The sequence below is a fragment of the Rutidosis leptorrhynchoides genome, unplaced genomic scaffold (genome assembly GCF_046630445.1).
Source record: "Rutidosis leptorrhynchoides isolate AG116_Rl617_1_P2 unplaced genomic scaffold, CSIRO_AGI_Rlap_v1 contig50, whole genome shotgun sequence".
NCBI lineage: Eukaryota > Viridiplantae > Streptophyta > Magnoliopsida > Asterales > Asteraceae > Rutidosis > Rutidosis leptorrhynchoides.
In genome coordinates, this window is record NW_027266729.1 from 1 (window position 1) to 114,329 (window position 114,329).

Consider the following 114,329-nt stretch of genomic DNA (forward strand, 5'->3'; position numbering starts at 1 on the left):
ATAAAGTCGAATCGCATGAGCAACCTCACAGACTTGTATTTCTCTCCTTTTCGGTTAAAGAGAGGTACTGCTCGGATCCCTGGTTTCAACTCAGCAACGGGCAAACAAGTTTGGCCTCCAAAGTCATCCTTCTCTGACATGTCATACTCGTGAACTTCGACTCGGAGCAAAGCTAACTCAGGAACAGTCAATTTAAATGTGAACTCTTCATTCCAAACTGGTGTCCAACAGTCTTCAATTGTCCTCGTTTTTTTCATTATCTCATCGACTGGTGCTCCTGATATACCAATCTGAATTTGGACGCAAGATGTTGAGCATATAAGATTTTTGATTGGAAATGACTAGCATCTAACTAGATGCATATTTACAATTTAACGGATTTCCACTTATTATTACCCTGGCATAGAAGTCTGGCGGTGAATACAAATCGAAATGTGTTTGTTTAAAGTCCATGTGCCATCCATCTCCCATATAGATTTTAATCTGTCAAATGAAAGGGAAATTGATGTCAAAGAATGGCAAAAGGGCAGAAGAAGAATTTCATCACAACAAAGATAGTAATTAGTCACCTTTAAGGTTTTCTTCACTGGCAAGGTTGCTTTAGGATCAAATTTCACCTCACCATCTGGACCCTGAGTCATGAGAAACTGAGGCTTTTTGACATAACCACACCCTCCATTCGCTCTGAACATTCCATGCATCAACCAAAGAGATCTACCGTATCCCTGTCAAAGGGTCACCAACACAGTTAGTTCTGGGAATCAGAAAATGTAGAGCAAAAGAAGAAATATGTACACTACAAAGATTAATGTTGTAAGTTGTAACCAATATTTTCTTTTATGAAGAACACGTCAAAGAATTCAATGGAACATGTCCAATACAGAAATGTTCAATTTCATGAATGTTTTAAAACAAATTGTCACTTGTGACTAAACAGACCCAAATTGCGGGGTATTTGAAGGAAATGTGAATGTGGAGTGGAGTGTAGATACAATTTTCGAGAAGGGAAAATAGAAGGATTATAACCTGCATGTTAAAGGCCACCATTTGAGCTCCATGCATCCAACCAATTAGTGGCTTGTAGTTGGAGGGAGTTAAACCGAGTACCCTTGGGATATATCCTCAAAATATTCTTCTGGGTAAACCTAAATGCAAAGCAAAATTCATTCAGATAGAAAATAAATAGACTTCCCACAAAAGCAATGAACTCTACAATGTGTCTTTAAAAAATAAGTCCATGGATGCTTATTTCACTACTTACCTAATGACATCTTTTCCATTAGATGTAGCAGCATTCTCAAGTGCTTGTTCACTCAAACTAAGGCGCTTGACTTTATTAGGTTCTATTTTGAGTGCTGCCTTCAGTCCACCTTTGGGTTTTCCTGCATGAATGGCAATCAGGCGTTCATATTCAGAGGGTTCTGATGAGTTCATGTCATGCCCAGAGTCCTCATCTTCATCTTCTGATTCGCTTGAGAGACTATCACTCTACAAGACAATTATACAAAATGCTTAAATATAATGAAAATGATACGAAGTACCAACATTATAATATCTGACTAGCAAATAAAAAAGAATCATCCCAAAATGATACAAACATTAATAGCAAATCACAGAATGGTGTATTTCTTCCAAAAAAATGTACCTTTTCCCCGTCTTCATGTTCAGCTGTAAGCTCTGCTGGCTCCTTTCCCCATTCATCATCATCAGAATCTTTTTCCTTCCTCGACTTAGAATTTTTACTCTTGGTTCTCTTTTTTGCTTTGAGGTACTCTTTGGGAGGTTTGGTCGATATAATAATTTTGTACTTAAGTTCTTCTGGTGAAGGGAATTCCTGTAAGCATTCAACTTCAGGAACGAACAACATATCCCCAAATGTTTGAACCACCATCTGCAAGCAGAAACACGTTCAATGCAAACATCAACGGATGAACCCTAGCTATAGTCATCTTGAAAATCCATTGAAACGGCTAAAACAATACCTCAGCAACTTTTGCCCTGAGATCTGTTGTAAGATGGTCTTCGAAAGTAATAATGACCGGATAGGGAGAAGCAGAAAAGGCATGCTCTTTAATGGATCTTAAACATTTAATGAGTTCAACTGGTGTTGTCAATGTCCTGTATCCATAAATAGTACAATGTTAAATCTCTTCCATCTTAAAGTAACTACTAATAACGTAATACTACCAAATCAAGTTACCTTCCATGAAGAACATGAACCTCATCTTCCTCTGAGTTAGGCCATAAATCAAGCTCCACTACTCTTACACCTCTGTTCAATGACTTAATAATCGGAACATCACTGCAGTCACTACTTAGTTGATTTCCAGTCAAATACGAATTGTGGCCGGTGTAGATGAAATAATGAGACAACGGAGCAGTCATGTCTTGTACACGAACCTGAGTTTGGAAACTGTTAGCAAGCACATACACAATTCATATAAAAGAGCCGAATTGATCACTATAATATTGCTTTTTTTCACAAGATTTGTTCAGAATATTTCATTTTAGTCTTCAACAAGCTCAAAGTAATCAGTTTATATACATAGAAACATTACAACAAACAAAAATAATTCTCCCAAAGAAGAAATCAAAACAGCAACATTTCCACTTCCAGTTCAATTATGATAAAATTAAGTCAATTAAACAAAAACCCAGAAAGGAGTAAGTACCTGATTATCCATTGGAGGATTTAGATCGACAGAGAAGAGATAAAAGTAAAAATCATCAAGAGTAAGGCCATTATTCCTGGCGAATTTCTTAATGGGATGTCTCTGCATAACTCTATTCACGATCTGTTCGGCGTCGCCATCACCACCAACACCACCGTCCTGATGACCTTGAGCTTTGATCAGAAACTGCTGAAGCTGCTCCGCCGACATGTGGGTCCCACCGTCGGCATACTTCCTAAACTCTTCCTTGACGTCGTCCGGCGCCTCTGCTTCGGCGGTCTTGAACTTCCTAGTGAAGAACAGACAACACCTGTAATTCCCCATCCGGATTTCCCACTCAGTCGACCGTCGGCGAGATTATGACTGTGTGTGTTGGAGACTGGTTTTGATAAATTATGGTCTTTTGTTATTGTGATGAATTTATTTATATATATAGTTATTTATTTATAGTAAAATTGATTAATGACTTTATTTAAGTCAACAAGAACACAGCGTTACTGGTCAGTCGTCAGTAGACGGCCTTTTGTTTTTCCCGCCACTCCACTCCATTTCTTTATTTATTGTTTTCATCAAAACGTGATGGTTCCAATGCTTTTTGTCTGCAGATAATCCATTCATCCGCTACAAAGTATCGTTTTATTATAAAATCTATGCGGTATTTGATTTATTTTTTTCTATCTAATTTTCATATTAATTTTAATAATTATTTTATTATCTTTAGCGTTTATGGATTTGATATAATAAATAATGGATGTGTATAAATTTTTATTATTATTAATTTTTTTTTAAATTCGTAATTTTTATTACACAATATTTAAAGTGTTTTTGAAATTCGTAATTTTTATTACGCGATTTTTGAGGTGGACGGAGTGTACGGTATGAGTATACAGTTTTAGGCAAGGGAAATGGGAACTTTAGTGAATAAGCACGTGTTTGATCCTTATTTACAGGTTAATAATAATAAAGACTAACATGGTCATTATAACTATCACACACGTTTTTCTTGGCTGAGAAAAACGTAAACTGAGAAAAGAAAGCGATAGTGTGGGTGTGAAGCCGTGTAATTAGATGGGATGGGATAACAAATCATTTGTATTTTATCTAGACTAGTGACCTCAAACTTTGAGAATCGATTTTAACTATGCGCAGAAAATGTTGAATAGATTAACTCGTTAACGTGGATAATTGATCGGTATATTCCGTATTGCCTCCAAAAAAGAAAAAATTATTAAAAAAAATGTATTTTAACGATATTTATAGTAAGATGGAACACGTTTCAGAAACAAAATATTTATACCATTATCTCGGCATTTGTCTCAGTAATTAAGATTTTGGGTTCGAAAGCTTCGTATTTTCACGATGTAGGGTTAATTAACCATGCTATAATCATTATCATGTATATAATAATGTGAACGGCTCTTCTAATAAGACTAATATATTCCGTCGTCATGATGTTTATTTTATATTTGATGTTTATTTAACAAATATAAAATATTATGTGTTTTGAGACATATTTAGTATATCTTTTCCACTCTTAGCGATCAAACCAGCCTCTTTTGATCAACGTTAGAAATTTCGAATTCTGAGTATATGTGAGAAAATATTAAGTATATAGTTATCCGATACCTAATTAAACTAGCAATGACTTGTAGTAGAATTGCTTAACTTTAAAATGATTGAAAATTCAATACATATATACTCCACAATATTAATATTCATATTCTAAACTTTAAAAAAAAAAAAAAAAACGTAGATTAAAACATTATTAAATTTTTTACATGCCACCTTCTTCTCATTCTAGAAAAATAATTAGGACTATTTAAGCGTTCAGATCCGGAGAGATGGTATACAACTGGACATACATTTCTTTTTTCTTTTATATTGGTCAGGATCAGGATGAGGACAATAGATAGTGCCAATTAATTGAATATAACTAATCTCCTTTAAATAAAGCAGCTAATTAGAGCTACAGCTTTACTATTCCAAAAAGGCTTTTGCTAATTATGTATGTCTTTTATGGGGCCATTTCGGTTAGTGTCACTAACACTTCATTTATTCTATAACGTAAAAACTCATTATATACTATTAATACTATCAACATGCTTAATTATTAAGTAGTATCCATTATTTTATTTTATTTTATTTTATGAACTATAGACTATATTATTATTTTTTTGAGAATGGTTAGGTAGGCATCTGATCCGAACATATAATAATTCGATAATACATGCCATTCAATACCCAAAATATAGATAGTTCGGCTTCGGCTCAACACTGATATCATTAATAAAAAAATTTGAATCCAATTTACGAGAAAAAGTTTTCGTTAATAAACTATAATCTTAATCGATCCAATTGAAATTTAATTACTAAATGCTATTTTTTTTAAAGGAAATAGTAAATGTATCGGATATTAGTTTCATTAGCTCTTGTGTTTACAAAACTACGTTCGGAGGTCCACGTAATCAGAAAATAGCTATTTACCATTTTTCTTTTAACTTAATTTTTCTTGTTTAAAATTTGAAATCCCCCATCTGCAGTGGATGAGAAAGTATTGCCTCAAATGACATACTCTCTAAATACTCCTTGGACAAGCTGTGATACAAACATGGCCAATAATCAAATCAAAATCAAACATTTGACAGAATGAGAAGAAGAAGCTTAGATGATGATTATGGAAGTTGCCGCTCACGCCCGTTTTCCGTCAACCATTAAGCGCTGCCCGCATTAGCTAAAATAACGGAAAAGGAACACCGGAGGACCTTCAAACCATAATGTTAACAATACAGAGATCTCCGAACATAAAATTTAGATAAATGATCTCCAAACGTGTTTTTAATAAACTCGGAGGCTTACAAATCTTTTACCCTTAAATGCATTCATAACTCATAAGGATGTACGAGTAAAGAAGAAAATACTAGACGACCTACCACTTCAATACGTCATATATACAGCGTAAGTTGGAGTTGTTTCGCACACGTCATCTTTCTTTATGCTGAAGTTAGTTCGATTTCCATCTACCTTCCCTTTAATTAAAGCCAATTCAACTACCGGTCATTATAACACCTTAGTTGATTTGCTATATACTCCTTCCGCCTCAAATTAAATATCGTTATTTTTATAATTTATTGAAAAAAAATTAAATATCGTTTTTTTATATAATGATTGTCGTTTTTTTTTATACATATTATATAAAAAAAAAATACTTAAGGACTAATGGAGTATGATCTTGTGAATTTGGTTTGATACATGTGTTGATATTGATATTTCTCCTGGCATTAAATATATAGAGTATCAACTGCCTAAAATTTTTGTCCACATGTGATACATTAATTACAAATTTGGAGTTAACTTAACAGTCATAAACGCATAAAAGAGATCGTATCAAATGCTTAAGTAAATACAATTTTATTTTATTTGATAATAAGAGTAATTACAAATTTGAGTTAAATTAACATAGTTTTTTCAATTTCTGTAATTATTATAGGTGGGCCATATATGAACGTGGATTTTAGATTGAAAGGCAATTGGGCCCAACTAAAAGTTGCAGGGTTTTGTCGGAGTTTACTGGATTTGTCAGTACTGATAGTGACACTCTGACAATGCATTATATGTTATATTATGATGAAGTTGTTTTCTTTTTTTCTTCACTTTCCTTTCCTTATCCATCTACTCTATTCAAACCAATACAGCAAAAGAGACACATGCATCACCCCTCAAATCATAATAATATTATGATTTCAGGGGTATTTTAGGTATTTGTATGTTATGTGTTTATTTTGATATGTAATTAACATGATTCTTATTTAAAGAAAAAATTTAGATAAACTCCCATAAATACATAAATATTTAGAATAGAATAGATCGAAGGAAATGGACCACTTGAGTTTTCAACATCGTCATCACATAAACAAATACCATGCATACGTCATTACGTCTAATATCTTAATGCTCCTGAAAATAAAAGAAAAACAAAATATGATTCTCACCCGATGAGAGCGTGATCCAATGATTAAAACGTTTCTTCTATGTGAGATCATGAGTTTGATTCTTGAAAAAAACAGATTTCGAATAGAGTAGAATTGTATTAGATATATAAAATAAATAAAAATACTATGATTCTATAAAAAAATAAGAAGTCAAATTTATGAATTTTACTTGAGAATGATAGTGAGATAGGGATACGGCCCAAATATATAGGCCCATTTCACCTTAAAAGCAAGCCCATGTAAAAATTTAAGATCCAACGTCCTATTGCTCATGTAGGAATATGCCGGCCTATTGTTAGATAATAACTTTCCAAGTTCCAGGCCAGACACTTTCTTGCAACTAACTAATGGCAAGAAATAACAATGGTCGGTTTCTGTAATTGAAAACTGAAACCGACGGTGAGCATTCAGTCGGTTGTCGGTCGGTTAACCGATCAGCATACCACCCTGATTATGTTTTCACATTTAGGAGAAAAATCCTGAACAATGTTCTCCCTTTTAATCCAAAATGAAACTAAAGGAGAATGCACATGAAGAGAATTCACAAGGAAGATAAACATACAACCTTGACATCTAAGGTTGAATTACACATGTATTTGTCAAGACTGCAAGCAAGAACTTTCAATATGAGTAGGGGAAGGACCACAAAAAGTTGTCTATGTGTACAATACCGCCACTAACCACAAACAATCCAAAGATGTTTAAGAAAAGAATTTTCCAGACCTTTAATTTTAAAGAGGCATGTCAGTAATGAGGAGCATATATCACTAAAATCATTCCTAAGTTTCACAACTACCATAAACAGGCTCAACACTAAGAACTACTAGTATAAGAAACGAACCTTATTTTGTGTACCCTAAGATTTAACTGAACATTACAACAGTTATATCTAAAGCAACAAAGATTATTAAGTGCATAAATACAGCAGAGGGCACTCATCTTAATATCACGTGTAAACATATCGAAACATCTGCTCAAAGAAACATCGTCATTGAACTCACTTCAACCATAACCTCCTTTGTTCTGAATAGTAGTAAGAAACATGATAGAATTCTAAAACTTGATCCTTTATACAATTTACTAAAACTGGATCCATCACTAGGGTAAAGCACAAAAAACACATTATGGAAATCATTTCAAGAATTTCAAACAACGCATTCATAAGACAACTATGGCAATGTAACAGCTCTATATTAATATAGAAAGAGAGTCCTTAACCGATTACCCCACCATTACCAAGTACTACTAATAGCATAAAATTATTAGGATGATCCAAAGAAAGGTTGCACTCAAGTAAAGATTAGAACAGTATAAGTTATTACTCTGATCGGCTAGCGAACCTCTCAACCTTTTCATCGTTCAAATTGATGCCAACCATAGCCTCGCCCAAGCCGCAACTAACCTCAGCCAAAACATCAGGATCACTGTAATGGGTGACAGCCTGCACAATTGCTCTGGCTCTCCTCACAGGATCACCACTCTTGAACACGCCGGAACCCACAAAAACTCCGTCGCAGCCCAATTGCATCATAAGCGCGGCGTCAGCTGGCGTAGCCACCCCGCGGCGGCGAATTGCACCACCGGCAGCCTCCCAAGTTGTTTGGTCTGCATCACCAAGTCATAAGGGGCTGCAATTTTCTTCGCGAAAGTGAAAACCTCATCATCGTCCATGTTTCTCAGCATCCGAATATCGCCCATCACGGATCTCACGTGCCTAACCGCCTCCACCACATTTCCAGTTCCTGCTTCTCCTTTGGTTCTGATCATCGCCGCGCCTTCGCGAATCCTCCTCAGCGCCTCCCCTAAATTCCGGCAGCCGCAGACGAAAGGGATCCTGAAATTGTGCTTGTTTATGTGATTATCTTCATCGGTAACGGTCAAGACCTCGCTCTCGTCCACATAGTCCACGCCGATTGCTTCAAGGATTTGCGCTTCGACGAAATGGCCGATCCGAGCTTTCGCCATGACTGGAATCGTGACGGCGTTCTTGATGTCTTTGATTAGCTGAGGATCGCTCATTCGTGCAACGCCGCCTTGAGAAACGGATGTCGGCTGGCACGCGCTCGAGAGCCATGACAGCGCACGCACCGGCTTCCTCGGCGATGCGTGCCTGATCGGGTGTGACAACGTCCATGATAACTCCGCCACGGAGCATCTGGGCGAGACCCACTTTGACTGAGAAAGGAGATTTATTCTGAGATGTCTCCGTTAAAGCACCGTTTCCGTATACGGTAACGACGCCGGCGTCTTCCATGGTTATCGTCGGTGATGATGAGGAAGAAATTAGAAAAAATGAGTGAAGAGGATAATCGACAGAGCTTCAGTTTATTTTTTTTATATTAACTCGGAGAATACTCGCTTTACTATAAATAAATAAAAATTATACTTCCAGTCAAAAAATAAATAAAAATTACTGTTTTTTTTTTCAAATGAAAAAGACGATTTTGTCCTCAAATTCTACCTCCCCACATCAGTATGTCATCATCTTTTACCGCTCCATATTAATGTTGTCAACATGAATAATTCAGTTTCAGGTGAATCTAGGAGACTCCTATTAGGAGTATATATACTAAAATGGCAAAGAGTAAAAGGAGACTAATAAAGTTATTGCTTGACGATTACAAAAAAAAAATGGCTTTGTAGATTATATATGGTCTGCCTTCGTTAGAAACATCTTTGACTGTTGAAATTATAAATTTGATTCATGTAAACTCATATTTGTGACATTTGTTCAAGTTGTACAATAACTAGGTTGCAAAAAAGTTTCAAGCAAATAAAAGTTCCATTACCACCTAACTGAATAAGGTCAGCAAGAGACCCTGATTCTCATTATAGTTAGAGACTGTAGGAATATATATTAATGGGTGGGAGGTTTTGGTTGGGTTGGAAATTTTGATCTACGTTACACCTTTATTATGAATATATATTTTTTGATTACGTAAGTTTTAGGATATCTAAAACAATGAGAATCATGTTATAGACATACGATAAATACGTTCTTAATGATGCCCAAAGCTTTGAGTCCAGTAAAAAACAACTGTAAGCTGCCAAAACTGTCGACAAAAAATTATTACCTTGCATCCTGCTATATACTTTATTGTATATAGCCAATCCAAAGAAAGTGAAAACTGTAATTAAGAACAAGTAGGGAAAAAAACTTATGAGAGATGTAGGGGTAAATTAATCATTTTCGGTCTAAAGCAAAAAATTAAATCCGTGGAAGTAGCATTTTCTACCGCGGAAATAGAGCAAGCCAAAACTGTGTTTTCTTTGTAATAAAAAACAAAGGACTGTCACTTCAAATTGGGTGCAAATCCAAGTCGGTCGAAGAAAAAAATGTCCAAGTTATGTTTTCGGTCCCTACAGTTTTAATAATTCGGCACAATCACACCTAATGTTTCAAAACAGCTCGCTGATCTCCATTGTCAATGATTTGTTTGTTGTTCGGTCCAGAGCTAAGAAGGGCTATGCGGCAGAGATCATTAGGATGTCCTTTTTCAAGTTCTTGTAAACTGATCATTAAGATTGAATGAAATAATATGTCGACAATCTGTATCATGTAGAATAGACTTTCAAATCGATTAGAAGTTATCTTCCTCATCATATCTAGCAAAGACACTAGTTACAATATAACTTAACTACACCTCAAGAAAACTGCAAAATTGAATCGACTAAGAATCTAACTCCGACATAGATGTCTGCTTCACCAAGCAAGCAGCAGGACACATGCAAATTCTAACCAGGTTTATATTTGTTGTCTTGCATTATCTTCCATTTCTTTGATATTACTCATTCCTTTGCCCTTCTGCTCGATTAAACGGTCGACCACGTTCAGTTTGGCAGGCTGCAAACTACATGGTGGAACTTGAGAAGGGAAAGAAACTGACTTTTCCAGAAATTCCCTTTGCTTTGGATCGCCTAAGCAAAGGAGAGACTCCGTACACGCTTCTTGAGCAGAAGGTGGAGGAATCGGGTCATAATCCAATAACTTGGAGTACTCATTTATTAGGTTAAACATGTAATCATAAACACGTTCCATTGTCAAGCTTTCCATGAAGTCTTGCCCAGCTTTTCCCATTGCCTTGGCCTGTTCATCCAAATTCAACTACCAGTTCAAGAGAAAATAAAGACAGTATGATGGTGAAATTCATCGGAGAGTGAAAATGTACCTCATTGGGGTTTGTATTACCCCAATCAACGGCATGCTTTATTGACCAACACAAATCAATAGGGGAGACCGGCCAATAGTGTTTCTGAGGGATGAGCCCACGACTGAAGAAATCTTCATACTGAGGGGATATTATAAATGCCAGAGAACCACATGATATTATATATTTCAAGCTCACAGACCAAGCATATCCTTCAGCATAGATTTTGTATCTGCAGAATAGAGTAAGTATGTAACTTCTTAATTGCCTTTGCTATAGATCAACAGCTAGCTGGTTAATGGAATATCGTTGTATGTATAATTTCCTCCTAAATGAATGGCGCTTTTCTGGATGTGAAAGACTCCTTAAATTAAACATGGTTTAATGGATCCTGTTGTTTTCGTCTAGAGGGTACTTTCAGACAAACCATGCATCACAAATGGCCATCAAAACCTTTTCTCAATAGCAGGATGACAAATATTGACTAACTTTAGAGCAGCCAATGATCAATGCAATGGAACCTCAATTCTGCAGATATATCGAATTGCAAGTAACGAAACAATATAACTTCAAAACAATTCAACTTTCTTCAACACTGGTATGACTGACTTCGAGAGGTATACATATTAACTTCGCTTATTATCTTATTTCTCCAGGAAACTACCCAGTTAAATTCATGAATGAGTTGGTAGTTCCAGATAACAACAGATGAGTCCCTTCAACGGAGAGTACTTACCGATATTTACACTGGTTTGATAGTTTCGACTGCTCAAACCCACGTTGAGTTTCCTCAGCCCAATTCTGCAATGCATAATAAGAAATGACATAAAAACTCCGAATTGCTAATTGACTCTTACCACATTAACATATCTTCATGAAAATCAATTACATGCATGGAAATTTCAACTTCACCTGTCGCATAATGCGTGCCCCCCACTGGTTAGTATCGTTACATTCAAGCAAGCTCAACCGAAGAGGAGAGGCAACATCTGGATTTCCTTTCCAGTATGCCAAGGGAAACTTTTTGGACCAGCTTTCGCTTTTGGAACCACCCTTAATATCCTGAAACTCTTCGCCCCAGGGTCGAATATTAATCTCTGGCCTACATGAATAGCAAATTCTTATAAGACACAACTCTGAAGCAGATAGATGAGTAAAACAAAATAAATAAAGGGCGAGTCTTACCAACCCCAGAAAGACCAATCAGGAAATGGGATGTCAAAATGTTCAGGAGTCGTGCAATATCGAAACAAGGGGAGGGGCATTGACCTGTGCTCCGTCCGGTTTAGAATAGGCTTATCCATGCAATCAAACATCATATCAACATCAGGTACCATCCCAGGGTACCTCCTTAACAACTGTGCGAATCCCCAAATAGTAAACATTTGTCTACTCTGTACACAAGCTGTTGAAATTTGGGTGTTGAAGATCAAAGTCGAACAGAGACGGAGAAGAGGAGAAGAAGAGATTTGGGAATTAGGGATTTTGACTCTTGACATTGAAGAAGAAGAATCAGACGACATCGTTTTATTCAACGAAGCACAGCGATTTTTTTCCTTCCTCTACGCAGCACTTGGGCCGCGCGTTTCACTCAAGCCAAAAGGCTTCATTCACTTAGCCCAGCTCAAGTCATCTTCCCACTTCCTCTGTCTCTGGTCCGCATCAGCTGGGCCTCGCAATTCGTCAGCCCAGTTCAGTTCAGCTCAAGCCCGTTGCTTCCTTTCTGCTCGGCCCAAATCTTTCCCTGAGCACAGCATTGCTTCGTTCGGCAGCTGGGCTTCGCAGCTCCCTCGGCCCATTCCGTTCCTTGCTGCAGCTCAGCCCGTTGCAGCCCAGCAGACATTCAACTTCAGTTGCTTGCCCAGCAAGCAACTGTCTTCTCCTCCATTTAGTTTGCTTCCAATACAAGCAACAATCAACAACTCAAATCAACACCATACTTATGACAAACCAACTATTCCAAGCATGCTCTAACCATCCCTAAGCATGGGTTTGATTATAGACATAAGTATGGGTTAGATTAGACTTATTGTATTTAATTTGTTTCATTGTTTTCATTAGTGGTAGAATTTGTAGTATAAATAGAATAGCATTAGCATTGTAATTTCCAAGTTGAAACCATCAACAAGAAATCTTTCTCTCAATTATTTTGTGTTCCAAATCAAAATTTCAACATGGTATCTAGAGCCACAAAGAGAGAATTTTTCTTGTTCATGATTTCAACCCACTCAAACTCAAATCCGAATTTCAAAAATTCATAACTAAATCATCACTTCATGAAATTCGGTGATTCAAATTGAGTTTGTTTTATTTATGAGTCTCCTACAACATATAAAAAATTCAGATCAATTGGAGGTCTCATCAGTTCACAATTCACCCTTTTGTCCAGCATCCTCCACTGAGCTGAATCAGTCCAGTGAGTTGCTGGAAATCATCATTTCATGAGGTAATCCGACTTGGTTTTGATCTTCTATTATTTTTGCTATAAACTAGACACATCAACCTTCAACTTTCATGTTTATGGTATCCTCAAATTCCATCCATGGAATTAGCTAAAAATCATCAAACATGCAGTAGTGAATCCTGTTTTTCATTGCTGTCTTCACTGTCCAGTTTTAGTCAAAAATTCATATCAAATCAAAACAAGTCCAAAAACCCTCAAATCACTTTCAATTGATTCCTAACTCATATATCTTCATTTTATCTCTTAAAACTTTTGCCTAATTCGGTTTAGTTCATGAGGTATGAAGTCTTAAAGTTAGAGTCAATTTCAAAATCTGTGCTGTCTTAGTGATAGCTTCACATTCAAATCACTTCAATTCATTTTCAGAATTGAGAACTTCATCACAATGGCATTTCAAAAGTGTCATTTTCAATTCATGAACTTAGGTTCATTCAACTTTCTTGGCATCTCAAAATGTCAAGAATTCAACTCAAAATCAGGAAGTTTAACTTCCTTTCAACTCATGAACTTTAAAGTTCATTCAAAGATTTTTGGCATTACAATAATGTCAAAATTTCAATTCAAAAAAAAAAAACAGAAACAGGAAGTTTTAACTTCCCTTCAACCAAAGGATTCAATTCCTTTTTCAACTCACTTTCATTCGGAGATTTAAAAGTCTCAATCACTCATTTCACTCAATGTTTTTGCTTTGTTGGTGACACATTTTGTCATCATCTTCACACTTACATTCACACTGAAATTGGCTGGGCTGCCAAGGTTTCAATTTTAATGGTCGGACAACAGGCCATAATGGATTCTTATCTATGCTGTTATAACTGCGATGATCGTTGGAAGAGGAAGCCATGCTACCATCTCTCACTCAAAGCCTTGCTGTGTTTCACCATTCATCATCACATCCACGATTCTGGTGAAACAAGGCAGGGAGCAGAGGTTGCTGCCTCTGTACGGCCAAAGGACAACAATGGCCACAATTCTCAGGAAGCTCTCCGACGTGCCAAGTTCAAGTTCCCTGGCCGTCAAAAGATCATTGTTAGCAGGAAGTGGGGATTTACCAAGTTCAGCTGTGCTGAGTACGTGAAGCTCAAGCAAGAGAATAGAATTGTCCCAGATGCTTGGTTCCATTCTCCATTGGAAACTATGTCGATGTAATTTGGTGTGACATTGTTTCGATGGCCAGCCAAAGCTCTCAATGTCCTGCAAACCCATTTGTTTCAATCACTGTCATCATCATCACATTCACCATTCACAATTACAGTTTCACTCAAGAGAATGGACAATGTTCTCAACAACCATCCAAATAAAACAGGGAAGGTGAAAGCTGAAATCGACCTTGAAATTCAGCATCATCACGCTACTTGTGTAGCGCTCTCACTAATTATATGGCAGAGCTCTCAGCAAAGCTCGATTTGATGTGAAGATCATCTGGGCTGGTTCTCGTCAAGCCTTCGAAGTCTCCGATCGAATCTCTCGGCTCATCGCCAGTAATCTCGTCTTTAGGAAGGCCAACAACAACATCGGCGACAGTAGCATTCACAAGCTCAGACAACTCATCCTCGAATTCCAACCACCCCAATTTCATTATCTCCAAGCTTGGACTTATCGAGCTTCGACAAGTCCAGCTTGCGGGGGGCTGTTGAAATTTGGGTGTTGAAGATCAAAGTCGAACAGAGACGGAGAAGAGGAGAAGAAGAGATTTGGGAATTAGGGATTTTGACTCTTGACATTGAAGAAGAAGAATCAGACGACATCGTTTTATTCAACGAAGCACAGCGATTTTTTTCCTTCCTCTACGCAGCACTTGGGCCGCGCGTTTCACTCAAGCCAAAAGGCTTCATTCACTTAGCCCAGCTCAAGTCATCTTCCCACTTCCTCTGTCTCTGGTCCGCATCAGCTGGGCCTCGCATTCGTCAGCCCAGTTCAGTTCAGCTCAAGCCCGTTGCTTCCTTTCTGCTCGGCCCAAATCTTTCCCTGAGCACAGCATTGCTTCGTTCGGCAGCTGGGCTTCGCAGCTCCCTCGGCCCATTCCGTTCCTTGCTGCAGCTCAGCCCGTTGCAGCCCAGCAGACATTCAACTTCAGTTGCTTGCCCAGCAAGCAACTGTCTTCTCCTCCATTTAGTTTGCTTCCAATACAAGCAACAATCAACAACTCAAATCAACACCATACTTATGACAAACCAACTATTCCAAGCATGCTCTAACCATCCCTAAGCATGGGTTTGATTATAGACATAAGTATGGGTTAGATTAGACTTATTGTATTTAATTTGTTTCATTGTTTTCATTAGTGGTAGAATTTGTAGTATAAATAGAATAGCATTAGCATTGTAATTTCCAAGTTGAAACCATCAACAAGAAATCTTTCTCTCAATTATTTTGTGTTTCCAAATCAAAATTTCAACACAAGCATAATACAAATCCACAAACAGTCGACCTCCAGAGATAACAATCCTAAAAGCGGCGAATTTCCTTGCCTCCATTACATGGTCGATTGAAATCCCTGTCTTAGCCCATGGTTCAAGATCTCTCCGAATATAACTGAAGAATTCAGGACATTTTGGGACTGCCTGAGGAGAATGCGGACGCCGTTTTCTAAGGTTTCCAGTAACAGAAGTCCTATCGGCGGCGGCGGGAGTGGTGGAATTGCCATATCGGCAAGCGAGATACGAGCATTGTATGATCTTAAAGCACGAGATTGTCTGGTTTCCTCATTAAAGTCTTTACGAGGAAACGGATGCCATGGGGTGGGTTCTAAATTGTGCCCAGCTATCGTTTTCGTCTTCGTTGCGAAATCATCAACCTGAAACACAACAAATAAAAAACAGATCATCAACTATTCGATGAAATGCCTCAACCAAACAGATTGAATAATAATATTGCCTTGTAGAGGAAAAGAGCAGTGAGAGAGAAGAGGGAGAGAGCGATGACACAGGGGAGAACATATGAGGGAGATCTCGGAGGAGAGTGTAATTTCCTCGAGTGAACAACCATTGTTGCAGCTCAAGCATTGGATTGGAAAGGAAGAATCTGTCTTTCAGGAATATTTTTGGATCTGTCAAGCCTTCTTTTATGTGTACGTGGCGGGAAACTGGCGTTACTTATTTTTTGAAGGTGTACAGATCACTAAGAATTTATCTTGCCACGTGAGCTCTGTTTGTTTGTTATTTCCCTTTATTTGACCACTTTCCTAACATCTAGGATCACTTCCTGCTCGCCTCAACTTTTATTTTGTTTGTTTCTTCGTTTTATATTTTGTCGTTTTGTGATTAACCAAGGCTAATGGGTCGAGTGGTAATGATAAACAAACTCACCCAAAATTAAATTCATCGAACTCATCGGTTTTGATAGCTTTTTGCCCGATGAGTCTGGTTTGGATGAGTTCAAAAATCATGCCTCATTGATCGGGTGTTTATTCGTGTGAGCTTTTATATGCAAATAGAATTGTATAGGCTAAGGGTTGTGTTGTGTAGTCCAAAAAAAAAGACTATTTATCCTACTAATACAAGATTAATCACCCAACATTTCCTTATAAGAAAGTAAAAAGTAAATACATTGAAATTTGGGTTCAAACTGTAAATATCTTTCTGACTTTCTTCATCTTCCTGCGACAAACAGGACAAATTCCTTCCTCATCGGCGATCCTGCAGCGAGTCAAACTCAATTACAATTAGAACTTAATTAGTGGGTAATTAATGATGATGATGAGGATAGTAATACGTACCTTGTGGCACAAGTAAAACAAGCAACACAGTGTCCACAAGGAAGGAAGAAGCATTCTCTTGGAGCATCCCAACAAATAGCACAAAGTCGTCGGAGATTGTCATCATTGGCCTGATGATCTCCATGTTTTGAAGAAGGAAGCAAGTCATCTTCATCTTGAGAATTATATTCATGAGATGATCCCCAGCTCGAAAGGTCGTCGTCTTTTTGAGACGTCAGCAATGGGGCTCCTGTCTCTGTCTCTACTCCTCCTGATCCTTGTTGTTGCCTTCTGTTTTGGTAAATGTTGCATAGTAACAATACCAACAAGATGATGGCTGTCAACACACCTGCAAATTAAAATAAATAATTATAATTATACAATTGTATCAGTTGTTTTTACTCAAAAGGAGCATTGACTCAACCGGTCAAGGTTGCTCATTTATCGATTGGAGGTCACAAGTTCGAATGTATATGTATATGATAAGGGTGGCAGTTTAGTAAACCTGTTCCGACAAAATATATGATCCACCTTGGTCCATATGAGAGTTTGACATACCAGTTTTCATCAATGGGATACTGAAAAAAGAACACCTGTATCAGATCAGATTAATGTTTGAAATGTTGATAATCCAATCCTAGCGGTTTTATGTTTTTACCTGTGGAGGACCTGGAGAGGTTAGAACAGCTACATTGGTCCCTAGAAGGAAAAGTTTTAGACTGCATAAATGGTTGATGAGCGAACACCTATGGTATGCCTTCCTAGTGTCGTATACCAATGCTTTCACTCTCAATTCCAACTCTACCTGTATAATTTTATAATCCATATGTATTACTATCTCATATGATGAATCTATGTACATATACTACTTTCGTATCACAATGGATGATGTTTTGTACTTTTAATTCATTCATATGGACATGTATATCTTTGTGAGACGGAGGGAGTAATATTTACCTCCACTTCTTCGGAGTTCAGATTTCCAACAGCAATATAATAATTACAAGGCATTGAAATTTGCTGTTGGATGTTTCCGGTTCCTGCAACAATAAGGCAGGCAGGGAAATGAAATGAAATGAGAGTAGAAATGGATAAATACAGAGTAAAATACTTAAATTAGCCATTAGATTGTAAGTACTATGTATGTACTGTATGTATTACCAGAAATGATATTCCAAGACAAGGTTGTATTAGGATAAGATGGATCACCAATCCACTCAGCTAGGCTTTCTTTGCCTTGGGCGATTACAAGGGACAAAGGCAAGGAATTCTTAGACTTTACGATGTAAGATATGTCGACTTTCGATCCTTGGTTTAGATAGTACACCCATTCCTGAGAAAGAGAGCAATCCAACAAAACTATATCATTGAACTAAAAATCAGATACTAGCTATTAGTATATGGTAATTAAGTTGGGAAAGGATAATAAGATGCATGCCTTGTGAGAATTGACTGGTACAAATGTGTTGTGAGATTCATTCCAGCTAATTTCGACATCCAATGCTGGAGCTTTGTAAAATCCATACAACACTGGCCCCGATTTTAGTTCATCTAATCCTTGTACCTGTGTTTTGTATTACAATATCATCATGACATTACTAGTAGCAGAATCAAAGACAGGAAAAAATAACACTATCTACTACCACCGACCACATTGGTCACTCTTTTACAAAGAGTTCTGGTTTTCCTACAATCAGGGACCATATGACAACTTATCAGAGTTTAAGGGCTGTTTTGTAAAACAAGTCAAACTTTCTGTTTCTGCATTCTACCCAGATTTCTTGCCGGAGACAATAATACAACAATAGCTACTTAGATATGAAACTATATAATTAATTAATCCCGTACTTACCTTAATAGTCTGTACAAAGAATGGATTAGTTTTTAGAAGGCGAGAGCAATTTGGCCCCAATTGTACATTCATAGATCCATAAAACCCAAGTATCATCGTCATAGATGCTGCACATTTTTCATCAAAAGGCCAGATAAGATAAGATTAATTAGCATATATTATATGATGCTTGTAATTATAGTATAAAGTTAAGTAGTTAAGTTAGATATTGCTGACCAAATAACCAGAATGTAAGGACGACAACAAGGCAAGTCCAAACATCATCCCTCAATAAACTTGCTCTTGCCATATTTGACATTATTGATATATTCACACGATATAATATACTCCGAGTATTAACATTCCATTGCTGCCGATGATTTTCTTCCCTGGTCCTGCTGCCTCTATCATCATTTTCTTGTCTAACAACATTCTGATCTTCTCCAGAAGTTGAAGATAACGATATCGGACTAACCTCAGAAACAGAACCATTTCCCTCTTCTTCCATGTCTCAAACTCAAAACCAAATAAGTATATATATATATATATATATATATATAAAATATGCTGCAAATCGATTTAATTATTTATTTATTTCTAAGAAAAATGTAAAATAATTAATGGAGGAATGTATGTGTTGTGAAGGGGTAATTGATAAAGCCTAGCTAATGATATCGTTGGTCTTTCATTCATTCCATTTTCCATTTTGGAGAGCTTGTCTCCAATACCAAGCAGTCTCTGATCTTTACATTTTTTTTTTCCTTCATGGGACTGGTAGTTGGTATGTGACAGTTACTTGACCAATAAGCTCTCTCTTCTCTTTCTATATGTTTATGTGGCAGGCTCCGATTGGACGATCGAGTGAATGTTTTGCCATTTCTCTGTAGAGTCAGAAAGAGTGACACTTAACCCTGACAAGTGACAACTACAAAACTCTAGATTAAAACTACTTATGGACTAGATAGTCAGTAGAGAGAATATAGGGACTAAGTAATCGAAAAACTTAAACATTGAGGACCAAATAAATATAAGTTACTGACTAAAGGGAATTGATTCCAGACATTGCTTCTAAACACGCTTACTGGATGAATTGGTGCCACGTGGAAGACTATAATTGGTTAGTTAATTAAAAGAATCGCTCAATGACGACTTCTATACTAATTGGATCCTTATTAAACTCGTCTTCACTCTTCACACAAGCTCACAACACACTGAAGCATCAATGGCGAGAATATCAAGCTTGTTGTTTTGCACGATTCTTCTAACTATCGGGTCATTATCTCTCATCCAGGTATTCTTCAGATCCGATTGTCTTTATTCTGATCTGTTTCTGGGATTTGAGATGATGTTTTTTTTAATGTAGTTTTCGTTGAATTAGGCGAAGAAATCAGATTTGAAAGAAATTACTCATAAAGTGTTCTTCGATGTTGAGATCGCCGGAAAACCTGCCGGTATGTTTGTTTTCTACCCTTTAATTTGCTGCCCGATAGTTTGCTTACTTTCTGGATAAACTGATTCGTATTGATTGATTAATTTATAAAGGTCGGATTGTGATGGGACTATTCGGGAAGGCCGTCCCGAAAACAGCAGGTATTTTGATTTGTGTCTATACGAAATTAATTTGATCTACCCATTGAATCATGATCCAAGTTAATCGCTTCACTTTGATTTCTGTTTCCAGAAAATTTCCGAGCTCTATGCACAGGTACTCTTATGATCATCCTTTTTCGTTTCGTTTCATGTCAAGATCCAATGTTCGATATAAAATTTTTATCCAATCAATGTTGTCTGCAATCCTGCTGTCAAATTTATGTGTTTCTTTGAACATTGTAATTTCAGGGGAGAAAGGTATTGGAAAGAGTGGAAAGCCACTACATTACAAGGGAAGCTCATTCCACAGAATCATTCCCAGCTTTATGATTCAAGGAGGTGATTTTACTCTTGGTGATGGAAGGGGTGGTGAATCTATCTACGGAGAGAAATTTGCTGATGAGAACTTCAAGTTGAAGCACACTGGACCAGGTATACCACGAACAAAATGTCATATCTTTCTATTTTCGATTAATCGGGTCATGTGAGCAATGCCTAAGCACTGTGTTTTTTACTAGGGTTTTTGTCGATGGCCAACGCTGGTCCAGACACCAATGGTTCACAATTCTTCATCACAACCGTGACTACTAGCTGGTAAGTAGTTGTTAACTGACATTTTCAAACTTTTCCTTTTTTATTTAGTTATTTCTTACATCTTTTTGAATAATTCAGCTTAGCATGTATGATTACCTGGATATATTAGCTCCATAGAGCCATTTTTCTAGGCGTAGATCTCAGCAAAGAATTTATTTTATATTTTAGCAATGATAATATATTTTGGGATGACAAATGCATTTCTACCATTGTTTTTGGCCTCAGATTTTACAGCTACTTATAGTGTTGAATAATCATGTTTTTGTGCAGGTTGGATGGAAGACATGTAGTTTTCGGAAAGGTGATATCAGGAATGGACGTGGTTTACAAAGTAGAAGCAGAGGGAAAGCAAAGTGGCACACCAAAGAGCAAAGTTGTTATAGCTGATAGTGGCGAGCTCCCACTATAATCACTTCTATGGAAGAATGAAATTTGATTATCTTTTTTTATCATTACTTTCCCTTGCACTAGCACTAGACTCTGTTTTTCACCTGTTCTAATTTAAGCTAAAAAAAATATTATGTGAATCGGCTGTCATGACAACATCGTGGTTAATCTGCATCTGCTATATTTAGCTCACATATGAGTTTCGTTGTGTTTGGTAAACCTTTTTAGCAGACAAATCATGGTTTTTAAGCATGCCATTTTAATTTGGCCAAGCTATATATTTGGTCCCTCGTCTTCAAGCAATTAAACTCATCAAACCTTTATGTTTATCTGATTGGGCTTTCATCCTCGCGTTATCTTGTTAGTTGATATTTGGTCCTTTTGGCTTAACACCTCTGAAAATATAATCCAAGTGTCGTCTTGCAACCAATTATAAGGTGCCACATGAATATCCTTGTGGCGCTACTCTTGGTGCTACTCCATCCCATCCCAATTCCCGTCATCCCCGTAGGCCGAAACAAATCTCCAATTATACAACCAAACAGTCTACTTTCAACTTCACAACCAAACAAAACCCAACCCTCTCTGTCATTTGTTCTTCGCCAGACGCCACTTCCAAAATCCAGAAAACGCCCTCCAGGAGTGGCTCGACCCTTAGACAACCAAGACGGTCGTCTAGGGTCCAAATTATTGAAGCTATACGTCCAAATTTTAGAGATCATATACTGAAAAGTAAAAACATCTATAACTTTATATTAAAAAATTTATAATATATTTTCCTTAGGCGTGAGGTCATAAATTCGACTCTTAGGGGAGCGGACTTTGGGTGGATTATTATATCATAAAAAAAAAAAAAAAAAAAAACACCTGCATAAATTTGAATCGGCGTTGAAATGTAAGGACCAAGAATCCTTCGTTCAACGAGATAACGTGAAGAGCAAACACGCAATAAGATAGACATGAAGGCTAAATAAGTTTAATTAATTAAACAAGGGGGACCAAACTTATAGCTAAGTAAAGTATACATAGCTGATAAATTGGTCTACAAAACAAAAACTAATTTTAGAAATCTAAAAGCTTTGAGGTCGCTGCTCCTATATTGGCTCCTCCACTGCAAACTCCTAGTATCCTAGTGTTTGTACATTACAGTAAAAGAGCCCTTGAGTTTGTTAAACAACAACAGCTAATGTAAATGTATTTTAAGTTTTATTACAATAATATTGGTCACTCGTCGATATCACTCTCAGAATCCAGAAAGCTGAGCTCTCTGTATCCGTCAAGTTTGATCAAAACGGTTCCTTGATTCTCTTCACACCACTCGATGCTTTCTCTCTCCAAAAGTTTGATAACCTGCACGAATGCAGATCACAAACTACATCAACCATCCCACAAATCGAGGACAACTGAACTGAACGGTAATCTTTAATGGAGATGAGATCCGTACCGATTGTTTCAGCACAGACTTCCCGAGACCACGAGACCCACAGCCTGTTATAACCCTCAGAATTTGGATTGCTGTGAATAAAGTCTAAACTCTCCTTATCTTTGTTGGAAGAAAAATTAATTAAAAAAACCTGGCATCCAAGCAAAGACTTACAGGATACAAATGATACAAGTAGGAGGTGGCGTTTCAACATCTTCATTGCATGTTTGACATGTTGCCCATGCAAGTCGATTGTTATCGCATTTTCTATGCTCTTGTTTCTGAAATCACAAAATTCTTAGATTAATAGAATGCCCACAGAAGTTAGTATTAAATCTACTAAAGTTGAGAACTGACCTAGCTTTAAATATGTCACAGCTTGCCTTTTCTTCTGCTTCCTGGGCATATTTAGTCTGCAACTTGCCCTATTGAATTCCGGTTAAAAAATGATAGATTCAGAATTACCGGTAATATGGTGACACAAAACACTATCTAATCTTTTTTCTTTTCTTTTCTTCTTTTATCATAGCAAAAATACAACGAGGTCAAAAGAACAGCTAGATGACTAAACGAATGTTACAGGGCATTGCCCTGTAAAAACAAACCTTGTCTGAAAGATAAGCTGCATATGCCGGTTGTCCATTTGAATATGCTGTTGCAGCCTGCACACCAGTCCACATTTTGTCAGACAAGATACATATAGTACACTTATCGGAAACAATAGAAATGAAACTGAACTGATATCCCAGAGAGATCAGGTACCGGTGCAACAAATAAACATGAAAAGTATCATACTTTCTTATAGTAAGATTTCACCGTATTCCATTGTTTCTCAGCAGGCTTTCTATATAGATGATATTCATCAACTTTACCTACAATTCCAAAAAATTTGAACTACATAAGTAGTTAATAAAAAAATGTGCTCTCTTGGCCCCAAAGTTAGAAGAATGCGAGCCTTCTAGAGGTTTTTGCGAATTAGACTTCAAACTGACAGAAAGCTAAAGCTTAATATCGCAAAAGAGTGACGTTAAAGTTTTCATTCTTCAGGTTTTCTCAAAATAGAGTAAGATTGATAAAGCATTTTAAAGTTAATTATCGTACCACCAGTTACAGGCTGAGTTTCTGCGACACTTGATGAATCAAAATTCATAGGACGACCTAGTGACTCCATTTGCTTTACTACCTTCCTCCAGTTCATTGTGTTTGGTTTATATTCAGGACACCGGGATATGTTAAACAGATAATCCAATACTTTATAAGGGATATCTGACTCAGTAACTCTTGGGCTAGTTGGATACTGAGTTTCAGAACTAGTCAGAACCTTGGAATAACTCCTAAATTGGAGAAGGGGAAACACTGGTGGTCAGATATGCATCTAACTTATATGATTCTCAATCCAGCGCAAGTGAAATAACAACAAATTATTTGATCTCAAGAAGCATTATAAAAAAATATTTAACAAACATCCTAATGTTCTTCAATGGCATAAAATGTCTGTTAAGTAATCAAGAGAGCACAACATCCAGACTAAAAACCATTCCGTTTAATTTGCAGGATTTATGAAACAAAGTGCCAAATACAGTTTACAAGGATAAGATAATATTAGGCCATGATATGAGTAAACGCTACACCTCCACCGTCGAAACTTGAAATACTTGGGTCAATATAGAACCATATAAACACCTCTTCCAAATTATTCTAATGAGAATCTCGATCAAATTAGTAGCATATACAGATACAAATGCTCACTAGCACACTAACCATGCCCCGCCAAAATGAACCAAACACAACCCCCTATAACAAAACAATGACCGCATTGCATACACCACCGCTCAAAATATATTTGACTAATCCAATTTGAATAAGAACCAAAACCACGTGCGTTTTCCACTCAAGAAAAGACAAAAAAAGATTAAGATTAGCGATCACTAAGATTTACCTGAAACCACTGTCAATGGACCAGATACTATCCTGGAGGTCACCATCACACAAATTAGAAGATTTCCCGGCCTTCGGTTTCTATAGAATCAAATTATCAGCCTAGAGTATAACCGTTGTTTTTTGGCAGGAATCAGAGACATTGTAGTAAACAAGAATGTAGTTGCTTACATAGTCTCCGTGTAAAATAAGGTTTCTCATATCTTCCTTATAGTTTGCAGGATTAATAAAGCATCGACCATTCTCAGAGTCGGACTGCTCATTTGAGGAAGAGGAAAGATCAAGCAAAATATCCAAAGCCTGGTAGAATAAATATAGCTAGTTAAAACTTAAAATTATATTCTCCTGAAAATATATACTGCCGATAAATTTGATCATTACAGTACAAACTATAAATAGGAGTTCAGGCAGAACGTAGCCTAGACACCCACAACGGCATAATTCTAGTCAATGCATCAGCAAGATGAACTGATAGAACTATAAAACCCAGTGTTAATACCTTATCAACATCGTACCCACATTGGTCTGCAGAAACAAATTTCCAGGTTAAAAAATGAAGCATCTATTAAAAAAAACAAATTTCATCAGATCATAATTTTCTAAGAAAACCAACAGCATAAAGCTCATTCTAAAGGAAAAACAGATGCTCACATAGCACATCTCTGACAATAGCCATACTGATTTCACTGTCATCTCCAAGCATCGAGCTCAGAAACTGCTCAGCCTCCTCTTTGTCAACAGCATCACCAATTTTCTCCTTAAATTTAGGCGGATATTTAGGAGTTTCCTTCCTCACATAGTCCTTTCCAAGCATCGTAGAAACACTCCCAGTCGTAGCTACAACTCTCTTCTTCTGCTTCAATCCGCTCATCTTGACTGTGTTCTGATCCTCGCTCGAACCACAACTACTCGAAGTCCAGCTAGTTGAACCCGTACCAGAGCCCCAATCCACAGCAGAAGTCGTCGAAGTCGTTGAAGATGGATCATCTCCGTCGTCGAAATCACAGTTAGCGTTCCTCTTGTTAATAATAGCCACCATATTTTCTAAAATCTCAACTGCTTTGCCGGCGTCGCCATGTGCGTCGTTAATCGCCGAGGTGGCATCTTCAACGGAAACTGACGACCCAAAGGCCTCCACTAACGAGCTAATAACAACTTCCTTTTGATTCTTCTGCTGTTCGTCTTCGCTCAGGTTGTTGTTGCTACGCGGCGGTTCGTTGTTCGGAGGCTTGGAGGCATTTGATGAAGATCGGTTGTGATGCTTCTTTTTCTTCTTGTGGTTCTTCATGATCGATTGAACGATGAATCAATCAGATAAATACAAGTGAAAGCTTAGGATCGAAGAGAGAGAGAGAGAGAGAAGAAACCCTAAGATTTGGGAGAAAAAACAGGATTCAGGAGGAGAGAAACTGAAAAGAGGATAAACGTTAGAGGAAAGAATCTTAAAATTGGTAAGAATCTAAAAATTGAGGCAAGGGCTAAACTGAAAAGAGGATAAATAACTAATACGAAGTACTCCCTCCATCCCAAATTATATGCTAATGTAGCCACTTTCACACAAATCAATAAAATATATTTTTAAGATTGTTTTTAAACATATTTTTAATTATATAGACTAAAATACCCTTATAACTATAACTATTTATATTTGGAAAATTTGCAACAAATGAGGGTAAAAGGGTGCATGAGGATAGAATTGGTAAACAAAATTGATGTTCCTTAAATTTGTCAAAATTTGCATCTAATCTGAAACAAAAATATATGTTTATTTTAGCATCTAATTTGGGACGGAAGGAATATAAATTAGAATTTTTTCATCTTATTATTTTTTTTCTTTTCAAGTAAGGATTAGGTTTGGATTATTTCACTAAATTAGGATTTTTTTATTTTATTTTTTCCTTTTCAAGTAAGGATTAGGTTTGGATTATTTCATTTCACTGTATAAGTGCATATATCTATTTTACATTGTTACAAATATAGTCATCGTAAAATTAGTTTTTTTAAAACGGAAAAATCTGTTAAAGTTATCTAAATAAAAATTTAGTAAGTCAAGATCAAGTTAAATGGATTTTATTTTTATAGTAAGGACTTTAATATGATGTGATCGTAAGATTTAGATGAGCATGGGATATTGAATAAAATAGCAAAAAAGAATAGAAAATGTCCGGAACGTGTCTGGAGCAATACGAAACACGCTCCCGAGCACGAATACGCCCGATAACAACCAAAAGACGCTGGTTAGTGGTTATGCTAAAATATCAGGAATATGATACAAATTAATTGGTCAGTCATAACCTTTTTGAGGATTTACAGATTTTGGCTTCATTTGGATTCTACATTTCAATAGGAATGAGCAGCACAAATACTTTGTGCAAGATCTCTATGGATTATTAATTCAATAACAGAAAAACAAAACGATAAGAAAGAAGAACAAGGTTCCATTTGTCCTTGTAATCTAAGTTTACTCTCTCAGCAGGACTCTTCAGAGACATGTTTGACTAACAAGTTAGGTTGTCGGTTGCAACGATTTTGCTCGGCTGCTTTTGGGAATTTGGAACATCTCGATGGCATTTATCGTCAACACATATCGATAAACGCTTGCTTGCACTAAGAGAGGCATGGAATTGTTCATGTCCAGCAGCCTTTACAAACTTAAGTTTTTCGTCCCTGCGACTGTCGATACTATTGATCGTCTGATCTTTCCTCTTGTGTACTTCATCCCTCGCCATCTGAAGAAAAGACCAAATGACACATTCTTCAGTTGAACAATAATAACATAACAAAAAGGAAAAATCAAGAAACAATACGCAGCATTGACCAATATTCCATCTCAACTAAACAAAAAATCCATAAGTTCAGCCCCATTAGATGAAGCCATTCTGATTCCTCACAATTCCATACAGCAATAAAATCCAAATACTTCCATATTGTTTGCACATAACTCTTGTAGTATTAAGGACGTCGATTTCTAGAAACCAGTCTCAATTACAGAACTCAGCAGTTGATCAAATAATTTATCAGCAAGACAACCCCACACACACAAAGGGGTTGACTTTTACACATTCAATGCCACAAAGGAGCATATTAGTTAGAAAACACTTCATTTTCATTAAGAATGTCTGGAACTTGTAGAGAGAAGAGGCTTCATCAAAAACAAAATTCAATTACATCAGCATCAAACAGTGGAGTCCTAACAGGGGTGCCCATATGCACAAAATGCTCCTCTAGCTACTAGCAGTTAAAGGAGGGAGGACGTGTTCGTGTGGCCTTCCCATTGCAGCAATAGGGAAAAAGTTGGAACTCATGATCATCAAAGAAATAACCTTAGTGAGAAAGGCTTTCCCTCGACTCCTAAATGGGTAATACCTTAAAAGGCACTTGTACCTAGTTAGTAATTTTCTCGTTGCCAGGATAAAGTTTTCCCTTTAGATGCGTTTCTTTTTCCGTTTTGGATCCATCATCACTATCATCATCTATACGATCATGCATCAAACAGTGGAGTCCTAACAGGGGATAATGTAGTGACAACTCTCTGTCAGTCTCCTCAACGAACTTTAATCAAATAAAATAAACAAGCAAGTTTGTTTGTACCACACAAATTTAATCACTATCAGTGTACAGAAAAAAAGACAGCCCGATTATTTTGATTCTAAGCTGATCCAAGGCGAGCTAAGTTCCATAACAGAAATGTATGCAAGTTTCACATCATGCAGCCACAAAATATTAAAAATGAACTTGTGAAGGATCAAGAAAAAACCTGCAACAAGCGTAAGTCAAGCTTAGGTAGCCCAATTTGCTCAACGGTAAGTGAACCAAAGAAATTCCCCATTAATGCTGCATCCGGCAAAGACAAATCATGGAACAATCCTGCCACCAGCCCACCTAAGAAACTGTCACCAGCCCCAGTTGGATCAACTTGATTCGCGGCAAAAGGCAAAATCTGCAGCTCCCCATCTCTCCAGTACAGATTACATCCATCCTTGCCACTAGTCACCACCACACAACACCACTTTCTCACCTCCTCAAGGTCCATAACCAAAGCTTCCTCCGATGACACCTTTAAGACGGTAATTCTGGGTAAAAGATGGTAAAATCCACTATCTTTTAACCCCACCATATTCACAGTCCCATCATTGGCATCATCAAAAACACGAATCAATGCCTGAATGTCAATAAAAACAGAGCAGCAAATGTCGATCATTTTCTCAATTGTTTGGGGCAATATCTCTCCCCCAACACCGACCACCATCCCAAAATCGAACCTCTCATCTGGAAGATCCGACGGCATGATCGGGTCACAAGCGCAGACCCGTTTCAGGACCCGGTCCTTGTGACAATTCTCGTCAGTACCAGAATCGAAATAAGCCTTGAAAACGGTGGTTTTCGATGTGGGCATCACAATTGGGGCATGAAAAGTATTGTATTTGAAATCATAACCAACTTTAGACACTAAATGGCAATTAATCGACATACCATTGAGCACATTCGATATAAAGGAGGCGGCGCCGCCGAGAGACTCGGCAACGACGGAGCCATTTTGGATCAAAACGTCGTGGCAATAATTTCCAACAACAAGGACTCGAGGTGGAGCTGTTTCCGGTTGCTGGGTTTTCTTGGCTGTTACCATGATGATGAAGAGAAGAGAATCAAATCAAATCAATCAACCGGGAAAGAAGATATTATTAGTAAAGGGTTTTGGGATCGGGGGATTGGGTTAAGAAGAAACAAAGAGGTGTCTGAGAGCTGAAAACATTTTAATGGCAGAGGAAAGGCATGAATCGAACAAGACAACGAAATAAAGTTGCTTTCGTGGAGGGTGTCAAACAAACAAAAAGCTTTGAATTGCTAAATTGAGGAAAATTATCATTTGATGTATTCATGCTAAGCTAGCTATAATATGACAACTGAGGCCATCTTTTTTGATTTGGACCTTTCACAATGATTCACAGCCGAGACGAAATGCTTTCTCAACCTTAAAATTTTTTGCTTGCATGCTCAAACAAACAAAACAAAGAAGATTAAGCTTAAATGCTTAATTAGTACACTATAATAAGGCCTTTGAGAACATCATTAACTTATAATTACGTCTTAACAATAGTTTTATATAATGATGATTTTGAAGACAAATCATATTATTATGTAGTAAAAAAAAAGAAAACTTAGGGTTCGTTCGTTTTGTGGTTTACTGATGCTCGAACATGTTTCAAACTGTCTCAAAAAACGTATTTTTTATTGAAAATGGCAAAAAACACGTCTTTTGAAACAGTTTGAAGCAAGTTCGAACATTCACAAAATACGAAACGAACGGACCCTTAGGTCTGGTGAGTCACTCTGTGCTTTATGAAACTTTCGAATCTGATTCTAATTCATGCACCATTGAAGTTTATTCCTTTCTTTTCTTGACCAAATTATGTTAAAGTTTATTTCTTTTAAGTAATTTATTGTTGATCTTCAAAAAAAAAAGTAATTTATTGTTAATTGTTCCATTATGAAATGAAGTTCACTATTACCATAATATATTCTACATTCAATATTCTACATACTTCTTTTTTCTTTTCTTTTTTTATACATACATATACTCCTTCCGATGCGCTCTAAATAGGTGAGCATATATATGGATGGAGTATATTTTTAACAGAAAGTCCATGAATATCAAGAATATGATTATAGTTGATCAAAACAGGAAACTGTATGTTCTTATTAATAATAAATTTTACATATTATTAGATTACATATTTTTTATGTTTGTGGAGTGAATTAATGAATGTATGATTGGAAAAATTAAATCAAATATACATTAATTTTATAAATCAATATTTAAAGTGAAAAAAATAAATTTTATTACATTATTAAATAAATTTTATTTAAGAATTCCCCATATTATTATAATTTTTTTATTCACCCTATTGTTATAATTATTTATCATAAAGTAAATTATAGGTATTAAAACGTGTGTCTAATTTACTTGCCCCACTGAAATTTCTCTAGCAAATCAAACACAAATTTGGTTTTAAGTACTTTTTAGTGTTAAATATTGGGCTTAGTGGAGAGCATCATCGTGTGGATTTTAGCCCAAGACACCGCAAACGGGTCTCTAAAGCTTCATTATTTAATTTCTTCGCTTATGGTTTTTTCCTTTTTTAAATGTTTCAGGCCCGTATTCGAGCATTCAACTTCATGGAGGGAGGCGGATGCTTTAATCATCCGCCGATAGTTGTTAACTGTTAAGTAAAAACATAATTACTCATATTTGATATCAAGACCTTGGGGTGTATTTGAATAAAATTAAGAGATTAATTAGAAAAGGCAAATTAGTCAAGAAATTATAAATCTGGAGGATTTAACTTATTTTCTGGTGGATTTAGCCCCACCCAAAAAGATGGTTGTAATCTTACAGTAATATTTTATTTTATTTTTATAAAGGTTAAATCTATTAGTTTAATTAATGTGGCCGAGTTTAAGACTGCAAAGTAACCCTGATCCCCCACATTTTTAGCGCTAATGGCTATAATTATCAAATTCCTTTGATGGGTGTTAACAACCGTGATCAAACTATAACTAACAGAAGGTAGTTGGAAAATGATTAAACAGACTCTTTTAGATGGATTGTTGACTTTTAAGTTCACGATCGATACATTCCATGAGGCTTTAGCATCCATCCTGTCACGATGTGAACTCGGGAAAATTAAAAAGTTTTACTAACAACCAATACCAACAAGCATTTGTTAGTTGAACACTCCTTTGATGTAACCATGGATGTCACGATTATCGAAAGGAACAACCTCAGACTCCCAGAAAAACCTCCGGTGAATAGGTGTCGAGATTGGTCTAATTTAACAAAACAACAATGCATGTCACGAGGTACGACTTCCAACGCTTTGGGAGAGGAGCACGTTGTCTGCTTGTCATTTTAAAATCTTGGGTTCAATGAATAAAGAAACTGTTCAGATATAAAGTAAACTGTAAGTTTTGCAATTTCCTAATGGTTCTGGAATATGAGCTCTATTATTATATACTAGTAAGCAATGGTGACCAGCTACATGGACAAAACAACTAGGATATGATTGATTCGAGCCACATAATTTCAATATTTTAAACAACGTCTGTAACCAGAATGCCAGCAAATAGCCGGCAAGATTCACGATTTCGCCACTCTATAATGCTTTGACGCCGAGTTTGCCTCCACATATCGACGACAAGTGGGTCTTTTTTGTTTTTTGTTTCTTGCCTTATTTCAGTTCAAATATTCCATCTCACACCATTCTATTAATATAATCATAGTAATAATAATAACTTTATAGAGATTGCCACTTACAAATTGCATTATAAAACACTCTGGCTTTGCCTGGCTGTTGCTGCTCAAATCAAACCCAGAAAGGTTTTACAAACTTCTCTTAAGCTAAATGGCTGGTGGGAAACCCGATCATGAAACGATCCAAGTTGCGATAAATCTGTGGCGTTTCGGGTCTCGTTGGAAGGCCAAAAGGCTGATTAAAGACTCACATTGGAAAGTCTATGGCGTGGCTCGACGTCAAGATGAAGTTATCCCAATCAAAAGCAGTCATTACCATTTTATCTCCTGCAATCTGCTAAACCCCTGAAGAAAGCCATCAGAAGCTTTCCTTGTTAAAGGATGTCACACATCTGTTTGGGGTGACATGGGCAAGTGATTATCCACTTGACAGTGAAGAATGTAGCCAACAAAACAAAGCCATGATGTTAAATGCTCTGAATGCTATCTTACCAATAGCCAAGGGATTAAAGCACGTTTCGCTCCAGACGGGTATGAGGCATTATATATCATTAAAAGGCCCTTTTGATGGGGTTCAAATCTTCACCGAGGACTTTCCACGAATACCTACCGGTCATAACTTCTATTATGTGTTGGTAGATTTGCTAAAGGAGAGACTTTCAGGTAAGGCTATTAGCTATTCTGTGCATAGGCCTGGATTGATAACAGGCAGTTCCCATAGGGCATTGTATAACTTCATGGGAAGTCTCTGTGTTTATGGAGCAATCTGTAAAAATCAAAACTTTCCTTTCATTTTTGGGGGAACAAGACAGAACTGGGAAGAATCGTGCATCGACGGCTCCGATGCACGATTAGTAGCTGAACAGCATATCTGGGCAGCTACTAATGGTTCTATAGCTGTTGAAGGAGAAGCATTCAATGCAATCAATGGTAAGAGTTTTACTTGGAAAGAAATATGGCCAATTCTTGCTAGAAAGTTTGAGGTACAAGTTCCTGAGGACATGTTTTCGGAGGATTTTCGGTATGAGAAGGAAATGAAAGGGAAAGGAAATGTATGGCAAGAGATTGTAATGAAGGAAGGATTGATACAGACAACAATGGAGGATTTAGCCAACTGGGAATTTTTGGATTTGTTATTTCGATGTCCATTCAAGCTATTGGGTTCAAGGAATAAAGCAGATCGTTTTGGGTTTAAGAGGAGATGCAAGACATTAGATTCAATCTTGTATTGGATTGATTACATGAGAGATGAAAAGTTCATTCCTTGCCCTTAAAGTAATCTTTTTTTTCTTTCTTTTTTTGAGGTAAATTTCTCTTCGGTTGTGAATTTTGTCGTGGAAAATTATTCATCGAGCAAACTTCTTTAAATTAATATGATCCAAATCGTTAAAATCTTTTAAACCGTATTTTAGTATTGAAAAATTATTATTAAATATTATATTATTGAGATTTCCTGTAACTGTATTATTGAAGTCAGTAGCGGATTTATGACTTTTCATCGATGGAGGATGTATCTGTTAAAATGACCGGATAAATATAAATTATTGTCGCACTGCGAAATTTTTTATCAAATATATTATTCGAATCTATCAAATTTTTAATATCACAAAATAATATACGTATTATTTGATGAAATTGTGATAACGGTATAAAGCATTAAAGATGACCAGTTTTAAAATGAAAATATATGTATATATATATATATATATATCTAAGTAAAAATTGAGCTTGAAAGTCAATGTGAAAATAAGTAGAAAATTAGTTTTATAGTAAAAAGATTTTTATTTAAAATAAAAGCTATTAGAACACATACTGTAGTTGGTAAACTTGATTTACAAGTTGTCGTGAATTTGATCAAAACGAGACATTTAGATTTCACAAGAATATCCCAATAAATAGAGGAACCTCTTTTGTACCCAATTAGTGAAGACAAATTGGCAAATACTACAGTTTTTGCAATTCATTGAAATATTAATGGTCCATACTCTGCACCTCTCTTAATTTTAGTCCAGTTTTGAAAAAAAAAACAAAAAACTATACATTTCACAAGAATATCCCAATAATTAAGCAAAACAATTGAATGTCATTTTTCATATAATTCAAGTTGGTGAAATTATATATCTTTTTTAGATGAAGTACTAGTAAGTAGAGGATTATATTATCAAGGTTCGTCCAATTGGATCAAATCAATTACATGAACATATAAAGTATAGCCCATACTTATAAAATTTGTACGTATAAATTCGTGTCTAAGATATGAAATACATCGTCCTTTATAAAATATGTATAAAATTTATAACGTATAAAATATTTATATCTTTGTATTACCTTATTAAAATGATAGCCTCTTAATATAAGAGTTATGTCGTATATTTTTATACATTTTATTATTCCTACAAATAATAACTATATTAAATTTGTGTAGTATCGGCGAAAATAACTTATCCAAAAAAAATATATACACACTTTTTCAATTCAAAGAGTATGTTACCTTACTAGGTTTCTCCCTTTACTAACTTTTTTCGGAAGACGAAAAGAAGCGGAGAAGAATAGAGACTCCTCAACTGTGACCTTTTGGATACTTGCTCGGCCAGACACGAAAATTTCAAACTCTCACAACCATGATTGTCGATAATCCCTTCGCTTAGCATTTGATTCCTCCCTCCATAGAATGAACTTTTGTTAGCACTTAAAATATCCTCTCATCGCAACTGGCGCCACGCATTCTGCCAAGGTTTAAGTAGCTGTCTGTTAACAAGGACCTCTTCATTTAGCTGTGCAAGATGTCGGAAATAAAAGCCACCTCCCAAAATCGGAGCAAAGTATGATAACTCGTGTGGGAATTTGTCAAGATTTCTTATCCCAAGTCGGTGTTGATCCAAATTTTTTTTTTCATGTAGAGTCGTTGATTCAAAAGAGAGAATACACTCCCCACTTCGTCAAAATGAGTGTTTTTTACAGCCTACATGTTCGACATAGGTTTGAAACTTCCACTAAATCCTTTCATCGTCAAACTATTAAGTTATCTAGGAAAACCTCCAAGTCAATTATGCAGTACTTCACGAACTACCATTATGGGAGCGTAGTAACGAAGAACCATCCCTTCAATTATTTCAAACAAAAAAAAATAATAATAAAAAGAAAATTGTAACCTGAGGAGAGTGTATATCGCTTTGCTCAACATAACCTGAAATTATGGCTAATGTACGTTGCTCTTTTGGGTAGCCTGATATCTTAATATCCCCTTACATTTGACAATAGTTGCAACCTTTTTTCCGGGACACCTTGTGTGCTCATCTCCTGAGAATTTCCAAAACAGAAAGAAGAAATATTATCAACAGTTAAAGGAATAAGAACTCATAGATGTTTGAAGGAAGCAAGAGAGCATATATACCTTGGGCATATCAACATAGTAATTTACTTTATGGTATGTCATTGTCAGCGGTTGAAATGGAAGAATCATCCCCTTTGTTTTACTACTCTCTTGACTATTTCCTGGACATTCACCAGATAATACGGTAGGATTATGATTAACAATTTAGGTCCGAGAAAATATATATTCTCTCCGTCTGTTAATATATATATTTTTAATTTTTTTTCATGCATTCAAAAGGAGATGTATTTAGTCGATATTAGTGAATAGGGAAAACTACATTTTATATCCCTCTTAAATCATTATGCCAACAAAAATACCCCTTATAGATGAAATCAAAGAATTATATCCCTCTTAGATGATTCTTTTAAACAATCATACCTCTTCGCCGTTAAAAATTTCCACTTGACACCAAATTCCATTAAATTATTTTACGTGGCACCTTAGACCAATCTTAACATGCCACGTGGCCTGCGATGTGGAAAAAAAGTGCCACGCATCACATAAAATGCCACATGATCAATAGACATGAAAAACCAGTCCGTCCGGTCCGGATTCGAACCGGTCTGGTCCAAAAACAAACTGATCTGGCCCAATCTCGAATCGGTCCGGTCCAAAAACGTACCGGTCCGTCCAGATTCGAACCGATCCGGTTAATTAATTTAATTTTATAAATTTATTATTTTAAAAATTATTTTAAAAATTATATTTAAATTTTAAATTTTCTTTATTTTCTAAATTACAAATATTTATTAAATTAACTTTTTTTAGTTTCTGGATCGGACCGGTTCGTCTCTGGACCGGACCGATTTGAGTTTGAATCGGATCGAACCGATTTTCCATCTCTATTGATCATGTGGCATTTTATGTGACATGTGGCAATTTTTTTCCACATCACATGTCACGCGCCATGTTAAGATTGGTTTAAGGTGCCACGTAAAATAGTTTAACGGAATTTGGCACCATGTGGCAATTTTTAACGGCAGAAGGGTATAATTGTTTAACGGAATCATCTAAGAGGGTATAATTTTTCGATTTGATCTAAAAAGGATATTTTTATTGGCATAACGATCTAAGAGGGGTATAAAATGTAGTTTTTCCTTAATGAATATATATATCTTCTTAAATATACTAAAAAAGCTTAAAAAGTATGTATTAACAGATAGAGGGAGGAGTATATCAATCCATAGATGTAAATGTTTCCCATGCTCAATCAAAGATAACTGACCATTTATTTCAACGGAAGTTTCTTCTGTGGTATCGGCTGTCATCAATCCCCGACTTTTTTCAAGATCTATACTAAAAGAATACATAGATTCCAAAATCGTTGATCCTATTTCAGAACATCCAAACATTATGTTTGCACCAGTATCTGAAGAAGTTAGACTGGTAATAGTTGTACGTACTAATGTTGCAACTTTTCAATAATGCATCGTTATCGTTAAATCAAACTTAAAGACTTACCCTCGAGTACTCTCGATTACAAATTTAATTTTTTTTCGATAGATAATATCTTATCGATCGTGTTAATCACAGCTTCCAATCAATTCCTATATACTAATATGAGACTTGGTTTCTCCAACTCACTGATTTCTTCTTTTCCTATCCTATCTCACAAAATTCACACAACTTTTGTACTTTCACATAAATATTTTTTGGATATGATAAATGGACTCATCCAAACATAGATTCATTAAACTCATCGTATTTTGGGCCGTTTTTAGAGTCCATGGGATAATGAGTCCAAGAATCATGCCTCAATATTTTCAGTTCTCTCATACACAAAATGTGTTTACCTTACTTTGTCCAAATGTCATGGATACCTTCCAAAAGTGTTTATCGTTGGTAAAGGTAATTGTTTGGTCCTAATTACCGTTAAAAACTGCTTAGTTGGAAATCTTAATTAATCGTAGCCTGATACGCATATTTATTAAGTGTTAAAAAATACCACTAGATTTTATAATCCTGGACAAGTTATCCTAAAACACAATTAACCCCGATCATACTAATATCAATTTCAGTTCATACTAAACCGATCATACTTATAAAGTAAAAAATAAACGAGATTATTAATTCATCGAGTATTAGTATTTTTAATGCTTAGAAGTCAGAACTGCATAATGGAAGTACAGATGGGATTTACAGATTTTTAGGAATTAAATAAAGTAGAAAACTTGGTAGGTACGGTACCCAACCAAAGTGTCCATGTTATTATGTATGCTGCAAGTCGAAGCATTTTTAGTTTTCCTACTCTATACAACACAAGAACTTAAAATTCGACTACTTTTCATATATATTTTCTTAGAAAAAACATCATGTATATTTTTAGAGGGAGTATTAAAAATAGAAAGGGAGAAATATCACTAGTTTACTATGCTCCTGCCAAAGTTGAAAAGGTACATTAAATTTATCTCATTTATCCTAATATGCATTAGAAAATAGAAGGCGAATATCAGCATATCATATGCCCAAGTGAGCCATAAAACGGTCATACTGTCTGTACTAAGCAAGTCTAGGACAAGAAATGAAAAAGATAGCTTTAATCGGAAATGTTATGTAAGCTTTTTGAAGCTCATCTCCTTTGGAAGTTGAGGTATTTGACGGAGGCAGCAAATATGGCAAAGAACAAAATGCAAAACCCAACAAGAACTACCACCGTAACTCCAATCATGCCAGGACCATACCCAAAACTTACTTCTATATACTCTTTAACCGTACCGTCAAATTTGTACCCGACGATCCTGGTTTCCACATCGCCGAGCTGTGACGTGATAACTCCCCTCAAAGTCCACGCGACGGGGCAAATGTAGTAGTACCAGATCCACCATACCGGAATATTCGGTTTAGGTACTAGAAAACCGGAGAGGAGATTCCATAAAGAGTAAAATGCGGAAGAAACGACAGCTGCCAGGTGTTGAGTAGGAGTGAGAGCAACGGCCATCATGCCGTAAAAAGTGAAATACGTGAAAGTAAGGAACATGAAGATAAGATAGAGCAAGAATTTCTCTGCTGTCCTGTCAAAGTTGATCATGAAATATGTGATGGTTCCATAAATGATAGTCTGTGCGGCAATGTAAGGAAGCTCCACCAGTCCCTGATCACAAAAAAAACAAAATGTAAGAAATCAATCTTTCGACTTTGAAAATGATGTTGTTTTAGTTTACCTGAGCAGCAGCATATGGTATTGGGGAGTAGAGCCCTGCTGCTTTCTCACGATAGAATACGGTCCTCTCGATCGAAACAATAGGCTGTACAGAGGATGCATTATTCACTCCAAGAAACAGGCAAGCAGAATAAAGTGCTCCCATAACTACAAATAATGATTGAGTAGTGTCCCTCTTTGAACCACAATTCCAAAATGCTGTCCCAATTATGAATGCGCTCATTGTTGTGAACAATATCCTCATTGCATTGTACTGCGGACTTCTCCAATATACAAGATTTTGTTTCCACATGCAAGTCTTGAACTGAGTCAATGTATCTTGTGCAAAAGTCGAGGAAAAATGCAAGGGCTCTGAGTCAGGGGATGGACTACCAAATTGCTTGATGGAAGATTCAACTCCCCTGAGATCAAAACATGAGAGTTAGTTATTATATGTATGTAATACAGACGAGACAAGACGAAACTCAAGAATCAAAGATTTGTTGCATATAGTTTTATATTACTTGAATTGTTCAGAATGTCTATATATGTCTGCAAAGTCGGCCCCAATCTTCTCTTCCATAGTTGGTGTGGAAACCTCAAGCATCCAAGTTGCTGGGTTGTAACTGACGGGAATTTTTGGAATGCCATCAATCGCCTGCATGAATCAGAAAAATGGAGATAAAGACAAACTGATTTCATAAAAATTATGACCGCCAACTAGTACTCATGGTATACCTCAAAATAGTCTATCAACGTCTGTGAATTCGCACCAAGGTTCCCTCCATATATTACTCTACCACCTCGTTTCATTAGAAGTAGCTTCACAAATGCAAAAACAAAGATGCAGAAATAAATAACAAATATAAGAAATAGCTTTAGATCTCAGATAAGTTTCTCCGTATATTCACAAACTGTGAATGACCAACCTCATCAAAAGCTTCAAATATATCGATACTCGGTTGATGTATTGTGCAAACTACCGTTCTTCCCGTGTCAACTGTGTTTCGAACAGTTCTCATCACAATTGCTGCCGCTCGTGCATCAAGTCCAGAAGTGGGTTCATCCATAAATATAATTGAAGGATTTGCAACGAGCTCTACAGCAATGGTCAAACGCTTTCTCTGCTCCGTTGATAAGCCAGAACTACCAGGCAAACCGACCAAGGCATACCTCAAACTATCAAGCTCCACTAATTTCATTACTTCTTCAACAAACTCCTGCATTAAATTCGTGTAACATCAGCGAAAACAACTTATCCAAAAAAAAAAAATGTATATGACTTTTCAATTCAAAGAGTCTGTTGCCTTACTCTGTTTTTCTCTTTACTGACTTCTTTCGGAAGACGAAGAGAAGCGGAGAAGAAGAGAGACTCCTCAACTGTGACTTGAGGAGAGTGTATATCGTTTTGTTCAACATATCCTGAAATTCTGGCAAATATGCGTTGCTCTTTTGGGTAGCCTGATATCTTAATATCCCCATCTATGTATCCACCAGTTTTTCTACCCGCAAGAACATCCATCAAAGTGGTTTTTCCTGCCCCACTGGAACCAACCAGTGCTGTCAGGACACCTGGTGAAAATACTCCACTTACATTTGACAACAGTTGCAACCTCTTTTCCGGGACACCTTGTGTGCTCATCTCCTGAGAATTCCCACAACAGAAAGAATAACTATTACCAACAGTTAAAGGAATAAGAACTCAAAATTGTTTGAAGGAAGCAAGTGAGCATACCTTGGGCATATCAACAAAGTAGTTTACATTATGGAATGTCATTGTCAGTGGTTGAAATGGAAGAATCATCCCCTTTGCTTTACTAGTCTCTTGGCTACTTCCTGGACATTCAGCAGATAGTACCGTAAGGTTATGACTAACAATTTAGGTCCGACAAAATATATATCTATCCACAGATTACAAAGTTTCCCATGCAATGAAAGATAACTGACCATTCATTTCAGTGGAAGTTTCTTCTGCGGTATCAGAAGTCATCAATGCCTGACCTTTTTTAAGAGCTGTACAAAACATAAGCAAAACATTTACCAGCAGAGATGGGAAGAAAATGGATGAACTTCAACACACAAGAAACAAAATATATCATATCATTCTTGACTTACGATTAAGGTAAGATATAGCCAAAGTCACAAGGATATTGAACAGGACTGCATATAGTAGAAGAACACAAACTCCGATCCAATACCAATTGTCATCAGCAGGTAAACTATGTGAATGGAGAACGTTGTATCCCACTGTGTTATTACCGACAACATCTTTCTGCAAATAGTTTTAAGACGTTGATATGATATTATAGATGAAGCAATAAAAAACTGACGAAATGTTTTCTTTGCAAACCTGCATCCACCTAGTGGCACCAAATTCGTTGACAGAAAGGGCACGTTGACCATAGGTGAGGGGCGACAACCAAGAAGCCCAAGCCCACCATGGCTTTATCAATTCTACAAAAACAAACACATTTATCAATGATAAGTAATAAGTGATAACTACTAGATTTTTATGAAAAGGCCAAAGGTTTTTTCTTTAACCTTTTGGAATTATAAAGCCTCCCAACAGGAATATAGCTAAGAGTGCAGCTGATCCAAACGTATTGGCAATGACCATATCTCTAGCGAGAGCAGCCATCATCCTGAAGAGACCCAATGCCATCTGGTGTACTGAAAAGAGTAAGAACATAAATCGGAAAAACCTGAAACATGAAAACAAGAACAAATGAGTGTAAACGCTAACTAATTTTGTCACTGTGTGTAGATCATCTAAAATTAAGTAAATAAGGATACCTTCCAGGCGCAGGAGCAAAGCCGACAGTGTAGTAGACTACACAGGACCAAACTATACTTTCCATAACAGAGTAAGGAACTCGCAAGATCCAACTGGCTAGAGACCATGCCCATGCAGGATGAAAGTTGCTATCTCGTTGCTTGAAGAAGACTGGAAGTCGTGATATCATAAGGGGTAGCTCAGAAAATCCATTAAACATCATATGAACCAGTCCAAAAAACAAGCAAGAAAGATAAAGGTTTCCATTAGCCTCATCTCCGGGGTGTAGTTTTGTACGCAAGAACATCGTGCACGTTACCAATCCAACAAATCCAACCTTCAATATTTGCAAAATACCAAGAAGATCAAGAAGACATTAGCAAAAAGTTGAAGAAACAGGAAAAGATATTTGAAATAATGTAGCAACATAGTACTAGGCAAGTATTCCAAGTAACTTGGACATTTAAAGTAGTACAAAGCGACACAAGGTAAAAAATAGGAATTGGAACAAAAGAGGTAGAAAGAATACTAAACTTAATAAAACACATCCACAAAGATCACAATAATATTTTTATTTATGAGTTAAAAAGAAAAGGGCTGAGCAGACCTGGCATGTTCTGAAAATGTACAGAAAACTGTGTCTTTTGATCAACAGTATTTCTCGATCAAAGCATGCTTTGAAAAGCTCGCGACTAGATACAGCAAACTTTGTTCTAGACAAAGCTGAAGGAAGACTCTTAGATCGATCACATGGAACAAGAAGGCTGGCCTCCACTGACCTTCCAAATTTGGATTCTTTAAAAGCTTTTACAATCTCTGAAACGGGTATAAATTCATATGGTCTAGAAGGATCTGCCCAGTACTGAGCTTGATCCTTTTTGGAGGTCACCTGATGATAAATCGAGTTAGGAAATCATAAAAGGAGAAGTAGAAAACACTTTAGTACAAATCGATAATTTTAGCAAAATACCTCTTGAAGAAAATCGGCAACTCCCTTACGTGCTGGAAGTCGAAATCCTAACGACTCAAAGAACTCTACAACGTCAGTTATAGGGCCCTGATACACAATATTACTATCTGACAAAAGAACCAGGTCATCAAACAGTTCAAATGTCTCGGGAGCAGGCTGAAGAAGAGCCATCAGCACTGTTCCCTCCATTAGATGAACAAAGTTCTGTACGCATTTCACAATTTGGTATGTTGTGGAGCTGTCTAGTCCAGTAGATATCTCATCCATAAAAAGGGTTTTTATTGGGCCAACAACCATTTCCCCTGGCATGAACAACACAGAAGAACATCAGTTAACAGAAAGAAATCACAATTGCCAGTTAACATTCAAAAAAACTGTGATTTTTAATGATGATGTGCAAAGATGTGAGAAAGTATAGGGACCTGTTGTGACCCTTTTCCTTTGACCGCCAGAAACACCTCTCATCATATCACTACCAACTATAGTGTCAGAGCAAATATCCAGACCAAGCACCTTTAAGACATAATCTGTTGAAACATTGTGCTGTTTACCTCTAACCGAAGATGCCTGTAAAGAAATTAAATGATATTTTGTAACCAAGTAACGATTTCATTTCAAGAGGAACGTAAATCAAAATGATCATCACGTACCTTCATAAAAGCATCAATTTCTGGAATTGGACGTATGTTTCTCTCCTTCTCCAATCGGGTTAAATCATCCATGTATCCTAAAGGAAGTTCAATAATTAAGTAACTTGGCAGCAAATTCATCATAGTAATTTGTAGTTCATATAAAAGCAAGGTAGTTGAGGGAACAAACCAGCGTAGCCTTCACTAGCTCCTTGACATCTAGCCGCAAAGTCCAAGGTTTCCCGTACAGTAATCTCTGCAATATGATTATCCGTTTGGCTAACATATGCTGAAGTTCTTTGCACACAGAATTGATCAAGTTTTTCGCCATTATATGTTATATTGCCGGTTGTCTGTGTAGAAACCGCACTTCCGGCAATTTAGTCAGCAAAAATGGAGGGAAACAAATAAATAAGAAAATCCCAAGAGTGTTGAAAGGAGTTGGGCTTAGCAAGGCCCAAAAAAACCTACTGTGTAGAAGCCCAAAAAGATATGATTTGTCCGACAACAGATGAACATAATATAGCCCAGGCAAAAGTTCCTTTTAAAATCTCAGAAATTTAATTTTGTCCAAAATACTTCTTAACAAAAAAAAGATATGATAGGTAAATAAAGTTTTTGTTTGGCATCTTTTTTCACAAGAATCACAAGAAACTGATATATGAAAGTGATATGAATTCATTATTAGAGATATTTATTTGACAAAATTAATTACAAAGTTTAATTACCTTCAAGTTCTTGTCAAGTTTGCCAGCAAGAGCCCTTAGCAAAGTTGATTTACCAGATCCTGGTGGTCCTAAAAGCAAAGTCATCCTACATCCATGTAATCAAAGTAATGAAAATCATGTTTAATTATTATCAATAAATTTATAAACTTTCTTTCATTTACAACAACTGCAATCAATGCTATTAGAAGAAATAAATAAAACTATAGCATAAACATATTAAATTTTTTAAATTTAGTAGCATTGAACTTGCAGAAAGATATATTAAAGTATTAATATTTTAGAGGTACATAATTAAGAAGGTTAATGGCCTACCTTCATTGAATATACTTCTATAATTAAACTTACATACGTAAATGCAAGTATATAAGGAAAAAAAGGAGAGCATGCAAGAAATTTCGTAAACAAAGATTACCTTCCTGGTTTGATGATCCCACTGACATCATTCAAGATTGTTAATGAATGTCGCTTCGGTCGAAATATTCTTAAACTAGTGAGTAATTGCTGCACATTCAAACAAACATACTCCGTATTAAAATAATTAATGATGGTTAATTAATTATTATTGATTGAATTAAAACAAATCATTAAAATGAATTAATGATATACGTACCTCTATTGCATCACGAGTAACATTGATCAAAGTAGGCAAAGCTCTGTTACCCGTTTGAACTTTTGCACTTACATTCAAGTGCTCATATCTTACTTCCACCTTTGGCACCTCCAATCCAACTCTATATCAACAGATTTTAAATTAGCGAATTACAATTGTTAAGTTTTGGACGTGTAATAATAAGCGGATTCGAACCTTCAACCTCAAAGAGTACTTTAATCATTCGATTAATTAGTCTTGGTTTGCGATGTATAATAATCAAGTTTGTACTTTTTCAAGGGTAATATTATTTCCAAAAAAAGAATCAATTTTAGAATTATGATCAGTAGTTAGAAAAGGAGTTTTGGAGATTTGCTTATAGTAATTTGTTTACAAAATAAGTTAAACTAATATTTGGAATACGAAAAGATATACATCATATCACCTATAATTAAGATCATAACTATAAAAAACGAAATAATAGCGAGTACAGGATTGGGAAAAGGAGGCGTGTTCATAAGCAACACATGCACTGCTTTTTTAGTTTCCATTAATGGCGATTGCTTGATTAATTTCACTTTATTAATTTAAATCACATGCAATGATCGATCTCGATTACGTACCGGTCGAGCCTTTCCTTAACGGCGGAGAGCAGTTTAAAATTATCCTGTTCATTCGTATCGAGAGCTTTTTTGACGACGAGCTGTCGATTATTCCTGTCCAACTTTCTGACGTCGATCGTTTCTGTCGCCGGTAAAACAGCACCGCCGTGGTGGTACTCGGACGGATTCCGTCGTAGAATAGCAAAGTTGCTTCGTTTCTGTGACGGAAGCCTCTCTAACGCAGCCCAAAGCAAACTCGCCTTCGTCTTGCTCCACCGCTTCTGCATTCGACGGCCGGACGAACGATTCCCGTCCCGATTCCACCTCGAATTCCAAAAACTCGAATCCATTCGAAGCTGCCATATGTGTGAACCTCGATCGATCGAGTTTATTATCTCTTTCTCTCTGTATAAATATGCGTAATCAGTGACTGTTGAATTGCCTCGATGAGGCACAAATCGCCGACTGCTGCTGTATGTGTGAATTTATATTTTTTGTGTGTGAGAGAAAGCTAAAGGGCTAGCTGTATTGTATACATATATTTATAGAGAAAATACTGAAATTCGATTATAATTATAAATTTTAAAAATAATTAGACGATGGGAAAATGTAAATAATTAGTTTTGATTGCATGTGTTGTGTGTGTGTGAGAGAGAGAGAGAAGAAGAAGAGAGTCAGTGTTGAATTCAACTAAGAAAGTTGAGTGTTTTGAGGAGTCTTATGGGATGGATCCTGTAAATTCGATTGGTTTTAATTGGCTTCCTACTGACTCACCTTAATTTCTAATTATATCTACAATTTCTAGAAACTAATTACTTTGAAATAAAATTTACATTATACGTACTATCAAAATTAAGAAAATTAATGATATATAGATAGAATAAATGTACTCCGCAGATTAAATAAAATTGCGTGTTTTATATACTAAAATTTAATGTATAATATATTTAATCGGTTTCCCTTAGACGTCATGTTTATTTTGAATAAGGGTTCAAAACCAAACACCAAGTAAGGTTTATTATAATTCGACTCAAAAGGAAAAAGAAAAATCATGTTTTCTTCTGTAAACTCCTGAGAGAAAACCGTGAAACAATAAACTATAAGCGACCATTTTGTATGAGCCAGATATTAGAATAGAGTGATGTGGAAATTAAATTCCTAGTGTCAAACAGACAAAACTAATAATCGGATTTACCGCACCTTTTTTTTTTATATATATATATATATAATAGATTTACAGCACCTAATATTTTTGCATAGGATGTAACTTGTAAGTATAAGCTCTGCCCTTTAAAATACTGAATCTGAATGTATATTAAGTTTTCAACTCAACTTTAGAAAATGTATGTATAATAGAAATAGAATCGTGAGAGAGAGGAAAAAGTAAAACTAGTTAATTACTATAAGTAAATGAAATGACGCATGACAATTAAACATCTGTTAGAAGTATTGGTTTCTACCAAATAACAAACATCTGTTATAGTGTGCTACTGTAGCTAGGATGGAAATTAGATTCTAAATTATGTAGTATCATTAACACTTTGCCGTAAATTGTGAGACTCGCTCGTGACATGCCGACTTACCTTACTACCTTAAAATCAATTTAGAGACTAAAAAGGTGATAGATTTTTTTTTTCCTTTTATACATATCTAATACAAAATTTACCTACCCAAAATTCGTTTTCCGAAAAGTCGAACCCACGATCTCCCAAAAAAAAAACCGTCTTAATCATTGAGATACACTCTGGTTGACAAGTGATAGATTTAAGATAAGTAAAGCCAAAAATTTGCCTACATTAGCAGGAGGCTAAACAACCAACCACCAATAAAATATATATATATATATATGACAATTGATAAAATCTATAATTTTTATGTCTAATGATGCGTTTGATTCATAATTTTTTTTTAGATATTTTTCCTTCAGGATTCACCAATTCATTTTAAGGAATAGAATAATTAAAAATATATATATAATATTTTATTATTTTATAATATTAGATTTAAAAATTATTATTAAACATATAAAATAATTACAAACCAAACGCATTTTTAGCCACAAAAATTACAGATTTCATTAATTGTCACATATTTTTTTTTTATTGGTAGTTGGTTGTAAAACCTCATGATAACGCATGATGCAATTTTTTCCATAAGTAAACCTACCGGCCGACCCTATTAACCCAAAAATGGCATGCAGGGTAACTTTACATGCATTCGCCGATCAAGAAGTACAAGAGAAAATATGGTAAGCCAAATTAATGTTGTCTTATAATGCATGAAATCTTTGTTTGACGATTAATTCCGCTAATTAACCAAAAATAGAAAGTAAATTAGTAAGGCTTAATTGTACGGTGAGTTGGTTTAATTTACACGGCACACGATCACAACATGGTTTAAAAGAGGAGAAATAGAGTTGGGTAAATTTTATTTTCCAGCCAAATTAAGTATATTCGGCATCATCATCAGTCGATTCAATCGATTTTGGACACAAAAATTGAACCTAATTAATTAAACCAACATATCTGATTTTCTCGCAATCTCTCTTCTGGACTCTCCACATTTCTCGTCTTATCATTGCATTATACTACATTAATAAACAGAATGGAACTCGAACCTTGTAGTAACACATGAAACTTTTGGCGGACGTAACATTGTTTAGTAAACGACGTTCCGGAGACTTTCTTTTTGGGCCGGAAATGTTAGTTGGCTCGAGGCCTAGACCGTGTATCGGGCCTCAAATAGTCGGTTTTGGGTCAAAAAATTGTTGAACCGGAATTCGCTAAGGCCCGATTTCAGCTGGTTCAACTCTTATTACCGTTTTACTGCTTCCGTCCCAAAATAGATGCAAATTTTTACATGCAATTTGTATTGAAAAATTTACATTTATTTTGAGACGGAGGGAGTATGATCCAACTCTCAGGTTAAAGATTCATAAATAACTACTTGAACCGACCGGAAACTGAAATTCCCACGGGACACTGTTTTTTACCTATTCGATTCGGTTCAGGATAATCCTGGCATGTGAGCAGGGCCTAGGAAATGTTTTTCATCCTAGAGGTTAAATTCGTGATCATACTCGTGATAGTACAAAATATCCTAAATGTTTTTCATACTACACTTGTACGTGACTTCTACATTTGACAGAAAATCGAGAAATTAGGATTATTAGTATTTAGGGCCGTGCTTAATTAGATTTATATACTCTTTTCATCTCGAAATACATGTATTTTCCCATGTTTAGAGCTAGTACTAAACATAATCTCAGTTGAGCTTCTCTTTGAGCTGTATTCCTCTCCTCATTAATTCATATAGTATTTTCCATCATCGCTTGATCAAAGAAAGGGACAAGAAAATGAAATTTGTAATTAATTAGAAACATAAATAAATAAGTAGAGAAAGAATATACCAAAACGAAAACCACAAAATCAGCAGACTTTCCACTAGCCACTCGCTGGAAAATGTCAATTGACAAATACCCAGCAATCTTCTAGATCATCCCAAATTAAAATCCTGTAATTTTGTGGTTTAAATTTTATCTTAATTTTTAAGACGGAATTTTTTTCACTCCGGAAAGATTCTTTCTCAGCCGCTGTCTTCTCCCAAACGTGGCTATCATGGATGGTTTCTGGCGATGTTACAAGCCCGGTCACAATCATTGTTAGTTTATTACTCATTTTCGATGTTTTGAGACAGAGAGATAGTATTAACTTTTATTATTTTGAGATTAACCTTAATAAGTCCGAATTCCATGATTTTAAATTAAATAAACAAAATTCATAGAGCGAAGCTGAGAAGTCTCACGATTAAATGATCAACACCTACTCCTAGCTTGTCCCGATAGTATAGTCGTAGACAATATTTTCGATAATACCTATGATTTTATCTAATTTAAAAGATAGAAATTTCATTTAAAAATTATCGTCAATCAACACCACTAGATTCGGCATCTTAATTTTATTAATTTGTTTATCCTCCATATAAAAAAATGATCAAATATCTAAATTTAAGTACCTGATTCATTCCCGTTTCACTGACCTGTATTATTTATTGAAGGCAAAATTATATATTTAATCCCTAACATTTACATGTACAACTTATATCGTCCCTAATATTTTAATTTGAATAAATAGTCTCAATATTTTAAAAAAAATTGGTTACTTAGCCCTTACTTGATAATTTCCGTCAAGATCCGTCAAATATTGATTACGTGACAAATTCCACCAATAAATTAAAAACACATGTCAACTTACGTGTTAATTCAATCCACAACACTTAAGTCGGATTATATTATCCATAATCTATCTACAAAACGGATCATTCTTTATCAAACCCAAATTAATGATATCATAAAAGAAACGAACCGAACCAAAAATTATAAAGCAAACCGACCATCATCTCCTCCCTTCACCAAATCTCCAATCTCGTCGTCGTCCACCACCAGACTCCATATTCTTTGATTTTAGAGGTCACCGCCACCAGACTCCCTCCGTCGTTCATCCCGTCGTCAAAGCCGCCAATCTGTCGCCCTCCCACCATTCACGACCAACACCATAGATCGACGCTCCTGGCTCCTCCCATCGTCGATACAATCAGTCCGCCGCTCTCACTCACCAACCACTAATCTCCACTACTACGTGAGCTCTCTCCGCCACCCACCACCAAGCGTGCGCCACACCTCTGCTTGTCGCCTTTCACCGAGCGCCGCCACCAGATCTCCTGTACCTCAGCTCACCACACCAGATCCGTCCCCTCTTCTTTGCCGCTCATCACAACAATCAAACCCAACAATTACAAAACTTTTTTCTTCTCGAATGCCTCAATAAAAGCCACGCCATCATCTTCAATCTTCATATTCAATCCCAGCAAGAGACATAGTTATTGACTTCATACTACCTCAATCGGGTCTCCAACAACCTCCGAGTTCGCGATTTCGAGCATTGGGCGAACCTAGCCGATCAAAGAGATCGCTCTCGCCGTAGCTATCCTCATTGTTGGAGCTCTCGGGATTGCTCTGTCATGACCGTCAATAGAGTCGGTGGCGACGAAGGTCATGGTAAACCCGACCACCCGTATATTCTCTTCTCTGGTGTTCGTGGTTTGTTCTGGTCAAATTCAATTTTTGTGATAGGGTTATTGAAATCTGCGATTTGTGATTTACAGGGGTTCTTTGCGATTTTGGGTGGGATGTTGTTTATACCTTAGTTCTATTACGCAAGGATGGCTTATTATGCTTACAAAGGATACGAAGGCTTCTCTTTTGCCAACATACTGCTGTTTAGCAGATTATGGTCTGCTCAAAAGCCAAAACTCTATTAGCTCCACCATGTATGGAGGAGATGATGATCGTTTTGTAAATTTTGGTTCGATTTGATTTTTCTAATAGGGATCAATTTTGTACCTGATAAAGAGGGGTTCGTTTGGTAAATAGGTTAGATATAACTTAATCTTATCCGGAGTAAGTGATGTGGATTTGTTTTACACGTAAACCAGCATGTGTCATTGTTTCATTGGTTAAATTCGACACATCATCAATATTTAACGGACGTTGAGTTATAAGGACCAAATACTCTAATTTTTGTCAAACGTGGGACCACATACTCAAATTTAAACGTTAGGAATAATGTAGACTGTACGTACAAACATTAGGGACAAAACGTATGATTTTGCTATTTATTGAAGGTCATTAAAAACATGGAACAATAAACCAAGTGGGTAGATATTTTCGAAAAATAATCGAGATGGCGGGAGAGCAGAACGTAGATAATAGCCGTTGATGTAAATCCACGTGGCAGGAATCTAACGGGTTAAATTCATCTGTACTTTTGCTTTTCGTAATTAGAACCACAATCTAGCTTATCCGTTGATGTCCAAAAAAAATCACGAGGCTCTGGTTAATTGCGTTCAAAACCAGTCTAATAGAGCGCCAACTATAAATTAAAACGAACCAAATCAAAATTATTTCCTCAACAATGGCTTCCCTAAGCTTCCATACTTCTCCAATTTTAAACACTAACGACAGTACCATCACCCCCGCCGCCGCCGCCGGCAACCCGCTTGAACCAAAATCAGTAAAGATAACCGACCACAAATTCCAGCGCGGAGCGCTTCGAGCAACCGCAACTGGTGGTGGTGGTGTTGCTTTTAAAGAGGAGGAAAAGGGGATAAGTTTGAGTGAAGGAAATGGCGCCGCCGCGGCGGTGGTGGAGGAGGAGGAGTTGCCCGGGGGATTGAGGCGAGAGATGATGCCGAGACACGTGGCGATAATCATGGATGGGAATGTTAGGTGGGCGAAACAGAGAGGAGAGCCGTCGATGGTTGGGCATGAAGCTGGTGTACGGTCGTTGAAAGAGATTATTGAGCTTTGTTATAAATGGGGGATTAAAGTTCTAACTGTTTTCGCCTTCTCTACTGATAATTGGATCAGACCTAAGGTCAGTTCATTGATCGATTCCCCATTTCAATTTCCATCCTTTTGACTCTGTAATGAACAAATTATGACCTAGGTTTGGTTGCTGTTTGCAGGTAGAAGTTGATTTTTTGATGAGCTTGTTCGAAAGAGTTATTAAATCAGAGCTTGGGAAATTCGAAAAGTAAGCTTCTTTTTTAGCACTACACACACCTGAACCTATTAGTAATTTATCGGTATACGACTATATGTAAAACTTGATTTTGGAATCGGGCGAATTAATAGTTTTGCGAGGTTTGTTAATGCATGGAGTATTATTTTATCAAGGTTCAAAACTGTATATAATTGATTATGATCATGAATCTTGATTGAAGTTGAATGTAATGGTCCCTATCACGCACTTAAGTTGTACTCAGTCAAAGGAAAATTGTTTCTTTCCTGTTTAGGCATGCTTAATGATATATGTTATGTGGTCGTTATGCTTTTAAATAGAACTTATGGATGGTTTTTAAATGAAGGTTATTGTTAGCTAGCCCCAATATTATTGGCTTTAGTATGGTTATTTATGGTGACAAAGCCAAGCTTGTGAAGTTAAGTTAATTTATCTTTTTTCACAGGGAAGGTATTCGAATTTCGGTAATTGGGGATTCCTCAAAGCTTTCTCCATCTCTACAAGAACTGATAAATTATGCAGAGGAGAAAACGAAAGACAACTCCAAGCTCCAACTGATCGTGGCAGTTAGCTATAGTGGGAAATATGATGTGGTACAAGCATGTAGAACCATTGCCGGCAAGACGAAAGACGGTCTTATCCAAGTTGACGATATCGACGAAAGCCTAATCGAGCAAGAACTCGAAACAAACTGTACGGAACATCCATATCCTGATCTTATGATTAGAACAAGTGGTGAGCTAAGAGTTAGCAACTTCTTATTGTGGCAGTTGGCTTACACTGAGCTTTTCTTTGCCGAACCACTCTGGCCTGATTTCGGAAAAGACGAGTTTGTGGAAGCTTTGAGTTGTTATCAGCGTAGGAAGAGGCGCTATGGAGGACGAGACTCTTAGGAATTCGACAATCCTGCCCTCGTCTATGATTTAAAGTAAACCTATAAATTGGTATACACAAGCTAGATATATACTAGATTACTAGTTACAGAAATCATGAATGCCTTTTCCATCTACAAGTGACTAATGGCAAATTGGCAAGGACGGGAAGTTGAACCGGACTTGCCATTGATTATTCAAGGAGCAAAACAGTTTCCTTTTATAAATTTCATGGTCTGATGAAGTGTATTAGTAGTATTATTTTGAAATAGAAATAAAGGCCATGTGTTATAGGTGATGTCACAAGCTAGAACTCAAGACTGTTTTAGTGACAATAAAATTTCAGTTGCAGATTGATTCATGTTTATATGCTACCTCATGGAAATGCGACAGTTAATAAGCGACGACGGAGTATTATTTCCTGCAACGTTCCAGAAAAAGAGCATTAAGTATCTGTAGAAATTCATATGAACAGAATCCAGAGACTTTCTTCTGAAGATTTAAGGATCGATAAAGTCCAAAGTTGAAAATGCCGATCCATTGGACATTGGACTTATTTTTTATTTTGAGAATCTTTGGACTTTTTTTGGAACAGTGGTAAGAAAAATATCAAGTTTGACCTTATCCACAATGATATTATATGGACAAAATGTTAAATAGTTAAATAATTCAATTGATTTATTATTATTTTTTTTGCAATTAAAATAATTCAATTGGTTTTTTTTTTTTGGTTTGGTGCGTCACTATTTTTTTAATATTATCATCATTCTCACCATTGAATCACTACTTTTTACTATATTTAAAAAGCTTAAAATATTCTAAAATGTAGAACTATTTACTTTTTTTAAAGATTAGTTTCATCTAAACAGCTGGATGGAATGAAAATCTACTGTTATGTATCATTATCTATTACATTATGATATGTGAGTGTGACTAAGATAAATTTATCACCCAACATAAGTATTATTAAGTACAAAAAAAAGATAGTTAATTGCCATAAAACAGGGGAAGTGGATAACATAGTAATTTCCAAATCATTCAGCCGCTGGTTTAGACTACTTGCGACTGCGACACCAGATTTGGAATTTTTTTCTCTACGGTTGGTACCATAATAGATGTCCAACCTAAAGCAATCCACACCACACGATCAGCTGAACCTGAAACTCACATCCTGAAATTCCCTTATTACCCTCGAGCATCTATGTTTCGGATTATGGGACAAGTTATTTCAACCATACTCCGTATCCTACAGGATTGCAGCTCAAGCAAGTTGAGTAATTAAATAAGCGAGGGTATACAAGTAAATTCATGGTTGTTGTTGTTGATTTACCGAAACCAAAAAGGGAAGAGTGTAAACCAAAATTCGTCATCTGTAGAGCGTTCTTCTGTACGTGGAAAAGAAGAAAAGAGGAATTTTTAATTTAGGAAGGAAAAAAAAAATCTTTTTTAAGAGAAAATATATTTGGGACCATCTGTTTTCTTCATCGGTATTCTGTTTGTTTGATGGGAATTAATTTTCCGGGAAAAAAATAATCGGCCATGGTTAAGTCTTCTTTCAAAGAATCTCTCAAAGCTCTCGAAGCTGATATCCAGCACGCCAACACTCTGTAAGAAGAAAAAATATCATCTTTCCCTTTGATTTAAAATCCAAAAAACCCTTTTTTATAAGCTCAATCGATATACGTGTTGCTTTCTTCTTAGTGATTTACCCAGTAATTTGGTCTCTGATGAAGAAAGTATATGCCTTTTACTGTTGAATATGTATAAATTTTAAGTTTGACTTTTGTTGACTTGACTGATTGTGGCTCGTTCTGTTAATGCAGAGCTCTAGATTATCCAAGAGAGAAAGATGGAGCTTGCATTCAGATGAGACTATCATACAGTACATATGCCCCACTATTTCTCTTCCTTGTTCAATGGACTGATTGTCACTTTGCTGGTTCTCTTGGTTTCCTTAGAATTCTAATTTACGCGGTATGTTAGAAGTTGTTTTGATTGTATTAATCTATCTTTCCGATGATTGTTGTCCGGTTTGATTTGATTTTGATGTGGGTATTCATGGAATGGTAGTTTTGTTATGAGTTCTTATGTGGGAATGTGGTAAATTGATGTGCAGACCTACCCTGATGGAAAAACCACTATGTCTGTTTATGAAAGGAAAGCGACTATTAAACAGTTTTACGGTGAGTGAAATTCCGAGAAGGTGAATTCCTTGGTCCCCAATATTTCAGCTCACATTGTCTAACCAGCATGTTTTTTGATGAACAGATATGATATTCCCTTCTTTGTTGCTACTTCAAAGAGGAGTCACTGATTATGAATACTCAAAACAAAAGGAGGTTTGTGCTTCCAAGTACAAAAGAAAGGACGAGCCAGATAAAGGGAAACTCTCCGAGATTGACATTGAAAGAGAAGAAGAATGTGGAATCTGCTTGGAGACGAACACTAAATTTGTGTTGCCTGATTGTGGTCATACATTGTGTCTAAAGTGCTATGAGGATTGGTAAGTCTTCACATTCTCAAATTTAGGCGGACTCTTTTAGTGGAATTCCCTCGTTATGATTTTTCTTTTATAAGTAAGAACCGAAATAGAATAGTACAGAGGGGCCTAAATCTAAGACAACCACTTTGAAGTTCATTATACACTTCGTCTTATCTAATCTTCAAATTATTTTGTCTCTTTAATCGTAGGCATGAGCGGTCACAATCGTGCCCATTCTGTCGAGACAGTTTAAAAAGGGTAAATGCAGATGATCTTTGGGTTTACACAGATGCAAAGGATGTAATTGACTTATCCTCCATTATGAGTGATAACTGCAAGAGGCTATTCATGTACATTGACAAATTACCGCTTCTTCTTCCCGATCCTCTTGTATATCATCCATATGATTCTCAAATTAAGTAAGTAATTAGCCTTCTTCCACACTGTTTCATGTACTTTCACAAATTTTCAATCTTGTTCTGATCATGTTAACGTTGTTTGGTCAGGCTTCTGCAAAGTCTAGAGACTGTTTGGTTCCTGAGCAATGTGAATCAATAGCATTAGCAGCTGAATCAATCCAAGGATCAACTAGAAGTGGCATTGCATTGTAAATGGATTTATATTTATTTCAAGGTGTAGTTTGCTGTCGTTTTTTTATGTAATAGCAGCCTTTGTCCTTTAGAACAGACTTTTTGTACATATTAAAGAAAATATGTTTAATATCTATAAATATATCTTATCCCAAATGTGGACTTAAGCATGTGGTGCTGCCGGCTAGGTGGTTATGAAGATATTTTGGTTTATTCATTGATTGCCTTGATATAATCCCACTAGAATTAGCCTCACCGACTATCAAAACTGTGGTCTAATGGTTAATGAATTGTATACCTTCTCGAGAAGAAGTTTTGAATTCTATTGGAAAGGTGAAAAAAAGAAAAAAATGAATTAGTCTCATCCGATATCGTATAATAATCGCGAGATTTTTTTCAATTGTAAATTCAATTGCAATTCAATTATAAATTTTATTGTCAAAACAATATTTGACACATGACGTTTTATTAACGAATAGTAATTTGACACATGTATTTAAGAACTTTGAATTTAATTAAGAATCAAATTATAATTTTAAGTCGAAACACAATAATAATATAATGATTCCTAATAAAATTCTACCAATTATTTATTCCTAATCATATGATGAGATTTTTATTCTCTTTTCTCTTTGCATCACGAGTATATATATAGTTATATACACCATACTAAATTTATATCGGTACAAACAAAATTTTGCTCGATGAATTTTTTTTTTATCTTTAGAATATTTATGATGTAGAATTTTTTGAATTTTTTTTATACATCTAATAAATTTGTATTTTCTATATTTTTTATTGTGTGTAGTATGGCCGCATTCAAGCAACAATTAAAAAAGATTTTATTGCAAAATATAGATAACAAATAAGTGAAGGAGAAGTATGTAACTTCCAAAATTTGTTGGTCACTGCATATACCAACAAATTTAAAACTACTAGAAATCAATACAAATTGACCTATTTGACAAGTATTATAGTTGAAAAAATTGTGGATGAAGGGATCTCAAAATTTGCTTTTAATTTTGTGAGATTGGATTCAATTTTGAATAAGGAGAATGAATCGTTTATGATTGGTAAGTTTATTTTTTAATTTTTACATTTAGTTTTCTTTATTTTTGCTTATAATTGTATAAATCTTTTTAAAATATAGATATTATTGAACATGTCGTGGAGAATGAAAAAAATAGGGAAATAGTCAAGCCTAACAAGATAATGAAATTACTTAACTTTATTCTTGAGGATTTAGAGTAAGTTTTTTTTTTTATCATTATTTATCTCATTGATCTAATTGTGTTTTATTTATTATGATTTTTTATTTTTAAATACTTACTTATTTTTTCTCTATACTCAAGAAAAAAGAGATTATATAATGATTGAGAAATTCATAAAGTTCAAAGGATTGAAGAAGGATACAGGTCTTAGTCAGATAGATTGAAGAAAAGGTTCAAATCTTTTGTACATATGGGACTGAGCGTAAGTTTTTCAAATACGTTATATTATATATTATGTTGAGTATGATTGTAATCGACAACCATTATGGAAACTTTGAAAGGTTTTATCTATTTTGGAGTATCGGTAGTACACAATGAAATTGAATCCTATTTTAAGAACAATAAAAAATATTTAATTGATCAATATAAATTTTTAATCTTTAATCCTATTTTGTTACTAGATTGTAAAGCTTTTATTACTTGCCCTCCAAGTAAGAAATCCCATATGCTCACAAATACTTACAATTTTGACTTAATATTTGTATAGAGACCAAAATACAAGAGGAAAAATAATTATAAAGTAACACATGATTCCTAATTAGAACATACTTGATTAAAAAAACTATTTCAAATATCAAACTTGTGGATGTCGTCATAATATATTAATTGTGTACTTTAAACAAAATTTTAATGTCGATATTATCATAACCTTCAATACGATGTTAAAATTTCTCCATATACATAATTTATTCTGTTTGATGAAAAAATTTAATCGAAATAAATATAAATATTTTTATTGATCTATAAATTAAATAATTTTAAAAGAGAAAATCACTCATGTCCGTTGGACGTACCTCCATCTAGTTTTTATAGGAAGTTGAAAACATTATTCTACTTAGACGTGACGTGGCCTCTTAGAATTGGTGGTCGGGTTTTAAATGTTTCGGAATCATATTTTTAATTTAATTTTGTTCAAGTAAAGCAGAGTGGAATTGAGATGTATTATACCAAGCTAAACTTGTTCAAAAGGTATCCCTCAACTTTTCAATTGTTTTCATTCTCACACCTTAACTTTCATTTTGTTATGTTTTTCCACCAAATTCTTACCTTAGTTATTGCTGACATGTCACATAATGTTTAAGTAATTGTAAATACTGTAATTTACACATCAGCAGCCATGTTTAATAAAAAACAAACAATTCTTGAACTCCGTTAGCCAGTGTCCGTTAAACATCTTCATCTCTGCTCTTGGAAAGTTCTCTTTCCGTCGTAACTCGTAACGCCATCCTCCTTGTCGACCTCCATTCATCCACTTACTCCTTTCCCTCATAGCTCGAATCCAAGATCAGATCTACCTATCCAGATGAAAAAACCTAAAAGAGATTCAATGATTCTCCAATAAAGTCGGTTGGGAGTGACGACGAATAGCAAGTGCAAGCAATGGCGACAACTGATTTTACATTAGAGGAGAATCAGAGTCATCAAGGATCGGAAAATGAGGTTTCGAGGAGGAGTTTACGAAATTTGTGGCGGAGGAGAAGACTCGAAGGGAAGAAATGACATCTTAAAAGGTTCTCCACCACAAATAACATTTTCCCTCTCCGTTGCTATGTAATCTATAATACATTATCAGAATGCCAAGATTCTTCTTTACTTCAAAAATTCAATTGATGCTCTAGTGATACAGCTATTAGTTACAATACAAATATTGGTCCTGCACCAGGTATTGAATGATTATTATTGATTACACAAGAGTTAAGAGACTCTTGTAATTGAGATTTTGATATCTTAGTCAACGACCGACTACAGAGCTAGAATCAGTCATGGTAGCATTGGATAGTTGGCTCGTAGATGCAGATTCAATGGACTTGGGCACCTGAAACGTAGGAACAGGTATCATGGTTGGGAGATCAGGTAGTGCTGCCTCACAGTTAAGAACTTGAATGGCTTGCCTTATTGTGGCTCTCTGTCTGAAATCAGGATGAGCGCACCAAAGTCCAACAATCAGCAATCGCTCGACTTGAGTCTGGTCAAAGTTATTGTTCAGTTTACCATCAGCAGCCAAATGAAGCTGCTCTCTCCCATAAAGATCCCAAACCCATCCGACCAAACCATAATGAGGTGCTTCCTCCATATAACTAATGGCCCATCTTCCAGAAGCAATTTCTAATAGAACAACTCCGAAGCTGTAAACATCCGATTCCTTACAAGTTCTACAAGTGATTAAGAATTCTGGGGCCATGTAACCGAATGTTCCTGCCAAATTTGTTGTCTGGGGACCTTGCTCATGGTCAACGAGCCGAGCTAACCCAAAGTCACCAAGCTTCGCAACGAAATTAGAATCTAGCATCAAGTTGCTTGATTTGATGTCACGATGCACGACACACTTCTCCCAGTCCTCGTGAAGATAAAGCAATGCGGAGGCCAGCCCCAAAGCTATTTTGTGCCTCACCTCCCAACTAAGGGGGGCCCTTTTGCCAAAAAGGTGAGAGTCAAGGCTTCCATTTGGCATGTATTCATAAACAAGAAGAAGCTCACCCCTTTCATGGCACCACCCTATGAGTTGCACAAGGTTACGGTGCCTCAGTTGGCTAATAATCTTCACCTCGGCCATGTATTCCTTTTTCCCTTGTTTGGAGCCGTTTGAGATTCTTTTGACAGCAGCTTCCATATTTACTTTAGGAAGTAGCCCCATGTAAACAGTGCCAAACCCTCCCCTCCCTAACCTCCTTTCATCTGAGAAGTTTTTAGTAGCTAAAACAAGCTCTTCATAGGAAAACCTTCGTGGTCCGGCTAGACTTTCAAATTCATAGTTATTTATAGTAGCCTCTGAAGTTTGATTCTCAACCAGCCACTTCCTTTTCAAAATTTTGGATACTATAGCTGCTGCGACTATAATAACACCTGTTGACACTGCTGCCGTAACTATGATGAACGTAACTCTCTTCGAACTTTTCTCTTCTGACTCAAGACTTGAACTGAACTCCCAAAATGAAACTACATCTCGCTCAACATACGTACCCGTAGCAGCTGAGAAGCCAATTATGACCCACTCCGGTAAAACTTGCCTAAGGTCAATTTGGAGAGACAGGCTGGAATTTTCCATAGGATTGTCGGTTGTTTGATAGGTCCAGTTCACGCTCAAATTCTTTGTCGTTGATTCGTAAGTGATCCATACGTCTGCTTCGTCACGATCGTGTAAGCTAACGTTCCATGGAACGTAGGCAGTTGAATTAATTGTGTTGATGTTGATCCCCACATGCCCACCAACACCAACAGGATCACATTCAGGGTTGTAATAAGTGTCAAACTCAACCATCACAATTTCCTTCTTCCGCGAGTCAGCTGTTGTTTTGTTAAAGAGGCCTAATAATCCACCCACGGAATTCATCGGAATTTGAAATCCAACTGGAGCCAGGAAGAATGCTATCCCTTCAGCATATGAATCATTGCCTAGGGTGTCAATCCAGAACCTGAAACGTGTTGAAAAATTCGATAGCTTTCCTGTCCTAGAGTCCCATATCCTTACCTTGTCTGCATAAATCACTTGACCAATTTGAGAAGCTTGAGTGACTAAGTTCATTTCAACATAACCATCGGAAGCTTGTGCATTGCCTCTGTAAACTACGTTCGTTTGATTGAATTCGAAGCGAGGGATTTCGAAAGAAACTGAAATCACAGATGGGAGAAGGATAGCGAAAAGGATAGCTACCAGGTCAAATCTATTGGAAGACTCAGCCATGGCTTAGAACAGGAGGAATTCTGGGCTGATTTTATATTTTTCTTTTTTGTATTCCTGAGTCCTAAGTTGTGGTATTACATTGTGACTTTTGTATGGGAGGAACTTCCTTTTGATAACATTTCTTCTGCTCATATCCGAAGACTAAGACATTATTATATTATTAGTATTACCATCACATTTTTTATCACCCATATTTAAAAGCACTATAATCATCATCGGGCCTTCCAGGTTATTGCAATTGGTTCTTAATTTATTTGTGTTAATGATAAATAATAATAAAAGCGTTCAATACACTTCGATGGCCTCTGTACAGTTTTACTTTCAACTTGACGAGGTCCATATATTATTTTTTGAGGTTTGAGTGTCCCTCAAGTGTCAAGCCTATGTGGTGTGGTACCATTTCCAAACCTGAAATGCTTATGTAAAAAGAAAGAACCATAGACATCTAACCTAAATATAGTTCAGGTAGTGATGCGTAAGGATAATGAAATCTAACATGATCCTTGTGCTTCCGAGTACCAAAGAAAAGACGAGCCGGATAAAGGGAAAATCTCCGAGATTGACATTGAAAGAGAAGAGGAATGTGGAATCTGCTTGGTGACAAACACTAAATTTGTGTTGCCTGATTGTGGTCATACATTGTATCTAAAGTGATATCAGGATTGGTGTCGGTGAGTCTTCACATTCTCAAATATAGGCCGACTCTTTTAGTGGAATTCCCTAATTATCTAATTTGGGACGGATGGAGTATTTTGGAATCGATATTGAATTTTATTTGGTTCATGTAAAGTAGAGTGGAATTGAGATGTATCACCAAGCTAAACTTGTTCAAAATTTGTCTCTCAACTTTTTAATTTTTTTCATTCTCACACCCTAACTTTCATTTTGTTAGAGTTTGTTTGGAAGTCACCGTGTAATTATACGACTATGTAATTATTATGGTGTATTTATGTGTCTGTGTAATTACGTATGAATTAGATTTTTTTATGTTGTTCGGTTAATACTGCGTAATTACGTTGTAATTACAACTGTTATGTTTGGTTGTACAATTGGTATTTATAATACTAGATTATAAAAAATAAAAAAATATAATAATACTAGATTATAAAAAATAAAAAATATAATAAGAAAAAAGTTTAAACCGTGTAATTATATCAATTCCTATGGGGAGGTCGGAATTGAAACTGTGTAACTACACCTCCGAATTACACGCAATTACATAGTTTCGAGCAATAACACGATTGACCAAATGCGCCAAACCGTATAATTACCCGCAATTACACAATTTTTAATTTCCGAGGTGGTTTTCCAAACAAACCTTACTTTTCCACCGAGTTCCGACGTTAGTTCTTGCTGACATGTCACATAAGTAGAATTTTTATTTTTTTTTAATTATTCTTCAAAAGATTTTAAAGTACAAGGAAAAGAAAAAAAATGGAGAAAACAGACTCCCATGACACATAGTGCTCTTACAAAACTAACGCTAGTCATGACGGTTAAAACGAATAAATGATCGATTAAGCTTTCGTTGGTAGAGATTCTCATGACATCCGTTCTGAATTTTGAGAGCTTCTTTTTTTCGCCAAAAGATCAACTAATTGATTCCCTTTCGAAGCGTATGATTGAAAAAACACATTACATTCACGATACAAGAGACCTCTAATATTGCATATAACCAATGAATAAGAGTGGCGCTACCAATCTTACAGCTATATACGGAGAGAATCCATCGAATCCGAATAAATTGAGGGTTCTGAACTGTAATTCCCCAACCCTCTTCAAACCATGAATAATAGCCAATAACTCGGACATTAGATTAGAGCGCAAAACCGGAGAAAACATGTATCCAACTTCCTACATGGAACTTATTCCACCGTCTCAAAATACATGATGCTAAATACATATGAAAAATATCATGTATTTTGAGAGAGAGATAGTAGTATTTAAAGGAAGATGACAACTGTAAATAATTGAAAACACGTATACTTTCGTCCCTCACGTTTTACCTGTAACACTTTTTATGTCCCTCACGTTTTTCCGTTAGCCTAAAAATCCCTCATGTTTCCAAAAATCAGCCAAAAGTATCCCTCTATCGTTAACTTTGTACATGTGACATCTAGTGGTGCCTAGTCAACTAAAAGACCAATATATTTATGACATGTGGCATCTGACTCAAAAAACTTTGACACGCCATAAAAAAATCAACATTTTTTTTAGATATTGGTGACATGGCAAAAAATTTGTGACGTGTCACTGACACGTGTCCCAATTTTATTGATTTGTTAGCTGACTAGACATAAATAGACGCCACGGAACGTCACATAGGTGCCACGTAGGTGAAGTTGTCGATGGTGGATATTTTTGACTGAGTTTATATTTTTCTTTTCTATATTCCTGAGTCCTAAGTTGTGGTATTACATTGTGACTTTTGTATGGGAGGAACTCCCTTTTGATAACATTTCTTCTGCTCATATCCGAAGACTAAGACATTATTATATTATTAGTATTACCATCACATTTTTTATCACCCATATTTAAAAGCACTAGAAACATCATCGGGCCTTCCAGGTTATTGCAATTGGTTCTTAATTTATTTGTGTTAATGATAAATAATAATAAAAGCGTTCAATACACTTCGATGGCCTCTGTACAGTTTTACTTTCAACTTGACGAGGCCCATATATTATTTTTTGAGGTTCGAGTGTCCCTCAAGTGTCAAGCCTATGTGGTGTGGTACCATTTCCAAACCTGAAATGCTTGTGTAAAAAGAAAGAACCATAGAAATCTAACCTAAATATAGTTCAGGTAGTGATGCGTAAGGATTATGAAATCTAACATGATCCTTGTGCTTCCGTTCCGAATTTTGAGAGCTTCTTTTTTTCGTCAAAAGATCAACTAATTGATCTCCTTTCAAAGCGTATGATTGAAAGACACATCACATCCACGATACAAGAGACTTCTAATATCGCATATAACCAATGAATAAGAGCGGCGCTATCAATCTTACAGCTATATACCGAGAAATCCATCGAGTCCGAATAAATTGAGGGTTCTGAACTGTAATTCTCAAACCCTCTTCAAACCATGAAAAATAGTCAATAACTCTGACATTAGATTATAGTGCAAAACCGGAGAAAATATGAATCCAACTTCCTATATGGAACTTACTCCACCGTCTCAAAATATATGATGCTAAATACATATGAAAAACATCATGTATTTTGAGACGGAAGTGGTAGTATTTAAAGGAAGATGACAACTGTAAATAATTGAAAACATGTATACTTCCGTCCCTCACGTTTTACTTATAACACTTTTTCCGTCCCTCACGTTTTTCCGTTAGCCTAAAAATTCCTCATGTTTCCAAAAATCAGCCAAAAATATCCCTCTGTCGCTAACTTTGCACATGTGGCACCTAGTGGAGTCTAATCAACTAACGGACCAATATATTTGTGACACGTGGCATCTGACTCATAAAATTTTTTGACACGTCATCAAAAAGTCAACATTTTTCAGATATTGGTGACACGGCAAAAATGTGTGACGTGTCACTGACACGTGTCACAATTTTATTAGTCTGTTAGCTGACTAGGCATAAGTAGGCGCTACGGAACACCACATAAGTATCACGTAGGTGAAGTTAACGACGAAAGATATTTTTGTCTGATTTTTGAAAACGTAAAAGATTGTTAGACTAATAGAGATACGTAAGGAACTAAATATTAGAAGTGAAACGTGGGGACAAAAGTTTCTTGTAAACAATTTACACATCAGCAGCCATGTTTAATAAATAAACAAATGATTTCGAACTTCAACTCCGTTAGCCCGTGTCTGTTGAACATCTTCATCTATACTCTTGGAAATGTTCTATCTCCCTCGAAGCTCGAATCCAAGATCAGATCTATCCAGATGAAAAAACCTTTAGATATTCAATGGTTCTCCAATAAAGTCGGATGGGCGTGACGACGAATCGCAAGTAAAAGCAATGGCGACGAATGATTTTACATTAGAGGGGGAATCAGAGACATTAAGGATAAGAAAATGAGGTTTGAGGAGGAGTTTACGAAATTTGTGGCGGAGGAGATGGCGACAGAGAGAGGAGTGGAGTTGAGTGGTTGTGGCGGGGAGCCGTATCGAATTAAAGACTCGGAGAATGAAGACTCGGAGGGAAGAAATGATATCTTAAAAGGTATCAATCATAAATGAAAGAGCTTTACTTTTTCTTTTTTCAGAATATGCAATCCTGCTGCCTAGCAAACTTATAAAGCATCATATATATATGGAAACTTGACCAATAAGTAACATTAGAATGCCGAGATTCTTCTTTACTTCAAAAATCCAATTGATGCTTTAGTGATATAGCTGTTAGTTACAATACAAATATTGTAGCTCCTCTTAACAAAGTACTCATCACTTACAAGGATAAATTGGTCCTGCACCAGGTATTGAATGATTACACAAGAGTCAAGAGACTCTTCCGAAACGATAATATCTAAAGAAACTAATAGCAAAACCTGTAATTGAGATTTTGATATCTTAGTCAACGACCGACTACAGAGCTAGAATCAGTCATGGTAGCATTGGATAGTTGGCTCGTAGATGCAGATTCAATGGACTTGGGCACCTGAAACGTAGGAACAGGTATCATGGTTGGGAGATCAGGTAGTGCTGCCTCACAGTTAAGAACTTGAATGGCTTGCCTTATTGTGGCTCTCTGTCTGAAATCAGGATGAGCGCACCAAAGTCCAACAATCAGCAATCGCTCGACTTGAGTCTGGTCAAAGTTATTGTTCAGTTTACCATCAGCAGCCAAATGAAGCTGCTCTCTCCCATAAAGATCCCAAACCCATCCGACCAAACCATAATGAGGTGCTTCCTCCATATAACTAATGGCCCATCTTCCAGAAGCAATTTCTAATAGAACAACTCCGAAGCTGTAAACATCCGATTCCTTACAAGTTCTACAAGTGATTAAGCATTCTGGGGCCATGTAACCGAATGTTCCTGCCAAATTTGTTGTCTGGGGACCTTGCTCATGGTCAACGAGCCGAGCTAACCCAAAGTCACCAAGCTTCGCAATGAAATTAGAATCTAGCATCAAGTTGCTTGATTTGATGTCACGATGCACGACGCACTTCTCCCAGTCCTCGTGAAGATAAAGCAATGCGGAGGCCAGCCCCAAAGCTATTTTGTGCCTCACCTCCCAACTAAGGGGGGCCCTTTTGCCAAAAAGGTGAGAGTCAAGGCTTCCATTTGGCATGTATTCATAAACAAGAAGAAGCTCACCCCTTTCATGGCACCACCCTATGAGTTGCACGAGGTTACGGTGCCTCAGTTGGCTAATAATCTTCACCTCGGCCATGTATTCCTTTTTCCCTTGTTTGGAGCCGTTTGAGATTCTTTTGACAGCAGCTTCCATATTTACATTAGGAAGTAGCCCCATGTAAACAGTGCCAAACCCTCCCCTCCCTAACCTCCTTTCATTTGAGAAGTTTTTAGTAGCTAAAACAAGCTCTTCATAGGAAAACCTTCGTGGTCCGGCTAGACTTTCAAATTCATAGTTATTTATAGTAGCCTCTGAAGTTTGATTCTCAACCAGCCACTTCCTTTTCAAAATCATGGCTACTATAGCTGCTGTGACTATAGTAACACCTGTTGACACTGCTGCCATAACTATGATGATTGTAAGTCTCTTCGGACTTTTCTCTTCTGACTCAAGACTTGAACTAAACTCCCAAAATGAAACTACATGTTGCTCAACATACGGACCTGTAGCCGCTGAGAAGCCAATTACGACCCACTCCGGCAAAACTTGCCTGAGATCAATTTGAAGCGACAGGCTGGAATTTTCAATAGGATTGTCGGTTGTTTGATAGGTCCATTTCACGCTCAAATTCTTTGTCGTTGATTCGTAAGTGATCCATACGTCTGCTTTGTCACGATCGTGTAAGCTAACGTTCCATGGAACGTAGGCAGTTGAATGGATCGAGTTGATGTTGATCCCCACATGCCCACCAACACCAACAGGATCAGATTCAGGATTGTTATAAGTGTCAAACTCAACCATCACGATTTCCTTCTTTGGCGAGTCAACGGTTGTTTTGTTAAAGAGGCCTAATAATCCACCCGCCGAATTCATCGGAATTTGAAATCCGACTGGACCGAGGAAGAATGCTATCCCTTCAGAATATGGATTATTGCCTAGGGTATTGATCCAGAACCTGAAATGTGTTGAAAAATTCGATAGCTTTCCCGTACTAGAGTCCCATAGCCTCACCTTGTCTGCATAAATCATTTGACCAATTTGAGAAATGTGAGTAACTAAGTTCATTTGAACATAACCATCAGAAGCTTCTGCATCGCCTCTGTAGACAACGTTCGTTTGATTGTATTCAAAGTGAGCGATTTCGAAAGAAACTGAGATCACAGATGGGAAAATGATAGTAAAAAGGATAGCTACTAGGTCAAATTTATTGGAAGACTCAGCCATGGCTTAGAACAGGAAGAATTCTGTGCATCAATAATTATATTTTGTTTGTATTCCTAAAGCTATGGTATTAGGTTGTGACTTTTATATGGGAGATGACATTTCTTGTGCTCATAACCGAAGACTATAAAATTATTATATTATCTTCAGGAAAAAAAGAAAAAGAAAAGAAGAACATTATTATATGATTACCGAAGACTAAAACATCATTACTGCCTTCCAGGTAATTGCACTTAGTGCAATGCTGTTCTTAATTTATTTGTGTTAATAATAATAATAATAAAAACCTTCTTTACACTTTGAAGTCCTCTGTACAGTTTTACTTTAAATTGTGTCTAAAGACTAAAGTGCTATGGGGATCTGTGAGTCTTCACATTCTCAAATTTAGGTTGACTCTTTTAGTGGAATTCCCTGACTATTATTTTTCTTTGTTCTTTTATGAGTAAGAACCGAAATATAGAAATATTGTACAGAAGGGCATAAATTCGTCAATAAAAAGTCTGGTGTTGGATTGGACAAAAAATTAATTGTTCCTATTATTTATAAGATTTTTATTGATTAAAAACATGATTCTGTGTTGATACAGTCAAAAAAGCGTAAATCGAGTTTCAAGCGCAGAAACTCAATAAAATTGAAGAAAATTTCAAATAGAATTTTTATTCAAAAAAATTTATCCCAAATTGATAACGAAAAGTAATTAAATAGTCTTTTGAAAATAGAAAACAAAACGAAAATCTAATCCAATAGGAAATCGAAATTAAAAAATAACTTGACGAAAACTAAAGTGGCCCATAGACCGATAGAAAAGGGTCTGGATGAAGGTCGTAACGAACTCCAACAGGATAAATTCTGATTGACTTATACATCTTTTCGAGAACTTCCCAAAAAGATATGATTTAAACCGATAAGCGAGTCAAAAATTTATGTTCATTTTAAAATCGGTTGACTTTTCTCCGAAACTTCACGTCGCACGTTTGAACTTTTACTTCTCAGTCCAATCAAGATATTCTTCGACTACACGTGTCCCGTTAGAATCGGTGGGTGGGTTTTAAATATTTTGGAATCGATATTGAAAATTGTTTTTTTTTTTTTTAATTTCAAATTGAATTTTATTTGGTTAATGTAAAGTAGAGTGAAATTGAGATGTCAGATGTATCACCAAAGCCCAAGCTAGACTTGTTCAAAATTTGTCGAATGTTGTAAAAGTAAATGGACGCTACGCTACCTCAACTCTTCAAACTTTAATTCTCATGCCTAAAATTTCATCCTCGTTCTCGACCTCCAGTCCTCCACTTACTACTTTCCCTCGAAGCTCATTCATCATAAGCAAACACGATTCTTAACCGTCAATTAAATTGATTTCTCGAATATAATCGGATGGGCGTGACGCCGAATCGCAAGCAAAAGCAACAGGGACGACTGATTTTTACTTTAGAGAAGACATTAAGGATAATAAAATGAGGTTTGAGGCGAAATTTGTGGTGGAGGAGAAGGCTACGTACGGAGAGAAGAGTGGAGTTGAATGGTTGTGGAGGGGTGGTGGTTGGGTTGCGCATGATGAAGAGAGTTATCTGAGAGAATTGAGAAGAAGAAGATGTTTAACAGGGATCAATCGAAGACTATCAGAGCTGACATCTTTTAAAAGGTACTAGTATTAATCATAAAATGAAAGAGCTTTACTTTTTTCATAATACGCAATCCTACTGCCAAGCAAACTGATAGAGCATCATTTATATGGAACTTGACAAAAAGCAAAGATTGTTCTAGGTGCAATTAGAAGCAAAGGTTGTTATTTGCTACGCAAAATCCAAATGAGCAGCAGCTGTTAGTTACTACTATATAAACGTCTGGAAGTAGCTACTGCTAACAGTACTTGTTGATGTTTTTGAGATAACATAAACATAATAACCATGACTGAAAATATGATTGAGAATTTTAATAGGAATGCTAGTGATAGACTGATAGTTTCGGTAATTGACATGAAGCCTTATTTATATTGGCCAAAATATAAAGAAATAGCGAGTATGAACTTGTATTGTTTCTCCATTATTATAATCAACCATTACATAGAAAAGTATGGCAAGTAGAGCTACAACAGATAACTTTAAAACATAGACAGAGTTTGATTCTTACTTCAACTTCCTAACCAAATTATCGCACATCAACAGTACTAATCTTCTACGTGGTTCCAATTTTTATCAGTAGATCAACGGCCAACTACAAAGCTAGAATCAGTAATGGTAGCATTGGATAGCAGGCTTGTATATACAGATTCAATGGGCATGGGCACCTGAAACGTAGGAACAGGAATCTTGGTTGGGAGATCAGGTACATCTGCCTCACAATTAAGAACTTGAATGGCTTGCCTTATTGTGGCTCTCTGATTGAAATTAGGATGAGTGCACCAAAGTCCAACAATCAGCAGACGCTCGACTTGAGTCTGATCAAAGTTATTGTCCAGTTTACCATCAGCAGCCAGATGGAGCAACTCTCTCCCATAAAGATCCCAAACCCATCCGACCAAACCATAATGAGGTGCGTCCTCCATATAACTAACGGCGCATCTTCCAGTGGCAATTTCTAATAGAACAACTCCGAAGCTGTAAACATCCAATTCCTTACAAGTTCTTCAAGTGATTAAGCATTCTGGGGCCATGTAACCGAATGTTCCTGCCAAAATTGTTGTCAGGGGACCTATTTCACGGTCAATGAGCCGAGCTAACCCAAAGTCACCAAGTTTCGCAACGAAATTAGAATCTAGCATCAAGTTGCTTGATTTGATGTCACGATGCACGACGCATTTCTCCCAGTCCTCGTGAAGATAACGCAATGCGGAGGCCAGCCCCAAAGCTATCTTGTGCCTCACCTCCCAACTAAGAGGGGTCCTTTTGCCAAAAAGATGTAAATCAAGGCTTCCATTTGGCATGTACTCATAAACAAGAAGAAGCTCACCCCTTTCATGGCACCAACCTATGAGTTGCATGAGGTTTCGGTGCCTCAGTTGGTAATTATCTTCACCTCGCTCATGTACTCCTTTTTCCCTTGTTTGGAGCTTTTTGAAATTCTTTTCACAGCAGCTTCCATATTTACATCAGGAAGGAGCCCCATGTAAACAGTGCCAAACCCTCCCTCCCTAACCTCCTTTCATCTGAGAAGTTTTTAGTAGCTAAAACAAGCTCTTCATAGGAAAACCTTCGTGGTCCAGCTAGTCTTTCAAATTCATAGCTATTTATAGTAGCCTCTGAAGTTTTATTCCCAGCCATCCACTCCCTTTTAAAAATCATGGATATTATAGCTGCTGTGACTATAATAACACCTGTTGGCACTGCTGCCATAACTATAATGAACGTAACCCTCTTCAGACTTTTCTCTTCTGACTCAAGACTTGAACTAAACTCCCAAAATGAAACTGCATGTCGCTCAATATACGCACTCGTAGCCGCCGAGAAGCCAATTATTACCCACTCCGGTAAAACTTGCATGAGGTCAATTTGGAGCGACAGGCTTGAATTTTCCATAGGATTGTCTGTTGTTTGGTAGGTCCATTTCACTCTCAAATTCTTTGTCGTTGATTCGTAAGTGATCCATACATCTGCTTTATCACCATCGTGCAAGCTAACGTTCCATGGTACGTAGACAGTCGAATTATTTGAGTTGGTGTTGATCTCTACATGCCCAGCTACATCAACAGGATCCCATTCAGGGTTGTTAAAAGTGTCAAACTCAACCATCAGAATTTGATTCTCCAGCGAGCCATTTGTTGTTGTGTTAAAGAGGCCTAATAATTCACCCACTGAATTCATTAGAATTTGAAATCCAACTGGAGCGAGGAAGAATGCTATCCCTGCAGCATATGGATTATTTTCTAGAGTATCGATCCAGAACCTGAAATGTGTTGAAAAATTCGATACTGTCCTGTCCTAGAGTCCCATAGCCTCACTTTGCTTGCATATATGACGAGTAAGTAATCGAGGTCATTTCAACATAACCATCAGAAGCTTGTGCATCACCTTTGTAAACTATGTTCGTTTGATTGGATTCAAAGTGAGGGATTTCGAAAGAAACTGAAATCACAGATGGGAGAAGGATAGTGAAAATGATAGCTACCAGGTCAAATTTATTGGAAGACTCAGCCATGGCTTAGAACAGTTGGAATTCTGTCCATCAATAATTGTATTTTTTTTGTATTCCTAAAGTTTTGGTATTAGATTGTGACTTTATATGGGAGATGACATTTCTTCTGCTCATAACCGAAGACTAGAACATTATTTTATGATTACCATCACATTTGTTTCCCATATTTAAAAGTACTACAAACATCATCACTGCCTTCCAGGTAATTGTTATTGATGCAATGCTGCTCTTAATTTATTTGTGTTAATAATAAATAAATACTTACCTCCGATCCTAATTAATTGGCATATAGGAAAAGCGGATGGAGTAAATAATACTGAGTAATAAAAAACCTTCATTACACTTTGAAGGCCTGTGTACAGTTTTACAGGTCCCTATATTATTTTTTGAGGTTTGAGTGTCCCTCAAGTGTCAAGCCTATGTGATCCTTGTGTAACAAGAACCATAGAAATCTGACCTAAATATAGTTCAGGTACTAATGCGTAAGGATAATGAAAGTTTAGGTGGGATAATGAAAAGAATTGAAAAACTCGATCGCTCTCTAGTTGTACACTCTGTATGACATAATAGCAATAGTGGGTTGTATATATAATTTCGCATTCAAATTGGTTTTGGTTACAGAATTGCACAATGTAAACTGCATATACTAGCTACTCCTACATCTTTAAATGATAGACATATAAAAGATGAAACGAGAAGAGAAGAGAATACTTTGTACATATTGAATTCAAATATTTCAATAGGATTGAGCATAACCAGCATCGTCTCCTAGAGTAGTCGTTCGGCTAGTAAGAGAAGGTCTCATCGTAACAATTTGAGACTCATTCGCTCCAGCTCTTAGAGCAGCCCTCCCAGCTTCCAGGAATCTCTTGACAGCATCCTCAGCATACTTGTTGGCTGCATTGACTGTCATGTACTTACCCAGATCCGGATATGTATTCAAAACATGGTCACCGTTAAGCTGTGACGCTAGCTGGATCATCTCAACTTGGAATTCCGACAGCTTCTTGTCTCCCATCGGTCCGTGTGGTCGGAGTGATGTCGTCACCTCAGCAAGTGTTTCTGAAAACAAGGGACAAGACTCAGTATATATGCAGTGCGCATGTTTGTATTTCCATCATTGCAGTCAACTATTTACTACGACACAAACCGGCATCAATTCCACTCATTGGAGTCGGCTATATGGATCCTCAACATTCAAGCCCAACAACAACCGGTCAGGTATTTACTAATCGGGCGGCTCAATAATTAGAAAGAAAGAAAAAGATTAGTACATACTTGGACAATCTTCGCGTGGAGAGTCGCGAAAGGAGAAAGCTTTCTCGAAAGTTCCAGCCCATGCATCCCTCTTTGTTAAGAAGTTGGATTTCAGGTTGAAAAGCTTCTTCACCGTCGCTGGGATGGACGAGTGCTCAAATTGTGAATATGGAGTTGGTCCTTCTGGCTCATGAATCACTGGAAACAAATCAATTGGAAACAGGACAATGCAGTGAGTGACATTGTGGACACAATTCCTCCAATGAATTGGATAAGAATAACAAGGGACCACAACTAATACATATACAATGGCATGGCCAAGGTAATATAGGAATTACATATCCTTGTGAGCTCTTGTTAATTTATGTCCCATTCATGTCATAAGAGAAGGGGCACACGTAGCTACAATATTAACATCATCGAATGATCAATTGCCATCTATCTATGGATTCATTAATGAATGAACATTTCGTTCCCTACGACTATGGCTGAAACAATGTCCTTTATATTAAAAGCATTCTGAATGAGCCTACACTAACAATGCGCCTCGTACTAGAAACATTAAAAGAGTTTTCAATCAAATAACTATGACATGTTCAGAATAAGCAATATTACCAAATAGCACTAAAGCAGATAAGAATTTACACACAAACCAAATAAGATAAACTCACCGGTGCCCTTGTTAATCCATGGAGATATCAAGAAGCTCGGAACCCGAACACCCAATCTATCAAACCTGAAATAAAACGGGTCAGGACCGATCATCCCATCGGGATTAGGCACGTGATCAACAGGCGTCGGCACGTGATCATAGAACCCACCATGCTCATCATAAGTGATCAGCAATGCCATTTCGTTCCACTGAGGGCTATCCCTCAGTGTCTCATAAACCTCCTTCACAAAGCTCTGGCCACGCGCTACGTCATGTGAAGGGTGGTCATCGTTGGCCGGTAAGAGGTCAACGTCAAAGTACCTCTGCTCGATCACAACATAATTCGGCAATTTCCCCAACTTGGCGTGAAGTTTGAACATCAACTGATAGTCGTGGAAACTCGAAACGTGCTTCAGTTTACGCAACGACTTGAAGAACAGCGTTGCGGGTATGTTCTGGTAATAAATGCCAAAACTGAGGCCATTTTCGTCCAAAGAATCGAAGATGGTCTTTTGAGGGAACCCATGGATTAGGTCCTTGCGCACGTTGCTCGACGCGCCGTGAGAGGTCGCCGAGTGGACGTAGAACCGATTTGGCTGAGTCGACGCCGGCACCGAGGCGAACCAACGGTCGAACACGGCGAACTCGTTCGCTAACTCGGTGTAAACCGGCAACAGACTCGGTTTGAACCCGCTCATCACGTTTTTTGTCATTCCAGGATCCATACTCTCAGCTTGTTGGACAAAACCGTTCATCGGAGCTGGGTTAGTTGACGTCTCGTTCGAACCAAATATCTGAAAAACACCAACTTTAGACATAAAAATCAAAACTTGCAATAAATAATCAAAAACCCCATGATTATACCTGTTCACGGATGGCTTGAATCGAGTGACCCGGGTCAGAGTCGATGAAAACAGCATCGTCGGAGACAAATACTTTAGGCGAACTTGGGTCAGAAGCGTTTACACGATTGAACTCCTCGCCGGTAAGCCCATCGATATCGGGTCGGGTAGACTTGAGCCAGCCAAGAATATGATCAAAGGAACGATTTTCCATAACGAGAACAACAACTGTCTTAATAGGTCCATCGATTTTCTTCTGCTTCTTTCTGTTTAAGTCTCGACCATCAACAGACTGAGAAGAAATTAAAAGGTATAGAAAAATCAAAGCAGAAACGGCGTGCTTTTGCCGGAAAGTACCCATTTTTTTCACCGGCGGCGACCCTTTAAACCACCGGCGATGCTGATAAAAGTAGAGTTAGTTTGAATGAAGGAGAGAGGATAAGAAACTGTGTGCTATAAAGTAAGAAAAATAACATTAAAAAAAGAGAATTTGGAGAAAAGCATATGCTCTTCTTCTCTCTCAAACAAACAAAATAAGTTTCAGATAGAAAGAAAGAAACTTCAAACTTTGAGTGCATTGACTTGGTAGAAATTAATTTGTGATGGATTTGTCGTCATAATCAACTACCCAACAAAAAAAAAATCAAGCTGCCACGTGGCATATTTGTCTCTGCACAAAAAAGAGTGGTGGATTTGCTGACGTCACTCCATTATTATCCTAATCTGCAACTTCAAATTGCATATTCTCCATATTTCTGTTACTAGATTTCTGTTGCTTTACCTTTGAAGAATTGCTATTCTTTTTAATGATATATTATTAGCTAAAATTATTAGCGATCGAGTAAAGATGAAAATATAGTATTTTGAAATTTAGGTTGAAGTATAAAAATTATGAGTATCGTAACATCGTGCAAAATTCAATTAGGATTATAAATGAAAGTATCTTCGATAAGAAAAAATCTAAGAATGGATACCCGTATAAAAAAGACAAATTCCTAAAAAAAATTATTTTGAGATATAGAAAGGATGTCGTAGTACCCAACGTTTCCCTTACAATTCGATTAGATTGTTTCTATAATTCAAACTCACGATTTCTAGATGACAAAATGAACAATCTTAATCTTAATTGAAGAATTGCTGTTAACTTCAATTACGCAGTAGTACTAGTATAATTAAGAGTTTGATTGATAGGATTAGTGAAAGTAAGTTGGTAGGGTCAAAGTTTTATTATCTAACTTTATTAAATAAATAAATTAGTTGCCTTTTCAAAATAGAAAATGGTCCATTATAGTCCTCAATTGTTTTATTTGGTGCGTGCATGGTCCACGTCCTACCAAAGATAAAGAGAAGATAGATGTGACTTTGTACGCACGCCTTCTTTGAATGGAAGTATTTGAGATGGCTACGCAAACTGGTAAAACATTAACTGCAACTGCAAGGAGCTCCAAAGTCTCCTCTTATGAAGTTGATGGACTGAAAATGACTTTCGATATTACATTTTACGTATAAGTTTATGTCCTTAAATTCTACTCAAATATCTGTTTAAGTCCTTAAACTTTAATGATATTTTAGTTTCAAGCCTAACTCACCAACCAATAATCCAATATGCCCTACCTAAACTTATCTTTTATGTTACACAACATTTATCAAGCCTTTTGAGTTAAGCAACAATTATTTATTTATTTGATTGATTGACATGAAGCAACAAATTTGCAACAAAATGAAGCTACAAATTTATTAAAAATTGTAACAATATTTTTTAAAATTTACTTGAACGTCTCATTCATTTAATTTTCAACAATGTTTATTTTATTTTTTAATAAAAAAAGTTATAAAAAATATTCCAGTTTACGTACTCTTTCGAAATAATTGTCTAATATTTGTCTTTAACTTCATTCTCGGAAGATAAGATATTCTTGGACAGAAATATATATATATATATAATTATCAAGATAGTTTATAATTAACCTTCTTTGAGTAAATTATTTATTGAGACCTTTTTAGCGGTAAAGAGAAATTTTGGAACATAAACACAGGATACTGACAGACAGAAAGAGACATGCACAAGCAATCAAGCATTTACAATACAAACACAAAACAGAATACATACATACACAAATCAAATCAAATCAAATCATACATGTTAGAAGTTGAATCAAACTCACTTCTAAACCACAACTAAGAGAAAAAATAAAACCACTCATTTAACATTAAATTTCGTTTTTAGCATTTTTCCGCAAAGTTACATTAGGTGCAACTAAGAATTTCCCCTCTAGAAAAGATCAAGGGACATTTTGAGTTTGTTTTGTCTCCATTTTGCAAGTTGATAGAAGGCTTTCCTCGTCATTTTAAATTTCTCTTCAAACTCCTGGTCGGATAAATATGCCTATAATAATAAAAATGAGCAAAAAGAAAGGCTCTCGTTAATAGCGTGCTGAAAAAGTTATAACATATAGTTCAGTCAAAGAAGATTAAGAGAATACAATACCTCTCTCTTGGTTGGGTCAATGTCCGTCAGTGGATCTTTCGAAACCACTGTCAATTGTTCATATGGATATATTATGGAACTTATGCTTACTTCGTTGCCGTTGCCATTCCTTTCCTCGATAACGGCACTTTCTGAAGAAGTCCTTTGCAGTGTGCTTCCTGAAACAAAAAAAATAAAGTTTTGTTCGGAAAACAAATTCACTTGGCTTCCATAAGGATAATAAAACAAATTCATTCGTCATGTATTTACCTGTTTGACCCTGATTGGGAGATGATTCTGAAAAGAGTGTCATGGCAATAGGAGTTGGACTGGAAAATCCATTTGAAGGCCTCCTAGTAAAACCAGATACATTTGATGAACGAGAACTGGTAGTAGTACTTCCACGTCCATCAAAACTGACAGACCTGCTTCTCAAACTGTGTGGGGTATTCCCCCCAAATGATGCTCTTCTTGAATCTCTCGCAGGGTTCTACATTGTATCAATTCAATCATAGTGTTACAGTTGAAAGGGAAAAGAAAAGTAGACGATCCTTTCTTGACTTATTATCAGTTATGATGAGAGAATGTGGTTGATTTCATAACTGTTACTTACTGAAAGTTTATGTGGGTTTCCCTTCAAGATAGCTAGCTTTCGCTCAAACGAGTTACCATGCATCTGCAAAGTAGCAATTTCATCAAAAACTTTGACCTGATAAAATAACAGGAAGCAAGGAAATTTCACGTCTAAACAGTTTGCTTCATAGAAGGGGATAAGAGCTACATACATTTGCCTTTGAGGAATCCCATTCAAAAAACCGAGTAAAAAAGTCGGGTTCCTGCCCTTCCCGGACAACATAGATTGGAGTATCTGAAGATAGTCCTTCTAACATAATGTCTCTCTCAAGGAATTTCTGCCAGTTCCAAGTAAAAGCTATACATCAGAAAATCATTTGAGAACAAAACGCTTTTGTGCCCTTATGTTTATTAATTGATCTGGATTCGTCTACGGTCTACCCGACCAAAACTGGGTCATGAGACTGAATTGATCCTCACACAAAAGCTTACATATTTCAGAGAACTAGAAAAGAAATAAATTACCAGACCAATATCAAAGGCTTGTTGCTTAGACTTGACTTTTGAATGGTTTCCAATCCAAACGTATACTTCTGTACTGCAATTGAGTAGTATTACATCTTCAGTAATCAAATCATCTTGGGTAAAGTTGTAGATCTCTTTCACCTGTTAAATTTGAGCTCATTAGAACAAAACTCGAGGAATTACACCTTTGTTGAACATCATACAGTGATTAGAATTGTTATACAATATAAGAAGGAAAATCAACGCATGCACCAAATTTTGGACCACGCATCACATATTTCAATTTCTAGAAGGTGAAGTGATACTTGTTGAGTTTCACAAAACAGAGACTCACTTCGAAGAAGAAGAGCCATGACCCAACATTAGAATTTTAATTATGACATTCAACACACAATTACAATGGCTGCATAAAGGGTATGGTATATGTACCTTGAAATCCCCTGGACAGAAAATTCCGACCAAGAAGCAGAAGAGCCATAACCCACCATTAGAATTTTAATTGTGCTGAATCAGGCAGAAGATCAATGTGTTTAAAGAGTAGAATTTGATAAAAAGGACGATTTTGGGTACCTTCATTGGTAGTGCTCAACAAAAAGAGATGTGGATCTTCTGGATGCCGTTTGATCTCTTTTTCTTTAGAATATTCTGCCTTTCCTCCAAGTGCATTCCAGAAAGTATCAGGCTCATTTCCTTCCCTAACCGACAAAGGTAGCCATGCTGGCTGCAAAATAAAGTTTGCATTTAAAGATCAAAATCATTTCACCTAGCCAATTATTTGATTTCGAGTTGAGGAAGAAAAAGGTCAAAGAACTTGCAGTTAGCAAGTTCATTGTGTAGTTAAAAGGCAGAATTTCATACATTGATGAACGCTAGCATTCTATCAAGAAGATCATGATCTCTTGTTGGAGAAAGATTTCCGATCCAAGTGAAGATAGACTTTTCATGTTGCAGGATGTAACAATAGGATGAATTCAAGGAGCTGGAAACCTGTCACAGTTTCATCAAGTCCAAGTTAACATTCAGACCACAAACTGCATACTCTTTTATACAAGCAATTCCAGACGAGCTTGATACTGCTAGTAATGATTTATAGGAGGACTCAGCTCTCGGAGGGCTTGGCCTAAACTTACTTCTTTAACTTGGATTGCTTGCATGTTCTGGGGATTTGTTCCTTGAACTCTGAAAAGAGCAGTCTTGTCCTCAACATAAGTTTCGTCAGCCACACCATTTTCCGTTATTAGGTTCTTATACTGGTTACTCATGCCGCCCTATAAAAGACAAAATAAACCAATATAATAATAACAGTATATCAACTTTATTGACAATGTATTCGGTGAGTATGTATAAGAAAAGCAGGAAATTAGATGCAAACCTTGAAAACAATTAAAGTCCGGAGAATCGAAAGAAATAGAGGTGGCTCCTTACCCTCCACAATTCGAGCCTGAATTAAAAGCATGTGAGTAACGACTAGTGATAATTCTGGAGCAGATTACAAACTGGTAATCCGAAACTAAACTAAGATTACATCATAAACATCTATGAAAATTGATATTACCGATACTGAAAATCCCTTGGCTGAATCAACTAGGGAATTTAAGTGTGAGATTGCATGGACTCTCTCTTCCTACAAGGAAGAATTTAGATAGGTTAGATCTTTCTTATCCCCGTTTCCAAAAGGAAATGTTTCAGAGAAGGATACCAATATTTTTATTGATTCAACATGTTTACCTCTGCACTAGCTAGACCAATCCACGCATAATACAAATTCTCATCTCTTCCATTGCCAGGGTATGTATACTGCACGATATAGCAATCCCCACTGAAAAATCTTGTCTGCTCTGGACTTGGAAGAAGGGACAATTCATCACCATTTACTCGCCAAACCTGATAAGTTGAAATAGCATCATTGGTTAAGATCGTATGAGTGGCGGATGTAATGAGATGAAATTGGAAACTAGTAGTGAGGAGCTACCTTGGGAATTCCCCTGCTATTTATATATGGTTGGAAGTCTTCTTCTTCTGGAATCTCCTTCACATCATATCCTTGATGCTTAAATATTGCTGGGACAAATGAAAAAGGATGATAAGTAATTGAAAAATATACTACTAATAATAATATATTACTTTTCGTTCCACAGTAAACGAAAACAACCTGCTACTTTTCCTTTGCCCTCTTCATACAGCTTGAGCTCCACTGTCTGAGGCCAATTCTCAAAGTATGACCTAAAAATGGCAGTTTCAAGTCCCTCGGTTATCAATGTTAAATGTGTCCCAGTGGATCTGCCCTCTTTTCTGAGAAAATCCTGTAATTAGCAACTAGCAAATGAGGCCATAATGTTTGCTAAATCATATTCATGGACAAGCATCTTTCTTGAAGTTCTTCATTTAAAACCTCCAAAGCACTCAAATTATTGTAAGCTTTGAGTCTGAAAGAGGATTAAGGGGATTGAACTTACTTCTACAGCTGCAATGGATGTCTTCCTTTCTGTGACAGATGTATATCTTCCTACCCAAACAAAAATCTCAGCACCACAATCCAACATATAGCACTTGTTTATCTCGAGCATTTCTTTATTCAACAAGCCACTTCCAGTTTCATTTAGTTTCCCCTGTAGAGTTATCCTGTAAATAAGAATTTTCCAAGCGTTGCTTAGAACCTAAAGACTTTAAAAATGGAGAGAAGATTTTACCATAGTGGCACATTAGAAACTAGGTATTAATAAGAATTTGGATGCATTAGGCCCGAACAGTCCATTATGAACTTGAGCAGCATCAAACACATGGACTAAAAACTTGGAGGCAATGCATATATGAATTACGTTCTTATTAACTATGCCTCCTATAACAAACTAAGCAATAATGACTTCAAACTTCAGAGTCTGATCCTAGCAACACTCACCAGTATAGTTTTACAGATGTAGAATCGCTTTGTTTCTGATCACCAGAAGGGGAGTCTTTTGGAATGGGTGCATAACCACCAAAGAAACTCCAAAATTCACCAACATCAGCATCACCGACAAATTTTCCATCCTCTGCAGCAGAATCATTTACAACTTAGAAATAAACAAACACTTTCAAAAGATAGAAAAACAAAATAAACTAGAAAGAACTAGAAAGTACCTAGAGTTGCCACATCACAGTTTCCATTGTGCTTATTCTCTGTAATATACTGAACTACCTCCAAAGCTTTAGCTCTTTCTTGTATAGTAGAGTTGCACCCACTGAAAAGGAAAATTTTTGATGCGGTGTCAAGTATGAATACATCATCGTGATTCAAGGACGAACGAGAAAAAGGCACCTGGTCAACATGCAAACCATATTAAAGCAAATGATGGCTAAGGCATTTATAGAAGGACAACTTTCATTAGATCATCAAAATTCAGAGAAATCTTACTTCTTTAACATGGACGACATGTTCTCCTTTGCATGCTAACAGGGTGACTTTGTATGTTTCGTCACTTCTATTCCCTGACTTTGAAGAATATACTCCTTCAACGGGAAGAACACAAGGTTTAAAGTATGACAAGAACCTCTCCGACTCTGTCCCTTGAACTTCCCTAAACTGTACTGTGCAGGATCCCAGGCCTGCATCAAGTTCAAGTGCTTTGTCTGACACCATTTTGGCTTCCATCTGCCATTAGATAAGCAGCCTCATAAAACACTTTATGCAATCAAATCATTCATGGCTCTTTAATTTTATGATAAACATACATCATGATCACCCGTCAACATAAATCAAGACCAAGCATTTGGTAAAGCATATTCATTACTTTGCAAAAATTGAAGTTGGTGTTTTTAGGTGTTCAGCAACTTTTTAGTGACAGACACTGAAATTAAAAGCAATCTAAAACATAATTACTCTAATAGCATGAAAAAAATTTCTAAAATACCTCGTCTGCATCCTTTCCCAGCCAATAATGTATATAGTGCTCTGGAGGACCATCTCTTGGCAACGTTGTCTGGCTCAGGAAAATAGACAAGTAGAAAGACCAGGTTAGTTGTTGATGAGAGGAGAAACTAGTTGTAATATGCATTAGCATAAATTAATCGCTGTAAAACTTACACTTAATACAACATATGCACTTCCAGAATAGAATCTTCCCTGTGAAGACTTTGGAATGGGTACCAACTGATTCTTCTCAACGCACCAGATTTCTAAACCGCTAAACAAATAATCTTAAGGAAAAAAATACTCATGATCATTACATACATATACACTTGCAAAGACTTTGATAAATAAAGAGCTTGTTTTAGAAATATTATAAATAAAGAACGAAAAAACGACACGAACAATTCAACCACTCCAACTAACGCATTTTGGGTCTTCAAACACACACCTAATTTCAATTTCTCTAATAAGAATCTTAAACTGAAGGAAAGCTGATCAAGCATTGATTCATTGGACCAGCTAAGCTTCTTTCTGTTTTCCACCCAACTCAAAATGATGCAAAATGCAGCTCAACCTCATTGAGAGGCTTTATATATCAATTCACGACATGAATGATAGAATCGCAAACACAAACATACAGAAATTAATTGAAGAATCAAGACTGATCATTTGTAAGGATACGCATTTGCTCCTGCGTTGTGGAATGCAGGATCAATATCTTTATGGTAAAAGGCCATTCTTTTAGCATACCCTTTTGAAGGTCCACAAAATCAAAGGCAACAATATTCTGCATTCAACATCAATGCCCAAATCAAAACTAAAGTCAAAGTTAGATCTGTACAAAGTAGAAGAGATGTTGCAATAAAGGAAACAACAACACAGGTAGCTGATCATCATCATATATATGTTAAAAGAGCAAGATTCGAAAGCTTACAAAGATCTGAATGAGAAAATCCAAAAAGTCTGATATGCTGTTGAGAAGAAGAAGAGGAAAATGAAGGAAAAGTTGAAGAATTGAAAGCGAATTGAGCATGACATGATTACAGAGGTTGGGGGTGGTGGTGGTCCAGCTAAGCTGGGGTCTACTGGAAGGTTTAATTTGACTTTCCTTTTTTGAAAATGGACTTTTAAAAATTAAATATAAATTTTTTTTCTTAAATTAAATATAAATTTTAATAAATTCAAAAAATATTAATTATATTTTTCATTATATTCTCCACCCCTTCATCATCTTCACCCTCAAATCCTCATGTACTCTTTCTTACCATTTTCATCCGTATATTTTATGATAATTTTTTAATTCATACAATTATAATTATATTAAAAATTAATTAAAAAATATATTTTATTAATTTATATATAATTTTTAAAATTAGATCGGAAAAAGTAATTAAATTCCTTCTTAGTATGTTTCGAGGATATTCTGTTTTCGCGATTTGCTTCAGACGATATTAAAAGTCGAATTTTTTTCCCTTCATAAATAAAGGAATTTTTTAAAGTTGTCTTAAGAAAGACTTGCATGCACGACGAACAAGCTAAACAAAATAACTTTAGCCAGCCAGTCAGCTATTCACGCCAATTCAAAATTGACACGTGGAATAAGTTTGCTGCCTATTTTATTTGTTTATGAATATTAAATCACAGGCACGTTTCATGCAAAGCAACGTTTATTCTGTCATTTTCTTCCTCGAATGTACTAAAAAATGAAACAAGAAATTAAATAAAACATGTTTTGTAAATGAGGATTATAGAAAAATCAGTATCTTAATCTCATTGAAAAGTTATACTATTGTACCTGTTCTTTCTAGATGCATTTCTTTATCACAAATTCTAATATCAATTCTGGTAGGTGATGTCTAATTATCTTTCACAAATCACTATAAACTAAGTAATTGTTTAATTCTGTCATCCAAGGTCTCTTTCGGGAATTTGGGATTCGACTCTTAGAGAGCGAACATTGATCGGACCAAAAAAACAGTTTACTGGGCTACTAGCTATCTTAACAAACTCATCAATGGGAACCTAGGCGGACCCTCAAATATAAGGGGAGTCAAAAATGAAATGAGAAAAAATAAAAGTAATAAAGTTATATAAGTATATTTTTGGCTTTCAGATCTGATCACTTGAAGAAAATCAAAATTGATAAAATCACCAGAAATCCATACAGGAGCAATTACCTCCATCGAAATGATGGAAGCGATACCTATCTCTCAAAAATATCTCTCTGCCATAAACCTTAGAAACAAGCTTAGCAAATGAGTGACAGTCTCCACAGACACGAAGATTCTTGACAATTCGGATTGTTTCCGATGGCTCTGTACTGATTATCGCAAAGGCAATAGCCAACTTCTCACTATGGAGATTTAGTGCCTTTTCCTTCATTTCTTCCTCTTCGACAACTTGTAGAAGGTGTGCCTTGTTTGGCACGTAACCAGCCAGCTTTATCCTTGCAACTATCTCATCCAACTTTGCGTAGATATCTTTTGAGAGAGGGTGACAATCTTCTCCTACACGAAATTCATGAACATTTCCATTGACCTCAATTGAGCTACAACCAGGTTCTTTTTCAAGTCCAGACTCTCTCATACGTTTCCTCAATCTAGAACACTGTCCCATCGCTCTGTTTTGGCGTAAATATTCGACAAAAGAACATAGGATCCGTGATTCCTGGGATCCAGTTCGAGTAAATGGCTGCAAGCCTTTTCAGCAAGCTCCACATTTCCATGAATTTTGCAGGCTCCAAGCAAAGCCCCCCAGACGGAAGGAACAGGGAAATCGGCATTTTCGTAATTAGTTCCTTAGCTTCTTCCAAATGACCAGCACGGCCGAGAATATCAACCATGCATGTATAATGTTGAGCTCCACGTTGAATCCCATAAACACTCTCCATCTGGTCAAAAAACTTTCTACCTTCGTCAACTAGTCCTGTGTGGCTACAAGCACATAATACATTTGTAAAAGTGACAGCATTGGTTTGACGTTGGCTTCCTGCATTTGAGCGAATAAATCAATTGCATCTCTTCCACGCCCATGCATTGCCAAACCACCAATCATGGAACTCCAAACAAACACATCTCTCCTCTCGACATGATAGAATACATCGAGTGCCTTCTTCAGATCTCCACACTTAGAATACATGTCGATTAGTGAAGTTGCAAGATGACAATTGATCTTTATCCCATGTTTCTTGATGTAAACGTGGATCCATGTACCCAATTCCAAAGCCTCCCAACTGAGAACAAGCTGACAGGGTACTGACAAGAGTGACCTGGTCTGGTTTCAAATCCACTTGGAGCTGTAATTTGCGAAAAATGGCTACAGCCTCCTTTGGTTTGCCATTCTGTTCGTAAGCAGATATGAGTGTGTTCCATGCAGCAATATCTCGAATCGGTATGGCATCAAAAACTTTCCTGGCTTCATCATATTTCCCCAGTTTAGCATACCCATCAAGAAGAGTTGTCCATGAAATGATATCTTTCTTCTCCATCCTATCAAATAGTCTTTTTGCTTCATCAGGACTTCCACATTTTACGTACATATCAAGCATTGCATTATTTAATGTCAAATCTGCAATTATCCCGTTCCTTTCTACATAATCACAAACCCACCTCCCAAAATCCAAATCCATCTTCTTCGCACAAGCTGACAAAATACTGACCATAGTCACAACATTTGGCCTCACATTTTCCGCCTCCATCGCCTTAAAGTACTCCAACGCCTGTTCAGGACAACCCTTTTTAACAAAACCCTTAATCATAGAATTCCAAGATACAACATCTTTGCAATGAATCCTCACGAAGACCTGATAGGCCATCTCCAAATCCCCACAAGACGCATACAAATTTATCAATGAATTCGAAATGAACAAATCTGATCCAAGCGAAGCCTTAATTACCATTCCATGAACAGCTTGTCCCACGAGTAAGTCAGGAACCTCTGCAGCCGCCTTAATAACAAAAGGAAAAGTAAACTTATTGGGGAGATCGGGCGAGTCGTGAAGCATTCTCAGAAAGACAAGAATGCTCTCACTCGGATCAGGGCTCGAGGCGCAAGCACGAATAAGGGTGTTCCAAAGATAGAGATTTGGTTGAGGAATTTGATCGAAAACCTTACGAGCGTAATCGAGACTTGAGAAAGAAGATAAAGCAAATGCCGTGAAGAGTTTGCTAGCAGAGTAGGTATCGAAGAAGAGACCAGTTCGAAGCATTGAGCATGAACTTGTTTAAGTTGGGTCGTGTTGGCGCATTTCTCAATGACTGTCTGTAGTGGATGATTTGCAAAACGGCGGTCGTTGTTGTTGACAGTTAAATTGGTTGGATGACGTGGCAGGGAGAGTAACGGTATGCTTATCGTTTCCATTTTATTTGTCAATAATCGTTCTCCTTCCCCAAACTGAATGAAGTGTTGGCTATTATTACGAATCAGAATCAATATGGTCTCAGTAAGCTTTGAGCTTTATATATTTAAGTATCCTGTGAATATAATATTCGATAAATTAATAATTTTATTAAATTAATAATTTTTTCAGATACTAAAAATACATTAAAGAGAAATGTATTTAGTAACATATTTTTACATTTTATGATGGGAAAGGCATTAGATATGGGTTATCCATCAAACACATAAAACATAATGTAATTTTTATCATCGAAGTCGTAATTAACACAAACATTTACTCAGCTCTGAACACTTTATTGAATGTACAATAGTATTTAAGCATTTAATAAAACACAACATTAGTCTGAAACATACAGTAGTAGTAACTTAAAAAAAAAAAAAAAAACATATATGTCGTTATACAATTAACATCGAAAAAATAATACTATCTCCGTCCCAAAATAAATATAAATTTTTCAATATAATTTGTATGTAAAAATTTGCATTTATTTTGAGACGGAAGGAGTAACTAATTAGGAACGGGAGTAGCAGTAAATCTCTTCATTGTGAGTAGAGTAACACCATGTAGCTATTTTGAGATCAACTCCTCGGCCATTTATTATTATGCCACCTGCAAAAAGAAGGGAACGAAGTAGCAATAAGAGAAGTTGCATTTGCAGCAAAACCAAAAAGGGATGCATAAATTATCCCCAACGTTGTTTCAAAAACCCAAATTGGTCCTACAACTTTTAAATGCTTGAAATTTGTCCATCGAACTCACCGTTAGGGTGGAGGACTTGGCCGGTGATATAGGAGGAGTCATAGTTACAAGCAAGGAAGACATAACAAGGAGCAACCTCAATTGGCTGTCCAGCTCTTTTCAACGGTGTTTGCTCCACACCATAATTGACAATCTCATCGGCATCAAACGAAGCTGGGATCAATGGGGTCCATATGGGTCCCGGCGCAACGCCATTGACTCTTATGCCCTTATCCGCAAGCTGAAGAGCAAGTCCTCGTGTGAATGAAACTATGGCTCCTTTCGTAGCAGTGTAGTCAAGGTAGTCTGCATTTCCCATGTATGCATTTACTGAAGTAGTATTGATTATAGCACTCCCTTCTTTCATGTGTTTCAGAGCATGTCTGCATAATTAGACCAATTTAGAACATTTAAAAATACAAGGACCAAATTTTTCTTTTCAACAAACTACATACAAGTCTATTTTACCTGGTCACGAAGAAATAGGAAAATATATTAGTTCTGAAAACACGTTCAAGCCTCAGTTCATCAATCTCTTCTACCGAGTCAGCCTTGTACTGCTCAGCTGCATTATTAACGAGGATATCGATTCGTCCGTAGGCTTTAATAACTTGATCAACAACCTCTCTGCAAATCTCATCATAGCCTAAATCGGCCGGAATAGCAATGGGATCCTTTGCATAATCAGTTTTCGCCTCATGCAGGATTTGAAGTATGTCTTTAGCATCTTTATCCTCTTGAGGCGTAACAAATGTGAATGCCACCGTGGCGCCCTCTTTTGCAAAGCACCAACACACTGATCGTCCAATCCCTGAGGGAGAGGATCAATGATGTATTCTTTTCCAGGCTGAGAATCCTGATGTTGTGGAGGAAATTTTCGAGGAAACTGTTGGTCGCTTGACGAAGTCATTAGTCTCTGGCAATGATTTTCTGAGTAGAAAATGGAAAAACGGACTTCTCTTTGGGAAAATAGGTTTTGCTTGTGCACCAAGAAACTTGCGTGAACTTTTGGGGATGAATGAATGCTGATATTTGAGCTTCGAGGGAGGTTTATAGTGAGCTATTGCTAGTTAGGTTTCGGCATGTGGCGACTGGAGACTGGATACACTTGGCTTAATGTGAGAACATGCTCAAAAGACTTAATTACGAACTTGCTTGTGGAACAAACTATTGTCGTCGGGTTTATTAAGGTTATCAAAACCAAAACAGGAACCAAGTGCATGCATGTGAATAAGCAAGACATATATATCATGATGATCACTCAACTTAATTATTGGTCGGTATAGCTCATTAATGAGATGAAAAAGTGCAACAATATCCTACCTTGTCTTGATAATCGGTTTTTTTTCGTCTTTCATTAAGTGAAGGGGTTCTTTGTAAGTTTTTAATAAATCAGGGGGTAAATCATAGATTACGGAGAAACTTCGGGGGATAAAAATAAGAGCAAATCAGCAAATGGCCAGTTGATGCTTCATATTCATGCACACATTGTCCGTAAACCCATGAACTTCATTTTTTATTATCAGGATTGACACAAAGCACAATCTTCAATTTAAATGAAAATTGCATACTAACATGTTACACAAATTATACAATTAGCTATATACTGCCTAACAGATCATCAAACCATTGCTTGACAGAATTAGAAGACGATCCACCTTCCATCCAAGCCTTTCTGGCGATCTCCGACATTTCCTTAACCTTTTCCTCACCGGATTACCTCCGTCCATCAAAGATTTGACAGCTTTGGAAATTTCATCAGCCATCACAATATCACCTACTCTCAAAAAATTGTAATCCAGTTCTCAACTCTACAGCTAATTCCAACTCCCTTACCATCCTAAATGCATTGAGTTGCTGCTCGGCGTAAATAGGCCACGTCACGATCGGAACACCAAACCACAGGCTCTCCGATATGGAGCTCCATCCCACAGTGTGACACGAAACCTCCAGTCGACTCGTGAGCTAAAACTTCCACTTGCGGCGCCCATCCGCAGATCATTCCTCTATCCCCGATCCTTTCAGAAACCCTTCAGGAAGAATCGACTCAGGATTCGTCGAATGCGTCGGTCCTGAAGACGGCAACCGAATGGACCATAAAAACCTACACCCAGTTAGTTCTAGCCCGAGAGCTATTTCCTTCACTTGTGTTTCGTTAAAGCTTCCTTTCTCAGTACTTCCAAAACATAAGAACACAACGGATGAATCTGGCTGATCATCTAGCCATTTCATCATTTTGTGAACTTGAGCTTTATCCAATTCCGGATTCGGCTGACCTTTAAGATCAACAATCGGTCCAACTGGGTAGACCTTTGGGATTCCAGGACGCGAAAAGGACTTGATAGTATAACTCTCTAACTCAACAATAGAAATTCACTAGAATCCCATTAAAATCCCTAAATCTTTGGGCAAGCTCCATATAAGTAGCATACCCTAATTCTGAATCAAACAAGGTAACGGGCAAACAAGTTGGTGGAACAGGATTGACATAACCTGGAATCGACAATTCAGGATCAGATTCTTTAATCGCTCTCCCGACTTTTTCGTGCCAAGTCGGTAGATAGAACATCATATCCAAGAATCCTGCATTACTAGTCAAGTACATATACGATGGAAGACCAAATTCATTAGCGACGTCAATCATCGACACGCAGAAAAAATCAAGAACTAATCCTGCAATTCGAACCGGGTTCGACGAATTCAACCTCTCCGCGATGAATTTCCTGACATGGGGAATGTAATTCTCGACGACGGTGGATATATACTTCTCCGTGCATTTCTTCCTGAGGGTTGGCGGCGGCGGTGGATCTGGTTGAGGGAGGTCGATGAATTGGATTCGAGAGAGAGATGTTAGTGATTTAGTGTATGAATCAGTGAATGGAGCGAATGGGTGTTTGGTGAGGATGATTGAAATTGAAATTCGATCGTTGTGATCGATTAAACGTTTGGCGAATTCTAGGGTTTGTACTAGATGGCCTAATCCAGGTACAGGGACGAAGATCAGCTCCGGTTTCTCCATGTGGTTACGCTTGCCGATAACGTATATATGGTTCAGCTTTCAAGCTCAGTTACCAAGAAAAAGAAACCACCTTTTTAAAGAAGCAGAAGAACACTTTTGTGGAATTATGAAAACTATCTAGAAGGAAAGCTACCATTCATTAGCATTACATATTGATAACGAGGGATGCTAATGATGGATAAAATCGTCTAAAATGGACGAAATGTACACGAAATAAATGTACATATAGTTACCCTGATTGATAACGTCAAAAGAAAAGGAAAAAACATTACATATTGACCAGGTAAAGTAAAGCCTATTCTAACCATTAATGTTTTCTAATATCTTTTTTAAACATTAATTAGATTGTGGAAAATTGCACTGACCATATTTCGATTTGGGTGGAATTTTGCGATATTAGAAAATCTTTAAGCTCCATTCACGCTTTATTGTTTAATAGATTTCACGACTTTTCGGTTCAACGACTTCTTTATAATTGTATTAATTCGATTTCTTTCAAATATTTGTGATACTTGGATGCTATTCTGTGGGATTATAATTTCATATTATATAACTAATTCTTATCAATGAAACTCAAAATATTCATTTTGTTAGAAACAACAATTGACTCGTACATTCAATAATTAATATTAAGATGAATGAGAATTATCGATTACCGTATTCTTTTTAGTATTTGTCCGATCTGGTTTAACTATAAAAATTCATAAAAAAAATAATAATAAAAGAAAACATTAAAAAAATTGATTGATTTATTACTTAAATTTGAATTCTAAAATTTATTTATCCATACTAAGGTGTATTAAACAACTCTTATTCATTCATTTTCTACAGACTTATTGACCCAGGAAGCGGAGAGATTGTTCATTTCAATTTTCATCATCAATGACGCAAACGTGAGAAATAATTTACTGGAGCTGAACGACTACAAGAGCCTTCTCGACCAATTACATATCGCCATGTCACATTTGATATAGTGTCACAGAAAATGGAAGACATGAAAGCTAAAACTGACACTAATCATACAATAAACTAAACTCAGTTAGCTTAATTACTCCCCGACAAATCATCAAAAAATCGTTTGACTGAATTAGAAGAAGATCCACCATCCATCCAAGCTCTTCTAGCAATCTCAGACATATTCTTAGCTCTTTTCCTCACCGGATTATCTCCGTCCATCGCACTACTAACGGCTCTGGCTATCTCATCAGCCATCACAAGATCACCAACTCTCAAATAATTGTAATCCAATCTCAACTCCACTGCTAATCCAAACTCTCTGACCAAACCAAAAGCATTGAGTTGCTGCTCAGCATAAACAGGCCACGTCACAATTGGAACACCAGCCCACAAGCTATCGGATATTGAACTCCATCCACAATGCAACACGAATGCTCCGGTCGCGTTGTGACACAAGACTTCGATCTGCGGGGCCCATCCGCAGATCAATTCTCTATCCCCGATCCTTTCCATAAACCCTTCTGGGAGGATCGCATCAGGATTCCGGATGGACCATAGAAACCTACAGCCGGTGAGTTCTAGCCCGAGAGCTATTTCCTTGACTTGGGCGGAGTCAAAGCTTCCTTTTCCAGAGCTTCCAAAACATAAAAGCACGACAGATGAATCAGGCTGATGATCTAGCCATTTCATGATCTTGTCAAACTGAGACTTATCCAATTGAGGATTAGGCTGACCGCTTATATCCACATTCAGGCCAACAGTGTAAACCTTAGGGAGTTCAGGACGTAAGAAGGAGTTGAGTGTATAAGGCTCTAACTCAGGAAGAGTGTTGACTAGAATCCCTTTAAGATCCCTAAACCTTTGGGCATGCTCGACATAACTAGGATATCCAACTTCTGAGTCAAACACAGCAACTGGGATAACACTTGCGGAACAGGGTTGGCAAAACCCGGCATGAGATCTAAGAACCCTGCATTACTAGTCGTGTACATATACGATGGAAGGCCAAATTCATTAGCAACGTCAATCATGGAAAAGGCAAATAGATCAAGAATTAACCCTGCGACTCGATCTGGGTTCGACGATTTCATCCTCTCTGCAAGGAAATTCCTGACCTAAGGTAGGTAACTTTCGGCGACAGAAGAGACATACTTCTCGGACCATTTCCATCGGAGAGTTGGCGGTGGCGGATCGGGTTGAGGAAGGTCAATGAGCTGGATTCTTGAGAGAGAAGCAAGGGTTTTCGTGTATGCATCAGAGTATGGGGTGAAAGGGTGCTTGGTCAGGACGAAGGTGATCGATATTTGATCGTTGTGATTGATCAAACGTTTGGCGAATTCAAAGGATTGAACCAGGTGGCCTAGTCCTGGCGATGGCACGAATGTCAGGTCTGCTTTTCTCATATTTTCTGGCGTTTTGTTCTTGTTGCTTGTTTGTCTATCGCATCATTATAAAACTACTCCATACCCTGTTTTAATTTTTGGACTAGTGTCCAAAACATACTGATAAACCTGAGTGACCTGACGTTATATGCTTTCAATAATTATTCGGCCGGCTATTGAAAATAAGAATAAAAGTAGCATGTGGTCTGCTTTTTATCATACAAACCGACAATGTCCATCGCACGCCAGCAATAAACAGATTCTAAGCTTGTAGAAAAAGGTGAAAGACCCGTATTCTTTATCTAACCCGGAACAGTAGTTTCAAGCTTAATCAGCACCTTCTCCCAATACATCTTGGGAACAAAATTACTCCTTCGTCCTAAAGATTTGGTCTTTTGCTAGTGACAAAGAGCACTTTGGTGTAAACAAGCCTGTCACCAATACAATAGTGAACACTACCACCGATACTTAAGAAAAATCATCAAACAAGAGAGGAATGAGAGAAATTCTGAAGAGTCTGTGCTTTTGTCTTATAATTTCATTCTATTTATATACTAGAAGTTTGAAACTCCACCAAGCGTGTGATGAAAGGAAACGATACTAATGTTCTCATATAAAGAGAAAGGGCAATCGACTTGCCCATTCGTTACTAAATTTAAAACGATGCGTGGTAAATCGTCTCTTAGCAATATTCTAATCATTAATCAGCAATGAAATCCACACCTATCTACAATTCCCCTTCACTCTCAACTCTTTCCACAGCCAACTGGAGAAGAAATATGAACATGGGGATTTCTGCTCAAGTTCTGCCGAAATACGCCATGATCGAAATCTATTCCGATACCAGGTGGCTCTGTGCCAGTGCTGGATGAAAATCAGCTCAACATTCTATCATATTGATTAATTATTCAGTTAGCAAATTAGGAACAAGAAAGAAAGAGCTCAGGGATAGATTCCTTCCATAGACAAACTAGTAATATGAATGAGGAAGCCTAATTCAACAAAAATGGATGTATCGAAAAATTAACTATAGCACAGTTGACAGTTTCAGTAGCAGGAAGATGATGCATAATCAACTCTGATAAGAAAATCTATAAGCGATCAAAAGTACAGCACGATAATTTCGAATCACACAAAAGGAAATTTGCAGAAATCGAATTTGTACAGAAACGTAAAAAACCCAAAATTTGGCGGAAAACAAAATGAAATTCAGCGTCTATTACTATCGTAATCGACAACTTCCGAATCAGTGACAGACCTGGAGTGCTGAACAATCGACCTCCCGATTGAATTAATCCAATCCTCCTTCTCCTTATCGGAATCAGCCAAGAAGTACATGGTAGAGGTGGAGTGTGATAGCTCAAAAGCGAAAGGTTTGTTGACGACGTCTTCCGCCCCCTTGACGGTGAGGCAGGAGCCACGGATACAACGCCACGTGGAACGGCGCTGCGGCTGACGGCGGCGGATGGATCCTTAAACCAGAGTAGCTTCCCTTGCTTCAAAACAAACCAACGGCGGCGCCAGGTCTTAATGTAGTCGCCTTGTTTGGTAAGCCAGCCGGATCGTTCGGGATTGGACCAGAATTCGACGTCTTGGTAGTCTTCCGGGTTCGGATCTTGCATAGACACGGATCGCCATAGACTCTCCATCGATCGATGATTGAGATCTCAAGTGGTAGACTACTGAAGAAGAAAGTCCTTGTTGGTGTTAGTTGTCAAGCGCGGGTTTTTATTGGGACAAAAATAACTGCTGCCTACGTTACCAAACATGAATATAAGGACTATATAGGTTTAAAAATTAAACATTAAGGATTAAATTGTATGGTTATGCCGATATAACTTTTTTTTTCTTTTTTTTTTATAATGACAGGATCTTTCAAGTTGAAACTACTTGCTCATTTTCCAGCTATATGATGGGGGAAAAGGTTCCAATTTTAAGGTGTCTTCGTAGTGTATTTGTAGCGCGTTTCGTCTTGCTCCAAACATCCTCTAAATGTATATATTTTACCAAAAATGACAAAAAAAAAAAAAAACTAGACAAACACACCTTAAATGAGCCTGCAGGCTCAGAATACAAAAGAGAGAATCATATTCTACAAGGTTCGTCATTCCCAATACTTATTATAAAAAGCCAGATCAGGGAATATATTAGAAATAATAATATGCTTAACAAATGGAACATTTAACAGAACAATGTCCTGTGCAGCCTAATCCACAGTTTCCCCCAATAGATTCTTGTTTAGTGTTAATGTGTCATGTATAAATGAACCTGCCTGAGAATGTGGTATGATTCAGAATCCCAATTCTCATGTGTTATGGTAAACATGCTCTAAACATTTCCTTAAGCAAGTAAAAGGAAAAGGTAATGATGCGACACTTCCAAGTGTTTTACAGCATGAATGAAGCTGATAGAGTATTACTTGGGACTATTTTTCTTAAGCTTCTTTGCAATTTCTGCTAGATATTTACCCTGGTGGAAAGCCTGTTTTAACTCTAGCTCTGTGGGTTGTCGTGATCCGTCGGCGGCATAAGTTCCGGCCCCGTAAGACGATCCACCCTTGACTTGATTCATCTCGAACATTCCACTTCCAAAAGTATACCCGAGAGGAACGAAAATCATACCATGATGAGCTAACTGTGTTACGGCTGTTAGTGCCGTTAACTCCTGGCCTCCACCATGGAAACCAGTACTCCAAAAGATTCCGGCAGGTTTACCAGCAAGGGCTTGTGTGGCCCACAATTCGTCGGTGGCATCGAAAAAAGCCTTGCATTGTGCCGCCATGACGCCAAATCGGGATGGGAACCCAAAGAGGAAACCATCAGCCTCCGCGAGCTGATTCGGTGCGATCACTGGCACGTCGCTCGGTTTTGGAGGGGCTTTCATCTTCTGCAATATCAATTCTGATAGAGTCTCAGGCACCTGCCAAAGTGTTGCTTCAACATCTTCAACATCATTAGCTCCTCGTTGAACTTCCCTTGCCATTATCTCAACATGTCCATACAATGAGTAAAACCTGTCAAAGAAATTACCAAGCCTAAATTTAAGAAGAGATAGTAAACGATAGAAAAAATGACTTAATAAATGAAATCAATCGTGTATTCCTTCCAAGAGAGAAGACTTACACAATGTAGATTTTCGTGGTACCCATAATCAATGAATGGTAAAGTAGCTAGCTATCCTGGAATATCAACAATTGCTCCCCTGAATCTAAGACAAATACATGGAAATCATTGTAATTGATTCTCTGTCCGAAACTAAGAGCTATAATTCAATTGATGTACAATATCCAACAAAGGCGACATTTTTATGGCTTTCTTAAATCCAACCATGAATAGCTTACTTCAAATAAGCATAATACCCTGAAAGCTTATTATGGACTATTAACTGTATCTGGTATGTTTGATCAACAAGAATAATTTTAACAGCAGAGGCAAAACATAGATTAAATGAGCATAAAACCCCAAAACAAAGTCCCAACAGTTTGTGAAATTTCAGGAGATTAAACAGGATACGCATTTAAGAATGTAAGAAATGAAAGCTTTTTATGCATACCCAGAAGCCCAAATCCAATCCTAAATTCTCTGCATTAAGAAGCCAAAGTCATATATACTGAGTTGGGTTTGGAACATTCATCAATGGTTTGGTCACATAAAAACAGTTGCTTTATTTATTAACAGCCTTTGCAGATTATTCTAAACTAGAAAGGATTGACATAAGTAAGTTAAACAGGATGGAACACAAAAGTAAGATATATTTTAACTAAAAGATTATAGCAAACCTGGACGGAGATTGAAGAAGAAAGATTGGAAATTTGGAATATGAGCGGACCTTATTGTTTGAGGGAGGATGGATGGTTTGCCCGAGACATCATGTGTTTGACCTTTTTAGAAAAGAGGTAGTACATCTGATAATTAATGACAACGTGGCATATGCTAATTTGTTCTTTAGGTTTGGCAAAACTTGTTGTCCTGACATAATTGCTGGGCAACCCCTCCGTTCTTTCGTTAGATGAGGAGTTCGAGTAATCCAATCTTACGTATTTTAATTAAAAAACTTGCTGTCACTATCTTAAGAAATTAGATGTCGATCTGACAATCTCAATCTTGCATTCTTGCTTGTCCTTTTGCGCATCTTAATGGCTCTACGTTCTATCAAATGACCAGAATCACCATATATACCATGTGGACCAAACACAAACAATCATTTCGAATCCTGAAATAATGATACAGAAAAAAGAACAGAAATAATAAAATACAGCTGAGAATGAATATCATCGAATAAAATTGTATGGAAAATCATCAATAAATAAATAAATAGAATACAGATTGTGATTTGAACCTAAACTTGAGATTCATTATTTTACATCTGTCAATGATTTAGTATAAAAAGATGGTACTCGATCCGTCTTTAATTACATGTCACTTTTTTGCATAAGTGACGAGTAATTAGGGGGGGTAGTATCAATTTGAATATCCAAAACCAGAAACTAGTTACTACTCGTTTTCAAGCATCTTCGTTTGCTCTTTGTTATTCTTTTTGGAATTGCAGCATCCGTGTCTTCAAAATTGAGCTCGATTCTAAGTTGATTTCATTTTCTTACCGATGACATTTTGGCTCCGGCAAAGAAAACTCCAGCAAACAAACCTGGAAAAAAAAAACTTGGAATTTGATCCTCAGTAGATATTGACAATAATATCAAGAAAATGATTACAATCGACCAAGAATCCGAAAGTGTAAGATTGGTTACCGAATATTATGCTGAACATATTTGGTACACTGACAGGAACCTTGAACAACACGAGACCAGCAATCGAGATTGGAATCTTGTTTAGTGAACCCACCAGACTGGAAACAGAAACTCTCAAGTTAATTAGCTTAAGATTTAGGAAATCAAAATGTTTATAGCGGAAAAAATGTGCAAAGTAACTACCTGTAAGTGGTAGGCCCAGTTTGATGTAAAAACCACATTGAACAGAAGCTAATGGCAAGTCCAAGAAATCCACTAATGGTTGCAACAAACCAAAACTTTGGCAGTTTAATGACATCCCTGCAATTTAAACTCATTATTGCAGAGCACAAAGAACAAACAAAACCATACAATTATGCTGCAATTGAAGAAATGAGCTTACGCAGTCATTACATATTCCCATTCATCAAAAAGCAGAATCAGGAATATGGCAAAAGGTAGAGATAAAAGGTTATTCAGCAACACCATGGAGATTTCATTAAGAGATCCAGATTTCGTACACTGCTTTGCTTTGTCCATGACGTGTCGCAAGGTTAGCTGAAATGGATCGTATGGAGGAAATGGTCAAAATCGTTAATCAAACAAAATCAACTGTGCTGAATAAAATATCTGAGTAACTTTACATACCGAGTAACTTGCTGTTAGAACACAGTTTATTATCTGCCACGTGTATCCCTCAGCATCAAAAGCGAGATCAGTGATACCACCGGTGACAGCAGAGATAATCTGTGGTTTGTAAAGACATAATTAATAACAATTAAATCTCATGGCCAGCCACTGTGTCTGATATAATTTGCTAAACCATTTTCAATTGGCAGTAAGGAAGAGCAAAATGAGTACCATAAGAAACATAGCGGTCCAGACTTTCTGATTCTGATGTTTGCGGAAAAAATATAACTCCCCAATTGCTGTCATAATATTCGTCACATTCTTCAGAATTGTCACCATGGCAACATTTATGTGTCTCAGACTGAAAGAAAATAAATTTGTAGCAGAATGTTTATGAGAGCTCGGTTTTCTTGTTGCACAATTCATGTAGAGTAGTTTCCAGTAAAATAGCTAACAAGCAATGTGTCGAAAAAACAAAAAACTTGAAGCTTTGTCATCGTACCTATACATGCCTGAAACAAGCATGCCAATGAATATTAGATTGACGGGGATCCAAACCTTTATCAGCTTCCAATTAAGCTTTTCGACTGAAACTGCTCCAGTCACGCCCAGGAAAGCAACAACCAATGCAGCAATCAAATTCTGCAACATAGTCGTCAACAAAATTATAATGATTAAATGTAGCTAAAGCAAATATGATAGAATACACAGAGACCTGCAACTTACTTGGTAAAACATTAATGAAACCCCAGCACTGAAATATAACTAGACAAGACGACTTTATTGAGCAATATCATGCCGCAAGAACAAAAGCAGTAAGCTGCTCCAGACAAAAGAGGACCGTATTTCTTTTCCAAATCCAAACCATGAACATATTTTTCATCCTCATCCATTTGAAGACTGACAGCATCTCCTTGTGGAGCTCGAATCCCTCTAAAACCCCTGTCATGGAACAAAAGTGAATGCAAATTCTAGGTCTTATAATCATTACTAAATTTGGGTTAATCAGAGTTATCACCTGTCACTCATTTCTCTTTCAATGAGTTCCCAAAATAACAAAGAACCCTATTTTCCCCAAACCAGGAGCAACCCAAATCTGCAATTTTAATGAAAGCTGATTGGTACTAGCTCAAACTTTTAAAAAACATGAATAGCGCCAATCAACAACAAGCAATACCCATAACAGAATTTAGCCAATTGGTGATCAAATAAAGCGAAACAAAAAATGTAAAAGGTGGAATCTATACAAAAGGGCACGCAAAGTGTATATAACAGTGTACGCAAAGTGAATCATGGAGAGAAAAAGACGAGATTCAAGGAGGGTATAAGGAGAAGAACCGTCCAAGTGACCAAGCAATTGAATATTGGAAAAAAATGGTACAAATTTCGAGGCTTCTAAAGTCAAATGATGCATTTGATTCATAAATGCTTGAGATCTTCTCTGCCATCTTTTTGCTTGTTGTTGCAGATTCAGAGTCCATTGAATATTGTTTTTTTGTTTTCTTCATGTGTAGTGTAGACTTTGTAGGTGAGAATCTTTTTTCCCACATGTTTTACTGCAAAATTAATTCATCTCGAATTATTTATTTATAGATAAAAATAGAATAAAGAAGTGAAGCCTATGTAAATATATACGTTTAATTATTTTTCCCGATGCGTGATTTTTTAAATCTCCCAAAATCGAATTCATCGAACTCATCAGACAAAAAATTGACAGACCGTAAACAATTTTACATCCAGTTTTGGCTAAATTTCTTTAGCATTGCCGAATATTTTAAGCATGTTTTGGACAACAGACGGACACACTAGAAGCAACTTGTTTTCCAATTTTCCTTCCATTCTCGATTAGATGTATAAATTTGAACGAAGCATGAGCATAACAATCAGATAAAAGCACCATGTAAAACGTTTTGTACTACTTCCTCGTATTTTAAAATTTTAGAAAGTCTACATTCTCGAGTAAAGTCATCTCTTTCACCAAGCATGAAGTTCTCAAGCTAAAAGTAAAACTACCCTTCACCGACTGCTAATACCATGTACAGATTGACTCGGTTTAGCTGACTACATAGGGAATTTGATGGTTTCTAAAGAAAAGAAGACTCGGCAAGATCAATGGCGCGGGCAAGAGCAGCAGCTTTGTTTTCGCATTCTCTTTGCTCGGCTGCTGGATCACTGTCAGCTACAATTCCAGCCCCAGCTTGAAGATGAGCAACCCACTCTCGTCGTTGTTTACTGTCCTTGTACGAATACATGGTGTCATAACGAATTCCAGTTGGGAATACCATTGTCCTCAAAGCAAGGGCGATGTCCATGTCACCAGAAAATGAAATGCCTCCGAATCCACCACTGTAAGGGCCACGCCTAGTCACCTCAAATTGATCGATCAGCTCCATTGCCTTGACCTGTAAAATAAGAGTTGACAAAAATGAGTGTCCAAAAAACCTACCATATAAAATTAAAAGAAATCTATGTAGAAAGTGTTGACAATGTAAATGACAGGTTCATATATAACTAAATACATAATGGAACGGGATTATAGTATAGCCGCAAACCTTTGGTGCTCCGCTAACAGTACCAACTGGCAGAGCAGCTCTAAGAGCGTCCCAACTAGTCAAATTATCAAGTAATTCCCCACTGACCTGTCAAGACAAAAATGGATTGGAATTCGATAAGAGATGAAAAATTTAAGGTGGTACTCATCACTAGATTAATTATACAACTATTTTCTTCATTCTAATACAGTAAAACAATAGACTGGTCTTCCAAGGGCAGATAATGAGCGCAGCTTAAAATGGAGATACTTACTGTTGAGCTGATATGCATAACATGGGAATAGCGCTCAATATTCATGAGCTTCTCAACCTTGACTGAACCAGTTTTAGAAACCTGCAAGAATAGCAGCAGTTATTATGGAACTGTCGGAACACAAACTCAACAAACACATTAGCTAAAACTAATACTAACCTTTCCAACATCATTCCTCCCCAAGTCAACGAGCATGATGTGCTCAGCACATTGCTTTTCATCATTTAAGAGCTCCTCTTCCAACATTAGATCTTCTTTGTGTGTCTTCCCTCTTCTAACAGTCCCAGCAAGGGGCCGGTTGATAATCCTTTGCTGTTCAGTATTCAATACACATGCATGAGAGTTAAGTTTCCGACAATATACAAATATTGACACATTGAGACAAATAGAAAATACCTTCTTTACACGGGTGAGTATTTCTGGACTCGAAGCCACTAGAATGCACCCTCTGACCTGATAAAAGATTCAACGCAAGAAAAAGATTAGAAAAAGCATACGAAATAAAGCTTCAGAAATAAACTTAAACAACAAAATAACACCATACTTGTAAATAGGTCATATAGGGGCTTGGATTAACAATCCTCAATGCTCTATAGATATCAAATGGGTCGGCAAAAGTTCGGCGTTCAAAGCGCTGACTTAAGACAATTTGGAAAATATCACCAGCTAGGATATGCTCTTTAGCCTGCAATACTGCTTCCTTGTACTCGTCACATGACATGCTTGACACATCAAGTTTTGGACCAAATTGCTTTGTTTGTAATTTTATTGAACCAGCAGGCAGCTTTGGGCTGAAATCAAGATTTTCAGAATACAATTAGAAGTTGAACTATAAAAGCGAAGCAAATCTACCCGACAAGGAATATTAAGTTAGAAGGAGTTCACTCACAGATCAATATCATGAACTCTAGATAACAAAGAGTCTAAGCGATTCATTCCATCTTTGAATGCTTCATCAACTGATGGATACTGATCTAATCTCACCCAATGAATCACAAATGCTTTCTGAAATCAATAAATATAATCATTATTTATAATTGATATGCATCGCACTTTCTATGACAGAATAGGTTTCGTCTACAGTCGACTGGTATATTTATCTGATTTCCCATTTTACAAAACGTTTAGGAAATGGTTCTTGGGTTGTAAGGTCAGATCGGAAGATATAAAAGAGACAATTTTCTTAACAGGGGACTTAAACAGCTATCACGAGAGTCTTACATGAGCAGGTCAAATGGCAATACTTATATTAAAATTTAAAGAAGTTTAAACATGTAGTATCAAATTCATATGTCAGATTAATAGTACCTTCTCCACGTGATCAAAAACAATCACATCTTCATAGAGGCCAAGGTGAACATCAGGAAGATTTCTGTCATCGGGAGGGGCACTAGGAAAGGGCAATTTTTTCTTCTCCACGTAGCGGACTGTATCATATGAGAAATATCCAACCCATCCACCTAGGGAGAAAGAGAGTATAACCAATTTGATAAGCAATACGCCAGAACTATCAAACTATTTGCAGAACTTTACCAAAAAAAAAAAGTGAAATAGATTTAAACAAGGAACAAGCAAGAGTGCAAGACTCCCAATCACAGTACAGAAAAAGAGGCCACAGAGTAAGTGTAACAAGGAAAGTTAAAAGGGCAAAGGCTGGGTATTCACTGGACTATATAAACGACCATTTTTTAGTTCCTTACCACAAAATGCTTCTGGAAGTTCATCAGTCCGCTGAGGCTCCCACCCTTCCATGATTTTTCTAGGAACTGTCATAGGATCCTCTACAATCTCTTCTGTCCTCGTCCCCGCATGATGGTCCATGACTGTTACCATATTCTCTTTTGCCACAATTTCGATGCTTGGCTGAGCTCCAATAACACTATACCTCCCCTAACAGAACACCCCATAAAAAATCATATGTTTTGATGAAAATACATTGAGAGAAGCAAATAGAGAAAACAACCAAACCAAAGAACTTACAACAGCAGAAACGTGCAATCCAGGCTCAACCGACTCAAAAAGAAAGCTGGGATTATCTCTATCATCTTGCTTAACCAAACAACGATATGCCATCACTGGAGTGAGATTGTCTGAGAATATGCAATGATAAAGAGGAACTAAATTCCCCAGCTTCGAAGCTTCCTTGAATAACGCCGACTGGTCGACTAAAGCATCCGAATCAAACACAAAACAGAATACAACGTGAGTACAGAATGTAATGCCAATAGAAGCAATCAAAAAAACGTGATCAGCTCTCAATCTACACTAACAAAGCCATATCTACAGAACATAAGCTAAGATTCGATTGAAGTTTATACCTGATTGAGAATGGGATTGAGTAGAGCATCTGACTCGAATGACGGGAGAGAGACGGGAGCTGCGAAGAGAGAGGAAGGTTGAATTTGAAAGTTTGGCGCCATTAAGCTTGACTGAGAGAGGGCTATTAGAGATAGGCAGACGACGGAGGGACGGGCGGAGGCGGTGAGGGGAAGATGATGATGAAGAGAGTGTGGTGGTGGCTAGGGTTTTGTCCATTCGTTTCGTCAGGTTCAGAGCATTTGCTAGTTAGTAGTATTCAGTTAGCGGCAATAGTGAAATCTGAGTTAAAGAAGAAAATACATTTGTCTGTTAATGTATTTAGACTTGTAATGGTTCACATGTGCATATTAGGCTGAGTGTTAAGCAAATGTGTGTTTTCTTTTCCAGTTATCTGCCCGCTAATTTGTCCCCCTTATTTTTTCGGGAGAATGTCAAATCGCTCTAATACATTGATCCTAAAATTAAATGCATTGTTTACATTGATCTTAAAGTTAACGATATGTTTTAAACGATTGTCTTTTCAATGATTTTATATACAATAATGAAAGATATTGTTTAGGTTATTTATTGTGTGTTTTTATTCAATTCAAGACACTCAATTTATAATAAATTAAAGTCATAGAAAATTATATAAAAATAAAATAAATACAATTTAAATCCTTTACGAACAAAAATCGTTAAATTAATGTAACCTATTCTAATTCTATGTGCAGGAGAATAAGAAAATCGAAATATAATACAATAAAGATTTGTTGTGCAATCTGATGAAAGTAAAAGCACTTGGAAGGCTTGGACCCTTTCTGCTATTAAATCAAATAATACAATAAAAAGAAAGATTATAGACAATAATACTAGATGGGAAAGCATTGATCCGAGACCTAATCTCTTGTCAATATAAATATATATTCTTTTCGTTACTATTTAAGTGTCATTTTATAAGTTTTTTTATCTTTAAATATGTGTTATTTTGTCAAATTTAAGGTAAAAATGACATGTTCTATCCATTTTTTCCACCTCAATAATTATGTGTATTTTGCATATTACATATACATTAAATAATTTATTTGATTTTTTTTTGACAAAATAAAGAATGGATCCAATAAAAAATTTTGGTCAAAATTAAGTTGATCACTGACTTTTTAAATATGTTTTGCATTGTTTATGCATCATACACATGCTAAATTTTATTGAAATTATATTGATAAAGTTACTACTCCTATCCTAACTTACTTAATTTATGTGAAATTCCAAAAAACAACAATCGAAAAATGATTGAGGGAGCATATATTGTTTCGTTGTTACCAATATATTGTATTAGTATTATTTTTTATATTTTAGAATGTAGACTTGTACAAATTTTAAATTATTTCGCTCTTTTAGGCACTCTTCACTAACCGCTATCATTAGCATATAGTATAATCGGAGAATGTTTATTGAAAATTGACAATCACAAATTCACATTAAGTTCAAGGTGTGTAATTGTAGATCGATTTGGGCTCTATGCAAGTTGAGTCACTGTCTTGCAAACATAATGTCCTTTTGTAATCGTAGAACCATTCTAATGAGGAAAATTTACGATCGAAACGATGGATTGATTTCACGTTTTATTGGGATGAGTCCGAAGAGACAGAGTAAAACATTAAGCAAATGGAAATTTATAATATCCATAGATGAGCCTTTGTATTTGTGTCTGTCCAATCTCTCGTCAATAGGGAAAGCAGGCCCTTAGCCCAGGGCCAAATATCTTCTCTTATTTCGTTCTAATGCAGCCCACATCTTTCAAATGCTGTTTATTTCTATATTCAAAGTACCAAACTACCCTTTACAAGTTTTTATTCATCTATATACATCCTCTGTAAGAACAATGGACAACGAAATAGAGAAAAATATAATGTAAGTTATAAGAATGGTATTATAAAAAAAATTATAAGAATGGAATAATAAGTCGATGTCACGTTTACATTACTTTATTTTATTAAAAAAAAAAAAACCCTAATAATCAACCCAAAAAAAAAAAAGGAAATCAAAGTTATTTTAATGTCAGTGGCTGGCTGGCTGGCTGGCTGCTTCGTGCTTAATTATACTATATATGATCCTATTTTTGTCAGAGATTGATTATGTTGATTTGTCTTTTGGCTAAGACACCAAAACATCTTCCATTCCCTAGAGAAAGAAAGATGCTCGATCCTTGCTGATTGATGGTATAACTCAAATATTATACTAAGCAGTAAATCTTTTAATTTCATGATGAATAAAAGTAATTTCGTTACAGTCGGTATCTTTTTGTAGGCGATCAATTGCAACTTAAGAGTTTATGCGAATAACGAACGAGAAGCTATAAATATGTTTTTTGAACATAATATATATATTTAGGCATATTGTAATAATTAGTTGTAACCAACGTACGAGAGTTAGTTTGGTTCGAAGAAGAAAGTTGGTAGAGACAACCTTTTTTTGGCTATTGCGGCCCCAATTTGGGCAGAGCATTTGCTTCGCAAAAGTATATATCAATCATATCATAGCCATATGAACATGCATATGGTTCCCTTTTCGCCTAACGGAAGTTAATTTCTCCCGTTAACATTATTTTTTTCTTAGCATTCCAAATAAGTACATGAGTTTTTCATCTATATATATAAATTCCATTTTTCCTTCTTGCAAATTTATCTGTATTAATTGTTAGTTTCAGTGAAATTATCTGAACGTTTTTATATATTAAATACAACTTCCGTCATTTGTATTGAAAAAATTACATCTATTTTGAGATTAAAATAATATTTTATAACATGCATTTCGCCATTAACGTACACATCCTAGCATCAAGAGGAGATTTTGCGGCCACACACTACAATAAAGGAAGATTTGGAAATAGGATGATGAATAGGCTGAATATTGTCATTTAACATATGGCATTGGACGATGATTGGATTGGATCCAACTTGACCAATACTTAGTGCTCAATATCACCACAATAACTGGGCCAACAAATTTAGACCTGGTCATTTGTTGTTACCAGCTTTGTTTTATGCAAATTGTAATGTCTCAGCCACTAAAAATCGAAATTAAAATGATAAATTTGACTCGGTTTGTTCATTGGGTCTCCACTGTGTACAATCCACGCTTAATAAAGTTTTCAATATTATAATCAAAATATTACCCTTCTTAGCGCAATTATGAAAATTAGTATAAAGAAATAAATATATTGTGATGGTTTAAAAAATGTCTTCAATTTTAAGAGAAATATTTTCTTTTCTTTTGACGGAAAATGTGATGAACAATAAAGAGGGTAAGCCAATAATAGCCCTTGAAATTATTGAATAATGATGATGACGATATAATTAGTATTTAGCAAGTACACTGTGATGTATTAATCTTTCCTTTTTCACATGACGTAAACAGTTGATGAAAGCTTTGGTTTGCTATTCCTACTTCTCAACTCTTATTTTGGACCGTCAGTTCCAATCTTCTTCAGTCTTGACTCTTTGCATTCATTGGTGCTGCTAGATATTTATTTTTCCTCCTCATCTGTCCTTTTCCACCCTCTTTAATTTTTTCCTGTTCAAAAAAGGAAAATAATAGCGAGCTCTCATACAAAACATTGAGAAAAGACATTGCGGAAATAATGACTATCCAAATGGTCAAAACATGAACTTAAATGATATTTTAAACTTTTATTTTTATTTGAAAATACATGGTTTTTAGCAAAAATTATGTTGATTTTCCTATTTTACCCTTCTACTCCTTAAGTGTCAGTTCCCATAATTACAATCGATCACCTCTTCGAAGACAGCTTTCACGGCGGTCGTGCGACGGAGTGGAGGTGACCGACGGTGGCTCGTGAGAAGAAAAGCAAGTAGATTCGGATCTGAGGGAGAAGGCGACGATGGTCGATTTTTGGAGGAAGAGAACGTCGTCCGCTTTGAGATGGGGGACAAATAGCGTCGGAGCTGACAGAGAAGAGAACGACGTTGATTCTAACGAGAGAAGAGGTCGAGGCTCGTGAGAAGACGAGGCGAGCATAACTAGATTTGAGGAAGAAGACGAATGACGATCATTTTTAGAGGAAGAGAGAACGGCGTTGACTGTGAGGGAGAGACAACCCGACGAGTTTCCAGATCTACTTCTAAGAGGAGACGAACAGTGATTTTAGAGAGAACGGTTGGGCTTTGGGATTCTAGAGAGAGAAGAAGTCGTGTCAGAGTTGGGAGGAAAAAAGGACGACGATAGATGTGAACACCCGCAATGAGAATGTGACAGCCCGCATTGGAAAGGAAAGGTACGTGGAAGACGATTGGCTAAAAGAATTGATTTGTATTATCCATACCAACAAGTTGCAACTTCTTTTCGGTAGCCCATCGATAGAAACTCCACGGTTAAGCATGCTCAACCTGGAGTAGTCGAGGATGGGTGACCGTCTGGGAAGTTTCTCGAAATTTCTCGGAGAGCGTGCGAGTGAGGACAAAGCATGCTGGAAAAACATGTGTTGGTTTGTGGAGACAGTCTTGTCGATTCTTTGGCAACGCCGTGCCGATGAGATCGAGAAGTGAACGGCCAGTGAGCCGGGGCGGGGCCGGGTCGTTATAGTAGAGGTAGGAGGTCATCTTATCGGGGGAGGTGGGACGAATGACACCGGAGGTTGGTGGTAGTCGGGGCCGGAGCATAAGGGTCACTCGTCGGACTTGCACATTTTCAGGCGTGGTCGTGACATTAAGAGATAATGGGTTTGTAATTATTTTCCTTGTGAGGGATATTTTTGTCCAAAATATTACAAGTCATCTTCAACCTAGTTCTATATGTCAAGTGCTTAAAAAGCATATATTTGCAAACGGATGGAGTATTTTCTCTGAAGAAAATAGATGTGATTTTAATATTTTAGATTCATTCAAAATTTGATGTATCTAAATAATAATAATGACTAAATATATTTAAAAATAAATGTTTTTAAAATGACAAAATGACATATATTTGTTGTAGTACCATTTTTATTTTGAGAATACAATAAAATAAAATAGATTATAATATTTGAAGTTTCCACAACTTAATTTAATTTGATGGTCTTTTTGAAATGTACTACGTAGTCACTAGTGACATGCCAGTGGTCTGACTCGAAATCTGAATCGAATTGAAATTAAATCGGATCAAAATTGAATTGAATTGGTCGTTATGGTTTCAAATCAGAACTAAAATTTTTACAGTCTCATTTCGATATTTATTTTTAAAGAAAATTATATGGAAATGAACTAAAATCTATTTAGAACTGCATAGATCCAAATCGAAATCGTTCGTCTTAAAAAAATTTACGATTTTCAATTCGATTTTATAAATTTAAAAATTATACCGCATATTTGAATCGAAATTGACCATGACTCTCCCCGAAAATAATCACATTTTAAACTGAAATAAGGTCGGTAACTTTTCTAGTATGTGGATCAGTAATCTCAAAAGTTTCTAAACAAAATGGACGCATGAAGCAAAACATGAGAGTCGGTGTGAATTCACGGAGAGATGGTGATGGAAAATTGCCACGTGGCACATTAATAACGGCAGATCTAATCACCGATGTCATTTCCTTGAAAATAGCCGCTTGCCACTGATCAATTTATTTTTCTTTCTTCTCGTATCAAAGCAAACAAACAACCGGTACCCAATAAAAATCTCTCGTTTCCTAAGTTGACCGCTAACCGGAATTACCCGTTTCACCGGTCACTGTACTGTAAAGCACATGGCATTTTTAAAAAAATAAATAAAAAAATCTATCTTCAAAATTGCAAGATTTTATTTATTTATTTTTTCTTTCTTTGTTTATATATAAACGCAAAGGTCCTTCCCTCTTCGTCCTTTGATAAATAAACTGAATTATACGGCTCTTTCTCTGTTTACTCCACTCGAATCAATCAATAAGCTTACAAAATTCAATACACAAGTAAGTTTAGAACATCGTGATTCGAATTTCCAATCTTTGATTATCGTGCATTTTGTTACTTTTTCTGGTTGGTTATGGAGGTGGCAGATCCGATATTCATGTGAAAAACTAATGATGGAATTTTGGAGATTGCCACTTTATTTAGCTTCGTGCTTGTAAATGAGATTGACGCAATTTTGATTTGATTTTCAGGATTTGATCGAAGAGGTGAGATCTGCTTTTGATTGAATTTTGGTTATAGATGGGAGTGAAAGTGGCGACTACATGTTTGCAATGGACTCAACCAATCGTTTCTCGATCGTTCTCTCAAACATCGTCGCCGTCAGCAATCTCGTCTAAACGACGGAGTCGTGGTGGTCGTAGCGACGGAGGAGCTACTGCTCTATTGTGTTCTTATGTTAATAGAACAGAGAGATCGGCTCTGTTTGGTTCTCGATTCTGTAAAAATCCTCTTAAATCTTCACCACAAGCGAATATTCTAAATCGACGTTGCTTCGCAAGCTCGGAAAGTTCTTTCTTCTCCGACGAAGAATTTTCGAAGAAAATTCAAGAACTAGCCGTCAGATTCCGATCCTCCGAAGATAGTAATGATGACAAAAACAGCGAGAGTGGCGGTTCGCCGGTGGAATCTTCGCCGTGGATAGAAATCCGGGAGGAAGAGTCGCCGGATTGGTCGTGTAGTATTGAGAGGAAAGCCAATAGTGTAGAACTTCCACTTTCGTTGCGAATTATTAAGAGGAAGCTACAATGGGAAGATGGATTTAAAGAAGCAGGGGAATCCATTTCGTGTTCTGTGAAGAAAGCTTTTTCATCAATGGTGTTTATAATCAGAGAGCTCCATAGTTACTCTCTGCAAATGAGAGAGATTCTATTCACTGAAGATTTACAAGGAATCATCGCCAGAGTTCAAAAGGAAATGCACGCTTCTTTCGTTTGGCTTTTTCAGCAAGTTTTTTCTCACACGCCGGTTTTAATGGTGTCCGTTATGATACTTCTCGCGAATTTCACAGTTCATTCAATGGGGAATAATAACTACGCCATTGCAGAATCTCTCCAAGCTCCAATAATTGAAGTGCAAGAACAGAGTGAGGATTTCAAATTCGATTCTTCGTCGGTAAAGACGTTTACCGTTTCATCTTCTACTACCGGGAAAAGCACTTGTATAGGCGGAAATAACGGCGGAGGTGGAAAAGAACGGCCGGTGGCTAGTGGCATGGATGGCGACGGCGGAATTGATCGGAGTGAGCGATTTGGAACCATCGTTCCCGGCAGAGCTTCTTCTCAATTGTCATCGCCGGGGAATTCAGCCGAGACAGAGTCGTCGTCGGTGAGTAGCAGAGAAGAAGAGATCAGTCTATGGAATTCAATTCTAGAGGAAGCGTCTAGAATGCAAAGAGACATAATAACTATCGATCATGAAACCATGCAGAGATTCGTTTCACCTATAAAAGCCGAAATCGAAACGGACGATAAGTACTCGGACTATTTTCGAACCGGTCTTCTATATCAAGCCGGATTATCACAAGAACCCGACAACAGCCTATTGCTTGCCAATTATGCTCAATTCCTCTACCTCGTTGCACATGATTTCGACAGGTATAAAACTAAACTATATACTAATCCACACGATATTTTGCATTTTTAGCTCATTCAAATCGCGTATGAATTAAATATCGTGGATGAAGTATATTTTATGACCTTTTTTGCAATTGAATCTCCGAAGAGTTTGGAAATATCACAACTTTCCTAAAATCGAATGCAAAAACATTTACCTAAATTTGTACTGTTACTTCAATAATGCTCTTCCTTACCAAAAGAGGCGGTTTAAGCTAGCTGAGTCATCCCTGAGTTAAAAAATAACGAGTCGAGTTCTGATTCAATGGACCTACTTCCAGTTAATCAAACGTTGTCGTTTTGTTCATATTGAGATTTTCTCATCTTTGAATCTTGATAGACCCATGTGTGGTTTAGTTTCCTTTCATGGCAAAGATTATTCCACTCAACTCATCTTTGGTACTAAATATAGTAATAATAAAAGTATCACCTTGTGCGCGTGGAACCACGCGCCTTCACTATGAAAATAAAAAAATCTTGCAAGAGATGATTTATTTATGTTTGCTTGTTGACTTTGACTTTTAATTGCTCATTAGTACATTGTTATTTTTCGCGTTGCACACGTTTCAGTCTTGTTTTACGTGTTTCAGTCTTGTTTTAAACAGTTTAATATTTTTTTTTATTGTGTGAAAAACAGAGCGGAAGAGTATTTCAAGAGGGCAATAGGAATAAAGCCAGCTGATCCAGAAGCATATAGCAAATACGCGAGCTTTCTATGGAAAGCGAGGAACGATTTGTGGGGAGCAGAGGAAACATTCTTGGAAGCCATTGAAGCCGATCCGAATAACTCGTACTATGCTGCAAATTATGCTCATTTTCTATGGAACACTGGTGGGGAAGACACTTGTTTCCCTCTTGACAATCAACAAGAAACTTAAAATTAAAACCCTCAAAAATAAAATAAAATTTATTAAAATAAAAGAAATATACAATACTAGCAATTTTCTCATCACCCCATTTTTCTTTTTCTTTCTTCTTCTTCTTCCTTATCTAGACAAATAAATTGTCTGCATATATATATGTAAAAGATCAATTAGGCAGCTTGAGCTTTCATAAATGGGGAGTTTCGAACATTGAAGGGGATACAATGGCTGGAGATCTATTTTTGCACAGATTGTAAAGCGGTTTTTGGGTTAATTAGACAACAAAACATAATTTGCAAATTGTAATTAGTCTTTTGTTTTTTAATATAAAAGGAAATGTATTCCATTTTCAAAATTTGCAAAACACATTTCGTTTCGTATATATTTAAGGATAAAGCTATCTTTTTACGTTTCCTCTCTTTATGAGTTGTGGTTCCTATGATCATTGAATCATCGATTGGATTATAATTCATTGCACTAGGGCAACGTTTTATGATGACGAGGATTCATTGAGATTAAACTAAAATCAGGTTAGTTTGACATAATTTTATTGGAGAAAATAACTCCCTTTTAATCTTTAGATACTGAATTTGATCTTAGGTAGACTCGTGTATTTGTTGTGTGTCTAGAGCATATGTTCCGTCTTGTTTCAGACATTTTTAAAGGTATTTTTATTATTATTATCATCAATTTTAGTAAAAAAACATGTTTTTTAAATATATGGATCAAGATGAAACACGCTTAGAACACAAAACGAACACACAATAATTCTTGATCGGTTATAAATTCTGGGTCGAATTTGATGAGTTTTTTCATGGTTAAACTATGAATTTTCCTATTGAAACGCGTAATGTATAAATAATCATTCTAAAATGAAATTCTATGCCTCTATGTACAATTTTATTTGTGCGATCACTAAAAAAAAATATGCTACAATTCGAGTTATAAAATGAATAATGTGTATATAACGCGAGCTACATTTTACGGCTAGATCTGTCACTGTTGCGCTTACACCACAACATATTAAAGTTATTTGTAATATGTTCAATGTATTTTTCAGAGCATAAATGTATGAAATCTACCTCTTCTTTTACCAAAAAAAAAGGCTGATTTCTTTTCGAAATGAGGCCAAGAGAGAGGTTGACAAAATTCACATGCAAATGTCCATAGATGAGACTGGAACGATATTGGCAAGTTCTAAATGTCCTTATAAAGCCAATTATTCAAATTAGCTGTTTATTGAAATCTCAAAAATAAGAAAAAGTTACAAATTAATGAAACGATCTTGTCAAAAACATAGTATGATGGGGTAACAATTAAATCCTTTTGAATATTTGCGACATGCCAAGCACAAAATGGCACTCTTATATTAGGCCATGTGAAGATGATAGATCAATATTAAAGTTAAATTGCTAACCTCCAATCCCATGTCCCTCATCAACTCCCCATGCCATTCCACCTACCCTCCATTTTATCAAAGTCTAGAATTTTCATATATTCATCATGTTGATTTAGACTTCTTTGATTAGAGTTTCGCTCCAATGTGTAAGTAGCATGTGATTGAAAAACTTGAAGATTTGAATCGACCGTCATTAAATTATGAGATAAACAAGTTTTTAAACGATAACTTTAGCCAATCAGGTCGACGACCTAATAGTTGAGGATTTCATGTTACATGAAAAATAAGTTCGATTATTGGGAACAGACTTCGGATGAAATGACACTTTGTTGAATAGTCCAACGATTGTGCAATGGGTTAGTAACAATTTCTCAGGTAATTGGGCCACCATTTTGGGCTTGGGCTATTCGAGCTCACAAGTCACATAACTTGGCTTAATACTGTATAAGTTTCATTTTTTATTTTCCTATTCTTAAAAACAGAAATTTTTAAAATTTCTTACCGAAAATTCAGCTAAAAATGTCTGAAAAGTAGAAAAACATGCGTGACGAAAATAAGTAGCTCTTTCACCGACCAATGCACACACTTTTGGCATTAGACCCGGTTCAAGTTAGGCCTACTCTTTATCTCGTTTGGTTCAATGATATGAACCAACATCCCATCTACGCGTTTTTCTTTTGTTGATAATGTCTCCATATGTCCTCAAGCTTTTGGATGGTTTATTACTAGCTCCTTAATCAACGATTTCTAACAACTACAGCCCTAAACTTTAATTGAGGCTAACACTTAGCTCCTTTCCGACAAATGACCGTTAATTGGTGACATGACATCACATAATTACGTGGCCTCTCGTCTTTGTAACAGATGGGCAGTGTTTATCTTTGTGATTAATTTAGATAAGTTTAATTTACGAAGGACTATAATATTAGCTTGTGAAGTTTTTCTTTCCATTAAAAAAATAAAATAGACACTTAATGTAGAATGAAGTAAGTATTATTCTTTACGTAGATTAATACATGATTTTTTTAACGTTTTTTTATATATTTAAAAATTTATATATTTAATTAATAATAATAAATATATATTTTTAAATATATTTAAAAAAATTAAAAAAAAATGTATTAACAAATGAGAGGAGTAACAACTTATAATCATACAGTAACATATATAGCAACAATTGTTTGAATTATTTCTAAACACATAATTATCAATTAAATTAAAATGATAAAGGTAAAAATAACCGTTTGGTCCATATTTTAAATATTGTTGAATTGGTTAGTCCCTTCAAACATAAATCGAACTAAACTGTCCCTCAAACGTTAATTTTTGAACTACTTAGTCTCTCGTCTGTTAGGGACGTTAAGTTTGGCCGAGCTATCGCTTTTAGCCAATCATAACTTGACACGTGTACATGACGTGTAAAAAAATTATAGCTAGACTTTTCTTATCCCGGTTTAGAATATCCTTTCAATTATAATCGAACTAAATCGAAATCGAACCGAAACTTAAACCGAACCCATTGAACCAAATCGACCTAATTTCAAGATAATAATCAAACTTTAAGCATATTTAATTGAGTAAAATCCTATTGCCCTTTATCCTTTCACGCCACTTCTTCTCCAACCTTCGTCACTTTTGTTGCCGCCACCGCTCCCAACTCCGACCACCTCTGTTCTTCTCCGCCCTCAATTAAATGACGATACTCCAAAATCTAATCTTTTACAACCAGTCATCACTCATAAGATAACCCTCATTTCAAAAGGTCATACACAATAGAAACAAGTACAAATTAGCCAAGTAGCAATCATCCTTCTTCCTCATTCAAGTAGTTCCATTCCAGTGATAAAAAAAAAAAAGTTTCTTCCTTTTAATCAACCCAATTTAGGAAATCCATAATTATAAGATGAGAAATGGAAAATCGATTGAAAATTACAGTACCTCCAGGGCTTTGGAAGAATTGACCAATTCTCAGGGACTCGAATGAGAGTGGCATCTTCTTACTACACTAACATCAAACCAAGCGGATTTCATATTGATTCCAGCTGCTTCTGTGTTCACTTCACATTATTTGTTGTTGATCATTTTTGAATTCGAGACGCATAGAGGATTTCGATGGTTACAATATCTTGGCGATGTTGAAATCGGAAAGGAAAAAAAAATTTACACCCGAAACGGCGATGCATCGTTGATACAGTCAAAGAGATGCACCATTTGTTCGACGACACCGACGGCGGAGAGATTGGAACGAAGCGAAGAGATGCGGAGATTGAAGCACTTAGTAAGGAGTTGTTTGGCCTGTTTTTGTCTCTCCTTGAAGAGATTTGGGTCAACGCCAGAGCCACCGTGCCCAACCACCATCTCTTTTCTTCAATTCCTCCGAGAATCGCGCGGAACTCGGTCGTGGATCGTTCGAATCTTCACCGACGAACAGAGAGAGTGATTGCGAAAGGATGGCGATGG

The 114,329-nt window shown here is 36.5% G+C and overlaps 20 protein-coding genes and 5 pseudogenes across 21 annotated transcripts; 5 read left to right on the forward strand and 20 right to left on the reverse strand.

Moving 5' to 3' along the window:
• Positions 1–8: 8 nt before the first annotated feature.
• LOC139884074 (phosphoinositide phospholipase C 4-like) lies at positions 9–2,996 on the reverse strand (the record flags this gene model as incomplete). Its single annotated transcript, XM_071868151.1, is given in 10 exon segments — positions 9–290; positions 397–483; positions 570–725; positions 1,027–1,095; positions 1,097–1,145; positions 1,262–1,488; positions 1,646–1,891; positions 1,983–2,118; positions 2,201–2,400; positions 2,673–2,996. Coding segments are annotated over 10 exon segments (1,776 nt in total), but the record flags the coding sequence as incomplete, so codon positions are not given.
• Positions 2,997–7,979: 4,983 nt separating this feature from the next.
• LOC139884094 (probable pyridoxal 5'-phosphate synthase subunit PDX1) lies at positions 7,980–8,915 on the reverse strand. The gene is given in 3 exon segments (XM_071868169.1): positions 7,980–8,224; positions 8,227–8,701; positions 8,703–8,915. Coding segments are annotated over 3 exon segments (933 nt in total).
• A 1,491-nt stretch (positions 8,916–10,406) lies between these two features.
• LOC139884075 (uncharacterized) lies at positions 10,407–16,261 on the reverse strand. Its single transcript, XM_071868152.1, is given in 8 exon segments — positions 10,407–10,748; positions 10,831–11,041; positions 11,546–11,610; positions 11,722–11,911; positions 11,995–12,214; positions 15,675–15,956; positions 15,959–16,070; positions 16,151–16,261. Coding segments are annotated over 8 exon segments (1,533 nt in total).
• A 574-nt stretch (positions 16,262–16,835) lies between these two features.
• On the reverse strand, positions 16,836–19,309 carry LOC139884076 (E3 ubiquitin-protein ligase APD2-like). Its single transcript, XM_071868153.1, has 9 exons — positions 19,039–19,309; positions 18,823–18,929; positions 18,424–18,534; positions 18,132–18,303; positions 17,928–18,010; positions 17,629–17,775; positions 17,476–17,548; positions 16,992–17,319; positions 16,836–16,911 (listed from the first exon to the last, which is right to left on the reverse strand). Exons 1-9 carry the CDS (start codon positions 19,307–19,309, stop codon positions 16,836–16,838), a joined length of 1,368 nt encoding a protein of 455 aa, XP_071724254.1.
• Positions 19,310–20,023: 714 nt separating this feature from the next.
• On the forward strand, positions 20,024–21,394 carry LOC139884093 (peptidyl-prolyl cis-trans isomerase CYP19-4-like). Of its 2 annotated transcripts, none has more exons than XM_071868167.1 (7): positions 20,024–20,092; positions 20,180–20,252; positions 20,344–20,391; positions 20,483–20,506; positions 20,641–20,823; positions 20,910–20,985; positions 21,256–21,394. In XM_071868167.1, the coding sequence occupies exons 1-7, from the start codon at positions 20,024–20,026 to the stop codon at positions 21,392–21,394; spliced, it is 612 nt and encodes a 203-aa protein (XP_071724268.1). The 2 variants fall into 2 exon arrangements, with proteins under 2 accessions (XP_071724268.1, XP_071724269.1); XM_071868168.1 differs by having other exon boundaries at positions 20,940–20,985.
• A 1,202-nt stretch (positions 21,395–22,596) lies between these two features.
• LOC139884077 (SMR domain-containing protein At5g58720-like) lies at positions 22,597–26,021 on the reverse strand. The gene is made up of 11 exons (XM_071868154.1): positions 25,385–26,021; positions 25,233–25,258; positions 24,905–25,033; positions 24,735–24,814; positions 23,897–24,129; positions 23,591–23,667; positions 23,401–23,457; positions 23,153–23,220; positions 22,970–23,076; positions 22,817–22,887; positions 22,597–22,722 (listed from the first exon to the last, which is right to left on the reverse strand). Exons 1-11 carry the CDS (start codon positions 26,019–26,021, stop codon positions 22,597–22,599), a joined length of 1,611 nt encoding a protein of 536 aa, XP_071724255.1.
• A 1,210-nt stretch (positions 26,022–27,231) lies between these two features.
• LOC139884078 (inositol 3-kinase-like) lies at positions 27,232–29,360 on the reverse strand. The gene is made up of 2 exons (XM_071868155.1): positions 28,491–29,360; positions 27,232–27,462 (listed from the first exon to the last, which is right to left on the reverse strand). Exons 1-2 carry the CDS (start codon positions 29,358–29,360, stop codon positions 27,232–27,234), a joined length of 1,101 nt encoding a protein of 366 aa, XP_071724256.1.
• Positions 29,361–32,158: 2,798 nt separating this feature from the next.
• On the forward strand, positions 32,159–33,259 carry LOC139884071 ((S)-8-oxocitronellyl enol synthase CYC2-like; annotated as a pseudogene).
• Positions 33,260–37,930: 4,671 nt separating this feature from the next.
• Positions 37,931–45,154, reverse strand: LOC139884092 (ABC transporter G family member 31-like). The gene is given in 22 exon segments (XM_071868166.1): positions 37,931–38,452; positions 38,523–38,922; positions 39,025–39,158; positions 39,239–39,322; positions 39,430–39,720; positions 39,813–40,145; positions 40,236–40,329; positions 40,444–40,513; positions 40,616–40,772; positions 40,851–40,954; positions 41,042–41,202; positions 41,294–41,610; positions 41,881–42,162; positions 42,244–42,545; positions 42,666–42,810; positions 42,894–42,970; positions 43,063–43,225; positions 43,601–43,685; positions 44,013–44,101; positions 44,211–44,331; positions 44,813–45,045; positions 45,047–45,154. Coding segments are annotated over 22 exon segments (4,272 nt in total).
• A 5,609-nt stretch (positions 45,155–50,763) lies between these two features.
• On the forward strand, positions 50,764–52,265 carry LOC139884079 (dehydrodolichyl diphosphate synthase 2-like). Its single transcript, XM_071868157.1, has 3 exons — positions 50,764–51,225; positions 51,317–51,384; positions 51,818–52,265. The coding sequence occupies exons 1-3, from the start codon at positions 50,764–50,766 to the stop codon at positions 52,263–52,265; spliced, it is 978 nt and encodes a 325-aa protein (XP_071724258.1).
• Positions 52,266–53,783: 1,518 nt separating this feature from the next.
• LOC139884095 (E3 ubiquitin-protein ligase AIRP2-like) lies at positions 53,784–55,149 on the forward strand. Its single transcript, XM_071868170.1, has 5 exons — positions 53,784–53,851; positions 54,068–54,218; positions 54,361–54,427; positions 54,513–54,747; positions 54,936–55,149. The coding sequence occupies exons 1-5, from the start codon at positions 53,784–53,786 to the stop codon at positions 55,147–55,149; spliced, it is 735 nt and encodes a 244-aa protein (XP_071724271.1).
• Positions 55,150–58,319: 3,170 nt separating this feature from the next.
• LOC139884080 (L-type lectin-domain containing receptor kinase IX.1-like) lies at positions 58,320–60,269 on the reverse strand. The gene has a single exon (XM_071868158.1). The coding sequence runs from the start codon at positions 60,267–60,269 to the stop codon at positions 58,320–58,322; it is 1,950 nt and encodes a 649-aa protein (XP_071724259.1).
• Positions 60,270–64,809: 4,540 nt separating this feature from the next.
• LOC139884081 (L-type lectin-domain containing receptor kinase IX.1-like) lies at positions 64,810–66,759 on the reverse strand. Its single transcript, XM_071868159.1, has one exon. It carries the CDS (start codon positions 66,757–66,759, stop codon positions 64,810–64,812), a length of 1,950 nt encoding a protein of 649 aa, XP_071724260.1.
• A 2,203-nt stretch (positions 66,760–68,962) lies between these two features.
• On the reverse strand, positions 68,963–70,893 carry LOC139884082 (L-type lectin-domain containing receptor kinase IX.1-like; annotated as a pseudogene).
• A 733-nt stretch (positions 70,894–71,626) lies between these two features.
• LOC139884083 (non-specific phospholipase C1-like) lies at positions 71,627–74,002 on the reverse strand. Its single transcript, XM_071868160.1, has 4 exons — positions 73,664–74,002; positions 72,819–73,593; positions 72,169–72,345; positions 71,627–71,952 (listed from the first exon to the last, which is right to left on the reverse strand). Exons 1-4 carry the CDS (start codon positions 74,000–74,002, stop codon positions 71,627–71,629), a joined length of 1,617 nt encoding a protein of 538 aa, XP_071724261.1.
• Positions 74,003–75,913: 1,911 nt separating this feature from the next.
• On the reverse strand, positions 75,914–81,832 carry LOC139884084 (villin-1). Its single transcript, XM_071868161.1, has 22 exons — positions 81,777–81,832; positions 81,270–81,369; positions 81,097–81,165; positions 80,601–80,837; positions 80,327–80,504; positions 80,106–80,238; positions 79,663–79,828; positions 79,359–79,509; positions 79,179–79,267; positions 78,935–79,090; positions 78,762–78,830; positions 78,579–78,647; positions 78,337–78,474; positions 78,065–78,193; positions 77,777–77,927; positions 77,636–77,646; positions 77,207–77,347; positions 76,894–77,019; positions 76,722–76,784; positions 76,379–76,598; positions 76,130–76,287; positions 75,914–76,027 (listed from the first exon to the last, which is right to left on the reverse strand). Exons 1-22 carry the CDS (start codon positions 81,830–81,832, stop codon positions 75,914–75,916), a joined length of 2,724 nt encoding a protein of 907 aa, XP_071724262.1.
• Positions 81,833–83,243: 1,411 nt separating this feature from the next.
• LOC139884072 (pentatricopeptide repeat-containing protein At2g29760, chloroplastic-like) lies at positions 83,244–85,454 on the reverse strand. Its single transcript, XM_071868150.1, is given in 6 exon segments — positions 83,244–83,701; positions 83,704–83,868; positions 83,871–84,065; positions 84,068–84,320; positions 84,322–85,304; positions 85,307–85,454. Coding segments are annotated over 6 exon segments (2,202 nt in total).
• A 551-nt stretch (positions 85,455–86,005) lies between these two features.
• Positions 86,006–87,142, reverse strand: LOC139884085 (NADPH-dependent aldehyde reductase 1, chloroplastic-like; annotated as a pseudogene).
• Positions 87,143–87,831: 689 nt separating this feature from the next.
• On the reverse strand, positions 87,832–89,251 carry LOC139884086 (UDP-glycosyltransferase 71K1-like). Its single transcript, XM_071868162.1, is given in 6 exon segments — positions 87,832–87,938; positions 87,941–88,034; positions 88,036–88,161; positions 88,163–88,257; positions 88,260–88,602; positions 88,604–89,251. Coding segments are annotated over 6 exon segments (1,413 nt in total).
• Positions 89,252–90,295: 1,044 nt separating this feature from the next.
• LOC139884073 (UDP-glycosyltransferase 71K2-like) lies at positions 90,296–91,611 on the reverse strand (annotated as a pseudogene).
• A 1,188-nt stretch (positions 91,612–92,799) lies between these two features.
• LOC139884097 (pleckstrin homology domain-containing protein 1-like) lies at positions 92,800–93,239 on the reverse strand. Its single transcript, XM_071868171.1, is given in 2 exon segments — positions 92,800–93,011; positions 93,014–93,239. Coding segments are annotated over 2 exon segments (438 nt in total).
• A 766-nt stretch (positions 93,240–94,005) lies between these two features.
• LOC139884087 (probable NAD(P)H dehydrogenase (quinone) FQR1-like 3) lies at positions 94,006–94,738 on the reverse strand. The gene is made up of 2 exons (XM_071868163.1): positions 94,713–94,738; positions 94,006–94,603 (listed from the first exon to the last, which is right to left on the reverse strand). The coding sequence occupies exons 1-2, from the start codon at positions 94,736–94,738 to the stop codon at positions 94,006–94,008; spliced, it is 624 nt and encodes a 207-aa protein (XP_071724264.1).
• Positions 94,739–96,076: 1,338 nt separating this feature from the next.
• Positions 96,077–98,427, reverse strand: LOC139884088 (GDP-mannose transporter GONST2-like; annotated as a pseudogene).
• A 603-nt stretch (positions 98,428–99,030) lies between these two features.
• On the reverse strand, positions 99,031–102,171 carry LOC139884090 (anthranilate synthase alpha subunit 2, chloroplastic-like). Its single transcript, XM_071868164.1, has 11 exons — positions 102,070–102,171; positions 101,732–102,016; positions 101,452–101,641; positions 101,060–101,211; positions 100,641–100,756; positions 100,296–100,542; positions 100,148–100,204; positions 99,911–100,063; positions 99,752–99,832; positions 99,499–99,585; positions 99,031–99,348 (listed from the first exon to the last, which is right to left on the reverse strand). The coding sequence occupies exons 1-11, from the start codon at positions 102,169–102,171 to the stop codon at positions 99,031–99,033; spliced, it is 1,788 nt and encodes a 595-aa protein (XP_071724265.1).
• Positions 102,172–108,234: 6,063 nt separating this feature from the next.
• LOC139884091 (uncharacterized) lies at positions 108,235–110,485 on the forward strand. The gene is made up of 2 exons (XM_071868165.1): positions 108,235–109,589; positions 110,245–110,485. Exons 1-2 carry the CDS (start codon positions 108,235–108,237, stop codon positions 110,483–110,485), a joined length of 1,596 nt encoding a protein of 531 aa, XP_071724266.1.
• The last annotated feature ends 3,844 nt before the right edge of the window (positions 110,486–114,329 follow it).

Bases quoted from the DNA above. Each gene is read 5' to 3' on its own strand.
- LOC139884084 (XM_071868161.1), bottom strand. From the start codon at position 81,832: ATGGCCTTTTACCATAAAGATATTGATCCTGCATTCCACAACGCAGGA. The intron at 79,091-79,178 runs GTAGCTCCTCAC...TCAACTTATCAG, and splicing joins ATAGCAGGGGAATTCCCAAG to GTTTGGCGAGTAAATGGTGA. The intron at 78,648-78,761 runs GTAATATCAATT...CTTTTAATTCAG, and splicing joins CCAAGGGATTTTCAGTATCG to GCTCGAATTGTGGAGGGTAA.
- LOC139884087 (XM_071868163.1), bottom strand. From the start codon at position 94,738: ATGGGTACCACGAAAATCTACATTGT. The intron at 94,604-94,712 runs GTAAGTCTTCTC...TTTCTTTGACAG, and splicing joins ACCACGAAAATCTACATTGT to GTTTTACTCATTGTATGGAC.
- LOC139884077 (XM_071868154.1), bottom strand. From the start codon at position 26,021: ATGAAGAACCACAAGAAGAAAAAGAAGCATCACAACCGATCTTCATCA. The intron at 23,668-23,896 runs GTACGATAATTA...TTGGAATTGTAG, and splicing joins AACTCAGCCTGTAACTGGTG to GTAAAGTTGATGAATATCAT. The intron at 23,458-23,590 runs GTATGATACTTT...ACTGGTGTGCAG, and splicing joins TGAAATCTTACTATAAGAAA to GCTGCAACAGCATATTCAAA.
- LOC139884076 (XM_071868153.1), bottom strand. From the start codon at position 19,309: ATGGAAGAAGAGGGAAATGGTTCTGTTTCTGAGGTTAGTCCGATATCG. The intron at 18,011-18,131 runs GTAATACATACA...TTATTGTTGCAG, and splicing joins GTCTTGGAATATCATTTCTG to GAACCGGAAACATCCAACAG. The intron at 17,549-17,628 runs GTAAAAACATAA...TTCTTTTTTCAG, and splicing joins CCTCTCCAGGTCCTCCACAG to TATCCCATTGATGAAAACTG.
- LOC139884081 (XM_071868159.1), bottom strand. From the start codon at position 66,759: ATGGCTGAGTCTTCCAATAAATTTGACCTAGTAGCTATCCTTTTTACT.
- LOC139884078 (XM_071868155.1), bottom strand. From the start codon at position 29,360: ATGGTAACAGCCAAGAAAACCCAGCAACCGGAAACAGCTCCACCTCGA. The intron at 27,463-28,490 runs GTTTTTTCTTGA...TCTTTTCTTCAG, and splicing joins TTGACTTACGCTTGTTGCAG to ATGGCGAGGGATGAAGTACA.
- LOC139884090 (XM_071868164.1), bottom strand. From the start codon at position 102,171: ATGGCGCCAAACTTTCAAATTCAACCTTCCTCTCTCTTCGCAGCTCCC. The intron at 102,017-102,069 runs GTATAAACTTCA...TGGCTTTGTTAG, and splicing joins TCAATCCCATTCTCAATCAG to TGTAGATTGAGAGCTGATCA. The intron at 100,205-100,295 runs GTATGGTGTTAT...ATCTTTTATCAG, and splicing joins CCTATATGACCTATTTACAA to GTCAGAGGGTGCATTCTAGT.
- LOC139884091 (XM_071868165.1), top strand. From the start codon at position 108,235: ATGGGAGTGAAAGTGGCGACTACATGTTTGCAATGGACTCAACCAATC. The intron at 109,590-110,244 runs GTATAAAACTAA...TGTGAAAAACAG, and splicing joins GTTGCACATGATTTCGACAG to AGCGGAAGAGTATTTCAAGA.
- LOC139884080 (XM_071868158.1), bottom strand. From the start codon at position 60,269: ATGGCTGAGTCTTCCAATAGATTTGACCTGGTAGCTATCCTTTTCGCT.
- LOC139884095 (XM_071868170.1), top strand. From the start codon at position 53,784: ATGGTTAAGTCTTCTTTCAAAGAATCTCTCAAAGCTCTCGAAGCTGAT. The intron at 53,852-54,067 runs GTAAGAAGAAAA...CTGTTAATGCAG, and splicing joins ATCCAGCACGCCAACACTCT to AGCTCTAGATTATCCAAGAG. The intron at 54,219-54,360 runs GTATGTTAGAAG...ATTGATGTGCAG, and splicing joins TTAGAATTCTAATTTACGCG to ACCTACCCTGATGGAAAAAC.
- LOC139884079 (XM_071868157.1), top strand. From the start codon at position 50,764: ATGGCTTCCCTAAGCTTCCATACTTCTCCAATTTTAAACACTAACGAC. The intron at 51,226-51,316 runs GTCAGTTCATTG...TGCTGTTTGCAG, and splicing joins ATAATTGGATCAGACCTAAG to GTAGAAGTTGATTTTTTGAT. The intron at 51,385-51,817 runs GTAAGCTTCTTT...CTTTTTTCACAG, and splicing joins GAGCTTGGGAAATTCGAAAA to GGAAGGTATTCGAATTTCGG.
- LOC139884083 (XM_071868160.1), bottom strand. From the start codon at position 74,002: ATGGGTACTTTCCGGCAAAAGCACGCCGTTTCTGCTTTGATTTTTCTA. The intron at 73,594-73,663 runs GTATAATCATGG...GGTGTTTTTCAG, and splicing joins TTCAAGCCATCCGTGAACAG to ATATTTGGTTCGAACGAGAC. The intron at 71,953-72,168 runs GTATGTACTAAT...CCTTGTTTTCAG, and splicing joins TCCACGCGAAGATTGTCCAA to AAACACTTGCTGAGGTGACG.
- LOC139884093 (XM_071868167.1), top strand. From the start codon at position 20,024: ATGGCGAGAATATCAAGCTTGTTGTTTTGCACGATTCTTCTAACTATC. The intron at 20,392-20,482 runs GTATTTTGATTT...TTCTGTTTCCAG, and splicing joins GGCCGTCCCGAAAACAGCAG to AAAATTTCCGAGCTCTATGC. The intron at 20,824-20,909 runs GTATACCACGAA...GTTTTTTACTAG, and splicing joins GTTGAAGCACACTGGACCAG to GGTTTTTGTCGATGGCCAAC.